At 45.6% G+C, this 142,891-nt stretch overlaps 3 protein-coding genes, 1 long non-coding RNA gene and 1 pseudogene across 6 annotated transcripts; 4 read left to right on the top strand and 1 right to left on the bottom strand.

Moving 5' to 3' along the window:
* The first annotated feature begins 39,404 nt into the window (after positions 1 to 39,404).
* Ifnar2 (interferon alpha and beta receptor subunit 2) lies at positions 39,405 to 73,050 on the top strand. Of its 2 annotated transcripts, XR_007210964.1 has the most exons (10): positions 39,405 to 39,665; positions 45,779 to 45,870; positions 47,273 to 47,314; positions 49,083 to 49,206; positions 52,230 to 52,399; positions 52,904 to 53,061; positions 53,924 to 54,092; positions 57,266 to 57,396; positions 62,700 to 63,831; positions 73,036 to 73,050. XR_007210964.1 is itself a non-coding variant. In XM_048346300.1 (9 exons), the coding sequence occupies exons 2-9, from the start codon at positions 45,816 to 45,818 to the stop codon at positions 63,414 to 63,416; spliced, it is 1,566 nt and encodes a 521-aa protein (XP_048202257.1). In that variant the 5' UTR covers positions 39,405 to 39,665; positions 45,779 to 45,815; the 3' UTR covers positions 63,417 to 63,908. The 2 variants fall into 2 exon arrangements, 1 of the variants encoding a protein (XP_048202257.1); XM_048346300.1 differs by lacking the exon at positions 73,036 to 73,050 and having other exon boundaries at positions 62,700 to 63,908.
* Positions 65,523 to 88,371, top strand: Il10rb (interleukin 10 receptor subunit beta). Of its 2 annotated transcripts, none has more exons than XM_048346301.1 (7): positions 65,523 to 65,661; positions 67,280 to 67,403; positions 72,593 to 72,750; positions 75,219 to 75,385; positions 80,604 to 80,748; positions 83,344 to 83,498; positions 87,654 to 88,371. In XM_048346301.1, the coding sequence occupies exons 1-7, from the start codon at positions 65,601 to 65,603 to the stop codon at positions 87,918 to 87,920; spliced, it is 1,077 nt and encodes a 358-aa protein (XP_048202258.1). In that variant the 5' UTR covers positions 65,523 to 65,600; the 3' UTR covers positions 87,921 to 88,371. The 2 variants fall into 2 exon arrangements, with proteins under 2 accessions (XP_048202258.1, XP_048202259.1); XM_048346302.1 differs by having other exon boundaries at positions 65,545 to 65,666.
* Positions 88,372 to 96,423: 8,052 nt separating this feature from the next.
* LOC125351181 lies at positions 96,424 to 97,658 on the top strand (annotated as a pseudogene).
* A 7,738-nt stretch (positions 97,659 to 105,396) lies between these two features.
* On the bottom strand, positions 105,397 to 132,804 carry LOC125351501. Its single transcript, XR_007210963.1, has 4 exons — positions 132,737 to 132,804; positions 116,470 to 116,473; positions 108,035 to 108,047; positions 105,397 to 105,409 (listed from the first exon to the last, which is right to left on the bottom strand). It is a non-coding gene; the product is annotated as an uncharacterized LOC125351501 (long non-coding RNA).
* Positions 114,681 to 131,226, top strand: Ifnar1 (interferon alpha and beta receptor subunit 1). The gene is made up of 11 exons (XM_048346299.1): positions 114,681 to 114,787; positions 118,583 to 118,706; positions 120,423 to 120,601; positions 122,097 to 122,254; positions 122,360 to 122,501; positions 123,287 to 123,401; positions 125,221 to 125,420; positions 125,544 to 125,680; positions 127,104 to 127,251; positions 128,995 to 129,140; positions 130,757 to 131,226. The coding sequence occupies exons 1-11, from the start codon at positions 114,733 to 114,735 to the stop codon at positions 130,991 to 130,993; spliced, it is 1,641 nt and encodes a 546-aa protein (XP_048202256.1). The 5' UTR covers positions 114,681 to 114,732; the 3' UTR covers positions 130,994 to 131,226.
* Positions 132,805 to 142,891: the final 10,087 nt, after the last annotated feature.

The following is a 142,891-nucleotide window of genomic DNA, read 5'->3' as shown; positions in this document are numbered from 1 at the left end:
GCTACGGGAGATTATCTAGCTCTAAAAAAGAATGTCATGGTAGATGGTGGGTGTTCCTGCGAGAGGGAGATCACATGGCCAAACCGAAAGCCAGCGATCTGAGCCCCGCCCCTCAGTCCCTTCCCAGGGCACACCTGCTGTGACCTAGAGATCTAGGACCTCCCACTGGGCATACCTCTCACAGGGGCCACACCCCCTCTGCACACTGAGCATCAAGCCTCCAATACCTGAGTCCTGGGGATAAACAACACCCACGCCAGAGCAAGTCTCAGTCCCATTTGGCCTGAGACTAGAGAGAGCCATGGAAGGGTGCTAGTGTTTGTGCTCCCCAGAACCAGTGACAATAAGGTATGGGGGAGCCCAGCTTCCTTGCTTCTGGGTTGTTCTTCAGTGGTTCTCAGAGTACTCAGGGGATTCAGATTCTTTGTCACCATGGTAACTAGTTTAATAACCCATTTTATAGCTGGCTTTTCTCCATGTCCTATCCTCATTCTCCCATCATCCTAATTCTCTTCCAGATGATTTCCCGGAAATCACCTCTCAAGTAAGCTACTAGATCCAAAGTCTTTGTTACTGAGGAATCCAAATGCAAATGCCAGGATTCTAAAAGTGTGAAGCAATGCTCTAGGCGCCCCGTCTGATGAGTCTCTGAGTTTTGCTTTTCTTCACCATGAAGTGGGTTCCCACAAGACCATCCTGTACCCTTGCCAAAATCTGAGGTGGAACAAGGCACCAGATGGTTTAGAAGACATCAGATGTCTCTGGGAAAGATGGGTTGAACTCCCCGCTGAGCTTGTGCAAGAATGAAGATCTAGGAACCTAAGCTAGTTTTTATTTGAGTCTTAGCCTTCCTCCCCTCAAAAATAATAAAATGAAAAAAGGCAAGAAGAGGGTCTGGGGATATGGCCTAGTGGCAAGAGAGCTTGCTTCGTATACATGAGGCCCTGGGTTCGATTCCCCAGCACCACATATACAGAAAACGGCCAGAAGTGGCGCTGTGGCTCAAGTGGCAGAGTGCTAGCCTTGAGCAAAATGAAGCCAGGGACAGTGCTCAGGCCCTGAGTCCAAGGCCCAGGACTGGCCAAAAAAACAAAAAAAAAAGGCAAGAAGAAAGGAAGGGAAAAAGAGAGACAAGGAGAAAGAAAGGAAGGAAGGATGGAAGGAAGGGAGAAAGAGAGAAAGAATGAGAGGGAGGGAGAGATTTCTCCCTAGGGAAAAAAAAAAAAAGGAAAGGAAGGAAGGAAGAAAGGAGAGAATAATAGAAAACAAAACCTGTACCCATTTTTCCTTTTACAGCTCCACAATCATGGATGTTTCTAGGCATCCCTGAAAGAGATGCACTAGACCTCAGAAAAGACTCCAGAAAAGAAAGGGCAAACTCACATACAGAATTAAAACAGTGAGAGCCTTGGCTTTCCAGTGCTACTAAGTGCTACTACACACATGTAAACATAAAACCGAGCGGTTGCATAAAGGTTGGCAAAATCTCCCCTCCCTTATGAAAGGAGAATCCTTTTTTCCTCCATTTGTGTTATGACACAGAATTAAAGAGAGGACAAAAAGGTTCAATTGGATCAGAAAACAACAATAAGGGAGGAGGGTGTGGTAATCCCTGGTGGGTTTTTGGTTTACCCCATTGTTTCTGAGCTCTGCGGCCCAGCACATACGCTGGGTAACATTATCCAAACACCGTCACATGAATGGACAAAAGGAGAGGAACTTCCCCGCCATATCGGTTCTGTGCCTTCCTTTTCATCTTTCGATCGTTTGCTGCATTATTTTAGGGCTGTGTGAGAATAATAAGGGGGACAGGAGGAAATGCAACGAACCACTTTCAGATGCATGTCCAACCCATGTATTCATTATGCCTTTGCAACAAGGGGCCTGCAAAGTACTGCGCATTGCGCATGCCTCCTACTCACAGTGGCCCCAAGATGGAGGCATAGCTAATGATGAACTGATTTCTTTCAACTGCCCCCCAAACTCCTGCCCCAGTGCAATATATTTGGCTCCTGTGAGTCTCAAATCTTCCTGGCACTTGATGTAGAGTGGAGAAGCCCAAAGGCACCCTGCAAACTCTGCATTTTCGCAAAGTTTTTTCTTGATTCTTATGCCAGACAAGCTTCTGTCCTCTCTAGACTCACAGGATGAAGCTGCACAAAGCCCTCCAGAAGATTTGCAATGGAAATGGCCACTGGTCCTTGGCAGCAGAGCCCAATGCAACATTCACACTGTTGTTACCATGTCTGATTTGGGATTCAAATTCTATCCCAGGCATCAGCCCTTTATTCCATTTCTGCCATTCATTACCTTGCCCACTGGCTGGCCATCTCTCCTGGATTGCTTCTCCTGAGAGCCATACAAGCCTTTCACCCATACATAGCAGGAAGGTGACTGACCAAAGGGATAAGCCACTGTGCAAAAGAGAGCTCCACACACACCACGCCCAAAGTGCCTGCCTTCTGCCCTCCGCTACCTTCTGCTGCTCCGTCGGTCCATCTTTCAGGGCTATGAAACCAAGAGGGTTGTTTCTCTGGTGGCCCCTGTTACCTGTTGACCAGCCTCCCTTCCCCCTTCCCTTAACCACCGGTGCAAATCCTCACTGCTGTCAATGACACATGCTTCCTGGCTCATCTGGGTGGCCCAGGCTCATTAGGAAGGGATTTGGTGCCTGTTAGTTAATTGAGGCCCGTTCCCACCACCTGCCACTCTCGGGTCTCATCTGCACACTAACTGCTCCTAATTGTCATCATACGGCGGACCCCAGCAACAACTTGAGAACAGATCCTGAGCGGGCGTGTGCAGGCTCCGTGATGGTCCCAAGGACCTGGAGCCCACTGGCAATTTCACAGGGAGCCAGGGGTTTGGAGAGAGAAAGCATCTTGTGTCAACATCAGAGTGCGAGTTGGCCCTTTTGTATACGCTCCAGCGTCACCTTATAAATGAATAGGGTGACGCAGAAAAGCCTCATGCGGACCAGGATAAACGCCAAGTAGTTCCAGCACGCCATGTCCAGGCACGATCAGAGCCAGGGCATTGGTTTAACTTCTCCCGCGGGGAGACCAGGAAGGGTTTCAGATGTCAGAGCTCTGCCCTGTGCCCTGTTCGTGGAGAGATGATGGAGAGAAAGGTGCAGAGGATGAGAGAGAAGTAAAAAGAACCAAAGAATGACCCCTGAGAGATGTCATGACTGCATGGGCAGTGAGAAGAAACAGCAAATCCTAGACGCGGGATGTGCACACTATTGTACATATAAGGGGGTAGGAGGAGAAGGAAGATTTGATCACATAAGAAATTACAGGATTTCAGGCCTCAGAAATCACCTCATAAGGGATTTGTCTACATTTTCTAGAAATCAGACTATGGCTAATAGTTTAATGGCAATTGTTTAGTTTTCTTACTTGCTTGCTTTCCTTTCCTTTTCTTTCTTTCTTATGCTGGTCCAGGGTCTGGGTGCTGTCCATGAGCTTTTGTGATCAAGGTCAGTGTTCTACCACTTGAGCCACGGCTCCACTTCTGGCTTTTTGTTGGTTAATTGGAGATAAGAGTCTCACCGACTTTCCTGCCCCCACTGGCTTTGAACCACAATCCTCAGCCTTCTGAGTAGCTAGGATTACAGGCATAAGCCACTGGCACCTGGCTTATTTTTTCCCCGACTATAAACAACCCAGACACAATTTTCTGGCATTCTGAGGCTCTCAGGGTACTTTATCACTAAGGATATTTATTAGATCTCTCCATCCAGAACAGGGAAGTGTGTGTGTGTGTGTGTGTGTGTGTGTGTGTGTGTGTGTACCAGTAGTGGGGATTGAATTCAGGACCTCACACTCTCCTTTGAACTTTTTTTCTTAAAGGCTGATGTTCTACCACTTGAGCCACAGCCCCACTTCCAGCATTTTGCTGGTTAATTGGAAATAAGGGTCTCATGAGCTTTTCTGCCCAGGCTGGCTTTGAATCTTGATCCTCAGCTCTCCATCTCCTACGAGCTAAGATTGCCAGGACTGAGTCACCAGCGCCTAGTGGGAGATTTCTAAGTTATGTCTGACTTAGTCTCTCCCTGCTGAATAAGGGAAGGGAAACAAAATTGGAAAAATCCAGAATGTTCTATATGAAGAAAGGGGAGCGCACAGGAAATAAGAAAGGGAGACGGGCTGGGAATGTGGCTTAGCAGTAGAGTGCTTGCCTAGCATGCATGAAGCACTGGGTGCTTCAATTCCTCAGCACCACGTACACAGAAAAGGCCGAAGGTGATGCTGTGCCTCAAGTGGTAGAGTGCTAGCCCGAGTTCAAGGCCCAGGACTGGAGAAAGAAAGAAAAGAAGAAAGGAAGAAAGAAGGAAGGAGAGGAGAGGAGAGGAGAGGAGAGGAAAGGAGAGGAGAGGAGAGGAGAGGAGAGGAGAGGAAAGGAAAGGAAAGGAAAGGAAAGGAAAGGAAAGGAAAGGAAAGGAAAGGAAAGGAAAGGAAAGGAAAGGAAAGGAAAGGAAAGGGAAAGGGAAAGGGAAAGGGAAAGGGAAAGGGAAAGGAAAGGAAAGGAAGAGAGGCGGCAGCAAGCACTGAACGACTTGGATCACTGGAGACGCAAAGCCTCCTTCGCCAGACATAGGACCTTTCACAAGTCCCTCTGTGCTATGATTTCTCCCATGAGTACAGCAAGCAATTTTATTTACATATTTATTGTCAAAGTGATGTACAGAGGGGTGACAGTTTCATACGTAAGGCAGTGTATACATTTCTTATCCAACTTGTGACCTCCTCCCTCATTCCCCCCCCCCCCAAGCAATTTTAAAGAAATTTGCCACTGCGGGGCACTCGTAACTCATGTGTGTAATCCAAGCTACTCAGGAGACTGAGCTCTGAGGATCTCAGTTCAAAGCCAGTTGGGGTAGTTGCGTCTACGAGGCTCTTATTTCCCACTAACTAGCAAAAAGCCGGAAGTGGAGGTGTGGCTCAAGTGGTTGAGCGCAAACAATGGATAAGGAAGAATGTGAGGCTCTGAGTTCACGCTCCAGTACCAACACACACACACACACACACACACACACACACACACACACTTTGTCACTACTGGTGTTTGATTCTTAAATTTGGGTAAAGAAATCCTTCCACGGCTCACATTCACACAGAGGTATAAAGCAAAGCTTCCTCGGGTATACTTTGCCCAGGCGGCCCCTAGGCCTCCTGGAAGCCTGGTTCTGCCCAGGACCAGGCAAACCCCCAAGTCCCTCTCCTCTGGGCGGCCTGGCTTCCCTTCCCTGCCTGCGTGTCACTCATCGCATTCTCTGCTCCCTCCCGACAGCCTGGGAACCCGAGGGGCCTGGGCTAGGCTGCTTCCACGAGCTGGCAGATTTCAGGAAGGAAAAAAAAAAAAACTGCACGGGAAAGAAAGAATGGCAGTTTGACACTGTACTGTCACCGTGGAAGCGGGCCCCGTGCGTGACCCGGGCTTGGACACGGATGCCTCATGCCCAATCACAGCTGAGACCGCATCTGCCATGGTTCACGGCCGCAGCGCCATGCTGGGGGACCAGATGCCTCTGTTGCTAACTGCGCCCCTCCCGGCCTTCTGCCGGACAGGCAGCCACCAGGCAGAGCCTGGCCGCCCATCACCGCACGTCATCTGTCTCCACAGCCTGCCCTTTCCAGAGCTTCTGCCTGCCACCCCTTCTTGTCCCCACACCCCCCGCCCCAAGTGACCACAAGGGGTATTTCTTAAAGTGTGACCCGAAGGCTCACCGGGAAGACTGTGATGCCTGCCACACACACGCAGGGCAATGCAGTGTGCAAAGACAGGGCCACGAGGCCAGCAGCCCCGCGTTCTCGGTCCCCACAGGCCTCCGGTTTCGAAAAGTCTTCAGGAATACTGACGTGGGAGAACCAAGTTCAGATCCTGGCATCTCCTCTGTCCAGTAAACCCAAGCTATTTTGGTAGAAGTTGGAAGCTGCATGACGCTGGTGACTCAGGCATGTAATCCCCGCTGGTCAGCAGGCTGGGATCTGAGGAAAGTCCATGAGACTCTGAGCTCCGCTGAACCAGCCAAAAGCCTGACGTGGAGGTCGGGCTTGCGTGGGAAAGCACTAGCCTTGAGTGCCAAAGCCCAGGGACAGCACCCAGGCCCTGAATTCAAGCCTTGGGACCAGCGCATCCACAACGTTGGAAGCTAAGAGGGAGAAGGACTCATTCGAAGCTGGCAGCCCCCTAACAGCTTGCCAGTGCCCTTGATGGAGTTTGGTTTTATATGTGAAGTAAAATCGTCCTCTTCTGCACGATGGCACATGCACAGGGATGCCATCTACAGGAGGAGGAGAGTGAGCATGGGAAGGAGAGTGTGGGTGCCCAGAGACAAATTCTGTCCAGAGCACATGGCCAACCAGGTGCCAGTGGCTAGCTCATGCTCTGCCTGGGACCCCGGGCCGCTACCATTCTTGGGTTCCCCAAACGCCACCTATTTGGCCCGAGAGGGAGAGCAGGCGTGTTTTCCCCGAGAAGAGGCCTCGTAATCTCCATGCTTTCTGGATGTGATGGCCATCCTTGCGTGTCTGTGGCTGTCCCTGCTCAGGCTCAGATCCACATCTCGAGTCTGGGGTTCTCCCCCTGGGTTGCCACCAGGGCTTTTCTGGAAATGGCCGAAGGTGACTGCCTCCTGTCCTCGTCCTCTCCCCCAAAGTGCCCTTCCATCACCCCATCACCTTCCTCTCCAACACTGAACTTCAGAGCAAAGCTCTGCCTACGAATCCTATTTACATTATTCCTAGAGAGCATGCTCCAAGACCCTCAGTGGATGCCCAAAACTGTGACTCTTATGGAATCCAATAATGCTATGTGTCTCCTGTACATATATATCTATGATAATGGTTAATTTATAAATTAGGTATAGTAAGAGACAAACAACAACTAATGTTAAAATAGAATGAGAGACGCAGGGGCTCACAGTGGTAACCCTAGCTACTCAAGAGGTTGAGATCTGAAGGTCCTAGTTTAAACCAACCTTCACAGACAAATCTGAGAGGCTACTATCTCCAAGTAAACAGCAAAAAGCCAGCAGGAAAGCTATGGGTCAAAGTGGTAGAGCCCCAGCACTACAAGGACAGCACTTCATCTCTGAGTTCAATCCACGAGACTGGGTACAAAACATACATCCATAGAGACAACAATATAGAAAACTAGGTATGCATTATTTAAAACATAAAAACTGCTTATTAGGGGAGTTTTCTGTTTCATGTTTTCTGACTGTGAGTGATCATGGGTGACAGAAAGATGACAGAGACATAGGGGTAGGAACTGGGTTTTTAGCCACAGCACAGGTTATGCCAGGCTGGCCGGGACTGCTCACAAGCACATCGGGCTACACCTTGCAGTGACACTGGCAAGTGCACCAGGATATCTCTAACCTCCAGAATTTCATTGCAACACCAGGAAGTTTGCTATGATTTCATCAAAATACAGTGTGATACAGGGTCCACCCTGAAAGCAGTCTGGGGAAGCTGCAAAGGAGGTAGGTTGGTTCTGCCTGGTGTAGGGAGGGAGGTTTTCCAGAGCTTGGGACACCTGAGCAGTCTTGAAGGAGTCAAAGAAATAGCAGAGGTGGCTGGGAATATGGCCTAGTGGCAAGAGTGCTTGCCTCCTATACATGAAGCCCTGGGTTCGATTCCCTAGCACCACACATACAGAAAACGGCCATAAGTGGCGCTGTGGCTCAAGTGGCAGAGTGCTAGCCTTGAGCAAAAAAAAAGCCAGGGACAGTGCTCAGGCCCTGAGTCCACGCCCCAGGACTGGCCAAAAAAAAAGAAATAGCAGAGGTGAAGGGATGAAAGGAGACACTCAGAAAGACGAGGAAATTGTCTTTTGTTTCCCCCATCACTGAGCACGCACCACAAGCCCCATGCTGGACCAAGCAATGGAAACTCAAAGAGAATAGGACTCCATCCCTGCCCTCAGAGAATTGTCCAACATATGCAGTGGATGATGGTGTAATGAGATTTTTATTGAGAAATAAGCAGTGGGTGCCTCATAGTGACTTAACAAATGAGGTTTGAAGGCAATGCAATTATAATCTGGTAGTTAGCCTAAATATAAATGTCAAATACATGTTTATACCTTGTCATAGCGACTCTTTCAAGATTCCTGGTGGCCAGCATGCATGCTAGAAACAAACAAACAAAAGGCACCCACAGAAAAGATTCCAGGAGGGCTGGGGATATGGCCTAGTGGCAAGAGTGCCTGCCTCGGATACACGAGGCCCTAGGTTCGATTCCCCAGCACCACATATACAGAAAACGGCCAGAAGCGGCGCTGTGGCTCAAGTGGCAGAGTGCTAGCCTTGAGCGGGAAGAAGCCAGGGACAGTGCTCAGGCCCTGAGTCCAAGGCCCAGGACTGGCCAAAAAAAAAAAAAGAAAAGATTCCAGGAGAATGTTATATTTCTGCTTCCAAGATTCAATATTTATCACGCGTAAAGTAGGTGTGAGGCACTTAGCAAATACTCTGCGTGAATTAAAGGGGCAGATGAGTTCATGGACTTGAGTTTATACAAACTAAGACAATATAGTAAAACAGTGTTATAATAGTGTCGATGATATTGCTTTGTTCCAAACAGAGCCAAGTTATTAAGTTAAAAAAGAAACTCATCACAAGTATTTTTAATCCCTAAGTCATTATTCAGACTGAAAAAATATTTCAGAAGCTCCAGCATTTTTCCTGAGCAATGCACACAGTGGTTACCTAGGAGATAGGCCAGCCTGGACCAGTGGCCAAACCCTTATTCTTCCAAGCAAGACAAAAACCAAGAAATAGCTCCTTAACTAGGAACTATTAAACTACAACTTAAAACTGACCCATGGCTCAAGCCTATAATTTTAGCTACTCAGGAGGCTGAGATCTAAGGATTGTGGTTCAAAGCCATCCCAGAAAGAAAAGTTAGTAAGATTCTTATCTTCAATTAGCCACCAGAAAACAAGCCAGAAGTAGAGCTGTGACTGAAGTGGTAGAGCACCAGCCTTGAGCAAAAAACCTAAAGGACAGTGCCAAGGCCTTGAGTTCAAGCCCCACTACTGGCACAAAAAAACCCTGAAATAATAGCAAGGGCAAAATAATTTATATTATGTAGGAAACAATAAAAAAAGGAAGGTGAGGGCTGGGGATATGGTCTAGTGGCAAGAGTGCCTGCCTCGGATACACGAGGCCCTAGGTTTGATTCCCCAGCACCACATATACAGAAAACCGCCAGAAGCGGTGCTGTGGCTCAAGCGGCAGAGTGCTAGCCTTGAGCGAGAAGAAGCCAGGGACAGTGCTCAGGCCCTGAGTCCAAGGCCCAGGACTGGCAAAAAAAAAAAAAAAGGAAGGTGAGAGTTTATTTTGAGTTAATAAAACAGGCTATGATTTGGCACATGTCTAAGGCTCTAAAGATTTTATGTTGTCTGCTAATAATTTATTTAAGAAAGCAGATAGTGGTAATAAGGAGGACCTCTATTACATGAAAAGCTCTGAACGGTATCTTCACCAGACACTACTCCATGCCTGTGCTTGTCAGAGTCTGGAGTAAATGAATGTATGGATGAATGCATGCATGGATGGATGGTGGATTTAATTCTAGCTTCTCTGATCACTACAACATGAAAACAAGCTATCATTCTTGGCACCTAATGTCTGAATAGAAAAGGAGATGGAATAAGTAATGGGTGGCCGGTGCTGGCCAGCACTTGTGGCTTACACCTGTAATCCTAGCTACTCAGGAGGCTGAGATCTGAGGATCAAGGTTCAAAGCCAGCCCAGGTAGAAAAGTCTCCACAAGACTCTTCTCTCCAATTAACTACTCAAAAACCAAAAGTGGAGCTATGGCTCAAGTGGTTGAGTGCTACCTTTGAGCAAAAAGAGCTCAGGGACAGCACCCAGGCCCTTAGTTCAAGCTCCATAACCAAAAACTAAAACTAAAAAAGTAATGAGTGGATAAACTTGAGCTGCTCAATCTAACAATAAGGACTTTATATTACAAAGAAGCCTGTTTTTCTTATTAACATAGTGTAAGAAATGGAAAGAAGCGTTGGAAAGAGAGAAAGAAAAAGAAGGAAGAAGAATTTTATAGAAGATCATATTAACTCCAAGTTCCCACAGAGATTTCTAATGTATTCTCCTGAGAGGTCTTTTGGGGGAATTTAATTTTAACCTAAAATGTTTTTGCAAATTAGTCAACGTATTTTGAACAGATGTCATTCATACAACTTGAAGGAAGACTTTCTTTCGTGATAAGTTGTTTATCCAAAGAATAAAGACAAGGAAAAATATTGACAAAACAGTGGCTTGGAAGGGGGAAAGAAAACCCCTAGAAATGATACCTCATGGGTGAGGCAACCATCCCTCGGGAATCTTATCACCTGCTTTCTGTTTTGGAAGAAGTTTAGCATCTGAATCCCAGATCCCTGCACATGCTTAACACAGAATAAATGCAGGGATACACATGGGCTAATTAATCCCCAGGACAACATGGAGAACGCCTAGAAAGCTCAGGGCCATCACCTGCACAGTAACACAGCCTTATTTTTAAGAATCTTGTTCTTTCCAGACTTCATTGGCTCAGCACATTTCTTCTCTCTCCCTCTCTCCATCCCTCTCTTCTCCCTTCCTCTCTCCCTCCTTCTTTCCTTCCCTATATCCTATATCAAAAACAGAGATGTTAGCCAGATGCCAGTGGCTCACACTTGTAATCCTAGCTACTCAGGAGGCTGAGATCTGAGGATCGAGGTTTGAAGCCAGCCCGGGCAGAAAAGTCTCTGTGAAACTCTTCTTTCCAATTAACCACTCAAAACCTGGATGTGGAGCTGTGGGTCAAAGTGGTGGAGCTCTATCTTTGAGCAAAAGAGCACAGGGACAGAGACCAAGACCTGAGTTCAAGCCCTACCACACACACACACACACACACACACACACACACACACACACACACACACACACAATCAGATATGTTTAACCCCAGTTTTGACAACCACATTCCCCTCATACTGTTCAGCACCACGGACACTTCCCCCTATCTTTTGGATTCTTCTAGAGGCATTCCCCTCTATTATAAATTAGAGCTTTGGTCTGAAGACCACCCCCATCAAGAAAAATACCCCATCTATTATCTCAATGATGACTTTCAAACAAAAAATGTTCATACATATTTAATTTGATGCATATTTAATAGATGACTTATACTGATTCATAGTACATTAATTAATATCTCATTACACAAATGCCTGTTGAAGTGTTTTAATTTGTAGTATAAAAAATAAAATGTAATCCAGGCATTGGTGGAGGAAGAAGGAAGGAAGGAAGGAAGGAAGAAAGGAGGAAGGAAGGAAGGAAGGAAGGAGGGAAGGGAGGAAGGAAGGAAGGAAGGAAGGAAGGAAGAAAGGAAAGGAGGGAGGGAGAGAGGGAGGGAGGGAGGGAAGGCAGGTAAGCCGGTCGGTACAGGTATACAGGGCCTCCAGCAGTCACAGTCTACAGACACACATTACTATACAGATGATGAGTGCGATTGTAGACAAAGACGTGCCCAGGACCCATGGATCAGCAAGTGTTTACTCTTCACTACTTCCTCTTCTAAGTTTTGCTCAAATATTAGAATATCAGCACTCTGCTTAAAATTTTTCCATGTCTTTCCTCAGAAGGATTCTCCTGTGGATAAATCTTTTCATCCACAGGCTTTGAAAGAACATCTCTCTGGGGATTTGTTACAATGAACAGCTCACAAGAACTGTATTTCCTTTTCATATCCACCCTATGGAGTTGTCCTTCCTGCACTGCTCCATTGTCCTAACAACCACTGTATAATGGACGTGATGGTATTCCTGTTTCCAAAGCAAAGGAAACAAAGACAAAATGAGGAAGTGTCCAGCCATTGGCACAGAGTTAATAAATGGTAAAATAGGGATTTCTACCTATTTTATCTGACTCGCAAATTGCTTCCACTTTCTCACTACTTCCCAAAAGCTGTTACACGCATCAGTGCCTTAAAGGATCAGCTATGTTTGAGAAAGGAAAAGAATTGTTTTTCTAGTGTCTGCTGTTGATACCCTTTTAATTTTTATTAATTTTATTAGTTTTTCTTTTTTGGTGCTAATCCTGGCACTTTTGTACTCAAGATGAGTGCTCTACCACTGGAGCCACAGTTTCACTTCTAGCTTTTTGCTGGGTAATTGGAAAGAAGAGTCTCATAGACTTTCCTACCCAGACTGGCTTTGAACCACAATTCTGGGGTCTCAACTTCCTGAGCACCTAGGATTACACCAGCACCCAGCTTCATAAAATATTTTAAAAAGTGAATGTAGTGAACATTGCCTAAATAGAAACTTACAGACACCCAACTTATATACATATTTATTTTCCAGTCCTCTAGAAATGGGGGGGGGGCAATTTCATCAAACAAATAATCAACAAACAAGAATGGCAATCCTATAATAATTTGAATCATTGTTCCAATGGAAACAGAATTGGCTTTCATCATTCACCCAAATATGGCAAACCTAACCAAATTAAACTTTCGCATTCGAAGTCTTTGGTGACAGTTTTCTCTCTGATTTTTGTGCCTTTGAATGACGTCGCTAGTCTAATGTTGCCTGTAACGCAGCCAGGTCTTAGGAGAGTCATGCTGCTCAAGCCATTGATCCACAAAAATAGTAAATGAGAAACGACCAAGAGCCACCAATTCCGCTGCCAGGGATGCTGTCGTGGCCTTGGTAGAATCCACCTTAGCCTTCACTCACCGGTTCCTCTGATGGCCTCAGTATGCTTCGAGTCCTGAAGCAGTTGCCTTACTGCTTCAAATGCCCTCGTGTGAAAAGTGCTCTTACAACTTTGGAACTGATCTAAAATAGTTTCCTCAAATTCACAATATGAGCCAAGCACTGATAGCTCATGCCTGTAATCCTAGCTACATGGGAGGCTGAGATTTGAGGATCAAGGTTCAAAGCCAGCCCTAGCAGGAAAGTCTGTGAAACTCTTACCTCCAATAAACCACCAAAAAAGCTGGAGGTTAGCCAGGCACTGGTGGCTCATGCCTGTAATTCTAGCCACTCAGGAGGCTGAGATCTGAGGATCCCAGTTCAAAGCTAGCCTTGGCAGACAAATCTGAGAGACTGTTATCTCCAAGTAAACAGCAAAAGGCTAGAAGTAGAGCTGTGGCTCAAGTGGTAGAACACCAAACTTGATGGGAAAAATCCAAGTGAGAGTGTGAGGTCCTACGTTCAAGTTCCAATACTGGCAAGCACACACACGTGCACATACACACACACACAAATGTAAGAAGCATGAATTTTAATGTGGCTGACCCAATAGTAGCAGGCCAGTCTTAAGAACAGAGCATCACCAGCTGATCAGTAGCATCTTAGGGTTGGACTGAGTGGAGTGACTGTTCAGGAAGAGGAACAAGTTGATAATGACCTCATGTTTAGAAACATTGAGAGGCAAATCTCAAGATGTTTGGAGACTTCAGAAATAGGTGTCATTTTGGAAGCACATAGACCCCTCTGGTCCTTGGGGGTTGGGACATCTAACACCAACCATGAGAGGTTGAACAATGATTGAGAAGATATGTTCCCCTAAGTAGATTAATTGCAATAGCTGGAAAAGTAGGGTCTTGTTGTGGTTTGTCCTCTCCAAAACTCACCCTGAGGCTTAACTCCGCAGTGCCGAGGGGTGGGGCCAGGTTGGAGGAATTTGGGTCATGCAAGTGAACCACTGAATGGGTTGATGACTTTCACAGCAGAAATCATCTTGTGTGTCCCCTTTCCACACATTGGCTTGTCCATCCGTTCTCCACCCTGCTGGAGCAACATGAAGCCCTTCAGCAGATATGGCCATTTGATCTTGAATTTCCCAGCCTTCCCACACAGTCAGCTCACCCGCACCTCTTTTCTTTTTAAATTACCCAGTCTCAGATGTTTGGCTACCACCACAGAAAACAGATTTGCATTTTCCTTTTCCCCCTCATCTATTTCTATTTATTTACTCTGAATGACCAGACTCAAAGAATAGCATAAAATACTCGCAAGCAATCACAACAATCCGTGTAAGCACTCCCTTCCATGAGCCCAGGACTGAAACCAGACTCCGTTCCCATCATCCCTTGCAGCAGACAGGACATATTTGTAGTCCCTCCTGCTCATGCAGACAGAACTGCAAGGAACTGCTGTGAATTTTACAGAAGTCATTGCTCTGTGACAAAGTTCACGGCTCCCGGCGCCACCTGCCTCTAAATCCCACCAGAAGCCATCATTCCTGATTACAGCAAATACTGTCAATTGGGCCGTGGCCCAGGCCACTCCAGTCCCCTCCGAAGACATTGCCAAAACAGCTCACTGATGGGGTCACGTTAGGTCACAGTATCCACGGGTAGACAAAATGTAGTAAAAAATTTTATGGGCCACTTGAGACCTATTGGATCAGCAAGAAACTAGCACTGTCCAAAGAGCACAGTTGGATCCAAGTCCTTTCAGCAACTCCTTAGCATATGGAAACTTCCCCAAGACTTCCCAGGCCAACTCTGCGGCCTGGGCCCCACCCCCGCCATTCTTCCATAGCACAGCCCAGCTCTTTCAGCTCAGAGCCTGGGGTGAACAAAGGAAATTTCAGAGTGGGTCTCTTCCTTTGTTAGAACCCCAAAGAGCCCTTCCAGGAAAAGAAGGTGAGGTTGAGGGTGGGCGGTGCCCTTTCCAGAACCATTATCTGGACCAAATCCTTGTCTGCTTCTATCACATGTGAGTTAACCTTGGGGAATAATACATATGTGTGTATACATATACATATACATATACATATACATATACATATACATATACATATACATATACATATACATATACATATACACAGTGAGGTGCTGGTGGCTCACCCCTGTAATCCTAGCAACTCAGGTGGCCGAGATCTGAGGATCATAGTTCAAAGCCAGCCTGGTCAGGAAAGTCCATGAAACTCTTATCTCCAATTAACCACCAGAAATCTGGAAGTAGAGCTGTGACCCAAGTGGAAGAGCAGTAGCCTTAAATGAAAAAGCCAAAGGACAGAGCCCAGGCCATGAGTCCAAGCCCAGGACTGTCATACACACACACACACACACACACACACACACACACACACACACACACACACTGTGAAGGGCCCTTGACACTCTGCGAGGAGATTTCAGACTCGTCGTGTTGGTACTAGGGAGCCTTTGAGGATTTCTGAGCAAGGGAGCAAAAAGCCCTTGGTTTTGGATGACCTTTGGGAAGGAGTCACCAGCACTCAGATACCGTGAAAGGGCCCCAAGAACTGATCAGCTTCCCCATTCCTATGATTCCCTGGTGAAGGCCATGGTGTGGAAAGCAAACATGATTAGTGCTATTTAGTCCCAGTTCTGTCATGTGCTAGACCTTGGCTCTCTTGTCCTGAACCTCAGTTTCCTCATCAATAAAATGGGGAGAAGTATAAGCAAGCAAGCAGTTTTATTTAATTTTATTTTTTCCCAGTACTGGGGCTTGAACTCAAAGTCTGGTTACTGTCCAGTAGCTTTTTCTCTCAAGGATAGTTCTCTACCACTTGAGCCATACCTCCACTTCCAGCTTTTTGGTGGTTAATTGAAGATAAGAGTCTGAAGGACTTTCCTGCCCAATTTGGCTTTGAACCAGGGTCCTCAGATCTATCTCAGCATGAGTCACTGGTGCTCAGCTACAAGCATTTTTAAATGATCTGAAAGAAAGCACTCTTTATGAGAAACAGCTATTGGCTTAGGTCTCAAAAAATATATGTATTTTTAGAGGAGACACTTCCTTAGTTTCTAAAGGAATGACTTCAACCCTTTGAGATTTGTCCAAAGGAATAGGGCTTTTCCATCAGTAGAACTTCTTGTTTTTAAAATGTTTTGATTTAGGATATAGCATATGCTGTAAATATATGTATCCTAAATCAAACTATCTTATATGATTACATAAAACAAATATATATTATATAGGTGAGTATATATATAATTACTCACCTATAATTCTTATAATATATAAATATATGAGTATACTTACATATATTTAAATACATGTAACATAAATATATATACTTATAATACATACAATTTTCAACAATGGCTGTCAGAAAGTCTCCCATCCCACATAATCTTCTATAAGGAGACTTAGATACATTTCCATTAAGAAAAGTGTTACCACCCAGTGAGCCAGTGGCTCACACCTGTAATTCTAGAAACTCATGAGGTTGAGATCTGAGGGAGGCCAGCCTGGGCAGGGAAGTCTGAGACTCTTATCTCCAATTAACCAACAAAAGTGTAACTCATGTGCGAGAGCATAAGGCTTGAGCAGAAAAGCCAAACAAGAGCATAAGGCCATGAATTCAAGACCCAGAAAAAAAGGAAAGAATGAAAGGAAAGGAAGGGGGGGTGGGAGGTATCTATATAGCCATGCCCCTTGGAACTAGACAGGCTCATTAACTTACTTGTCACCAACAGTGTGTGACGAAAGTGATGACAAGGCTGAGTTATAAAAAGTCCTGTAGCTTCCATTCTGACCCTGGCACATTTATGCCCAGCCCTGAGCCACCAGGTCCTGAAACAGCCACTAGGAAGCCATCTTGTGAGGAAGCCCTAACAGTCCTGTCACTGGGAAAGAGTTTAGACAGGGAAGATGTCCCAATGACAGAATGAGGGGAAAACTTTAGCTTGGTTTTGCAACTCTTTATGCAACTCACAGCTTCTTTAAACCTACAGAAGAAAGCCTTTTGAAGGTTTGCGTTTTATAAAGGAAACTCAAGAGGTAGAAACTTATCTAGCAAAGCAGAACAAAGTCAGGAGATATAGAAAAGGAAAGAGAAATTCCACTGACATGCAGGAGGTAAGAGAGAATAGACTCAAAATGGCTGTTTCTCCTCCCAGAAATATTCATACTCTCGGAGTAAGCTTGGGGAGTCTGGCTCAAATTCTTCCTAGCTAAGTAGTCACACATTCTGGTAACTTCAAATACTGTAAGTTCCTGTGTCGTTATTACCAACCAAACACGGAGACCATGGATTTAGGGTAGGTTCACATTTACCCCAAACTTAGAGATGATGGACTTAGGATGGATTTATTCTACTCAAACATGGAGACCAGGGCATAATATTCAGGGGCATTCTTTTCTGGCCCAAGAATTATCTTCTATGCTCAGACCAAATGACTCCACTAAGGAGACTGCAGTTCTTTTAGCATCTACAGGGAGAAGGTGATGAGGGCAATGGAAGGGATGTCCCCATCTACAGTCACTTGCTGCTCCATGATTTGCAGCTTCCACTCCTGATTTTGCTTCAGCTCCCCTCTTCTGTTCCTCAGGATCAGGATATGGTGCACCCCACTGTCAACCTCGCCTAGCATGGAGGCCTCCCCTTCTGGTCACATGACTTCTCAACTATCAGCCACTGAGTGCCATCTTCCCAACCCTAACCTGCACCCCAAAGCTTAAAACCATGGACCTCAAGCCCCAGAGTCTTTAAGTCATCTCCTTAACACCACCCCAGTGCTGACCCCACAGGCTTAGGGACCCCAAAGGTCTGACTGCAGGTAGAGAAATTGATCAGAAGAAGATGAAGAGGCGAAGTGTAATGTACTACTTTTCATGAATGGGGAGTAACAGAAAGAATGAAAGGGGGCTGGGGATCTGGCTCAGCGGAAGAACGCCTGCCTGGCGAGCGCAAGGCCCCGAGTTCAGTCCTCAGCTCTGGGAAGAAAAAAAAAAACAACTATAAAATACCAGAAAGAATGAAAGGACATAATCTGGCAAAAGGAAGTCTGGGAGGTTCCTTGGGCTTGGGGTGGGTCCCATCCATCAGACCCACCCATTATCTGAAGATTAATAATCACTAGACTGACCTAACCCTGTATATTCACCTAGCTCTTAAATATCAAAGCTACTGATAAGAACTGCCATCTTAAGCTGGGCCCTGGTGGCGCACACCTGTAATCCTAGCTACTCAGGACAAATGAGATCTGAGGTTTGAGGTTCAAAGCCAACCCGGGAAAGAAAGTCCATGAGACTCTTCTTTCCAATTAACCATCAGAAAGCCAGAAGTGGTGCTGTGTCTCAAGGGGGTAGAATGCTAGCTTTGACCCAAGAGTGCAGGCCCCTGTGACCGACCAAAAAATAATAATAACTGCCATTTTGAGTCTGATTTCCACTTTCTGCATAAGGAGCAGGAAATGTTTCTCTCTTTTCTAGGTCTTTATTCTTTTATCCCTGTTATGCTAAAATAAATGATTGATAAAATACAGTAATATAATGTGTATTATATCATAGGGTGAGGGGTTTGGTGGTGGTGATAAAAAGTGTCATGTCCAGCCCCAGTGCTACATGTTGGTGACATTACATCATTCACTCTTCACAGCAGCCTTGGAAAGTAGGTGCTATTAGTCCCACTTTACAGATGAAGAAACTGAGGCTTAGAACTCCAGGCCTAGGCACTATCCCTAATCTTTTTTTGATCAAGGTTAACACTTTATCACTTGAGCCACACCTCTACTTCCTGCTTTTTTTTTTTTTTGGAGGGAGGGGGAATGGTGTTTAATTGGAGATCATCGACTTTCCTGCCCAGGCTGGCTTTGAACCACAATCCTCAGATCTCAGTATCTTGGGTAGCCAGGATTACAGGCATGAGCCACCAGGGCCCAACTGAGGCTTAGAAACGTGAAGTTGACAATGATCCAGCCTTTTATGGCATTGTTTTGCTCTACACTTGCTGGCCAGGCAGCTGAAGGCTAACTTTCCTGGCACTTCATGTTTCTGGCGAGATGAGCTGCCCTTGAGTTCGTTGTGTGTGTGCACGCAGGCAGGAGCTGTGTGCTGTGCAGTTGCCACTGTCCTGTTTCTGTAGACTTGCGTCCTATCCTGCCTCTGCTGCTGCATGTGGGGGTAAAACCAATATGTGCTTAGATCCATTGGGGATGTCTTATCTCCCAGTGTCAGCAACGGGCTTACCCTGTGATTCCTTTGGCACTAACTGACCTGAGTCTCTGTCACCTCAGAACCAGGAGAACTTGAAATTAGATGTCAACGTTTTGAAACTGGATTTTTAGCCCCAGGCCCAAAGTCCAGGAGCCTAAAGCTAGGTTCAGCCGCTCAGCCCCATATACCAAATAAACAGACCTGGTGAAGAGCAGAGAAAGGAGATTTATTTACACGGCAGCCATGGGAAGACAACACTTCAGGACATCTTCAGCCATCTTGAAGGGTCCAGACATTGGCTGCAGATTACCGATTAAAGATTAGAAGACATTGCCTGTGGGCAGGTCAGTTTGCCTTCCACACAAGATGATTAGCTGAATCCTTTTCTTTAGCCAACAGGTGATTGCAAAGGAATTGCAGCTGAGATCAAAGGGCATGGATGCAAAGTTGAGGGACTTTGAGTTCATTCACAGAACCCAGTACAAACATCCTTTAAATTGCCTCTGACATTTTTCACAGCACTAAGTTGCCTCCGCGAAGCTTTATGTGACAGGTGCATTTGGGATTTTTCAGGGTTTCTCCATTGGACGCTGGCCCCTCTAATCCAGCCTCAGGAGTCAGGCCGGGCCCAGCTACCCCGCACCTTCCTGGCTTTTGCTTTCTGTCTCTGAACACATTCCACATACAATTCGGTGCCTCATAAAAGCTTTGTGCTGCTGCTAGGGCGATGATCACAACTGAGAACAATTGCATGCAGTTATGCAGAGGGGATATTAAGCTACATGTCAAAAATCTCCAGGCTGAACATTTTTACAGACTTATTTTCTCCCCATGGCAAGTTGTAAAAACTCCTCCCTAGAGGTAGCTCATCTCTCTTATCCCTACCGGGGTATATTTATAGCCGGGATCACTAAGCATAGGAAGAGCTTTTGGTAGCATGTACCAACACACCCAGAAAGCGTGGTGAGATGCGGGTTGCATCTGATTCTCAGAGTGACTCATCAGGTATCCGTCAGATTGCAGGTGTAAAGGCTCTTGTGACACCCTATTTGCCCATTTGCCTCCCCTTGACGCAGAGCTGGTCTTGAGTTGTGTCTACGCCATTTGAATGCATTAGAAGCAACCACTGCCACTTCCCGACCTAGACTTAAAATGTCCTGCGTATCTGGGCATGGGGGGCTCAGGCCTGTAATCCTAGCTACTCGGGAGGCTGAGATCTAAAGGTCTAGTTTCCAAGCCAACTCGGGTAGGGAAGTGTGTGAGACGCTGACATCCAATGAACTATCAAAGGTGCCAGAAGTAGAGCCGTAGCTCAAGTGATAGAGCACCAGCCTTAAGCAAAAAAGCTAAGGGATAGTACCCAAGTCCTGAGTTCAAGTGGCAGTACTGGCATGCACACATGCACGTGGGCACACACGCGCGCACACACACACACACATACTTTTTAAAAAGTTGTTCTACTGATATGCTGTCAGCTAGGAGAGGCCATTCAGGAAGAGGGCTGGGAGGACACAGGGCGCCCCCCTCCCCGACATTTCAGCCTCCGCTGAGTCCTCAGCCCAACACCACCTGTGTGATTTCCTCTGCCATCACTTGGGAGCTGAATGACCTTGCTGAAGCTGGCCACCCCCCCTGGACCACAGAACCCAGAGTGCATTGCTGCTATCCTAAGCCACTCTACCTGAAGGTGGCAAGGGACGCCGAAATATACAACACAATTGTCCCGTTGGCGGCCCCCGGAAGCAGATAGAAGCCCCCACAGGACGTGAGGATCAGTTCCTTCCCAATGCATCCAGCCCCAGGCCCATCCATCTTGGAGCAGAATGTGGCAAAGAAGGGACCTTCCTGCAGGCCCCGTGCTCATCGCCTGTGCGTGGCTTAGGATGGCAGGACGCCATTACACTGTGTCACATCAACACTCAAGGACTCATTTCCACCACCCACTGGAAATGACTGAGTTGGGGGTCTCCGGTGGGTCACACAGCAGGACCACCCCGCCGCTGGTCCTCACCCCGTCAACGCTTGAACTGCAGGCTTGAATTTTCCATATAATGATTTCACGTATAGCTTTGTTCTTCTGCAAACAATGTAGACATCTATACAAATGAGCATCGGGGCACCAGGCCCTCCCCCTCCTCCACACAGTTCCCAGCATGCAACACTCGTGGATGCTATACAGCTACTGAGCAGAGGCTGGAGGACCCTGGAGAGGTGGCCTGGCTCACAGCCCCGCCCTTGTTTCTCAGGAGACTTTGTTGTCCTTCCTGGGTTTTCTTTCCCAAATAAAACCTGTTGGTGGGCTGGGAATGTGGCTCAGTGGTAGAGTGCTTGCCTAGCATGCATGCAGCCCTGGGTTCGATTCCTCAGTACCACATAAATAGAAAAGGCCAGCAGTGGTGCTGTGGCTCAAGTGGTAGAGTGCTAGCCTTGAGCAAAAAGCTCAGAAACAGTGCCCAGGCCCTGAGTTCAAGCCCCTGGACCAGCTAAATAAATAAATAAGTCTGTTGGTCAGTTGATGTTCACCTTTCTGTTCTTTTCCCTTTCTTATGCCTACAACCGAACAGATTCATCTACAGCTGCCTCTCAAACCTAAAACGGCAGTCATGTTTACCAGCTGCTTCCTTTCCAGGCTAAAGCAATGCCAGTGTGCCAGGCACAGCTAAACCAGAAAGCAGTGAGGAGGGGAGAAGGAACCTTTCCCATGGATCCACAACCAGCAGTGAAAGTTTAAATAATTACCTGCGAACAACCGTGGATGTGTCTTTCATCTAATTAGGTAATCTGCCCAGGTGTTGAACACCAAGGCCTCTATGCTTTAATTGGAAAAAGTAAAGGACAGAAACTAATTAGCAGCCTTAATCCAAACCAGAAATCTAATGCTATTAACCACAAGGCACAACCCTGAGCAGGAACTATTTTCAGAGTAGAGGAGGACAGGAAGGATACAACTGTATTTTTGAGCATTAGAAGAACTGACTTGCAACCACTAATTCCAGGTGACTTTCATCTCCTCTCACAAAGAAACAGAATTGTAACTTTAAGACAATGCAGAATTGTAAGTAAACAATTGCTGCATCCATGCAAGTTTAGCCAGAAATAATTAAAAATCATCCTAAACACAGTAAGCTCCTCTCTCTCTCTCTCTCTCTCTCTCTCTCTTAGTTCACTCCAGTTTCCTTTCAAAATCAGGAAAAAACAAATTCCACAACAAAAATCCCTAATTCCAAAGTGGTTAATAAATGATGGGTTAATAAAGCTAATAGGCTATTTACATAATGGGCATTTTCTATGGGAATGGTGGGCTCTTTTCCAGAATATTCCACTTCTTGTAGCATTTAATTAAGAGAACTAGTGGCTTTGAAAACACTGGTGGAAATGGAGATATGGCTCTAATAGTAGGGCACCTGAATAGCCAAGTGCAAAGTTGTGAGTCTGAAACAGAAGAGGAAGGAGAAAGGAAGAGGAAGGGGAGGGCTGGGAATATGGCCTAGTGGTAAAGTACTTGCCTCATATATATGAAGCCCTGGGTTTGATTCCTCAGCATCACACATAGAAAAAAAAGCTGGAAGTGGTGCTGTGGCTCAAGAGGTAGAGTGCTAGCCTTGGGCAAAAAGAAGCCAGGGACAGTGCTCAGGCCCTGAGTCCAAGCCCCAGGACTGGCAACAAAAACAAAACAAACAAGAGGAAGGGGAAAGGAAGAGGAAGGGGAAAGGAAGAGGAAGGGGAAAGAAAGAGGAAGGGGAAGAAGAAGAGGAAGTGGTGGAAGATGAGAAAGTGGTGGAAGAGGAGGAGAAAGGGGGAAGAAGAAGAGGAGAAACTGGAGGAGGAGGGGAGGGAGGAGGGGAGGAGAGAGAGGAAGGAGGAGGAGCACAGTAGAAACAGAACACTGGTTTTGACATAAAATGCCATTCGAATGATTTTAGATTCATAGCACTCTGACATTTTATTTTTGTTTGTTTGGTTTTTGTTTTTTTTGGCCAGTCCTAGGCCTTGGACTCAGGGCCTGAGCACTGTCCCTGGCTTCTTTTTGCTCAAGGCTAGCACTCTGCCACTTGAGCCATAGCACCACTTCTGGCCGTTTTCCATATATGTGGTGCTGGGGAATTGAACCCAGGGCTTCATGTATACGAGGCAGGCTCTCTTGCCACTAGGCCATATTCCCAGCCCTGCACTCTGACATTTTAAGTGATTAAGTCAATAAGAGGGAAATTGGGCAAAAAAAAAAAAATTTCCAATTTAGGATGAGGCTGAAGACGAAAGCAGCTCCAAATGGAGGGTTTGGAAACGGAAGTACATCTCCATCACCTTTTGGTATTACTTGGCAGGTTCCTGACCCTTCTCTCCCTGGATGGCTTGGGGTTTGTTAGTGTTGCTAACCAAATTCCTCAAGGTTACGCCAATTAACTGAACCTGGGCCCCACTGGGCAAAGGAATCTGAGCTGTCATTTTTGAGAGCTAATTCTCTTCTGACTTTTGTTTGTTTGTTGCCCGTCCTGGGGCTTGAACTCAGGACCTCATGCGATCACTTAGCGTTTTTCACTCATGACTGGTGCTCTACCACTTGAGCCATGCTCCCACTTCCAGTTTTTTGTTGGTTAATTGGGAAATCAAAGTTTTATGGACTTTCCTGTTCAGGATGGCCTCCAACTTCAACCCTCAGGTCTCAGCCTCCTGGGTTGCTAGGATTTTAGGCGTGAGACACTAGCATCTCACTTCTCTTCCGAGTTTCTATTCCTCGTGCTCCACTTCCATTAGCTCTCAATCCCTAACCTTCCACCCTCCACCAAAGTCACCAAAAATAAATACAAATTTACTAGATACGGTGTGGAAAATGACGTCTATAACTGTGGGTAGGGATCGGGGAAAGCAAAGGAAAGGATGACATTGTCCATCAATTGCCTGGCTTATGAAATAGTAACCTCGTACACCACCTTCATAATAACAATAAAAAGTTAAAAGCCGGCCACTAGTGGCACACTATGGAATCCTACGCTAAAGGAGGCTGAGATCTGAGGTCACAGTTTAAAACCAGCACAGGCAGAAGGCTTTAAGACACTTTTTGTCCAATGAACCACCAAAAAGCCAGAAGTGAAGGCATGGCTCAAGTGGTAAAGTAGCCTTGAGCAGAAAAGCAAAGGGGCCAGACCCTGAGTTCAAGCCCTCATATTAGCAACACAGAGAGAGAGAGAGAGAGAGAGAGAGAGAGAGAGAGAGAGAGAGAGAGAGAGAGAGAGAGCTAACTTTTCAAAAAATGAAATCCAGTGAGAGGCATAAATCAGTAACGTGCAGATTTTACAGAATCTCAGAAACATTTCAAACTGGGTTAAAAGAAAAGCTTTCACTGCCTCGTCCTCTTGAATGGAAAGGGCCTCTGCCTCGTGAAAAACTAGCTGTGTTCTCAGCCCTGGCCCTGGAGAGCCTGTGGCTTAGATACCGCGGCAGTAAATAGAATCTGTGTCCACAAGCTGCTTTGGGAAATGCTGCTGATTTGTTTATTTTATTTTATTTTCTTCCTACTGTCTTTGTTTGACATGCCAGAATTTTTTTTTTTCCCTAGCTAGCCATCCAACATTGATCCCATTGAAGGGTTAAAATAATAGGGTCATTATTGGGTTATTCCCCAGGAACGGGCCAAAAGAGACCCAGCAGACTCTGCTGCATCTGTTAAGGACCTACTGGGGGCCCCTGGAGGGTTTTCTTATTTCTATATCACCATCTCCCACCTTGATTCAAAGACAACAACACTCCCCTCCCCCCCCATTCCATTTGGACTATATACTAAGAATAATTGCCACCAATATTGATTGGCCTTCAGGGACTTGGCTGAATTTAAAAATTACAGACTAGAAACTCCCAGCTGGGGTAGCATCGCCAAGATTGCAGCTTATTTGTGACATGTTCCTATGTTTAAACTTCGCTGTGAAAACTGTGAAATTAATATCCCCGTGTTGGGGACAATATGGTGGTGTCCACACCCTCTAGAAGGCACAGCTATTTTGGGGATGTATTGTTTACACCACCAACTCACGTCTCCACCTCAGGGCCTGAAAGTTTATATATGGGGGATGGGAGATTGTGCAAATGTGTGAGTTTGTTGGGGTTTTGTTCATTGGGTAATTGTTGCTGTGTTGTTGTTGTTTTCACCCAGTTTGGCTGAATATTTGGCTTGTGATGATTTTTACTTTAGCAGGCTCTTCAGAGTATGAATTTTTTTTTCTTTTTCTTTTCAGTTGTGTGCTCTGTATCTACCTCATCTTACACAAAGGTAGTGTGAAGGTAAATATTTCCTGACAAATGTGTTTATCTGCTAAAAATATCAGAAAGGGCTATGAGCTAATTTAAGTGTGAAAGTTCAAACATGTTGAGGATGGAAATTTCAGGTGGTTGTTTTTCGTTTTCAAATAAATATCAGCTTATTTATTGTTCTTAAGTCATGCTGAAATGTGCTTTGAAAACTTACACAAACAAAATATATCTGATTCTCTCACAAAGTTAGGGGAATCATGGGCGGTTAGTGTGATAGAATTAAAATGCATAGCCGAAAAAAAATTTAAAAAGCCATAGCCCGTGGCTCCTGCCTGTAATCCTCGCTACTCAGGAAGTTGAGATCTGAGGCTGGAGGTTCACAGTCAGTCTAGGAAGGAAAATTAACCACCAAAAATCCAGAAGTGAGATTGTGGCTGAAGTGGTAGAACACCAGCCTTGAGCAAAACAAAGCTAAGCTCCAGGGTTTTACTTTGTTTTTGTTTTTAAAAAGGGGGGGGGGTAGCGGGGCTGGGGATATGGCCTAGTGGCGAGAGAGCTTGCCTCGTATACATGAGGCCCTGGGTTCAATTCCCCAGCACCACATATACAGAAAACGGCCAGAAGTGGCGCTGTGGCTCAAGTGGCAGAGTGCTAGCCTTGAGCAAAAAGGAAGCCAGGGACAGTGCTCAGGCCCTGAGTCCAAGGCCCAGGACTGGCCAAAAAAAAAAAAAAAAGGGGGGGGGGGTAGGGGGGCCGAGGGGGGAACTGGACAGGGGGAGATAGAGGAGGAGTGAGTGAGGAGGTAACAAGTTGGATAAGAAATGTACTTGCCTCACATATGAAAATGTAACCCCTCTGTACTTCACTTTGACAATAGAGAAGAGAGGAAAAAAAAAAAAAAAAAGCTAAGGGACAGCTCCCAATCTCTGAGTTCAAACCCCAGTCCTGGGTGCACACGTGAGCATGTACATGTAACAGCAGCTCTTTGTTTTCTGTGGTATTGTCAGGATCCTTGCAAAAAATCTTATTTTCTTTCCTCTCCATTCCTATTTTCTCCCTTCTTTCCCGCTGATAAATTAAATGGGGTTTTAAAAGAACCCGGAAAATGTCATTTTATGACAAGGACATACAGAAAAAGGAGAGGAGAGATGAGCCAAAAATTCACAGAGATTGTGTGTGTATAAATTTAAATATGTATAAAATATATTATATATTTTATATAATATATAAATATAATATAAATATATTATATAAATATATTATATATTTTATATAATATATAAATATAATATAAATATATTATATAAATATATTATATATTAAATATATAAATTTAAATATACATATTTAAAACACAACTACTAAACATATGTGACATGTCTTAGTCCTCATATACGAATCTTAAATAGTGAAAAAACTATGTGGGCAAAAATTTAATAGTATCACCAAGTTTTATCCTCAGATTTTACAATTACAAAAATTTGCTATGGGTTTTTTGAGCATTTTACATTATTATTATTATTATTATTATTATTATTATTGTTATCTGAGTCTTTAACACAGGGCAGCCATTTTCCAAGTGCAAACCCAAACTAATCAGTATGAAACCTACAGAATGTGATAAACATGAAACCTACAGAATGTGATAAACAAAAGTGCAATGAACATTCACGTGTGCATTTGCATAAAGTACAACACAGTTTGTCACCCCAAATCCTGAAAATCATTTTTAAATTTGCAATCCAGTCAAATGTGCTTCGACCTGACTAGAAAAGCAGTCTACCACATCTTCCCTATGCTTCTGACTTCTGAGCCACAAGTTAATTTAAGTGGCAACTTAATATATTTTACAATAGGCCTCCCTAGTTACTGAAAATTGGGCAGTAGAAGCAGAGTGTCACTAATTGTTGAAGGGATATCTTAGAATTAATGTATTTAAAATAGTTTTGGCTCAAAACTTAAGGTATAGAAGCATCTTGGTCAGAGTTAATAACAATGTATCCTAGCACAGCCGTGCCTCACACCTGTAATCCCAGCTACTCAGAAGACTGAGATCTGAGGATCATGGTTCGAAGCCATCTGGGCAGACAAATACGGTTCTAATCTCCAATTGACCAGCAAAAACCCGGATGTGGAGCTGTGGTTCAAGTGGCAGAACACTCAAGGACTTGAATTTTAAAAAAGTTAAATGATAGTCCAAGGCCCTGGGTTCAAGCTCCAGTACCAACACACACACACACACACACACACACACACACACACACACACACACACAGACACAGAGAGAGAGAGAGAGAGAGAGAAGGAACATTCTTACTTTCCCAAGCATTCACTACTTCCCCCAAATAAGTGAAATATGCCCTTTAAAAAAAAACTTCAGTGGTGGAGATGTGAATCAAGTGGTAGAATACCAGTTGAGCAGAATAAACTAAGTGAGAGCTTGAGGTCCCGAGTTCAAGCACAGGTACTGGCACACAACCGATCACTAAATAAGAGCAGATGCGCCTAAAAGATTGCATTTCCGTCCATGGCTGTGGGCTGTATTTGCACTCTTCCCAGCCTGGCTTTATAGGAGAGTGGAAAGTGAATTATACCATAAATCACAGATATACATATACATACACACCTTATATACATATGAGTGTGTGTGTGTGTGTGTTACCTATAATAAAGCCAAAACGGCTGCACTCTGGCTTGAGATTGGACACAATAGGTATGTGAAATTCAGTCATTGATTTGTTTGTTGGTTTTTTTAACTGCTTTTTTTTGGTCTTTTTGGTACTGAGGATTGAACCCAGGATGTTACACTTGTGAGGCAAGCACGGAGCCAATATCCCAGCCCAAATTCAGTCATCTAATTCCCTTCTGAAGATGTCACCAGTTTGGCTAGCCAGTGGTTCTTTCTGTGATCTTCTAGGCACCATTCATGTCTAAAGAAGTTTTCAGGAAGCTGTGATCTGGGAGGCCTGTGAATCCATGGTGAGCAATAGGTCAGTACGTTGCCTTTTGTTTTGTTCTTTCAACTTCTGGCCGCTGATCCCTTTGCGGGGGAATTGACTCAGATGGCCTGGCGAGTTCCCTCCACCTGCCATTGCTTTCTAAGGTTTCACACACACTTTGAAAGTCAGCTCAGCCATCGCCCTTGGCCTTTTTTCCTTGAGAAACACCGCCACCTTGTGGTCATAGCACCCATAACAGCTGTCTGAGGAGGTGTTTCTCCCAGACTGGGAGCATTTGCTCTAATCCCGCCACTTTCCCCAGGTGTCTTTTGGGATATATGACCAAGGTGTGTACATGGAGCCGCGACGCTAAGCTGGTCCAGAGAGGACAGACGTGTGACCTTGCCTTAATTATCCCAGCCGCCAGCTAGCAGAGCTCACCATGGTGCCATTCCTGATGCAACCCAGGACCCAAAGGAAAGGAAGACCCTGGCCTCATCAACACCTACAAAACTCTCTTCAGGCACTGCTACCTGTGCCCATTTCCAGCTGCTGCTGTGTGGCAACGTAGCTATTTGCAGTTGTCACCTGCAAAGACTTTGCTTTTGTTTTCTGAGACAAGCTGGTCTCAAATTCACAATCCTCCTGCCTCAGCCTCACTCAAGAAAATATCAATGTTTTCACTCAAGAAAGATTGACTTTGGCAAGCACTTAATACCAGCAAAGTGCTGTCACTGAATTTCCACTACAGCCCTTCTGAGGCAGAACCAATGTCCCCATTTTTCAGTGCAGGAGAATGGAGACGGAGGAAGAACTCGAGATGGGTGACCTTCGAGCTTCAACAGGAACTCTGGGTTCTCCTTGGCAGGACTCCAACTTCCTCTGTCCTCAGGCCTGTACTGGTGGCTCACACCTGTCATCCAAGCTACTAGGGAGGCTGAGATCTGAGGATGGCAGTTCAAAGGCCCATTCCAGCAGAAATCCAGGAGACCCTGTAGTTAATAACTAAGATTGCATATTGATTTGTTCTCCCTTGGTTTTTTCTTTTGCTCATGTCAGTACTGGAGCTTGAACTCGGGCCTCACACTCTTCTGGCTTTTTCCCTCACAGCAACTCACTGGGCTACTGAAAGCAGAGCAGTATAAAATGCGCTGTTGTAATTTATTACTAAGTACTACTGTTTCTAGGGGATGTGTCCTTTACACATTCAGTAAAGAATATTTTAAACTGTCCCTTTGACAATTCTCTAAATTGCACAGGCCTTCCTGGTCAGGAAAGACATGGACCAGATGCTACCCACAGAAATGGAGCAGATCTAGAAAGATCCTGCTCCCAGTGCATCGAAGGGGAGGCCAGTGGGCAGCTGTTGATCTACCTCAGTTCTGAATGGCTCTCACTGCTGTGACAATGTCTGCTTAGATGGCCCTGACAGAAATATTGGTGTTCCTATTCTTTGTGTCCCCCACACCATGTTAAAAAATACTGGCACGTAAGTAGGAGGTTGTGAAAGACCGTTATATGTGTGTGTGCACAAATATAAATATATATATATATATATACACACACACACACACACATGTGGATTCCACATGCACAAAACAGGAACTAGGCAAGCTGAGTAGTCAGACATGTCTTTGCTGGCAGCTGAGTTCTTCTAGAATAAATCCCAAGGGGGGAGACTAGCCAAGAAGATAAAGTGCCTGGGAACTTTCCGATTAGGGACAGGAGCAGGTAAAGACTCAGCTGGAGCAAGACATCAGTGTGGTGATGTATGCTTCTAATCCCAGTTACTCGGAAGGTGGAAACAGGAGAATCAAAAATCTGGAAATCACAGGCTGGGACTATGGCCTAGTGGCAAGAGTGCTTGACTCCTACACATGAAGTTCTCTGTTCGATTCCCCAGCACCACATATATGGAAAACGGCCAGAAGGGGCGCTGTGGCTCAGGTGGCAGAGTGCTAGCCTTGAGTGGGAAGAAGCCAGGGACAGTGCTCAGGCCCTGAGTCCAAGGCCCAGGACTGGCAAAAAAAATAAATAAATAAATAAATCTGGAAATCAAAAGCAGAAGATCCTATCTAAAAACAAAAAACAAACAAACAAAGAACTCTAGTACTCAAGAGTGTAAGGCCCTGAGTTCAAACCCTAGTTCCACCCAAAACAAAATGTTTTTAAATGAATGGGCCATGTGTAGAAGGAGAAGTTGAAATAGGAGATTTGCGTCCTAAGGCAGGTGCCAGGAAAAACAAACAGACATGGTAGAAAATAAGAAATTTCTCAGTGGGAAGTGTTTTCTTCTCAGAGGAGATTGAGTTGCTGGCGTTGAGCAGCAGCTGAGATGCTTGGAAACAAATGAGCGTTTTTATATCGTAGAAGTGGCAGCGTCCGTTCTGAGGGGACTGTGGAGCTGACGGAAGTCTGAGAAAGAGGAAGAGCAGAGTCATCTGGGTCAGCCACACACCCACCTACCAAGGGTGACCTGGGGCAGAAAAGCAGAACCATCTGGATGGCATAGCACCCTGGACAAGGGAGGAACAGCAAATTCTCACACACAAACACATACTCACACACGCACACACAAGCAAATCTGTATCCCCCAAGGTCCCTGTCACATCCCTACTTGTGTTTTTGAAACAGGGTCTCATGCTTTTGTCTGGGCTGGCCTTGAACTTTGGTCCTCCTGTTTCATCTTCCTGAAAATCTGAGACCATAGATGTGAGCCACCCTGACAGGCTTGCTAAAACCCCCTTGCCCTGGGCATTTATCAGCATGGTGGAGAGCTACTAAAACAACCCTTTTTGAAGAAAAAGATATATAATACAGCATTACAAATATCAGGCTAGGAGATGAGCTTTTTTTTTTTTTTTTTGCCAGTCCTGTGGCTTGGACTCAGGGCCTGAGCACTGTCCCTGGCTTCTTTTTGCTCAAGGCTAGCACTCTACCACTTGAGCCACAGCACCACTTCTGGCCATTTTCTGTATATGTGGTGCTGTAGAATTGAACCCAGGGCTTCATGTATGCAAGGCAAGCACTCTTGCCACTAGGCCATATCCCCAGCCCGGAGATGAGCTTTGCAAAAGGCCAAGACAGCTGCAGTTTGAGCGCCATTAGCCTCAGGGCGAAGCTACTTCTGACTACAATGCCATGTACGTGAGTCACATCTCTCTTCCCATGTACACACCACATTGCACGTACATATACCTAGTGACCAACACCACGTAGGCACACACCATACCACCCACCCACTGCACAAATACATACACATATACTACACAGAGCACATACACATGCACACTAATACCACAGAACCACCACACACCACACGCAAACAACACAGCACCTATATGGGTCACACATGGCTGAAGCAAAAGGACCCTTACATTTACCAACTCCTATGTGTTCTGCTGGGCCAGGCAAGTGATCTGCCATAAGTAGATATACCCAGCCCGATACTTCCACTCTGTGCCAGTCTGTTCCTCGTTCCATTCCATTTCCTATTTCCTTCTTTTTCTTTCTTCTATTTTTTTTAGTGGTATTTTAGACTCACCAAATTGATTTCACAGCCTACTAAGGGATCCTGAGAGAAAGTTTGGAAAACAGAGACCTGGAGGGAGACAAAGGAAACCCACCAGCCACTGGGAAGTGGGTTTTGGTCTCCCAGCTGCCCTTGACCTCTAAGCAGAGTGACTGTGTCGTGCTGGGCCCTTGAACTGAGACGTCTCTCCAGCAGGAGGCCTCCTCTCCTCCGCAGCTACCCTGGCCACAAACAGGAGAAGCAGACAGAGCCTCTGGGCCACACACCCCTCCCCTGGAGGAGCAGCCTTGCTTTGTCCTCAGAAACTGCCAGAATCTTTATTCTTAGTCATCTCTTCATTTCGCAACAGCCTGTGTACTTCCTTGGTCTTTTCTCAGGTCAAATGGCAGCCAGTCATAAAATTCATGCTGTCAACCTTCTGCAGTTTGGGATTCCAAGTTCACAGAAACAACCATTGCTCAAGAGGGAAAAAATAAATTGGACCTGTGCTGACCATGCCCTTTTTTTTTTGTCCTTATCATTATCCCCTCACCAATACAAGGCAACAAGTCTAGCACAGTGTATTCAGTACGGAACGTAATGGAGAGCTAGGTGCGGGCAGCTCACGCCGGTCATCCTAGCTACTCAGGAGGCTGAGATCTAAGGATTGTGGCTCAGGTATGAAAGTCCATGAGACTCCTGTAAGTGATTGTGGTTCAAGTGAGGAGAGTGCTAGCCTTGAACAAAAGAAGCTCAAGGATACTGTCCAGGCCCTGAGTTCAAGCCCTAAGACTGGCAAAAAAAAAAAAAAAAAGTTTTTTTTTCAAGTCTACACAGAAGCCAGGGATTGGTGGTTCATACCTGTAATCCCAGTAACTCAGGAGTCTGAGATCTGAAGGAGCATGGGTAGAAATGTCCACAAGACCCTCACCAAACAACTGGCAAAAAGAAAAGATGGGGACATGGCTTAAATAGTAGAGCACTAGTTATAAGAAAGAAAGCAGAATGAATACATGGGGCACTGAGTTCAAGTTCCTCTACTGTCAAAAGTATAGTATAGTATAGTAAAGAACAGAAGATATATGTAGGTTATATGCAAATAGAATACCATTTCATAGAAGGGACTGGAATACCTATGGACTTGAGGGTTTTTTTGTTGTTTTGTTTTGTTTTTGTTTGTTTGTTTAGGGCCAGTCCTGTGGCTTGAAATCAGGGTCTGGGCACTGTCCCTGAGCTTCTTTTTGCTCAAGGCTAGCACTCTACCACTTGAGCCACAACTTCTTGTATGTGGTGCTGAGGAATCGAACCCAGGGCTGCATGCATGCTAGGCAAGCACTCTACCGCTAAGCCACATTCCCAGCCCTGCCTATCTGGAGAGGTTCTGGAACCAATCTCCCGTGGATGCCAGGAGAGGATAGTAGTGAATCTCAGACAGGATTAAAGAAAAAGCTAAGGCACTGGGGGAGGCTAAGACAGAGTTGAATAGCGCAGAGCCTGTGCCACCTTGTAAAGACAAACTTTGTTTGTGGTAGCTGGGTGTGTAACCAGGCACAAACTTTCCTGCAACTGCCAAGCCAGAAATCACTGAGGGGGGCTGTAATCCAAGGCAGAAGGAGTGGGTCATGTTTGGTGATTCATACAATAAAGTACAGAATAGAGCAACTCAAGAAATTCCCCAATCAAAAATTCAAACAGAATCCAGAGCTCATGGGCCATGGCTGACTGCTTGAGTGGATGAGTCAAGAAATCTGAGTTCAATCATCTCAACGCTTTGTTTCTCTGACTTCCATCCAGTCAGATAATTGCTTTTCCTGTTTCAAACAGGCTGACACTTGCAGTTGTCGGGAACTTCCAGTGACCATGAACTCTACAGGAGAGGCTAGTAGGCTACCCACCCAGGGAAGAGGACAGGACAACAGGAAGTGCAAGGGGGGAGGGGAGAGGAACCATTCCTTTTGGGCTCTGAACCTGAGACTTAATCAAATACTGTTGGCAATAAAGCAGTCCTGAAAACAATCCTTGGCTCTGCCTCGTATTTGGAGAAATCAATGTAATCCCAAGGCCAGGTTCTGGTTTGGGTTCCCCCCCAAAAAAGAGACTTAGCAGGGTTTACCAGCCTTTCTACCTTGCTATTGGCATATGCGTTTCTTTCCACTTTATTGGGGGGGTCTTTGAGAGGTGCTCTACCCATTCCTGCTCCTCCAGAACCTACCAGGACCTAGGATCAAGTCCAGGCACCTTGCTAAGCCATTGCTAGCCTCCTTGTAGCTAGCTACCCTCTCAGGATGCCCCTGAGATGTCTCAAGGAACTTCAGGATCCTCTTAGTCCTTCAGCATGCTATGGAAGGAAAGACTGCCTAGAGTCCTCTCACCGTCAAAGCACTGGTTGAGCCGGTTCTCAGGTAATCTTTAGGGGATGGTCAAGACACCATTGGACTGCTGTCATTCCCTAGGAGGCCGGAAGAGTGAGGTCTTGACACCAACTTTAAACCTGGGAGGAGTGCCAGGCACTGGTGGTTCAAGCCTATAAGCCTAGCTATTCAGGAGATCTGAGAGTCGTGCTTCAAAGCCAGCCTGGGCAGGAAAAATCTGTGAGACTCTTATCTCCAATGAACCACCAAAAAGCCACAAGTGGAGCTGTGGCTCAAGTGGTAGAAAACCAGTCTAGTCTTAAGCAAAAAAGAAAAAAAAAAAAGGTCAGGGACAGTGTCAGGCCCTGACTTCAAGCCCCAGGACAGGCACAGAAGAAAAAAATGTTGTGAAGAATAACAGCAAGAGGAGGGAGAGCTAAAGAAGAGGAGAAATGAATATGGTCCGAGTCATTTATTTGCATGTATGAAACTAGAGCAATGAAATCATTTTAAGAAGGGAGAATGGGGTGGAGGGAAATGATATTCTTCCACATACATTATCTCTGTGTGTTGCCACGAGGCCCCTTCCCCTTTATACAACCAACTTTTAAAAAACAATTCAAAATTTTACAAAAGTAAAAGAGGAAGGAAATGAGTGATTCTGTAAACTGAGTTGGGGCGGGGGGAGGGGGGGGAAGAATCACGTGCAGTAGCTTAGTCCCTAAGTGGAGATTGGAGAAGGAGGAGGCAATGGAGGCAGTTAACGTGTGTGTGTGTGTGTGTGTGTGTGTGTGTCACTGTCCCTGAGCTTCCTTTGCTCACTTTCAGCTTTTTGGGTGCTTAATGGGAGCTAAGTGCCTCACAGACTTTCCTGCCCCCGCTGGCTTTAAACTGACATCCGCAGATCTCCGCCTCCTGTGGCTAGGATTGCGGAAGCCTGAGTCACCAGCATCGGGTGCCTGCCTCTTTTTTATTTTTATTTTCTTCTATCCAGCAAGGCTGGGGGTTCAGCACATCAAAACACGGAGCAGAAAAGTCTCCCAGCTGAGCTGAAGAAGTAACTCCTCCCTGCCCCACTTCCTGTACTTGCCCGGGCTGAGTAGGCCGGGTTTGATATTCACAGCCACAGACTCAGTGGGGGGAGTTCCCCCACCCCTCTTCCTGCTTCTCACATGCCAACCGGAGACTTCATAGCCCATCACGTGAAATGTCAGGTGCAACTTCAGATAGAACCTGCCAAGAAGATTCAAGAACTGAACGTTTGACCTCCACAGTAAACGTGGCCCACATGGTGATTGAGCCAGATTGGGACCAGATCCATTTCTCTTAATTTGGCATTCTTTCCATTGGACCTCTCTTCCCACCCCCCCAACAGTGATGGCATTTTAGGTTGGGGTAAGGGTGTTGGTGAAGAGAAGGATCAAATCCACGTTCGATCTCTCCAGCCCAGGGAAATGCTTCCACTGCATTTCCTTCCTCCAGAAAGTCTTTGACACACAAGCATCTTCCACATCTAGAATGTTCTTTCTCTGTAAGTCTTTTTCATGAACTTTGCCACCTGCATATTCGGCAAATAGCATCACCACACATTTCCTGTAAAAAGCAGAGGCTGCCTCTCAGGTCTCTTATCTTCTTCCTCTAAACACACTCTCTGCCTTCCTTTTCTCAGGTACAAAGAATGCAAACAATCCTCGCTCCTGTGCTGTGGCAGTTCTTCTGTGTACTCCTGACCTTTCTTCGCACCATGGCAATGACTTCACTCTTGCCTTTATCTCATCTCTCTTATCATTTTATTCCTCTCTACAAATTCGTTCCCAATGGACTGTGGACAGCCATGGTAAGCCCCCATCTTATAAAAATCCCCACATGAAAAAAATATAATAATCAGATACCATTGGATGTCTTTTACAGTAGCTAAAATCCAAATCACCAGCCAACACCATCAAATGTTGGCAAGGATGGGGAGCAATAGGAAGTCTGATTCATTACTGGTATCAATCAAAATGATAAGAGTCACTCAGGAGATAGCATGGCAATTTCTTATCAAATGAACTATAGAGCTCAGCGGTAGAGCACCAGCTTAGCAATTATGAAGTCCCGATTTTAAACACAAATACCACTAGAAAATATGATCTTTCAATGAGGGATTTTACCTAAATGAATTGAACACTTATATTCATGCAAAAGCCCACATGTGGACATTGACAGCCTTGATCTTCATCATTATCCAAATTGAGCCATGAAGATTTTCTTCAATAAGTGAATGGTAGGTAAACCAACCTCAGGACAGCTACATAGGAAATACTATTTACCAGCAAAAAAGTATATGTGTGGGGCTGGGAATATGGCCTACTGGCAAGAGTGCTTGCCTCGAATACATGAGGCCCTGGGTTCGATTCCTCAGCACCACATATACAGAAAATGGCCAGAAGTGGCGCTGTGACTCAAGTGGCAGAGTGCTAGCCTTGAGCAAAAAGAAGCCAGGGACAATGCTCAGGCCCTGAGTTCACGGCCCAGGACTGGCCAAAAAAAAAAAAAGTATATGTGTTACCAAGCCATAGGACATGAAGGTACCGCAAATGCACATTACTAAAGGAAAGAAGCCCGTCTGAAAAGGTCACATATTGCGTGACTCCAATGACGTGACATCCTGGAAAAGGCCATGGAGACAGAAAAAAAAAAAAATACATGTCAATCATCTCAGCGTTGGGTAAAGGAGAGAGGAGCGGGCAGAATGCAGAATGTTAGCTCAGCAGAACTTTTCTACCAAATACTACAATTGTGGGAATAAAACATTCCATATTTGGTGAAGCCTACAGAATATACAACTCAAAGTGATTCCTAGTAGAAAGTATGGGCTTTAGTTAATAGGAATGTGTCCATTTGGGTTCCTTGGTAGTAAAACTAACGGTACTGTATTGATGCACACCATGAATGCAGCAATTTCAGTGGAAGCGCTCATGCCAGGCTGTCCCCATGGCTAACCCCTGGCCAACTGTAGGCCCAGGCTAGCCCTTTTTAGGCCTCAATACAGGGACACATCTAATGCCTATGGCATTGTTTGCCATGGAAGGTGCTCCTGAAATATTTATAGAAGAAATCAACACATGGTTGCAAAAAAAAGACAATTTTTTTCACACAAAAAAGTTGAGTACACAGTCCAGAGATTTCCCTCTACACATACATTCTCTCTATCCACATACATTTTCCTTCATTAATACTATTGTATTGTATTACTGCGGTGTGGGCTATTTTGTTATAACTGATGAGCCAACATGGATGTATTATTATGAACTAAAGTGGTATAGTTTATATCAAGATTCACCCCCCCAATATTTTTATTGGTTCTTTTCTTCTTTCCTTCCTTCCTTCCTTCCTTCTTTCCTTCCTTTCTTTCTTTCTTCTTGAACTTTGCATTTATGCATTTGGCTATTTTTGAGGTAGCTTTTCAATTCTTGCCATGCATGTACCTGAACCATGATTTGCCTATTTTGTACTTCCTGTTCTAGCTGGGTGTTCTAATGGGTGAGATGAACTTTTCTGCCTGGGCCTAAAAAAGATGTTAACTTTTCCCTTTGGGGTTGGGGACCATGACTCAAGTGTGAGTTTCTGAGTTCAAATCCTAGTGCCGCTACATTTCCTTTTAGAAGCTCTCATGTTTAAAATGGTGCACACACTTTACTGCGAAACTGCCTCATTCTATTTGGCGAGTTCTCATGACATAAATAATAAGTAAACAAACTAATGGTGGATTCTGCCCTTCCTTGCCACTTGCTTTTGTGAAACACTTGATCAGTGGGATCTAGAGGGAGGACAAGAGGATAAAGAAAAGACCAGCACATGCGATGTGAAACCATAGCTTCTATTATCGTTGACCATCTTGTATCCCCTTCCTGTGGTTGTACCTGCACTATCTCTGTATCTTATCTGAGTACATTGGAAACCGTCTATACTGGTATTAGAACTAGGAAACTGAAAGGGAATACCAAAATTGAGAGACACAACACTACGAAAGCAATACTTGCAAAACAGTTTGGTGTAAATCAACTGAACAACTCATGGGGGGGAGAGGAAAAGAGGGAGGGGGGAATGAGGGAGGAGGTAACAAACAGTACAAGAAATGTATCCAATCCCTAATGTATGAAACTGTAACCTCTCTGCTTGACAATATTTTTTTAATTTAAAAAAATGAAAAAAAAAAAAAAAAGACCAGCAAGCTGGGCACTGGTGGCTCACACCTGTAATCCTGCTCAGGAGGCTGACATCTAAGGATCACAGTTCAAAGCCAACGCTGGCAGGAAAGTACAGGAGACTCTGATCTCCAATTAACCACCAGAAAACTGGAAGTGGCACTGTGGCTCTTAAGTGGTAGAGCACTAGCCTTGAGCCAAAAAGCTCAGGGCCAGCAGCCAGGCTCCACGTTCAAGCCCCTCAACCCACAAAAAAAGAAAAGACCAGCAAAGAAGCAGCAGGATAGGCCATGGCATTTATAATATGTATAAAAGTATGCTTTAGCTGAAACATGGAAAACCTTTAAAAGTCAATGTTAAACACTGGGATTTCTCAGGAGACTGAGATCTGAGGATCACAGTTCAAAGGAAGCCTCCCGCCCAGATAAGAAAGTCTGTGCTGGTATGAGGGACAAGGTAAAAAACAGTACAAGAAATGTATCCAGTGCCTAACTTATGAAACTGTAACCTCTCTGTACATCAGTTTGATAATAAAAATTTGGAAAAAAAAAAGTCTGTGCAACTTTTATCTCCAACACTAACCACCAGAAAGCCAAAGGTAGAGTTGTGACTCAAGTAGTAGAGCTCCAGCCTTGAGCAAAAACAAAAAAGCCAAGGGACAGGACCCAGGCCCTGAGTTCACACTCCAAAACTGGCATTTAAAGAAAGAAAGAAAAAAAAAGAGTGATTAGGAAACCTCAAAGGATATCCATCAAAGAAAGGATAAACACTGGCTCGTTTATAATGGTGTTGTCATTTCCTTATTTTAGTGGAGAATTATAATGAAGAGGTTTATAAAAGTAACAAGTTGGGGAGCCAAAAGAGAATGCATGCATGCTTTCCTTCATCCATCCTATTTTTGAGCATCCCTAAGCATGCTTTGGGAAACAAAAGACACCCCCGCCCCCCCGCCCAAAAAAATAAAAATACCGTGATGCCTTCCTGGGCAGATCTGAAAGGGTGCGTGTGTGCGTGCGCGCGCATGTGTGTGCCCGTGTGCGCGCGCGCGCTCCGGCGAAGGCGCGGGGTCCCTGGAAGGGCCTCGGCCTCCAGGAAGCTCCCAGACCTTCGGCCCCGCCCAGGCCCCGCCCACCAAAGCGCTTCGGGCTCCGCCCCCACCCCGGCCCCGCCCACCCACCGCGCTTCGGGCTCCGCCCCCAGCCCCGGCCCCGCCCACCGCGCTTCGGGCCCCTCGGGGCTTCGTCCGGCCCAGCCAGGTTTTCGTTGCCGATTGGGCGCGGCGGCGGCGGGCTGGCTCGGGCCGGGTCCCCCAGGCTAACGGCGGGCAGCGCCTCCAAGCTCCGGGGCCACCGCCCGCCCGCACAGCCCACTTTCCTCCCCGCGCCGGCCTTCCCCGGCGCCCGCCCGCCTGGGTCCCCGGCCGCGCGGCGCGTGGGGCGGGGCGCATCCCCGGCCTGCAGGTCAGCGGAGGGGTCGCGGAGCGGAGCAGCGGGACCAAAGTGACCAGGTAGGGTGGGGGAGAGGGGGCACGGGGGAGGGGGCACGGGGGAGGGGGCACGGGGAGGGGGCACGGGGGAGGGGGCACGGGGAGGGGCCACGGGGGAAGGGGGCACGGGGAGGGGGCACGGGAAGGGGGCACGGGGAGGGGGCACGGGGAGGGGGGCACGGAGTGGGGACCGGGGAGGAGGGGGCACGGGAGGAGGGGGCACGGAGTGGGGGGCGACCGGGGGAGGGGGACCGGAAGAGGGGGCACTGGGGAGGGGACACGGGGAGGGGACACGGCGAGAACCGCCAGTGCGCGCGCACACACTGGAGCAAAGGCCGCCTCCCCGAGGCCGATTCCCGGAATCCCCTCCGGCTTCTCCACTCCGCCTCCCCGGCTTCCCTCCCAGTTCTGGGGGCTCCGCCAGGCGCGGCCGGACGAGCCGGGAGCGGCGTCCTGGGGACCCCCGGGTGGTCCCCGGGCGCCCCCTGGCCCGGTTCCCCCGGACCCGACCTCCTCCATCTATCGCCGCTGTTGGGGGGGGGTCTCCACACACCGGGGGGGCATTCCTGATGATCCATCTCGGTTTCCCTCTGGAACCGAGGGGTGCAGGTCTCCGGCCTCTGAGACCGGGGTGGGGGGGGGGGGGCTGTTGGTAGCTTCATCTCAGCTCGGTGCAGAGCGTTCCCTTACGTGTTGTTGCGGGTGCAGCTTCCACGTGTTTGATACCCATGTGTGATGTGGAAACTAAGAGCCTGAGAGCTGGGTTCCGGCTGCGGAGGGGTGCGGGCTGGTGCGGGGTCCTCTCCCTGAACCCGGCCTAGCTCTGCTGGCTGGCGCTGTCTTGCCAGTCCATCTGTTCGTTCAGGTTTATCGGGGAGTGGACAGTTAGCAGAGACCACACAAAACATGGCTTTAAAGAAAATAGCTTAAAAAAAAAAAAAACCTTGGGAGTGAGAGCTTTAGAACTGGGTGATAAAGTTTTGATCTTTCTGCTTCTGGAAACAGCCTGAAATTTTAGCTTCTATAGCTCTTTCACACTTTTTCTACTTTAAATAATTAAAAAAAAATAAGAAACAACTTGCATGACTCTGTGTGTGTGTGTGTGTGTGTGTGTGTGTGTGTGTGTGTGTGTGCCGCTTGAGCTAGATCTCCACTTCTAGCTTTTTGGTTAATTGAAGATAGAGTTAATTGAAGTTAATTGAAGATAAAGTCTCAGACTTCTCTGCCCAGGCTGGCCTTGAACCATGATCCTCAGATCTCAGCTTTCTGAGTACATAGGATTATACGTGTGAGACACCAGCACCCAACCCCCCCCATATATATTCAATTTATTTATTTTAGCGGTACTGAGGTTTGAATTTGGGGTCTTGTGTTTGCAAAGCAGTTACTTTACCACTTGAGACATTCCTCTAGTCCTTTATCACGACTGTTCTTAACTGAGTTTTCCTTTAAAGTTTTACTTATTAGCATAGAAAGGAAGAGGTTAGGATTTATGTGAGATTTGGTTCAGGTTATTTGACAAAGAACAACTTGGTGACTTACCTAAAGAAAAATGAAACCAAAAAAAAAAAAAACAAACCTAGAAGCAGCTGAGCGCAAGTGGCTCTTACCTATAATCCATCCTACTCTGGAATTGAGGATTGTGTTTTAAAGCCATCCCTGCGTGAGTCTAATTAACCACTAAAATGCTGGAAGTAGAGCTGTGGCTCAAGTGGTAGAGCACTAGCCTTGAGCAAAAAAGCTCAGGGACAATGCCAAGGTCCTGAGTTCAATCCCCAGGCTTCACACACACACACACACACACACACACACACACACACCCTAGCAATACTAGAAAGACATAGATCACACACACACACACACACACACACACCCCTAGCAATACTAGAAAGACATAGATCACCCAAAAAGTATTGTCTTAAAAGTCAAACTTTTTCTACAGTGATCAGTGATTAAACCCAGGGCCTCTCACTCTACCACTGAGTTACATCCACAGCCCAGAAGTGAAACGTTTAATAAAATGTTTATTCCTCCAGCTGTAGGTACTTTTATTAAAATTATATATTCCAGTGTGGTACAGTGGTATGCTGCTGTAATCTCAGAATTTAGGAGGCTAAAACAGAGATCATGAGTCTGAGGCAAGCTTTGCTAACAAAGCAAGACCCAGTCTCAAAAAAAAAACCCAAAATACAAAATAAACAAAAAATATATATGTACACACATATAGTATATATATACACACACACACACACACACACACACACACACACACACATATGCCATCACTCATCCTTGCCCACACAAAACCAAACTGGGCTCCTTTTTCTGTTACATTTATAAACTTTCAAAACACGAGTCAGTCACATATACAATCCTTTGATTGTCAGTATTTCTATTCTATCAGAAATAGCATCCACATTAAACCAATTGTTGATTGTAAGAAGGACTTAGAATGTATGTAACCAGGTAAGGCAAAAAGCAATCACACTATCATGCCGTTGTGCAAGCCAGGGTTTTGCAAAGTTGATAGATATTGTGGGTTTTGTTTGCCTGGTTTTAATTCTGAGGTTCTTAAAAATACATTTCAAATTCAAGCACCTCTGCACGGCATTCTAGCCAGTGAAAACACTTGACAGTTCTCCCTCGTGACTGTAGGAACACTTGCATCAGTGTCTCAACCTGCTGGGCTGTTCTTCTCTTCTGACACTGGAGCCCTGTGCCCTTTAGTGCCTGCAGCACACAGGACAGAGGGTCAGCTGATTGCCCTCAAATCCCAACAACCCAGAAACCCAAATGGCTGACACCACCTGCCTCTGTGCCATTTACCAAAATCTCCCAGAAAGAAAGCAGAGCCGGTGTTCTGAGGAAGACTGAGCACAACCTTTCTCTGGCCTCATCCCCCATTCCCCCCACCCCCCCCCCTATTCCCTCTCCCCCCATCAACCCTTCAGTAAGATCCTAAGCTTACCTGAGCAAACTGGAATGAGATCACAGTGTCAAAAGAAGACAGGCTTTCACACCACCATAGGAGAAGGGAAGGGAGAAAAGGAAAGAAAAGAAAAGAAAAAAAAAAACCTCCTTGGAAAAAGTGTTCAACTAAATCACATGCTTAGTTACATTACTTACTGGCCAGGTATCCCCAGGAGGCTGAGAGCTGAAGATCGATCACTCATGAGACCCTTACTGCCGATTAACCAGGTGTGGTTCAAGTAGTAGAGTGCTAGTCTGGAGAAAAAGCTAAGAGACAGCTCTCAAGTCTGAGTTCAAGCCCTTGTACCAGCACAGACATATGCACATGCACACACACATATAAGGGAAAAAAAAGGCAAAGGACAGTGAACAGACATTGTCAGACATGAAGAGCACAGGGAAGTACTGAAAAACAGAAACCAGGAAATAGTACATTAAGAGCTAAAGAACTTAAGATTGGGGGAAAAAAAAAAAAGACTTTTGGTCCAGGTGGGCACCAGAGGCTCACACCTGGAATCCTGACTACTCAGGAAACTAAGATCTGAGGGTCATGGTTCAAAGCCAGGGCAAGAAAGTCTGTGAGACTCTTACCTCCAATTAACCACCAGGAAACCCTTAGTGGCTCTGTGGCTCAAAGTGCTAGAGCGCTAACCTTGAACAAAAAGAGCTCAGGGACAGTGCTCAGACTGAGTTCAAGCCATATGATCAACGGTGTGTGTGTGTGTGTGTGTGTGTGTGTGTGTGTGTGTGTGTGCTGGTGAATATTGTATTTAAATGTAAAATGAATGCAAAAATCTATAGAAATTGTGGATGAAATAGGATGTACTTGTTTTAAGTCTATACCAAAAAATAAAAATAAAAACCCATAGCAAAAAATAAGGAAGCACCGGACAATAAATATGCCTTAAAATTAAAAGATAGCCAGATGTTAGTGGCTCATGCTTGTAATCCTAGCTACTCAAGAGACTTAGAACTGAGGTTCGAGGTTCAAAACCAGCCTGGACAGCCAAGTCTGTGAGACTCATCTCTAATTAACCACCCAAAACCTGGAAATAGAGCTGTGGCTCAAGTGACAGCACTGCCCTTGAGCAAAAGAAGCCCAGGGACAGCACCCAGGCCCTGAGTTCAAGCCCAGGAAGGAAGGAAGGAAGAGAGGGAGGGAGGGAGAGGAGGGAGGGAGGGAGGGAGGGAGGGAGGGAGGGAGGGAGGGAGGGAAGGAAGGGAAGGAAAGAAGGAAGGAAGGGAAGGAAGGAAGGAAGGAAGGAAGGAAGGAAGGAAGGAAGGAAGGAAGGAAGGAAGTTCAGGGGACCTTTTGCAGCCTTGCCTTGCACATGTGCAAGCGGCTGACACCCCCTGCCTTCGTGGTAGGCCATCATCAGACTGACTGCATAACATGGGCCCCCGGGGGCAAAGAAAAATGTAGGACCAACTCGTTTTGAAAGTCTCAGAAAGTACTAAAATGAGTCTTTTCTTCCTCAATCGCTGTCTCAGTCTCTCTTTTTCTCAGTCTTATTTTCAAATGTACTATTTAATGCCATTCTAAAAAAAATAAGAATTATTAGCATGAATCTTCTAGCTCTTTGTATTGTGTGCAAAGCTGGATTTGAAAATTAATCTAAGGACTGGAAGGGTGGCTCAAGAAGCAGAGCATTGATTTTGAGTGAAAAAAGCAAAGCAAAAGCACAACATCCTTAGTTCAAGCACCAGGACTGGCATTAAATATATAACTTGGTACATTCAAATATATACATATGGTTTATGTATATTTAATCTCTAATAAGCATAATACACTTATACATGTAATAGTTATGTTATGTATATTATATATATAAAATATAATAGACTATAAATATGTTTTTACTATATTATAGTTGTTTTAAATACATTTATAATGCATAACATATTTAAGTATATATTTACATTTCTATAAATGTATACTTACATTACATCTCTATGTAATGCCAATACAAAAGTACTTATTTTGGATATAGAATTCATGAGTTGCAGTATTAAAAGCACTCAAGCCAGAATCAGGATGGTATAAACCAAGAGATCATAAACAAGGGTAAAGTAAAAGTAAAGACAGCCACCTTCTCACTTTTGGTGCCAAACAGATTCTCAAAATGGGAAAACAGGGTTTGGTTAGAAGCCAGTGAGCGCTTCCCCCTGGCTAAGCAGGAAAAGGAAGAATCTGATATGGCAGGAAGTAGATAAGCCCCAGAACTGGGGGGGAAGTCCAGCCATTGGGATCCGAGACAAAGCAGGTTGCTCGTCGGGTTTTGTAAGTCTGTCAGAATGTGCAGGTAAAGAGGCAAAAGCGGGTCCTTCTCACACCTTTGCAGGTTACTGTTAGATTCCAGAAAATGACTTCTTCCCGAGCACTATGTTACGAGCATGATGTCTGGGTGGCCGCTTGACTCTGTCTGAAAAAATAGTTGGCTTTCTCTTTTGCCAGTAGCCATTTTGATGTTTTTCCGATGAAGGTTAAGAAGAAGTAAGAGTATGGAACTCCCAAAGAGCGTGCTCCTCCGGGCACAAGGACGCAGGGGTGCAGTGAAGATGCCCAGGGCGGGAGCAGGCCTCTGCCCGGTGACTCCCAGCATGCACTCCGTGGCCTGGTGTGTTGTTTTCCCTTCTGGAAATCTGGGCTCTGGGAGGTCAACCTTGCAGTCTCCTCTGCCGAAGACCTCCCATCTGATCCATAACCTAATAGTCTCATCTTACGGGGCTTTAAATCTCTACTCTGGCTCATGCCTGTCATCCCAGCTACTCTGGGCCAGATCTAAGCATCACAACTCAAAGCCAGCCTGGAACAGAAAGTCCCAGAGTCTCTTATCTCCAATTAGCCACCAAAAGTTCAAGCCTCTGGACTGGCACACACACACACACACACACACACACACACACACACACACACAATTTTAATGGAATGACAGCTCCCTGTTCAAAAGTTAAATTTACAGTCTCTCCCTGAGTAGGCAGGAGAAGCTGAAAGAATCATCCAGAGTGAAAAGATGGCCGGAGTAGCTCCTAGGAGGACAGAGAGAGGGCTAGCACCAGGAGTTTGGCTGGTCTCGCGTGATCTTGTCTTGGCCCTCTTTTTTAATTTTACAAATTAATTAGGCACTTTTGAATTTTGACCATCTGATATGGTTTTCTTTCAGATGAAAAAGTAAAGAAAGGACTTCAAGACAAGTGAAGATGCTTTTGAACTACAGGGCCCCAGCCACTGGCTCACTTCTTTGGTGTCTTCTAGGTAAGTGCTCCTTTGTCTCCTACTCTCCGATAGCAAGCTTGCATGGACATCATCAGACGGAGTCCTGTAGTGGAGCAGCAAACTGACTTCCTAACTGCAGGGCCAGATCAGCCCTGCTCCCAGTCAGCTGTTCCTTGAGAAGCTGACTGTTGTTACCTTTAGGAAAACATAGATGTGTAAGAAGGGCATAAGGTGCAATGATAAAGGAGGCATCCTTGGGTATCATTTAGTGATCTTCATTGGGAGCTGGTGTGTCACATTCATAATCCTAGCTAATTAGGAGGCTGAGATCTGAGGATCACACTTTGAAGCCAGGTTAGGCAGAAAAGTCTGTGAGACTTATCTCTAGCTAACCAGCAAAAAGCTAGAAATGGAGCTGTGGCTCAAGGGATTAGGCAGAAAAAGCTAAGGAATAACGCCTAATCCCTAAGTTCAAGCCCCAGTACCAGTGCTTCTACGTGTACACGTGCGTACACGCACGCGTGCACACACAGACACAGAATCAACTCCAGGGAAGAATTTATCACCAGACTCCAATAGCTGGGAAGTGAGCCATCCCTTTAGTTCTTACTCTGTAATTGATGCATTCTACTTACCATCCATCTTTTCTCTCATTCTCCCTTTCTCTCTCTCTCTCTAGTTCTAGTCTTGTTACCTTGTTGATTCTATTTCAGAAGTAATTCTTCTGTCACACAGGGCACCCACACAGGGTGCAATGGTCTGGCTGCATGGGTGGATGAGCTCCGTGGATACCATATACCTAAAAAATTCCACTACTCTAACAGTCATTGTTCTATCCAGGAAACAATCCTCCCACCACCAGTTTCCATCACAAACACACTTTTTCCTCTACTACCCTTACTAAACATCCTTACCTTTAAGATGAATTAATTAGCAATCTTCTTATTCCTATTCTGAGTTTTCCTTTCAAGTAAATAAGTACTTCTCAGACTACCAACCAACCTGGTAGTTAGGGTCACTTATCAATGATCATATTTTGGATCCATTCAAAACACAACTGGTGTTGTAGTACTGGTGGTACCCATGTCAGCTAAGAATCACTTGCTTGAGCATTGTGGTTAGCACAAGACAGTCTCAATCCATTTGTAATTAATACTTGTTTGTAAAAGAATATCAAATTTATTGATATTGGTTTAGGGAGAGTAGAGTTATGGAGGGGATAATTCTTATTGATGAACATTGTATACCTGCATGGATATGTCAGAGTATTCTTTGTACACATAGTTGATGTTAAAAATGACAACTAAGAGAACAGTATTAGAAGAGAAGCATATATAGAAGCATTAAAATAAAGTAAGATAAAAAATAAATTTAAAGTATTAATTGTAAGCTGAGCAGAGAATACAGTATTGCTCCACTAACCTATTTTTCTTCCTCTTAGTGTACATGAGCCTAATGTCTGCTACTTCACATCCTCTCGATGGTAAGAGATGTTCTTTGTTTGAGCAGAATTTTAGAAAGGTCAAAATGTTCGGGTGACCATTCCAACATAAAAAATATGAGAAATTTGATTTCTGATCCCAAACCTGTTGCTTGTTTCATTTGAATCCTTTGTCTATAAAGGATCTAAAATCAGCTAACTCTAGTTTTTATAAGTGCCTTACAAAAGTATTGTAAGAAATGAACACGAGAGATCATTTTAAGACCTCTTAAAGGAATATTCAAACTCTTAATATTCTTACTAATGGAAAAATGAAGCCATCAGTTGGTGGCTCATGCCTGTAATCCTACCTCTTTGGGAGGCTGAAATCTGAGGATCAAAGTTTGAAACCTGCTTGAGCAGGAAAGTCTGTAAGAGTCTTATCTCCACTTAACCCCCCTCAGAGCTGGAAGTGGAACTATGGCTCAAATTGTAGAGTGCTAGCCTTGAACCAAAAAGCCCAGAGGAACAGTGCCCATACACTAAGAACAAACGTGCCCTTTGCATCCAGGGTCCTAAGATGTACGCTGGTGGCTCACACCTGTAATCCTAGCTACTCAGGAGGCTGAGATCTGAGGATTGTGGTGCAAAGCCAGCCTGAACAGAAAAGTCCATGAGATTCTTTTTTTTTTTTTTTTGGCCAGTCCTGGGGCTTGGATTCAGGGCCTGAGCACTGTCCCTGGCTTCTTCCCGCTCAAGGCTAGCACTCTGCCACTTGAGCCACAACACCCCTTCTGGCCGTTTTCTGTATATGTGGTGCTGGGGAATTGAACCCAGGGCCTCATGTATACAAGGCAAGCACTCTTGCCACTAGGCCATATCCCCAGCCCCTCCATGAGATTCTTATTTAAATTAACCAGCAAAAAATCAGAAGTGGAGGTGTGGCTTAATTGATAGAGCGCCAGGTATTTGAGATCAAGCCCATGTACCCACACACCCCCAACACACAATTAATGTTCAGAGACAGGATTTGACTGGTGGAGTCTCATTTGCCACCCACTTCCTAGCACCTAACATTATATAAGTCAACTGAAATTCACATTTGGAAAATGGGACTCCTAGGTACCTTAGTTCAACACTGCTTAGGCTAAATGCCTAGAAAGGGCTAGTCTCTGCACACATTATGCAACCGAGGACTCTAGGGGGAGCTGGGGCAGAGCTGAGAAAATGGAGGGGGCGAGGGGAGACAAGAAGTACACTGCAAGGCCCAGAATGAACTAAATTGTTGACCCAATGAGTTAGAGTGTCAGTAGTTGGGGAAACATTTTATCCATTTGTGTGTGTATGTGCGTGCGTGCACATGCGCTAGGACTAGGCCTTGAACTCAGGACCTCACACTTTCCCTTAGGTTTTTCACACAAGGCTGGCACTCCACCATTTGAGCCACACCTCCACTTTCAGCTTTTGGTGGTTAATTGAAGATAAGCATCTCATGGACTTTCCTGCTCAGGCTGGCTTTGAACCTTTGTCCTTATATCTCAGCCTCCTGAAGAGGTAGGATTCCAGGCATGAGCCACCAGGGGCTCAGATTCTGTTTACAGAGTATGAACTTCCTGTTTCTGACGCTGCCTTCGCCATCAGTAGTTTATGAAGTACATTAGTTCATTTCCCATGTCCTGTAGAATTTCCAATGTTTCTAAGAACCCAGGACTCTCCTCTGGGCTTCTGTGTCCCCACGTCCCAAGGGAAAGATAAAAACAATAGCCCAAATACAGCCCTTTGTCCCAAATAGCAGCCCCATTATGAAAAATGTCTTCCTGTTTCTCTTTAGGTTTTTCAGAGGAATCTTGCACTTTGAAAATGACAGTACAAAACTTTCGGCTCGTTTTATCATGGGAATTAAAAAACGCCTCCATTGTACCAACTCACTATACATTACAATACACAGTCATGAGGTCGGTTGCTATTTCATTTTTCTCTTGTTCATGTATTATCTGCCTGTTATATACTCTTAGTCTCTCTCTCTCTTTTTCTCTCTCTCACACCTGCTCCTTCCTGTCTAGTTTTTATACAAAGGCAAAGCACCTACCGTGTGTGTGTGTGCGTGCACACGCGTGCGTGCATGCACGCACACACATACATGTGCATGTAAAATCTCTAGAGCTGGAGCTTGAACTCAAGGCCAAGCCCTCATGTCTCGCTTAGCCTGTTTTCTTTACTATTATTTTTTTTCTCAAAGCTAAAGGAAAGGTTCTAGGTGGGGAGAGAGCATGCGGAGAGAAGTAGAGGTGATTGAAAGAAAGTTTATTGGGGTACGATCTGGAACACTCCTGGGTGGACCCTCAAGTCGGGATTAGACAGGGCGTGCCTGGGCCTGGCTCAGGCCGGGGCAAAAGGCGGTTCGGTTCAGTCAGTGGTGGTACTTAGCATGAGGCTTGTTCTGCAAGTCTGGGTGGTTCCAGTTGGTCTCCGGCTTGTGCTTCTAGGCTGATGCAAATAGTGTTTCCTGATAGGAAGGTTGTTTATTCCTGGCATCTGTAAGCCCTCCAGTGGCCTGACACTAACACTGTACACTTAAACCACACCCCCAGGTCCAGGTTTGGGCTGGTTAATTTGAGCTAAGACTTTTCTGCTCTGGCTGGCTTCAAACCGCAACCCTTACAACTCAGTCTCCTAAGCAGTTAGGATTTACAGGCCTGAGTCACCAGCGCCCGGCTCCCATCCATACTTACTTCAGTGGAATACCTTAACAATCCAAAGGTGGTTTTTTGGTAAAGCTTGTATTTATAACCCCAGCCTGCCGGGCTCGGGTCGCCTCCCCTGGCACGGGGGTCAGGCTCTACTCTACTCTAATCGCTCCCTTTCTCACCCTCTCCCCTGGTCACCCGACCCGCATGTAAGGCCAGAGTGGAGTGGAGGGCTCAGGAAAGACCTCAGGTGCACGCGGCCGTACGAGATCGCTTATCCTCCCTCCTTACCCTTAAAGGAAGCCAGGCGTACGCGGAGTCTCGGAGACAGCTTCAAGAGCAAATCTGATTTAATAAGGGAGTGGCTAGCAGTTGATATAGTAGGGGGTGACAAGAAAAAGGGTGATGACCAAGAGCTGGCGATAGGCTGGCGAGCTTATCATAAGACCCCCTCATGAGCTAACGTCACCTGGATAGCACCACCCCAGGGGCAAAGCCCATGAGAATGGGGAGCACATGGGCTGGCGAGAAAATTGGGGGGCTGGTCGCAAAGCCAGTTCTTCTGGTTCCAGACCCAGAGAATTGTGGCCTGCTTCCGCATTCCCCCAGGGCTGGGGGAAGGGCGGCATCTCGGGAGCACTCTCCTCTGCCCTTCCCCCTCAAGGCCAAAGCTGAACCCCAACACCAGCCAAATTGCATAGATCAGGATCCCATGAGCAAAATAATTGCTGAGTACCATTTTCCCTACGATTTTTCAAATTCAGCCAAAATGAATGTTTAAAAGTCCTCTGTTTTTCAGAGGCAAAAAGGTCTACTTACCATATTGATGCTTTATGTCACTTTTCTGTTTTATGGATGCAAATGGGACTCCATAAAACTGTCTGGCAATCCTGGGTCCAAAGGCTGGTTAGTCACTCACCAGCTTGACGCGTGTGCCAGAACACAGCCTCTCCAAGTTTGTGCTTCTTGCTTCAGGGTTGCTAGACGGAGTAAGAATGGATGGAGTCTTTTTTTAGCCCTCTTCTTCCCATATCCTATAGTCACTCTCATAAGTCATTCTTTTGACTCAGTGGACCCTGAAAGGTCCTTCTGTTGGTTGCATACGTGCCTGATTTATTTGCCTGACGCAGGAAGGGTCTTCTGTGAGTTTTTCTTCAGCCTCTTTGCATCGGCTCATCACATATTTTATCTACCCACCTTTCTAAAGTTAGTAGATCTAAACTAGCACAGTCCTGACTTAAGACCATGTGGCCCTCAGCCAAAGAGAAAGAAGGGGCCTCCGAGGGGAATGTCCTAGAATGGGAGGGAGATCTGAGGCCTCTTCCCGGGGAAGCCCGCAGTTCATTCTATCCAGCGAATATTTACTGAGCACCTCCTACATCCAGGGGATCCAGCCAGGAAACAAAGTCCCTGCCCTCTGGGAGAAACTATTCTGGAAATGAATGGAGACATCATGAAACAAATGAAGAACAGGGCAGATAGAGGAAAGCACTATACAATATAAAGATGACTAATGTGGGAGAAACAGCATGCAAAAGAGCTCCATTTTAAAATAAGGTGTTTTAGCCTGACACTGGTGGCTCATGCCTGCAATCCTAGCTACTTAAGAGTCAAGATCTGAGGATCACGATTTTGAAGCCTGTCAGGAAAATCCAAGAGACTCTTATCTCTAATGATCCAGTAAAGAACCTGGAAATGCTGAGAGGCAAGCAAAGAGTGGGTTCTTACTGTCAGGACAGTATGAAATAAGGCCAGGAGCAGCAGAAGAAAAATGTGACCAGAAGAACGAACAAGGAGCCAGTTTTCCGTCTTAGCCCAGGTGGGGAAGGAAGTTGGTCTCCTTTTATCCCCTCCTGGGGAACTGAGGACTAGGGAAAGGGTCAGATTATTGTTTCCAGGAATGCCAGGCGCTTCCAGGATGTCTAAAGCTTTCATGTGTGATGGATGATTAGGCCTCTGGGGAGGGAGCAGCCCAGAAGGTCCAGAAGGTCACTAGCTTCTGCTCTTTTTTTTTTTTTAACCATCTGTGGAACTGTGGCTCAAGTGGTAGAGCACCAGCCTTGCATGAGAAAGCTAAGGGACAACGCCAAGGCCCTGCCTGAATTCAAGCCTCATTATTGGCATAGTAAAGATAAGTAAAATAAAATAAGAACAGTGGTTAAAGCAGGGGATGCGGTATGGTGGTATTGGGGCAGCGCCCTAAAGAAAATGAGGTGTGTGAGATACATGCAGATACATGGATCTGCATTCTCTACGTGCTAAAGCTTTCCTTCTTCTGTTGCTCTCCAAAGTAAACCGGAAGACTTGAAGCCCATTGGGAACTGTACAAACATCACGAGCTCATTTTGCGACCTCACAGACGTGTGGGAAGAGATGCACGAGACCTACATCCCCTTGGTGAAGGGGTTCCGCGGGAACGAGACGCTGCTGCGCTGTGTGGGTAGCGTGCTGGCCTCCAACGGTAAGTCAGTGGCCTTCTCAGCCTCGTCAAGGTCATCCTTACTTGGTCTGCCGTGGTGTCTTAGGACAAAGGTAGCTCTCTCCTGCTCGGCCACTTCCTACTTCCGAGGCTCCTTAGTCTGTGGCTCTGAGCCTTCATATCTAAAAAGTGGAAGCAAGCAAGGTGCCGGTGGCTCGTGCCTGTATTCTGAGCTACTTAAGAGGCTGAGATAGGAAGGTTCAAATACAGCCCAAGAAGATTTTTTTTTTTTAAGCCCAGGCAGAAAAGTCCTTGAGAGTCTTATCTCCAATTAACTAGCAAAAGCCGGAAGTGGAGGTATGGCTCAAGTAACAAGAGCACCAGACTTGAGTGAAAAGCTAAGTGAGAGCACAAGGCCCTGAGGTCAAACCCCAGTAATGTCACCAAAATTTTTTTTTAAAAAAAGAAGATTTGGAGGAGACACAGTTGTTAGGTAGACAGTGACCGATACTGAGGGTGACCGATACTGACTTTGTTTCTACACAGTGTCTTTTGAGCCACCGGAGTTTGGCATTGTCGGCTTTACAGACCACATTAACGTGACAGTGACATTTCCACGTGTTGTTCCCAAGATTTTTGGGAAAGATATTTCCTATCACTTGTTGCTCGCCATTGAGGAACACTCTGAGGAGATGGTGAAGATGGTAAGTGGTCTGTGTGCTGGGGTCACTTCCGAGTTGGCAAAGAAATCAATGTGCCGTTGAACAATTCAAACAGAAAATTCTGGACATCAGCAGGGTCTCACTTTAGGAAAGAAGTCTCTTTGGTTCATCCTCTGCAGAAACACATTCCTTGTTTAAATGACTAGGCCCATGCACAAATCAGAGGACCCACCGAAAGACAGGCATGTGTGTGCACAGGGATGGTGGGCAGGTCTCAGTAAGCCAGGACGAGATCTCAGAAAGAATGCTTTCCTGATCCGCATGTGACACACCTCTCCAGACCTCGCACTACAAGAGGAATGGTTCTGCCCTGTCCTAGTTTCCCCGAGGGACCCAAACTGAATGTCAGCACCCTCCAGTGACCCTACTGTGAGACGGACCAGAAAAATTTCATTTGTTGATTCCGTCCTTCAGAGCACTGGAAGGTCCAAAAATAAAGTGTATGCGTGAGGGGGCTCTGCTGAAATGGTACCACTTAGGATAGTCCTATGCCAACTACAAACCCCTTGCAAGAACCAGGCGCTCGTCACGCACATCTGTTGTAATCCCAGCTACTCAAAAGCCTGAGATCTGAGAATCCCAGTTTGAAGCTAGCCTGGGCAGAAAAGTCTACAAATAGGCTCATCTCCAAATAGCCAACAAAAGCTGGAAGCGGAGCTGTGGCTCAAGTGGTAGAGTACCAACCTTGAATGAAAAAGCAAAAGGACAATGCCAAGGTCCTGAAATCAAGCATCAGTACTGGCAACACACACACACACACACACACACACACACACACACACACACACACACAATCTAAATTCTCACCAATGTCTTACTAATTTTTTTTTGCTTCTTTTTGCAGCACAAGCCCCAAATAAATGGAGGCATCAGTGGAAATTTCAGCTATGTCATCGACAATTTAATTCCAAACACAAACTACTGCGTATCTGTTTATTTTGAGCCTAAAGGTCTGGGAAAAGAAATAATATCTCCTTTAAAGTGCACCTTCCTTCAACCTGGCCAGGAATCAGGTAGGGTTTAGTTTCTGAACATTCGTGTGATCCAAAGTCATGCTCTTATTTTGAAGGAAAATCTGTTGGCGGAATCTGAAATTCATGGTAGTATGCGAAAAGTATTTCTTCCAATAAAAATCTTAGCAGGGAGATCTTTCCTGTTGCTCAGTCTCTGTACCAGGTGGTAGACACTGTTTATATCATTCTTCCATTAAGGATGATGCAATAAGTGTCTGAGGCCAGACTCTTTCTAGGAGCAGACGTGCTTTTATTTCAGGGAAATAGAATTAAACTCAGCGCCTTGAGTCTTTGGTTGGCCGTTGTTCATGCCCAGTGCCGGAAGGCTCGGAGATGGAGACTGTACGCTCGGGTGCAATGCAGCCTGGCTCTCGGGACCATGTGAACTGCCATTGTGGACCGTTGCCAGTCACTGATGAAGGCCGGAAGCTCTTCCGTGGCATAGACCCAGGCTGTAAACCATGTGATCCAGAACTTTCATTTCTCTGCAGAAGTGAGCCGCAAGACAGAGAGCTTAGGAGCCTTCCCTGCACATTCTGCTCAGTCTCTCATCTGCAGCTGTTTTACCAAAGGGAAGAAAAAAAAATCAGAGAATATCTTCTTTAAGGAAGCCCTAAATTTCCCAGCCCCAATGGATGCGTCTTTCATATTCTAATTTACCAGAGTAAAATATGGTTGGCTTTACAAGGAAATGACTTTCAGTGATATAATTATTTGTATATTTGCCACCCCCTTCCCAGCACCTCACATTGATTCACCAACACAGAAGCCCCCCAAACCTCCATGTTCCAGCGTTTTATTGAGTTTCATTATGTAGATACGACTGACTGTATCATTGGCCACAGGATTGGACTCAGTTTCCAGCCCCTCCCTGATCCCTGTAAGACAGGGGGTGTGGCTTGAAGGGTGATCCAACCTTCTGAGCACATGGTTAGGTTTTCTGTCCATCAGCTCTCATTTGGGAGCTGTCTAGCCCCGTCCCCAAGAGTCACTTCATTGGCATAAACTCAGATAGGGTCTTGAGTCCATTTCTGCCATTGTAACACAGTACCTGAGACTGGGATACGTTAGGAAGAAGAGAGATTTCGGTCTTCCAGTTCTGAGTGCTGGGTGTCCAACATGGAAGAGCCTTCTTGCTGCATGTGTGGCGGCATGGTGGAGGGTATCCTCTGTCAAGAGGGGGAAACGGTGAGCTGCCTTTACAACAAAGCCACTCCTGATATGTAACCCATAATAGCATGGGTCCATCTATGCGAGCAGAGCCTCTCTGCCCCAAATACCTCTCAGAGAGCTTCGCTCCCATAACGGTCACACTGACAGATTTCAGCATGAGGTCTGTGACATCACCGTTTCTCCCTGACTTCTCTAGCAGAGGGTCGTGCACGGGTATGCCATGAGACCAGTCCATCTTTACTCTGCACACACACATCATGTTGCCTGTGTCCGCCATAGCTCCTCCATCCATTCACCAAGGCAGTTAAAGGGCAGGCATCCCAAGGAACCAAACAGGTTGGGATAGCATCTCACCTCTCGCTGTCCACTTGCTTCCTCATTTACCGTCAACCAATCCAACTCAAGATCCAAACACATGTGGGTGCCGAGAGGTCATGGCAGGACAGCTGACACTGGCCAGGAGTGACTTGGACTATGGCAAGCACTGCAATGGCAGGACATTGACACAGGGAGATTTAGCCCCCAGATCTGGCCAGCTGCCTTCCCCTGGACCACTCCCCAATTCATCGATTGGCTCCTTCAGTAAAGACCTAAGGGCAGCTCCACTGGTTCAATTGGTAAACATTACTTGGGATTCTACAGTGATGAAATTCCATTCTGAAAAACCAGGGGTTTGGTGAATAAGATTTTTGATTGGTTGTTATGTGTGTATACAACATGTGATTTTAAAAATAAACAACAACAAGAAGAAAAAAAAAAGAAATTCCATTCTGGACACTTGAGACAGCAATGAAGAAAACTCACCCTGACATTATGGAGCCTACATTGCAATAAGAGACTAAATAAGATTTTTTTAAAAAAACAACAACAAAAACAAAAATAGAGCCAAGCACTTATGGTTCATGCCACAAAGTACACAAGAGGCTGAAATCTAAGGATCACAGTTCAAAGTCAGCCTGGGCAAGCAAAGTCTGAGAAACTTTGGTCTCTCCGTGGAGCTGTAGTAAATAGCATATCAGCCTTGAGCAATTAAGCTAAGGGACAGTGCCTGAATTCAAGCCCCAGGACTGGCACACACACACACACACACACACACACACACACACACACACACACAAATTAGAAGTGGACTTGCACAACCTACTTTTATTTCTTCTCTTCTTTACGTTTACTGAGGCTTGAATTACAGGATTAACACCAACAAAGATCTTTCTGGAAAGGTAAGAGAGTTTATGTCTTATTATACTATCTCTTCTTAGTCCAGACATACTTGCAGTCAGGAAGTTAACATTTTCCAAAAGGAATTTTGACAGGCAAAGGGGAACTCTTAGAGCCAAATGGGCTCTGCGGAGGCGTGGCTTGCTTTGTGATATGGCCCAATTGATTTTTCCATTCACCACGTGCAGTCACGTACATGGCGGCATTGCAGAGGCGGCTGATGTGACGGAAAAAATGACCTCACTTTATTGAATTTGCCCTAGTAATTAAACAGCCTCAGCGAGTGCCTACTATAGTGTCACCAGAAAACATCAACTGAAAAAAATATTTTTTTACTTTAAAAGTCTAAACATAAAACCAGGCATGGGTGGCTCAGACCTGTAATCCTAGCCTACTCAGGAGGCTGAGTCCAAATTAGCCTGGGCAGAAATGTCTATAAGTCTCTTATCTCCAATTAACCATCAACCATCCAAAAAGCCAAACGTGGAGGTGTGGCTTACCCGGTAGATCACCAGCCTTGAGTAAAAAAACCAAGTGAGAGCATGAGGCTCTGAGATCAAGTCTCAGTGCCAACACACACACACACACACACACACACACACACACACACACACACACACAGCTTACTCTCCATTCTTTGTTATTTCACAATATAATTTTTTAAACTTCCACTTCCTCAGTATCATACCTTCTAAGACTAGAGCAAAGGCACATTGATCTCCATCAATGACCCCTTTATCAGATTTCTTTTGAGATACGATCATTTATCTTTTCTCCAACAGGGCCATCAGAGTCTGCCAAAGTAAGCATACTGATTACCGGGGTCTTGGTAGCAGCGGTCTCTGTGATCACCATCATGATGTTGAAACGAGTTGGTTATATCTGCTTAAAAAATAAACTTCCCAAAGTCTTGGTATGTAGTGTTATTTCTCCTTTTAAATTGTTGTTTATCTTTTACTTTTTAACTTAAGTGTTTTTATTATATACTTGAATGTTTTCACAGAAGAGTCTCATTTTCCAAAACCACCAGTGAGTTTTATCAGTCTGGATAAACAAACTTTGCAATTGTAAGTTGTCTTATGTTGCTAGGTTGTCCATGTATTATAAAATTCCATCGTTATTAATGTCTCAGTATTTGTTTATTAATTAATTAATATTGTTTAACCATTTTCCATCTAGAGAGCATTTAGGATGTTTTTTCTCCTTTTGCTTTCTTCCTTTTATTCTTTGGCCATTATAAATAGTGTAATGAAGTTGTGTGTGTGTGTGTGTGTGTGTGTATCTGTGTCTGTGTGTTGGTAGTGGGACTTGAATTCAAGGCTTCATACTCTGGCTTAGTATCTTTTTCCTCAAAGCCAGCACTCTTACCACTTGAGCCATACCTCCAGTCTTGGCTGGCATTTTTCTGGTTAACTGGAAATACGAATCTCACAGTTTGTTTGCCTTGGTTGCCTTCAAACTGTAATCCTCAGATCCCAGCTTCCTAAGTAGCTTAAATTACAGGCATGAGCCACTGGCACTCAGTTTGCAATGGAAATTTCTATATAGATTTTCTTTTGATTATGGGTTACTTGAATTCACATATGCACCAAGTAAATTTGTCTTATCATATAACATGAGTAATTCATTTATAATGCTGGCAATAGTATATACATTTACTCCAAAGAACCAGTAATATTGATCAGTTGGGCTTTTTTTTTAAAAAAAATTTATTTTTTGCTGGTCCTGGGGCTTGAACTCAGAGCCTGGGCTCAGTTCCTGAACCTCTCTGTGCTCAAGGCTAGCACTCTACTACTTGAGCCACAGTGCCACTTCTGGCTTTTTCTGAGTAGTTTGTCAGAAGAGTCTCACAGACTTTCCTGCCCAGGCTGGTTTCAAACCACAGTCCTCAGATCTCAGCCTCCTGAGTTGCTCGAATTACAGGTGTGAGCCACTGGTGCCCGGCTGATCGGTTGATTTTTTTTAAAACTTTTGTTCAGTGTCAAATAGTGCTCTCATTTGTGTTATTTTTGTCTTAGTCTCGGGATTTCAATGTAACAAGTCATTTTCTTCCTCATTTCTGTTTGGATCTTTACCAGAGCCTTTGCATTGATCTGACATCTTTCTAAAACCTTCCATCTTTTTACTGACCTGTACTCACCCATCATTGCTCACTTGCCCTCTCTCATTGCTTTCTTTTTATATTACTTTGGCAGTATTTCCTACAGAAATTTTTTTATTAATTAAATTCTGTTGACAAGGTGTTGTGCAAAAGGGGTACAGTTACATAATAGGGCAGTGAGTACATTTCTTGTGATATCTTACACCTTCGTTTTTCTTTCCCTTCCCTAGATCAGGTAGGCATATATACAATACCCAGTGTACCAAAATCATATACAGTAGCCACGTGGCGTACGCCAAAGGAAACTCACCTAGAACTTTAACTATAACGTCAACGATAGGGTTTGCTTATCCTTGTCTCATATGATCATATATACATAGCTGTTGAGCTGTTGTGATCCACTGAGAGGTCTATTTTAGACCTTTTTATGTTTAGTAGTTGTTTGGTTTTAGATACATAATGTAAGGTCGCTGACCCAAACCTGTGGAAAGACCATTTGACAAGAAGTTTTTTGTTTCGCAGACCTGGTCTCTACTGCCCCCCCCCCAACAGTCATATATCAAGGAGACCATGCCCCTTTGTTCTCTGTGTTCTAGGCTTGTCTTCCTACAGAAATATTTTTTAGTGTTTGAACTCATCCACCATCTAATAGTTCGACAGCCATATAATTACATCTCCTTCACAATTGGTGAAATTACACTCATTTTATCATCTTGCATCTAGTATTTGTCCACTAAAAATTATTGCTGTACATTGAAATAAAAACCCTAGGAATAGAAAAATAGGACACTCTAGGTCAGAGTGTTTTTGTATGCACATGTTTAATCAAGAATAAATGTTCAGGGGCTGGGGATATGGCCTAGTGGCAAGAGTGCTTGCCTTGTATACATGAGGCCCTGGGTTCGATTCCCCAGCACCACATATATAGAAAACGGCCAGAAGTGGCGCTGTGGCTCAAGTGGCAGAGTGCTAGCCTTGAGCAAAAAGAAGCCAGGGACAGTGCTCAGACCCTGAGTTCAAGGCCCAGGACTGGCAAAAAAAAAAAAAAAAAGAATAAATGTTCAATTTTTTTTTGTATGTGCCAGTTTAGGATTTGAACTCAGGACCTAAGCACTGTCCCTTAGCTTTTATGCTCAAGGATAGTGCTCTACCACTTGAGCCACAGATCTACTTCTGCCTTTTTATGGTAGTTAATTGTAGATAAGAGTCTCATGGACTTTCCTGCCCAGGCTGGCTTTGAACCATGATCCTCAGATCTCAGCCTCTTGAGTAGCTAGGACTGTAGGCATGAACCACCAGCGCGCATGGCTGATCTTTTCCTTTTATAACAAATATTTTGAGTATCTACTATATATAGCATGTTCCAGATGTTTGGGATACAGAAATGAACAGAACAAATAAAACTGACCTTGTGGCACTGAAAGTTTGAGGAATGGGGTAGGGATAACAATAATCAATAGACTGGATGATAAAATTATCAAAGTAAAACATTCCCCTGAGTCTAGAGGTAACTTATCAGGTTAGCATAGTAATTTCATACAAAACTACATGTGTTCACTTTAAAAATAAATATAAAGCATATTTTAAGGAATAAAGTAAGTTGAGTACTGGTGGCTCACACCTGTAATCCTAGCTACTCAGGACGCTGAGATCTGAGGGTCACAATTTGAAGCCAGCCCAGTCAAGAAAATCTGTGAGACTGTTATCTCAACTCACCTTCAGGAAACCAGAACTAGCACCATAGCTCAAAGTGGTAGAGTGCTAGCTTGAAAAAAAGGCCAGAGACTGGGTTCAGTTCCCCAAGCACCACATATACAGAAAACGGCCAGAGTGGTGCTGTGGCTCAAGTGGCAGAGTGCTAGCCTTGAGCAAAAGAAGTTTAGGGACAGTGTTCAGGCCCTGAGTTCAAGCCCCAGGACTGGCAAAAAAAAAAAAAAAAAGGTCAGAGACAATGCCCCAGCTCTGAGTTCAAGCCCCAGGACTGACAAGAATAAAAATGAAAAGGAAGTACACAAATCGCAGATGCGAAGCTTGGTGAAATTTCACAAACTGGACATGCCCGTGAAACTCACGTCCAGATCAGAAGAGAACATAGCCAGTTCCTCCAGAATTCTCTGCTAAGGATTAGACATGAATCCTTTGCAAGCATAACATCTCTCCCCATTGGTTAATTTTCCTAGTTTGGAATTTTAAGTAGAATGCCTTTACAATAATTTTTTAAAACTTCAACTGCAGTAGTAACAAGAAACATTTAATGAATAAATCAAGCAGATGATGAACATGACCATTGTGGAGAAAATTATCCATCTTATTGAAAAACATTAACACTACAGTGAGTGTTACTTATCAGTAGGAAAAGGATGGACAGGTTGATAAAGTTTATCTACATTAAGGAAATGATGTTGAATCCCTACTTCACACCACACACAGTGCCAGTGCCAGTTAAATATAAGACTATAATGGGAAAGGCAAAGCTGTTAAGGTCTTAAGGGGCAGTATCTATAGCTCCTGACATGTTCACTTGCTGGTATTTGACTCCATAATGGTCATTCAGCAGAACCTATACTTCAAATTCTAAATTACCAGAGAGAGTCAACACTTTGTTATGATACAGGCTGATGAGATTGCCCAACTGTGGGATAATGTAAGTGGTATGGGCCTCTTAAAGCTTGGGCAAGGCTAAGCTATTGATCAGTAGTTTAGATATATTAGGCGTGTTTTCAAATTACAATGTGTTCGCCTTACTATATGTTTATTGGGTCACAATTCCATCATGAGTCGAAGAGCATCTGTATAGGAGATTTTATATGACTTTGAGGCAATGTGGCTTTTTGTGTTGATAAAAAAGTCTGTGGTTTTAGACACAAGGCAACATACATAAAAGAATAAAAGGATACGTTTTCTTATGCTGAAATTCAGCATTCTTCATCAAAAAAGATATCATAGAGTAAAATGATAACCCATGGTTTAGGGAAAGTATGTGTACAAAAATAATTGATAAGCCGGATGCCAGTAGGGCCCATCTGTAATTCTAGTTACTCAGAGGCTGCTACCAGAGGACCATGATTTGAAGCTAGCCTATGCAGAAAAGTCCATGAGATTCCATTTCCAAAACAACTAGAAAAAGGAGGGCTAGAGGGGTGGCTCAAGTGGTAGAAAGATAGCTGAGCAAACAAGCTAAGCAAATGAGAGACCCTGAATCCAAACTCCAATGCTGTGGAAAATAAAATCTTTTCTTATGTAGACTTTTGATTTTGAAGTTTTAGCAACAATTTATTTTTAATATAACAGGGTTTAAGTGGGAGAAATAGAAAAGGAAAGACACTTCCTGCTTCTTAAGCCAGAAAAGGCTGTTAAATGTTGTTTTCATCCATAGCTTTCCAAGCTGGAGGAATGTACAAAGTCTTATGAGTCCAGGGATTTTTTTTTTTTCGGTCCTGGAGCTTGGACTCAGGGCCTGAGCACTGTCCCTGAGCTCTCCTGCTCAAGGCTAGCACTCTGCCACTTGAGCCACAGCACCACATCTCGTTTCTCCCTGGTTAATTGGAGAAAAGAAGAACTTTCTTGCCCGAGCTGGTTTCCAACCGCGATCCTCAGATTTCAGCCTCCCGAGTAGCTAGAATTACAAACATGAGCCACCAGCGCTCAGCTGGAGTAAGAATTTTTAATACTGTAACCTATTTTGTCCCAAGGCTGGGATGGATACCGGTAAATCTTTGAGTGTGGGAGGCATTTGTTTCTTGGTTTACTCCTGGTGTTTATAACCAAGTCCTGGGTTATCTTACCTAGGGCCGTTGTCATTACCCTCCAGGGCAATAGCAAACCTTAAGAACTCAGCCATTTCCAGATAGATTGCCCCCTCTCCCCCCACATTTCCCACACGTTTGGTAGCATGTAATCCTAGCTACTCAGAAGGCTAGAGAGTCACAGTTCAAAGCCAGCCCAGGCAGGAAAATCTATGAGACTCTTATCTCCAACAAACCAGCAAAAAACTGGAAGTGGACCTATGGTTCCAGTGATAGAGCTTCGAGAACCTGACCAAAACAAACAAACAAGAACAAAAAGCCATAGCAAACCTAAGTGATAGAGTTTTTTTCTCTGTTTCTCTCTCTCAGAATTTCCATCACTTTTTTGCCCTGGTATTCTCTGAACTGCCACCATTGGAAGCAGTGGATACAGTGGAGGTCATCTCCATCCACAGAAAGAAGAAGGTGTGGGATTATAATTACGATGAGGACAGTGACAGCGACACTGAAGTGGCTCCGAAGGCAAATGCGGTTGGCTATACCACACATGGACTCACAGGCCTCCTTCGGAACCTGGCCCCAGCCTCCCCCACCCCTTCCCAGGAGTCCCAGCTCCAAGACCCGGATGCTGAAGAATCTGATGAGGCTGAAGAGGAGGCAGCTGAGGCTAGAGCTGAGCCCGACCCCCCCACAATGCCAGAACCCCAACCTTGGCAGCCAGGAGACTCAAGTGAGCCCTATGAGAGGAGAGAGAGTCTGCTCCAGGACCCCTTTCTTGAGGATAGTAGCAGCTCCCCTGGGGGGTCTGGAGACAGAATCATCTTCAATGTGGATTTGAACTCTGTATTCTTGAGAGTCGTCAACAAAGATGCAGATGAAGCCAGTCTGGCGTCGTCTCTGTCAGAAGAGATGGTGGACCTAGAAGAGGAAGCTGATGGAGGACAGTCCAGTGTGCTGGGAGCCAGTGGGGAAAGGACGCAGCCCGCTCACCCCAGCCCCACTTCCCAGTGCCCGCGGACAGAAGATGCTCTGTCAGAGCAAAGTGACACGGACTCAGACATCCAGGATGGCTACATAATGAGGTGACTCTCAGAGCAGCTCCCAGATATAAACTGAGAGCAACCTCTGGGGTATTCATGCCTGCACCGTGTTTACCTGGGTGTGCCAGTGTCTGCAAGGGAAGGAAGCAGCAACTGCAGAACCCACCCTGGTCTTGCAGGCAACCTCATCTGTGCGACCTCCGTTATTTATAGCCATCATTGTACTGTTCAGAGTGATGTTTACAAGTTCAGAGAGGTGTGCTCCGGGCGGACCATGCTCTGCCATGTTTGCCCTAACACATTTCACTTTGCATGCATCCATATCGTGTTCCCCAAAGGACCAGGTCCACTGTGGTTTTCAGGAGGTGGTAGGGGCCCCCTGGACTCTATGATATTTCTGGGGAGATAATTCAATTGGGACAAGTGCCCCTGGCTCACAACAGTAATCCCAGGAAACCAAAGTCTGAGGACCACGATTCAAACTAGCCCCTCTGTGAGGCTCTTATCTCCAGTTAACCACTAAAAAGATGGGAGTGGGAGCTTTGGCTCGAGTGGTAGAGTATTGACTTTGAGCTTAAAAGCTAAGGGATAGTGCTGAGGCTCTGAGTTTAAGCCCTAGTACTGGCACACAAAAAAAAGAATTAAAAATATAAAGTCCCCTGGCTGGGAATATGGCCTAGTGGCAAGAGCGCTTGCCTCATATGCATGAAGCCCTGGGTTCGATTCCCCAGCACCACATATATAAAAAATGGCCAGAAGTGGTGCTGTGGCTCAAGTGGCAGAGTGCTAGCCTTGAGCAAAAAGAAGCCAGGGACAGTGCTCAGGCCCTGAGTCCAAGGCCAGGACTGGCAAAAAAAAATCAAAAATATAAAGTCCCATAACATCAGAGTAGATGAAAGGTGCAATGTTCCCTCCTCGCCACGCTCATCCCCAAAACTAGCTTTCTGAGATTCATCGAAGAAGGGGAAAAACAAAACTTACATAGGGCCCCCTAGTTCAAGGATAAAATAGATTACTTGTATAATTGCTCCACGACAAATGGAGACAGGAGAGCACTGAGTGGTTGTTGATACCTGTAATAGCTACTGAAAGAGGGTGCAAGGAAGGCAGGAGGATCACGAGTTTGATGGTAACAGGTAACACAAAGCAAAAGCAGAAGAGGCTGGGTGCTGTTTCAGTGATAAAGCCCCTGCTTAACATACTCAAGACCCAGGGTTCAATCCCATTAAAAAAAAAAAAAAAGGTATAAGGAAGAAAGCCACAGTAAAGAGACTTGGACACACAGTCAAAACCTACCTGGAACAATTAGCAGGACCATCTTTCGAGAGCTCTGTAACTGCACGTATTCAATCCTAATCTTTTTTATTTTTTTTTAAAAAAACTTTTTTTAAGGTTTTTGTATGATGTCGGAGTTTGGGCAAAGATAATACATGAGTAGTTTTATACAAACGCGTGTGGTCTTCGCAGTGATCGTGCGGCATGTTTGCAATCCATTTTCCATCCCAGCATCACCCCAGCTCCCTTCTCAGTCTTCAGTGGTCCCTGGTCTGCGGTGTGGGCACTCCCCACCCCACCCCGGGGGACATCCCCTCCCCCGTATCTTCACATGGGAGTGTTCTAGAACAGCCATCACAGGAGCCCAGAACATTTCCCAACCTGCCAGCCTGCCCTCGGTTTTCCAACCTTACCACCACGCCGCCACGTTTACCAAGAGGACATGAAAGCGGTCCCTGGTAATCTTGTGGAAGAACATGGGGTGGGGGGAAACTCAACAGTTACTGAGAAATAAACGGCCCAGCTTTTGTGTGATTCTCCCTGGGAAGGCCAGCGAAGACCCCTGTGGAGCTAAGGCAGAGCTCTGTAGCTCAGCTCTCTGGGGACAGGATAATGCAGGTTAACGCTCTCCTTCCGTGGGGGGAATCACTGGATGGTTCACAGAAAGATGGACATCACCCCCAACCCACTCCAGCCTCCAGATTCGGCTCCGGCAGGCAGGCAGGCTTTGGCGCGGTGCTGCTTTCTGGGGGCTCAGCGCTCGCTCTGCAGGCCCAGCCTCGGATCCAGGCCACTGGGGGCCGGACGCGCCTGGGGGCGTGGCCTCGGCGGGGGCGGGGCCTCGTCGGGGCGGGGCCAGTGACCACGCCCCCGGAGCTCCCGGAAGCCGCGCGGCCGGGACTCCCGCCGCCCCTCGCGGCTCCCTCCCGAGCCCCTCGCGGGCCCCCGCGCGACCATGGCGCGGGGCCTGGCGGGGATCCTGGCGTGCTGGCTGGGCAGCGGCCTGCTGGTGTCAGGTGAGGTGTGCGGGGCGGGAGCTGGGCGGTGGCGTGGACTCGATCCCTCTTCCCCCCCCACCACCCCTCACCACCACCATCCCCGGCCGAGAGGGCGGTGACCCCCGAGGCTCGCGCCACCTGCGGGGTCGCCCCGAAAGGGAGCGTGTGGCTCTTCAGCCCGGCCGGGGTGGGTCGCCCTGCCGCCCTCCGATCCGCGGTGGGGCGGCACCCCAGCCCGCAGGCGGGAACCGCTGAAGTCCCCACCTGTCCGGGTTCCAGGTTCCAACTTCATTTTCCTCGAAGGCCCCGAAACATCCCACGGGGGCTGTGTCAGACCCTCCTGCAGCCCGCCCTCCGGATGTGGAGGAGATTTCCCCCCCCACACACACACACCCCACGTCCTCCCCCAGCCACCGCGCCCCGCCCTCCGCCCGCCCCACCCATCGCCCCTTCCCCACACCTGAACTCTCAATTCTGCCCCTCCTCTGCGCCCCAACTCGATAGCTTCTAATGGACCCAGGACCAGGGTAACCAACTCGGCCCTTGGAGGCCTGCCGGGGCCCAGATTCAGTCTGGGGGAGGGGGTGTGGCATCTTTACTGGGGTGATGCGCCCTGCACTTAACCCTTTCCTACCCCTCAGGCTGCTTGTACCTGCGATCCTTCTCTACCCCACCTCTTTCTCATCCCGCCAGCTTTCCTTCCCCACTGAGACTCTCAGCAGAAGCCTTCAGCATTCAGCAAAGGCCAGCTGGGTGGTTGACTGTGAGTTTCTCTTATGCTTTAGTGTTTATTGTTTAAAATCTTAGAGATAAGCCAGGGGCTCACACCTGTGATCCTAGCTGGGGGGAGGGGGCGGAGAGGGGGGCTGAGAACTGAGTGTTGCTGTTCAAAGCCAGTCCAGTCCCCAAAGTCTGTGAGACTCCTTAATAGAACACCAGCTTTGAGTGAAAAAGACTAAGGAATAGCTCCCCTCCCAGGCCCTGATTTCAAACTTCAATACCAGCACCAAAAAAAGGGAGGGAGGGAGGGAAGGAGGGAGGGAGGGAGGGAGGGAGGAAGGAAGGAAGGAAGGAAGGAAGGAAGGAAGGAAGGAAGGAAGGAAGGAAGGAAGGAAGGAAGGAAGGAAGGAAGATGGGAGGGAGGGGAGGAGAGAAAAGAGATGGAGACAGAAAGAACATCTGCCTTAGCTTAAGTCTTCCCTGTGTGACCTCCAGACTCATTTATTCAGTTGTTTTCCTCACTTCCTACTTGAGTATGCCTTCAGTGTAAGGCAGCTGAGACGCATGGATTCATTGCTCCAATCAGGGCATCAGGTGCTTGAGCCAAAAAGAATGTTAAACTTTGATCAGAAATCTAGAGCTGTATACCTCTGAAGTCCTCTTGCCCTGCCATAACCCATCCTTCCTTTCTAGGCTATCTCAAACCAGATCACCATGGTCTTCCCTCACCTCTCACCCAGAAGTTTCTTCTCCTGGTGCTTGAAATGAAATCCAGCCTTCCTGATACATTAATATCCCTCTCCCTTCCCCCGCAGACCACAGAGCTGTCATGGAATCCTAAGTGTGGGGGTGTGGGGATTTTCTTGGGCCACCTTTTTGAGGGAAAGAGTTGACATTTTTCCCTTCCTTTCTACAGCATTAGTGATGGTGCCCCCTCCTGAAAATGTCAGAATGAATTCTGTTAATTTCAAGAACATTCTACAGTGGGAGTCACCTGCCTTTGACAAAGGGAATCTGACTTTCACAGCTCAGCAGAAAAGGTAGGCTCAGGGGTTCTTAGCAGATGGGTGCTAAAATATGCCGACCCTAGGGTGGGTCACCTTAGTGACCATGGCAGTCTAGAAGGACCACCCTGCTGACCTTTTCTTTCTGTGCAGGAAATTCTTGAGATGGGCTTTTCCTTTGTATGGTTTCTTGTGTTGGTTTATGATTTTACCTCGGGTATATGTGTGTGTGTGTGTGTGTGTGTGTGTGTCTGTCTGTCTGTCTGTCTTAGGCTTGAATTCAGGGCTTCATACTTTTAGCATATTTACTCAAGGCCAGCTCTCTTCTACCTGAACCATGCTCAGTTCCAGCTTTGGGCTAGTTAATTAGAATTCAGAGTCTCAGTCACAGACTTTTCTGCCTGTACTGGCTTTAAACCAAGAACCTCCGATCGCAGACTCCTGAGTAGCTAAGATGAGAGGTGTGAGCCGCCAGCCTACCATTGATGTGTTCTAAGAGGAAAAATGCTCCTGCTGTCACCATGTTATTAGACTAGGTTTGCTAAAAGTCCACAGTGTACCAGTGGCAGCTGTTTAAGAAACCAAGAGATCAAGAAGACCCTTGCTGTACCGCTATCCTGCCACCATGGAGTCTGGCACCAACCACAAGGCCCAGGGACTCAGGTAATGCACAGAGCCATGCTAAGTCACCCTGCAGATGGAAGACATCTTCAGGAGGAAGACAGCTCCTGGCTGATCAAAGCTCTCTTGTTTCACAGTCCAGACTTGAAAGGGAGGGTGGCCATTTTTCATGCCAGATAATTACCTGGGCAGTGAGTGGTGTGGACACTGTCTCCTTGTCCTGCTTACCTGTGTGTGTTTGCCAGCATACCTTCACACATACCAGGTTGCCAATGTCAGCAGGAGGCCCAAGGGCAGTACTAAACAATCCTGCTTTCCCTGTGACTCAGGTTAGGAAGGCAGCCCAAACCCTGGGGGAAGGCTGGGAAGTTCCCTTTCTTACCCCACTAACCCCACCCTCATTCCCATCCAGCAGTCATTTGTACAAACATACTCGAGGACTGCCAAGTCCAGGGAAAAGGAGGGGAAAAAAAGAATAAGATAGTCAAACTAGATGTTGTTGAAGTATGTTGTTTTATTTGCCACATTTTCTTTTCTCCCTCCTCTTTTCTTCCATAAACATGCCCTTTACCTCTTAGAGGATCTTTAAGAACAAGGGTAATATTTCATCACACAACATAGTTAGCAAGCTCAGGAACTTCAACATTGATGTAACAAGTTCATCCAATCTTGAGAAGGGTTATTCTACAACTTATTTCCTGAGGTGCACTTCTAGTTCTGATTGGTCTTATCATTTTGGCCTATGCTCTCTCCACTCAATCTATAAAGCTAGCAATTCCACTGTGGGACATTAACTTCTCTTATATCAGTGTTTTGTTACTGGAAAGAAAATACTTGAGGCTAGGCACTTTGTAAAAGGAAGAGGTGTAATTTGGCTCACAGTTGTTGATCTCCTTAGCTGACAAGGCTATTTCTGTAGGTGGCTTTTGCTGGCAGCCTGGGTGACTGATGGGAAACACGGGTGTGTACATTAATTAGCCACCCTCCTTACCAAACCACTAGTTATTCAGTCCTGGGAACTTCATCCTATTCTAATCCTCAACACCACCTGGAAGGCCCTTCTCCAAATACCTCTACATTTCTACCTTTTTTTTCTTTTTTTGGCACCACTGGGGTTTGAACTGAGGATGGTGGGCTGTGTATTTGCTAGGAGGTGTTTGCTAGGAGGTGTTTTTACCACTGAGCCAGGGCTCCAGCCTCTAATTTCTATCCTTTGTTTTTCTTGATGAAAGAGAGAGAAAGGAGATGTATTCCATGGCAGTCAGGGGACGGCACTTGAGTACATCTTCAGTTGTTTCCAGGGGTGCAGACATTGGCTTAAACAGGGAGAACTGGGAGTAGGAAGTGAGAAAGGTATGCAGAGTTGAACCAGTACAAGGCTCAGGGATGGCCTGCTTGGCAGAACGATGCGGTCTGACTCCAGAGGCCTGACAGGTGGTCTGTAGCTTTAGGTCGTTTTCTTGTCTGAGGGGCAGTTTGCCTTACGTCACAGGATGCTTGTCTATGAATCCTCTCTTTCCTGGAGCCCAAGGTGATGTAATTATAGCAGAGAATGGGTTAGGTCAAACAGTACAGGTCCAAAGTAGAGGGGCTGAGTATCCCCGCTTTTAATTAATTCTAGGCCTAGAAAAATCAGTTTAAATTGCCTCTGATAGTCGGGTTCTGGTGGCTCATGACTTCAGTCCTAACTACTCAGGAAGCTAAGACCTGAGGATCATAGTTCAAAGCCAGCCCAGCCAGGAAAGTCCATAAGATTCTCATCCCTAGTCAGCAAAAAGCCAGAATTGGAAGTATAGCTCAAAGTGGCTCAAGTGTCAGCCTTAAGGCAAAAAAAAAAAAGGGGGGGAGGGGGACAGTGCCAAGGCCTTGAGTTCAAGCCCCAGTGGCAGCACTAAATAAATAAATAAACAAGTTGCCTCTTACAAAGACACACATGCTTTGAACTATCTAAAACATAATAAAAATTTTCACTAGGTGTTTAGTTTAAAAAATTTTATCATTCAGGGAAAAAAAAATCTCACTAGAATAAAGCCATATTCAAAGTGGGGAAAAAAACAGGAACACAAGGAATTATTAGAGAGCATTACTTTGAAAAAATTATTAATTTGAAATATCATGAAAATTGCCTTTTGGCTCATTTATTTTCTTTTATGTTAGTGGTTCATTAATTGTGTGTGTGTGTGTGTGTGTGTGTGTGTGTGTGTGTGTGTGTGTGTGCTAGCTTTGCACCTCAGTCCTCAGATTTCAGCCTCCTAAAAAGCTAGGATTGTTATAGAGGTGACACCCTCCGCCCCCCCAGTGCCCAGCTGATTATATCTATTTTTTATTGACTTGTATTAGGTTCAGGGGAGGGGAATTGATCACATCTTAATACACAAGACTACAAAACCCGTAACTACCAGGAATGTCATTCACCTCTACCCGCCTACCACCTCTCCGTGGGGATTAGATTTCAACCTGAGTTTTGGAGGGGCCCAGTGCCCCTCTCCCTTCTTCTAGACATGATCTTTTGCTCCATTCCTTGCTTGCTGCCAAGCCTTTGTAACAGCGGCGCGTGGTCGGAGGGCACATCCTCTAGCGGAGTGGTCTCAGTGTCTCCATGAAGGTAGGATAGGAAGTGATTAGCTGAGTCGGTGCTGGGATCTGGGTCTGGTCTGCATGGAAGAACAGACAGAACATGGAACACACGGAAGAAAACCAGCCCCCAGCTGGGCACTTCTTGAGGAAGAGAATGATCCTGAAAGGTCTGATGAACTCTTCCATGGTTCTCCATGAAAGGATTGCTTTGAATTCAGCCTCAGTGGATCATAGCATGAGTAATTTTGTGATTGTAATATGGAAATATCCAAAATTGGATATAATAGAGGAAATGGTCATAGTGCCTATTAAATGGGAAGAAAAAAACAAAACAGTAAATGAAAAAGAGAAGTCATTCATTGCAAAAGAACTTTGGTAATACCATGTTTCAGCCAGCTGATGCATTCCCTGAAATACAGGGAGTGACTAAATGTGATGCTGAAAAACAGGAAGTGATCACATTTGAGGAATGAGCCTTGGATCTTCCATGCAGTGGGGTGTAAGGCAGCCATGAAGAGTTGATGGGTACCAGAAGGCTCGTGGTATCCTAAGTAGAAAAGGCAGGCTATAAAATTCTTTGATCTCAATGATCCCTTAGCAATTTTTTGCAACACTGTGGACATGACTAAGAATGCAATGAGTTGTGATGTAGTCCTTAAGATTCTGAAGTCATAGAAACTGAGTGTAAGTGGGCAGATCCCTAGCTCTCCACGCCCGACCCTCTTGGCTCCATTAATGTTGCTTTTTTCCTTAATCACCACTGCCACCATCACTGCTTCTGAGGGCAGCCAAATTTGCCTTGGCATCTGGACAGATGCGTGGGAAACCAGTCAGACAGCCTTCTCACTTACAGGAAGGCAGCCTGCACCTTTCAGATTGTTGTGATTGTATTTCCCAGAATAATTTTAGTGCGAGTCATTTTTAGGGCACTATTTGCAGTCTTCTTCTAGTTCATCAGTGGATAGCACGCTCCCAGATCGTGCCATGTACTGCTCTGAGAGGGGGGTGACTTCGAGTCAAAGTAGTTTACACACACATATGGAAATATTCCCGTGAAACCCCTTTGTACTATTAACATAGGCTAATAAAGAAAAAGAAGTCAGGGGCTGAGACTTTGGCTTAGTGGTAGAGTTCTTGCCTTGCATGCATGAAACCCTGGGTTCGATTCCTCAGCACCACATAAACAGAAAAAGCCAGAAGTGGTGCTGTGGTTCAAGAGGTAGAGTGCTAGCCTTGAGCAAAAACAAGCCAGGGACAGTGCTCAGGCCCTGAGTTCAAGCCCCAGACTGGCAAAAAAAAAAAAAAATTAAATTTAAAAAGAAAAAGAAGTCAATGATGGAGGAAGCTTTCTTGGTCAGGTGTACGGAATACTTAGCCCATTTGGGGAGATATAGGTGCGTATTAGACTCTTGAACACTAAGAAGTTATATTGTGAAAACACCTATTTTTGTGATTAATTCCTTTTTCCCCTAAATTATTTAGCCATGGGATAGACTGGTTTTGAAATGCCTTATGGCATGCCCAGGATCGGTAAGACCTCAGAAAATCTGGAAGATGTTCATACAAATTGTGCATACTACTCATCAGTGTTTAATAATTTCTTTTAATTTTAAGAATTTGCCGGGCAGTGTAGCATATACCTAGAATCCCAGCAATAGCGAGGATGAGGAGGAAGATTACAAATTTGAGGCCAGCCTGGATTATAGGCTTTCTTTTTCTTTCATTATTAGTTTTTGGTAGCAGAGGGAATAAAGCTCAAAGACAGAAGTTAGAACCCATTTTGCATATGTGTGTGCCGGCCGGGACTGGGGCTTGAACTCAGGGCCTCTTTTGTTCAAGGTTAGCATTCTACCCTTTGGGCCATACCTCCACTTCCAGCTTTTTGGTAATTAATTAGAAATGAGAGCCTTATGGACCTTTTCTGCCTAAGATCTTCAGATCTCAGCCTCCTGAGCAGCTGGGATTAGGGGTGTGAGCTACCAGCACCCAGCTCGCACACTTACGGTTTTGTCTTTCTGATTGTGTAGTTACCAGGGATTCCAGAATGCATGCCAGAGTACTGTGTCAACACAATGTGATTTCCCCAGCCTTTCCAAGTATGGCAACTACACCTTGAGAGTCAGGGCCGAATTCGCAGATGAACATTCGCAGTGGGTGGACATCCCCTTCTCTCCTGTGGATGACAGTAAGCCATTTTGTTTTCCATTTTGTTGTATGTCGTCATCTTACCTTTCTTATTTTCACACTGGTTGATCCATCAACAAGAGTCTTTTGAGTACCCACAGTGGACGGCCTTGTTCAGGGAGCTAGGGAAGTATAGCAAAGAGTCTAGAGCTAGACAAATCCTCACCAACAAGGGTGGGAGACATGGCTCAGGTGTTAGAGTGCCTGCCTATAGCAATCGTAAGGCCCTGAGTTCAAATTCCCAGCACCACATTTAAAAGTGCTCATGCCTGGCTACTCAGCTGAGATCTAAGGATCATAGTTCAAAGCCAGCTTGGGCAGAAAAGTCCTACAGAATAAAAATGCTAACTGGAGGGGTTGGGAATATGGCCTAGTGGCAAGAGTGCTTGCCTCGTATACATGAAGCCCTAGGTTCGATTCCTCAGCACCACATATATAGAAAATGGCCAGAAGTGGCGCTGTGGCTCAAGTTGGCAGAGTGCTAGCCTTGAGCAAAAAGAAGCCAGGGACAGTGCTCAGGCCCTGAGTTCAAGCCCCAGGACTGGCAAAAAAAAAAATGTTAACTGGAGGCATGACTCAAGTGATAGAGTACCAGCTATGAGAAAAAATGCCACGCAAGAGTGCAGGGCCGGGGGCTGGGGATATGGCCTAGTGGCAAGAGTGCCTGCCTCATATACATGAGGCCCTGGGTTTGATTCCCCAGCACCACATATACAGAAAATGGCCAGAAGTGGCGCTGTGGCTCAAGTGGCAGAGTGCTAGCCTTGAGCAAAAAGAAGCCAGGGACAGTGCTCAGGCCCTGAGTCCAAGCCCCAGGACTGGCCAAAAAAAAAAAAAAAAAGAGTGCAGGGCCCAGGACTTAATCCTAATATTTATATTTACACACACACACACACACGAAATTCATTGGTGAGACAGAAAAGGATACATACATCATCAATAAAATAAGTCAATAAAAATTTGCTAATTTTGGATGTGCTGTGATCATGTGAATGAGTTGGGGTCAGGGCTGTTTCTGAGAAGAATGGGATAGCTTCAGGTGACAGTTTTCTGGAAGGAGGTCCATTTGGAAGTTCAGCAAACAAATGTGACCCCAAAAGATGAAAGAATAAGTGAAATTGTGAAGACACACGGAAGGCCAAACTGATGTAGGCAGGCAGTTAGCCCAGAGGAAAGACAGGGGGAAGATCAGCTCATGGCAGGTATGTAAAGTCAGGCTGGTTGGTTGATAAGCTGGAAGAAGGCTTCCAGGTCAGGTCTAATCTAACCTGATTGAACCTCCACCTAGTAACAGATGGGCAATTGGGGGTTATGAGGACCTAGGACCTCAGTAATAAAACTCATCTCTAGCCCTCCAAAGAGTATTCACGGAATAACCTACAAAAAAATGTCTTAAGCTGAGCTCCCGTGACTCATGCCTGTAAGCCTAGCTACTCAGGAGACAGAGACCTGAGGATCACGATTCGAAGACTGCTCAGGCAAGAAGGTCTGTGAGACTCTCATCTCCAATTAACCAGCAAAAAGCAGGAAGTGGAGGTGTGGCTCAAGTGGCAGGGTACCAGTGTTGAATAGAAAATCCAAGCAAAAGCTCAAGATCCTGAATTCAAGTTCCAATACTAGCACACACACAAAAAATCCTTCTAAGTTCCACCTAGCACAGTTCCCTTAGAAACAAATTAAGCAACCTATTAGAAAGTCAAACAATGGCTGAGCAAAGATTCAAACCCAGAAATCTGAGTCTGTATCCATGTTCTTAGTAACCTCTATCTTCCATTGGATACTGGCCTCATAATGTGTATTTATCTTAGTGAAAGGAAAGTGCTTTGTGATAGCATGAGGAATCTCTTTGTGCTTGCTTTGGGAAGCAAGTTTTCTTGGTCTGATTTCAGACAAACAGCTTAGAATGATAGAAGTGGATCCATTTGCAGACCGTCAAAAAGTAACCGTAGTCAGAGAAGAATACAAATAGACATTTATTGTTCCTTCTCATAACTGAGCACCTATGTCCTAGGCACATTCGTGGGTGTGTGTGTGTGTGTGTGTGTGTGTGTGTGTGTGTGTGTCAGTACTAGGGCTTGAACTCAGTGCCTCACGCTGTTCCTTAGCTCTACCACTTGAGCCACACCTCTTCTTCTGGCTCTTTGCTAATTAGAGAGAAGAGTCCTATAGCTGGATCTGCCTGGGCTACCTTTGAACTGTGCTCCTCAGTTCACAGCCTCCTGCGTATTTAGGATTTACAGGCATGAGCCACCAGCCACCTGGCTACTATACAAATAATGATCATCAGATTTTATGTTTTTTTTTTAAAGAATCAAACTCCGCCTTCTCCTTGGCCACATCAGTCAGTGTCATGGCCATGGGTGTCTAAGAGCAGTGCCGTTCAGAACACTTCTTGTCTGGTACAAATATGAAAAGTTCGGGTTCTGAAAATGTGACTTTTGATTCTCATTTTGCTCTCTTCTTATTTAGCCCTCCTTGGACCTCCTGGAATACATATAGAAGCCATTGCTGATTCTTTACACATGCATTTCTCAGCCCCGCAAGTGGATAATGAACCCGGACCATGGACCATGAAGGACTTTTATCCCTCATTGGCTTACAGGGTGCAGTACTGGAGAAATGGAAGCGAGGAGAAGGTGAGCTTGGGTGACCACAGGCATTTCAGATGTAGGCACCTCGTGCCTCACAAGCTTAGCTTCTCACTGGCTAAGTAGAGATGAAAGTCTCACTGATCTTTTCTGCCCAGGCTGACTTTGAGCCCTCATTCTTAGATCTCAGCCTCCTGAGTGAGCAGCTAGGATGACGGCGTGAACCACCTTGCTCTCTTTTGCTCAGTTCTTTTTTTTTTGTTTTACTTTGTTTTGTTTTGTTTTTGCCAGTCCTGGGCCTTGAACTCAGGGCCTGAGCACTGTCCCTGGCTTCTTTTTGCTCAAGGCTGGCACTCTACCGCTTGAGCCACAGCGCCACTTCCGGCTTTTTCTGTATATGTGGCGCTGAAGAATCGAACCCAGGGCTTCATGTATACAAGGCGAGCACTCTTGCCACTAGGCCATATTCCCAGCCCCTCTTTTGCTCAGTTCTGATAGCTAGGATGAGCGAGAAGTCGGGAGTCCATACAGGCAGAGGATTCGTCAGTGCCAGCCCCTGTGGTCCAGAGGGGCCGCGAACCTGGTGCTGTCAAAGCCAGAACCCTCCCAGAAGGCTGACTGGTATCTTGGGCCCAAGCTTTTCAGCCCCCCGTGGCAAATGCAGGGAGCAGACACGGAGGGTGAAGGGTGTGCCTTGAGAACTGCCCTTCCTCCCCGAAGAGAAGCTGCAGGCCAGCGGGGCTGAGTCAGCAGCGGGCCAGAGGAAGTCACAGTCAGCTGCATCAGGTGACCTGAACGACTTCTGTTTTGTGGCCTCAAACCCCATAAACCGGGCAGATGAGCCAAACCCATGGGGGCCCCTCCCCACCCCCCACCCGTCACAAATGTCGCCTGTCACCCCACTTCTCCCTGCTGCTCTCTTCTAAAGGGATCAATTCCTTTTTAAAAGATTGGCTTGGAACCTAAAGACCTAGTTGTAGCGTTGTTCCTGACACCGCCTGGCTCTTGTCACATTTTATTACTATTATGTAGTCACTGATGTATTCATTTGGGGAGTGGTCCCTTACTGGGGCTTGAGCTTGGCAAGACTGAGCCACACCTCCACTAATAGCTCTTGGCTGGTTATTTGGAGATAAGCGTCTCACAGACTTTCCTACCCAGGCTGGCTTTGAACTGCCATCCTTAGATCTCAGCCTCCTGAGTTAGCTGGGATTACAAGGGTGAGCCCCCAGCACCCAGCTTCTCTCTGCTTCTAACATGAGAGCATACTGCTGCATCCTTAGACTAAGATGGGGGGGCTCCCTCACACCTCCTCGTTTTTGTATTTTTTTTTAATATAATTGTACTGTTAGTAAGGTGTGTGACAGAGGGATTACCATTTCATAAGTCAGGTAATGAGTACATTTCTTTTTTGGACAATGTCACCCCATTCTTCGCTTTCCCCATTTCCGCATTTCCCCCTCCTGTCCCTGCCCACAAGTTGCGTACTTCTTTCTCTACACATAGTGTCTGCTGAATACCATGGCTGCAATTCTTCACCCTCCCTCCCTCCCTTCTGGCACCCTCTCTTGCCCCTTCTCCCCTCCCCACCCCACCCCCTGCAAGAAGACAAAAAAGTAAGGAAGCAGAACAAACAGCAACACCTCCCTCACACCTCTTACAGAAGGTTGCTAGTCTAGTTCTTCAGGGTTCTGGGTCATGGCCTCAATACTATTGCCTGGGTGGTACAATTTCAATGAAGGAATTTAGAAGACACACACCTTCAAACCGTAGCATACAGGAAATCTTCACACAAAAGACAATTTTGCTTGTAGCCAAGGCCCCAGGAAAGGTGTACCTGAAAAGCAATCCAGAATATCTAGTTTCATAACTACACACCAGGTATCCAGGTGTCTTGGCTAAGCCCCTGGACCTAGAGAGAAAACCCAGGTACCTCCTCCCAGAGAGGAACAGACAGCACCCTCTAATTAAAGACCCAGTGCCATAACCACCGAGGCTGAGTGCCTTCTGCACCGAGCATGAAAGGCAAGCCCTGTTTTATATTTAGCTTCTTATCGAGAACACGCCCACAGCACGGGCATGGTCGGGTGCCTTTGTTTCTCTCGCTTTGGGTGGAGGCCTCTGAGTTCCTGAAAAGACCACCTGCTCTCTGGCTCCTCCCTCATCTGTTCCAAAGTTTATATAGTCCCTGAACCAGAATGGAAATCTCTGTGCCTCTGCAAGACTAGGTCCTTAAACAATCACATGAAGAACCTTTAGGATTTCTTGCATTCCTTGTGTTTTGTTTCCCTTCCTTCCTTCCTTTTTGGGCCAATACTGGAACTTCAACTCAAGGCCTCTATGCTCTCTTTTGGTTTTTGGGCTCAAGGCTGAAGCTCTACCACTTGGGCCACACCTCCGCTTATAGCTTTTTACATCTTAACTGAAGATAAGTCTCACAAACATTTCTGACCAATCTGGTTTTAAACAACGGAGAGTCTCAGATTTCATCTTCCTGAGGTTGCAGGTCCCCAACACCTTGCTGAGATTAACTTCTCCTCATAGTGAAGAAACACTAGCAAGCCGTCCACATCCTCAACTTCAAAGATAAGCAACTAATTATGAAAGGGGTTTTTTGTTTTTTTAAAGCCTGCATGCACTTTGTAAGCTCTTTCACTTCCCTGTTTTACCAGGATCTGCTTCCGTTTCTCAAATTTAGAACTATACCACTAATTATATTATCTTCAGCTCAGATTCAACTGAGATGACTTGGCAACTCTAGCCATCAGATCAGAGGTGGATTGGGCTGGGAATGTGGCTTAGTGGTAGAGTGCTTGCCTTGCATGGATGAAGCCCTGGGTTCAATTCCTCAGCACCACATATATAGAAAAAGCCAGAAATGGCGCTGTGGCTCAAGTGGTAGAGTACTAGCCTTGAGCAAAAAGAAGCCAAGGACAGTGCTCAGGCCCTGAGTTCAAGCCTCAGGACTGGCAAAAAAAAAAAAATCAAACAGATCAGAGGTGGACCCCAAGAGCAGGACCCTAGAGGTTGGGGAACAACCTAATACACAAAAGAAGAACCCCAAACCACCAGGATCCTAAATATATGCTTCATAGAGAAAACAAAATCACAGTGTTTTATTGTGGTACAAGGCCACTGTTGGTTGGGTAAGACTGCTAGAACAAAGTCACAATTGGGCAAACAACAGAAATGTACTGTCTAACATTTCCTGGAGGCTGATAATCCAAGATGAAGATGTCAGGAGGGCTGTGCTCCATCAGTATTCCCTGCCTTTCCTCCGGGGCTGGCTGATTAAAACCTTGGCCTTTGGATTATAAAAGCATTGCCCAACTCTCTGCCTTTGTCTTGCCAAGGTATCCTCCCTGGTGCCTGAGTCAAAACTTCTCTGTAAGCACACCATCATGCTTGCTGGATTAGAGACTCTTCCTTACCTCTAAAGATCCTATCTCCAGGGCTAGGCGGGGGTTGCTCCTGCCTGTAATCCTACTCAGGAGGCTGAACCATGGTTGGAAGCCAGCCTAGGTAGCAAAGTCTGTGAGACTCTTATCTCCAACTAATCAGCCAAAACCAGAGTGGAGCTGTGGCTCAAGTGGCAGAGGTCCAGCCTTGAGTGGTAAGGGACAGCAAGTATCCAGGCCCTGAGTTCAAGCCCCAGGACCCACACCAAAATAAAAAATAAAAGACTAGGGGACCAGGAGTTTGGCCTAGTGGTAGTTTGCTTGCCTAGCATGCATGAAGCCTTAGAATCTATTCCTTGGTACCACATACACAGAAAAAGCCAAAAGTGGCACTGTGGCTCAAGTGGTAAAGTTCTAGCCTTGAACAAAAGAGCTTAGGGACAGTGCCCAAGCCCTGAGTTCAAGCCCCAGGCGTGGCAAAAAAAAAAAAAAAGACTACCTCCATACAAGGTCATGTTTTACAGGCACCTGGTGTTTGGACTTCAGTGTACAATTTTTGTATGTGTGTTTCATTTCTGGGACTTGAACTCAGGGTCTGAATGCTGTCCTTAAGCTTTTGTGTTCAAGGCTAGCACTCCATTACTTGAACCAGAGCTTTACTATGGCTTTTTAGTGATTAATTGGAGATCCCAGTTTTTTGGACTATCTTGCCTGGACTGGTTTCTAACTGTGATCCTCAGATCTCAGCTTCCTGAGTAGCTAGGATTATAGGCGTGAGGTAGCTCCGCATTTGAATTTTTATGAGACACAGTGCGGCATATTGAAACTGGCTTATCTTTTTATTGGTGGTATTACAAGTTGAACTCTGGGACTTGTACTTTCTAGGTATGCTTTCTACCTCTTGAACTATGCATGCCCTCAACCCTTTCTGCCTACTTTTTTATGTTTGTTCGTTTTAAATACAGTCTCACATATATGCCGGATCTGGCCTAGGTAGCAATCTGCCTATCTAAGCTTTCCGCATAACTAGCATGATAGATGCAAGGCACCACATCCTACAATTGGGGGGGAGGGCTGAGATGTCTCACGTTTATGCCCAGGCTAGCCTGGGACCTCAATCCTCCCTATCTCCACCTCCAAAGTAGCTTGGATTACAGTTGTGAAGCCACTGGTGCCTGGGTTAAAACTTGTCTTTTCTCTTTGTTTTAATGGCAAGTATGATGTATATGTCAGTAAAGCTTCAGAATTCAGGCACTGATTGTCAGTGTGGCCGTCAGTGTTTCTGTACCCCCGCAGTGCTGTCAGGATCTGAAATGAGCAGGGAGAGCAGCCGTTCTTTCCCATTCAGAGTCTGAAGCAGAAATGTTACCTGGAAATTATGAGAAAAAGTAAAAGAAAAGCCAGGAGCCAGTGATTCGTACCTGCAGCCAAGTCAGTTGGGAGTCTGGGAATGGGAAGATCTTGATTTGAGGCCAGCCTGGGCAGAAAAGTTCCCAAAACACTTTCTAAGCTGGTAGCAAGATACAGTGATGCACATTCGTCTACGCAAGCTGCATAGGGGGGCCAGCTCAAGCAAAATGAAAAATAAAATCTGCTAGGTTCCTCCTGCACAGAGGGACACGACGGCGTGGGGTGTACCTAGGATCCTAGCAAGCATGGGAAGCGTAAACTAAGTGTGTCATGCCTCCTATCCTATCCTATCCTATCCTATCCTAAAAAATAACCAGGAAAAACAGGGCTAAACCCACAGGGTAGGGCCAGCCTTGCCAGCACAAGGTCCTGAGTTCAAACCCCGAGTACCAAACATGGGGGGGGGGGCAGAATGAGAATTCTTAGCATGTTATTGTGTTCTCTCCACATTCAACCAGGTTCAAGTTACTCTTAACCATGACTTCAAGGTCATCACTAACCTAGAGCCCTGGACAACTTACTGCGTTCAAGTTCAAGGATTTGTTCCTGTTAGAAACAAAACTGGGCAGTGGAGTAAGCCTGTCTGTGAGCAAACACAAGACGGTAGGTGAAGATTCCAGCTTGCAATTCTGCCTGCTCTGAGCCCCGCAGATGGCTGTGTAGATCCCACTGATGAGGCCTAGACATGGCAGCCCCGCCCCCAAATGGTCTCCAGCCCTGATTGGTCAGCTTCGTGTGTGTGTGTGTGTGTGTGTGTGTGTGTGTGTGTGTGTGTGTGTGTGTGTGTGTGTCAATACTGGGGCTTGAACTCAGGGCCTGGGTGCTGTCCTTTGCCTTTTATACTTCTAGCTGAGCCACACCTCCCCTGGTTGGTGGTGGTGGTGGTGGTTGTTACTTGGAGAAAGGAGTCTCACAGACTTTCCTGCCCCTGCTGGCTTCAAACCAGTGTCCTCCAGATCTCAGCCTCCTGAGTAGCTAGGATTAAAGGTGTGAACCACGAGTGCCCAGAGTGCTCTCTTAAGAGTCCCTAGGGACTCTGACTCATTACACACCTACTAAGACATTAATAGAAGGATGGGTGAGTAAGAGTCTGGAACTTTCTCAACAGCTGGAATGTCAGCAGCCTAGGGGCTGCTCCGTCCGGCAAGCTTACAGCAGGATTCCGCATTCACCAACACACAAAATGTCCGAGTCCTGTGTGCAGGGTGCCCTGTAGAGGGGAGCAGCCCCAGCGTCTCCCACTGACGTGAGTTCCTGGGGAGCTGGGATAGATCCCTAACCTGGCAGGACCCAGGCTTGCACATCAGAAGAAACGACAGCATTAAATGCAACACGCAGCGGAAGGAGGGAGGGTGGGGGGCAGGCAGAGCGGGCGGCAGGTCCCTTCCACCTCCCCCATACTGACATGCCTGCCGGTCACCAGCCAGCCCCAGCCGGGCCTCTCTCTGGTGTCTCAGGAGGATCCTGGTGAGCCGCACACGGACAAAGTGGCTGCTCCGTGGGCTTCCAGGCGGGGCTCAGCACCCCGTTCCGGTGTTGCTTCTTCAGTCTGCTGCATCGAAGGGACAGTTGCCACCCGCCCCGCACATAGTCCCCTTCAGATGAGCTGCAGGCCTTGTGCTCTTGCCCCCCAGCTGGCACCACCTCCGTGGGCTTCGCTCCTGAGGGTGCTGGGCATTGGCCTCAGGGAGGACAAGTGGCCGGGACTGCTGGAGGAGGAGCCTGGTGCTGAGAAAGGAGCTGAGACCACGCGTGGCCGCAGTCAGCTCTGTGGTGGGGTTAGTTAAAGCAAGGAAAATGACTTCACTCAAGCCAGTCCCCCGTGGCAGAGTGCCAGCGCTGGGTGGAGTAAGGGAAGGGAGAGTGCCTGGCGCTGTGTTCAGGTCCCAGTACCGGCACACACTCTCTCACACGCACACACGCACACACACACACACACATGTCAGGAATAACTGCATTAGAAGCCGCTGTGTTCCATTTATGTGCAGGAAGAGACCAATCTTTTTTTTTTTTTCTTTTTGGACAGTGCTGGAGTTTTGAACTCAGGGCCTCGCATTTGCTGGGCAGATACTCTCCCACTTGATCCACGTGCCTCCCCCTCCCCCCCTTATTTTCTTGCTCTTTTGAATAAGGTCTTGCATCGATGCCCAGGTCGTCCTGCACTGTGATCCTCCCATTTATACCTCCCATTGAAGCCGGGATGAGGAGACTCCCTACTGTGTCCCACTTTCTATTGGTTACGATGGGCTTCTTAAGAACATCTTGCCCGGGCTAGCCTCTCACCTCAGCCCTTCTGATCCCTGCCTCCACCAGCACGTGACTGGGTATCTTAAAGAAGACTGCGAGGAAGTCAGGATGGGGAGCGAGCTGAGTCAGGGATTCCAGGCGTGATTCACTGGCACCCAGCTTCGCTGTACTTCTTGGCCTTTTCAAGTCCTGAGGAAGACACCCCTGGCTTGCAGGAGACATGGCAGGCATCAGAGACAGGGAGGACCCACCCTAGCTCTTGGAAGGAGAACTTGCGGCACTTGGCACTGAGATTTGTTTGGGATCATTAGTCATGGGTTCTGTGTGACTTCTTTCACTTCTTATTACTGAACTCTAATGTCTACAGTTCCCTTGGGCTGTTTACCACATCAGTGCAAAAGTTCACTCAGAGCAGGCTGGCACCGTGTTACGCTGAAAGTGGGCGACATGCACCAGGATTGTGTGGGTGTGTAAGAGAGAGCATGTAGGGTTTGAACAGAGGGCCTAGGTGCTGTCTCTTAGCTTTTTTACTCAAGGCTAGCACTCTACCACTTGAGCCACAGCTTCACTTCTAGCTTCTTGGTGGTTCGTGGTTAATGTGTCACAGAGGAAAGAAAGGCCATGCTCCTCAGATCTCAGCCTCCTGAGCAGCTAGAATTACAGGCATGAAGCACGGGTGGCCAGCTCAGAATTCTCATTCTCCGTTAATTCATCGTGCAACAGCCGTGGTGTCAGAGGACAGACCCTGAGGAAGATAAGAAAGGAATGAACCTCACAGAGAAGCCCCGTGTCCTCCAGGCAGCCCCTGTATTCATGGAGCACTGTTTAGGATGAGCTGTTTAGGGGGGTCTGGTTTCCAGAGATTGCCACCGGATTGTGATGTTTACAACGGCCGTGAGACCTCTGTGACCCAAGCTGTAGAGAATCTCACCCAGTCCAATCTCTCCACAGAAACTTCGCCCTGGGTAGTGGCCGTCGTTCTCATGGTGTCTGTCTTCGCGGGCTTCCTGGTGCTTGTCGGCTGCTTTGCCTTGATCTGGTGCATTTACAAGAAGACCAAGTACACCTTCTCCCCCGGAAATGCTCTCCCCCAGCACCTGAAAGAGGTAGGGGGGATGGGATCAGATGTGGATTCCAAAACTACTGCAGTTCTCTTGTAAACTCAAGACTGCCCAGTGGTAGACAGTAGGTTTTCCAGGAAAATGACTCACATCTCACATTCTGGTCCATTCCCAGGTGTGTATTTTATTAGAGGCTGGAGTCAGCCCTAAAGAAAGGAGGCAGAGGTTTGCTCCCAAAGCCTTTCCTCAGGGCTGGGAATATGGCCTAGTGGCAAGAGTGCTTGCCTCGTATACCTGAGGCCCTGGGTTCGATTCCTCAGCACCACATATACGGAAAATGGCCAGAAGTGGCGCTGTGGCTCAAGTGGCAGAGTGCTAGCCTTGAGCAAAAAAAAGAAGGCAGGGACAGTGCTCAGGCCCTGAGTTCACGGCCTAGGACTGGCCAAAAAAAAAAAAAGAAAATACAAGTCCAAAGCCTTTCCTCAGCCTGCACAGCCCAGAAGGCGTCTCTGGCCTTCTCTGCCCAAAGCCTTAGAGGGACCGAAATTATCTTAGTTTAAGGGAGGCTGTTTCCCAAGATTTAGAAAGAACTGCCAGGCACTGGTGGCTCACACCTGTATTCCTAGCTACTCAGGAGGCTGACATCTGAGGACAGAGATTTTCATCTCCAGTTAACCACCAGAAAACTGGAAGTAGCACTGTGGCTCACAATGGTAGAGCAATAGACTTGAGTGAAAGAGCTTAGGGACAACACCTAGGACCCAGGCCCTGAGTTCAAGTCCCACAACCAACAACAACAAAAAAGGAAGAAAGAACAAAGAATACAGCTAGTGAAAGATCAGGACTGAAGAGGCCCTATGAAATTCTAGATATAAAGTGGTCCCCAGTATCTGTGGGTTCTGCTCCTGTACATTCAAATTAATGCAGGTGCAATATATTTAAATTTTTTTCATCTGTGTTAAACTCGGAAACTTTTTTCACTATTCCCTACTCAATATAGTCTAAGAACTATTTATATAGAATTGATACTGGATTGAATGCTGTAGGTCATCTAGATGATTTTAAATACGCAGCTGGAGGCACATTGGTTGTATGCAGTTTTTTCTTTGGCAGTATTAGGGATTGAACTCAGGGCCTCAGGCTTGCAAGGCAGTTATTCTATCACTTGAGCCACAACCTAGCTCTTTTTCTTTTTTTGGGGGGGGTGGGATGGGGTGAGGTGGGGAGTGCTGTACTGAGGTTTACACTCAGGGCCTGCCCGCTACCCCTTAGCTTTTTCTGCTCAAGGGTAACACTCTGCAACTTGAGCCACAGCTCCACTTCCAGCTTTCTAGTACTTAATTGGAGATGAGAGTCTCAGGGACCTTCCTGACTAGGCTGGCTTTGAACCACAGTACTTAGCTCTCAGCCTCCTGAATAGCTGGCATATAGTCCTGAGCCACTGGCACCCAGCTGGCATCTTACTTTCTGAGGAGCTGGGGGTTAGAAATAAACAGGTGAATCGTGTCGCCGCCCCATCCAAGCTACAGTTGTTGCCAGCGGAGTCTCTCTAAGGCCTCAGCATGCTGGCTGAAGCCCTGCTGAACTCCAGTAACAAGTGATTCCTGAAGTCAGTGTCCAGAGTGCAAGGGTTCCATGTCATCATGTCCCAGGTGGCCATTTGGTCTCCCCTAGAATTGCCATCGTATGGGGGTGGGTAGAAAGAGGCTCAGCAGTGATCTGTGTCACAGGCAGCCTGGACAGTGAGCAGGGGCTAGAGTGTATCTATCTGCCTAAGGGAATGGAAGCTCCTACCTACTCTTAGGCCAAAGCAGAGCCCGTTCCTGATCCTACTGGCTACTTATAGAAGCTAGTGGCTGTCCATTGCTGTGGCCTCCCATCTGCTTGGTTCTGTCCTTCCTGTGCCGCACATTGTTAGTTGGATGTAATATGCATTCCGGAAATCTACATACTTCAGGCGGGCACCCTCCCCTCTACATGCCATCCATGGGCCTCTTTTTTTTTTTTTTTTTTTTTTTGGCCAGTCCTGGGCCTTGGACTCAGGGCCTGAGCACTGTCCCTGGCTTCTTCCCGCTCAAGGCTAGCACTCTGCCACTTGAGCCACAGCGCCGCTTCTGGCCGTTTTCTGTATATGTGGTGCTGGGGAATCGAACCTAGGGCCTCGTGTATCCGAGGCAGGCACTCTTGCCACTAGGCCATATCCCCAGCCCATCCATGGGCCTCTTGTTCCTCACCTTCCAAGGCTCTCCTTCTACTACACCCCAGCCACCTGCTCGGCCGTTGAGCTCTGCCTGTGTTTGCAGAGCTGTGAATGCACGTGACGGATGTGAGCTGCCCTGGAAAGAGCACAAGGTCTTATCCTGCTATGTGAGGCATTTCCTGGAAAAGAGTCCCAGCTGTGAGCTATAACATCTGTTGTTCTAGAAGGCATCTGGGTAGCCCAGGACAGCACCAACTACAGAAAAAAAGCAATATTTGGGACCCTAGGCAAGTATTTTAGGGCAGCTGGAAATTGCTAAGAGCCCCAGGGAGCCCTGAAGCCTCAGAGTTGCGCATCCGCTAGAGATGTACTTGTGCATCTGCAAAGCCACGGCCGGAGGAGGAACAAAGGGAGGCCCTTGGCTATGGGTGGTGTTCTGTTAACTGAGAACCTAGAGGAAACTAAGTTATTCACCTGCTATTTTTGGCTGCTTGGCTTCACCATCAAAGAAACTAGCAGACAGGAAAGAATACATGGCAAGTCAAAGCCAGAACAAGTTTAGTGAAGGGGCCAGTTGGACTGAGTTCTTTCCTTCAACACTAGCAGGCTTTCTCTCTCTCTCTCTCTCTATATATATACACTTTTTTAATTTTTTTAGTGTGGGGAGGCAGTACTGGGATTGAATTGAGAGTTCTGCATGTGGTAGGACAATGTTCTGCCACTTGAGCCACACACTTATTTATTTATTCATATTTTTTAGGAAAACAGCAAAAAATGCTTTATTAGCACAGCGTAGTTACACTGCAAAGTGTGAGGTGGGCCATTCAGTGAAAGACCAATTGCATCAAGCTGTCCGAGTTTGGGGCTTTATTATCCAAATGGGTGAAGTTACTAGGGAGTACAAAATTGAGGCCCTCCCTTTGTGGTTCTCCCAAAAATGGTCCAGTGACCTTGGAATGGCTGCCCAAGTAAGGGAAGCCAGACACCTGCTCTTTTTGAGAGGATGAAGGTAGGTGCCTGTGCTTTTGATCCTCTACCACACCCAGTGGAAGTTCCAGGGCATCATTGTGCTCCCTGAGGGGTACCCAGTGTTGACATAGGGAGCGGACTCCACCAGGATGGAGGGAGACCATTATCATTTGTGTGTGTGTGTACGCGCGCACACACGTGTACATACATGCACACCATTAGTTACTGTGCTATATTAAAAGGATGGTCAATCTGTCTAACTCATATTATGGGTCTGTCAATTTTGATGTACTCTGAAGCTTTGTTGCTAAGCATATTTATTTGTTTGTGTGCTGGCACTGGGCTTGAACTCAGAGCCTCATGTTTTTGCTTGCCTTTCTGTTCAGGGCTGATGTTCTACCACTTGAGCCACAGCCCTACTCCAATGTTTATTTCTTTGTTCCAGTCCTTGGGCTTGAACGCAGGACCTGGGCACTGTCCCAGAACTTTTTGCTGAAGACTAACACTCTACCACTTGAGCTACAGCTTCACTTCTAGCTTTCCTGCCTGACCTGGTTTCAAACCCAGATTCTCAGATCTCAGCCTCCTGAGTGGCTAAGATTATAGGCATGAGCCACTAGCGCCCAGCTTATTTACAAGAATTTCATACAGAACCTCAAAAGAATTTAAATTCCTGAACTTGTGAGAGGGAAATGTTAATGTAGGCGGGTAGGGTAGACACGAGCAGAGTTGGAAGAAATGCTCTGGCTACAAGATTCTAGTCTAAAATCCCTGATTACCCAAATGGCGGACCAATGATTAAGATCATGGCCCTAGCTGGGTGTTGGTGGCTCATACCTATAACGCTAGCTACTAAGGAGGTAGAATTCTAGCTACTCACTGTGATAGAGCGCTAACCTCAGAGACAGTGCTCAAGCCCTGAGTTCAAGCCCTACTACTGACAAAAATAAATAAAAATAAAATAATACTTGTAAGACCCAGAAAAAGAAATGGAACCATTGGATAATTAACTGTCCTTTTTCCTGCCGTAGTTTTTGGGCCACCCTCATCACAGCACGCGCCTGTTTTTCTCCTTTCCATTCTCTGATGAGGATGAAGTTCTTGACAAACTGAGTATCATTACAGAAGACTCCGAAAGCAGCAAGCAGAATCCCAGCCATGGTGACAACCTGGGAACCCCATCTGGGCCGGGACCTCCAGAGACAGTTTCCAAGGAAGAAACACTCTCAGCTGGACTGGAGGACCCCACGAACCTCATATCAGTCCCAGAGCTGCCATCAGAGCAAGCCACTCCCTGAGAGACCTCCCTACCCACACATCTCCGACTCCGGATTTGTTCACACAACCCAACAGCTAATTTTAAAGGCTCAGACGGCAGAAACACTCCATTTTGAAGACTCATTGCTTTATATAAAGACTTTGATTTTTTTTTAAGCCACTGAACATCGGTCTCATACTCATTAAAGTACGAATTATAGCTTAACTGTGAGGAATATTTTAAATGAGAACTAAGTGGGGCGCTAATTGACAGACCTGAAAAACAACCTCACCTTAAAAGTGGCCATCACCACACTGGACGGACACAGCCGTGTGGGATTCCCAGGGAGGCTTGGGAAGGACTTCTTTTTCTACCTGTGTGTATTTTATGTAGTGCCGGTGCTGTCTGAAATCTTTCATCTCTATCTAATGTGTTTGTGTTTGTCAGCTTTCTGTGGTTACAAGATACCTGATATAAACAACTTCACAGGAGGAAAGCTTTGTTTGGGCTCATGATTTCAGAGGTTTCAATCCGTGGTCCCTTGGATTTGAGCCTATGGCAGCACACTATATCATGGCGGGAGTGAGTGCTAGACACTGCTCTCTTCCTGGTGTCCAGAAGAAAGGGGCAGGAGGTGGGTGCTTGAAACCCAATCTCCACTTCAATGTCATCCCCAACCATCTGACTTCCTCCAAGGAAGCTCCACTTCTTAATGGTTCTACCACCTCCCCATAGCACCATGCGCTGCCCACAAAGTCCTTGAGCATGTGGGCATTTGGAAGACATTCAAGATCCACGCTGTGTCTATTAATGGCAGGACAGTTGTGTAGCTATTGGACAGTGAAGGAGGCTTCAGTGTGAGTTTTTTATTTTTCTTAGAATTCTGGGGTTTTAAAACAGGGCCTTGAGTTTGCTACGTTGGCATTGTACCACTGAAGCCACCCCTCACCCCATTTTTTAATTATTTTTCAAGTAGGGGCTCAAATTTCTGCCTAGTTCAACCTCAGACTATGCCCTTTCAACCCACTCTATTGCTACACCATGCCTCCAGCCCTTTTTCATGGCGGTCATTTCTGAGATAAGGTCTTACTTTCTGTCCAGGTCAGTGCTTAGACTGAGATCTGCTTCCCATCACCGCTAGGATGACAGACATGGGCCCCCATGCTGCTTCTCCCATTGAGATGGAGTCTCATTAACTTTTCTGCCCAGGCTGGCCTTGTTCTGTGATCCTCCCAATCTGAGCCTCCTACACAGGATGATAGGCATGTGCCACCGTGCCAGCTATGGGTTGAAAAGGACTGGTGTAAGTTTTTTGCCCATACTGGCCTCAAACTGTGATCCTCCCATTTTCAGCCTCCCAAGTTTCTAGGATTATAGGTGTAAGCCACCAACAGCTGGCTGGAACTACCCCATTCTTAACCACATTTCTGCAGGGGGGCACTCGTATCCCTTCACCCGAATCCTTTCTTTACAAGCGTGAGCTCTTGAGTGGCTCACTATGCCACCTGCTCATGCTGCCAGTCCTGCTTGCTATCAGGCTTTAGGCACAAGTCCTAGACCCTGTCCTGGCTTTGAAAAAGAAGAGGCAGAGGGGCTGAGAGAAGTGTCCAGTGGCTGGGACTAAGCAGCTCAACTGTAGTAAGGATCTCCCTACTAGACTGGGTCTGATTTGGGGTCCCCCAAGGCTGCTTCTCCAAAGCTTCCAGAAGTTCCAGGCTTGAACTCTGGGCCTCATGCTCTCATTCAGCTATGTTGCTCACAGCTGTTGCCATACCACTTGAGCCGCACTCCCCTTCCTGTCTTTTGCTGGTTAATTGTAGATAAGTCTCAGGTGTGTTTTGCTTGGGCTGACTTTGAACCATGAACCTCACCTCTTAGCCTCCTGAGTCGCTAGGTTTACAGGTACAAGCCACAGGGCCCAGCTTTGAACCCCATCTGAAACATTTCCCCCACTGCAAGGTCACCCTACCGGAGACCAAGCTTCTGTCATACAAACCTCGGAGGGACAAACTACATCCACACTGGAGCCCATCCTCCAAGACCCTGTGATGATGACTCAAATGTTGGGTGGGATGTTTTAAAAGCAACTTTTCCGCCGGGCTCCGGTGGCTCATACTCCGGCAGTTGAGATCTGAGAGGGCAGGAAAGTCCATGAGACTGGTCTCCAATGAACTACCTGAACACCGGAAGTGGCACTGTGGCTCAAAGTGCTAGAGCACTAGCTTTGAGCAAAAAAAGCTCAGGGACAGCGCCCAGGCCCCAAGTTCAAGCTCCATGGCGGACCAAAACATCAACAACAACAAAAATGTAACTCTTCCAATGTCTCCTCCCATGAAGGAAAGAGCATTCAGAAGCCCAACGAGAAAAGAAAAAGAAAATAAAACCTAGAGAAATTGTTGAAAGCCATCTTTTACCTCAAAGATATTCAACGAACCCTGTGAGATAGCCCCTCACAGGACACAGCAGACAGAAGACAAACCCAAGGGTCACTCAGAGGCTTCAAGGAGACCCCAAAAAGCTATTTCTCGGCATCCTGTGGACTTGGAGTGGATGAAGCTTTTCCCACCCCTCATCTAGTTGCCAAGGCTGCTGTGACAAATGACCCACACTTTGGGGGATTTAAAGCACTGGAATTCATCCTCCTTAGCCTGAGACTCCAGAAGTCAAACCTTAGCATCACCAGGCTGAAAACAAGACACTAAAGGTGCCTGAGGGTTCTGAGGAGAATCCATTCCTTGCTGTTGTGAACTGTCAGTATTCTTTGCATTGTCCTACCTCTGTCTCTTATGATCACGTCCATTTGTCTTGTCTCTCTACTATTCCCTGTTGCATTCAAAGTTCCCTGGGATCAGCCAGGAAATCTCTTCCTCTCAAGACTCTCAGTCACAGTTGCAAAGATCCCTTTTCCAAATAAAAAAAGACCCATTCACAGGAGACAGGTCCAAGAACCTGGCTGTCTTTGGGGTCATCGCTCTGGCCACTCTCCACACCCATGAGACTACTGGGAAAGCATTTGGGATTTGATTGTTTTGGCTTCCAAGTGAAGTAACATGTCTAAGAGATCAAACAAACATTCAGGGTTAACAACTAGAAATCACAAAGTCCGGAAAGAATGCACCTTGGGCAAGAGCCAGTAGGAACCACAGGCAGCTGCTAAGCCAGAGCCACAAAGACACCAGACACCAATATAAATTCTCAGACAAAGCACAGTGCGTGGAACCAAGACCAAGCGTACTGAAGTGCAAGAAGGCACTGAGTGTGAGGAGAGGGAGGGAATCAATCATTCAGCTCTGCCAGGCTGACAAGTCTCCATGGCTTTTGACAACCCAGCCTTGTTTCTCATTCATGTCACATGTGCCCAGAGAACAAACTGGATCTGTTCTCATCTGACTTCTTCATTCTAGAATCTAGGCTAAAGGACACACGGAAAGGAAAATGCCCCTATAGTTGGTTTGGGTTTTTTTTTTTCCTTTTGTTTTTGGCTCTTCCACTGTGGGGCATGCCACCTCTGTCCAAAGTCTTCTGGTCAGAGACAGTGCCCAATTCAATGTAAATAGAATGAGGATGTTTACTTCCTCTCCAGGGACAAGCAGCAAATCAGATCACAACCAGCAGAGATGAATCATTTCCTTATAGATAATAGGACCAAGAATTATAATCTACTACAGACTAACAAATGGCTGAACAAATTGGTGAGGGATAGGGGTAGGACTATAGGTAGAAATGAAATGAAGATGATGGTAAGTAAGTATGATGACTTAAGGTTTAAAAAGCCTTAATGACAGATTAGATATAGCTAAAGAGAGAATACGTCAGTTGAGCAGAAAGAGAAGGATGTTAGGTTCTCTGTGCATACAGAGATTTCTTTTAAGGGACTGGTTCATGTCCTTGTGGAGCTGATCACGCAGAATCTGCAGCAGACTAACAGACTGCAGAGCAGGAAGAATTATGTTTCAGCCTGAGCCCAAAGACAATCTGCAGGCAGAATTAATCTTTCTTCAAAGGGCCTCATCTTTTTTTTCTCTTAGGGTCTCCTATTGATTAGATGAGTCCAACCCACATTATGAAGGACCATCTACTATGTTCATAGTCTCCAGAATTAAATATTAGTCTCATCACCTTCAGAGCAATACCAAGACTAGTATTTGTCCGAATATTAGTATCCTCGACAACATAAAATCAACTCACACATAAAATCAATGACCGCTGGAGGAGCAGATGTATAACTGCTTTTTATAATTGTTTTTCAATGCTGTATACAAAAATGATTGTTGTTTGAAATTGTATCCAAAGACCTTATTAAAATTAATAACTTTGTGGTAGAATCTGTGCAATTTTCTGTATATATTGTCTGAATAAAGACCACTTTACTTTCCCAAAAAGTGATTTTTTCCAGTACGGAGAAACACACTTTAAAAAAACCTGGTAGCTCACACCTGTAATCCTAGCTACTCAGGTTGAGATCTGAGGATTGTGGTTCAAAGTTTGCCTAGGCAGGAAAGTCCTTGGCACTCTTACCTCCAATTAAGCACCCCCCTCAAAAAAAAGGCCAGAAGTGGAGCTGTGACTCAAATGGTAGAACGCTAGCCTTGAGCAAAAAAACCAGCTCAGGGACAGCATCCAAGTGCTGGGTTCAAGCCCCAGGACTGGCAAAAAAAAAAAAAAAAGTTATTTTTTTTTTAAATATTAGAATCCAAAAAAGTATCGACTTAAAATTGTATAGACTACAAAAATATTTTCCAGGAAGAGTTATTGCAAAAAAAAACCAAAACATAGTTTTCAGGAAAAGAGATAAAACAAACTCAAACACAACAGAGTTTCATATCAAAAGACTATTATTAAAGATCTAAAGAATTATTCCAGACAGAAGGAAACTGATCCCGGAGGGGATGGTGCTATGAATAAATACAGGGAAAAACTGTCACGCGTGCTGGTTACCCTAAACAAATATTGATTACATAAAAATATAATTTAAATAAGAGACCTACCATGTAACATGGTCATTATAGCTAGTCATGTATTTGTTGTATTTTTGCAAATCACAAAGGAAGTAGATTTTTGTTTTCCACCTAAAAATAATGTACTCCAGGAGGTGGTGTGTGTTAATTTAGCCATTCCACAGTGTATCCATGTTTCAAGGCAGCATGCTGTCATGCAATAAACAAATGCAAATTTTTCATATATTTTTGCAGTCTAAGATGTCAATAATGAAGAAGGCCAGGAATCCTATACTAGAGGAAAAAGTGGAGTGAGGAAAACTACTCAGTCAAGACACTACTCCAGAGATAGGGTGGAGCACTTGTTTTACACAGTTAGGGTCCTGAGTTCAATCCCTAGTACAAAGGAGGAGGAAGAGGAAGGGGAGGGGGAGGGGGAAAGGGAGGGGGGAGGAGGAGGAGGAGAAGGAGGAGGAGGAGGAGGAGGAGGAGGAGGAGGAGGAGGAGGAGGAGGAGGAGGAGGAGGAGGAGGAGGAGGAGGAGGAGGAGGAGGAGGAGGAGGAGGAGGAGGAGGAGGAGGAGGAGGAGGAGGAGGAGGAGGAGGAGGAGGAGGAGGAGGAGGAGGAGGAGGAGGAGGAGCATAAAGCAGAAAATGAAGGAAACATAAAGTGATAGAACTAAATCATAAAAAAAGACCCACAGAAAACACAATGATACAGAAAAAATGCAAGTAAAAGATACACCAGGAAAGTTCCTAGAAATCTTGCTATATTAATATAAAATAGACTATCTAATCATGATTCAGTTCATCAGAAAAATGAAACAGTTCTAAACATAAATGTGCCAATGTGCTGGTGGTTTATACCTGTAGTCCTAGGAAATTGGAGAGTTTTTTTCTCCAATTAACAAGCAAAAAAGGCAAAGTTGGAGGTGTGGCTCAAGTGGTAGAACACTAGCTTTGAGTGGAAAAAGCCAAACCAAAGTACATGGCCCTGAATTCAAGTCCCACCAGTGCGCGCACACACACACACACAAATGTGATTAGCAACATAGCTTCAGAGTCCATTGAAACAGATAAATCCATCAGAAGAGCTAGACAATCTCCTTTCACATCCCAGAACTCTCTGAAGAGGTAAAACTAACAATCATTGTCTTTGTAGATATATTTGAATCTTCAACTCACTATGTGGTCTTGAACTCACCCTCTTCCTGCCTCAGCTTCCTAAGAGCTGAGCTCACCAACTGCAACTCTTCAATGGGCAACAGCAGAGGGTCTGAAAAAAAGGTCTCAAACTGCTTTGGGTCGGAGGCAATAGCCAAAACCAAGCAGATTGCTTGTAAATCTACAGGTGAGAACCACCTCTATCTTCATCACTGTGAAGGAATGTAGGCTTTTTCAAGGGTGAAGATACAAGTCTTAACCAAAGTATAACTTAGTTTCCTTAAGTAAAAAGGAAAGAAAGCCTGGCAGCTATCGAATATATTATGTGCATTTATGATAGCTATTTTATGTATTGTAATGTCATTTTTTTTTTGGTCTGGCATGGGGCTTGAACTCAGGGCTTGGGTACTGTCCCTGAGCTTTTGGCTCCACTTTGAGCCACAGGACCACTTCCAGTTTGGGAGTGATTAACTGGAGATGAGAGTCTCACAGACTTTTCTGCCTGGTGGCTGGTTTCAAACCATGATCCTTGGATCTCAACCACCTGAGTAGTTAGGATTACAGGCAAGAAGCACCTGGAGCCCAGTTTGTCAATAACTATGAATTAAATGTTTTACATCCACAGTGAAAAAAAAATCAAAAAAAATATTGACAAAGGTATCAGGTATTACATGCTTGCCAGGTTTGGAGATAAATACATTCCCCCCTATTATCTCATTTATTCTACATCGTTGAACCTTCGAGAGGAACGGATGCCACCACGACAGCTGGAGGCAGGCCTGTGAACCACAGTAAGCGCTCACCCCGGATGTGTGGAAAGACCCCGGGGCTGCCGAGGATGTGGGCAACTATGTATGAAGGCTGTAAACTGTGCAGGCCAGAAGTAAAGGAGGGAAACATTCCACCTGTGACAAAATACCCGGGTATTCTGAGACCAGAAAGGTCTTTGACACCTCATCTTGCCGACCATCGCTAAGGTCTTCTATTAGAAAAATAGCAATTGTGTTGCCTTGAAAAGTCCCTCTTTCCTCCTTCTTCCTCCTCTACTGACCGTTTTCTGGCAGCCTAGGTGGTTCTCATTAGATGCCTAAACAGCCCCTCCCAGCTGCAAGATTATATCAGTCTAAAAAAAGAAAAAACAAAACCCCGTTCCTCCACCTGCCAACAGCAGGTCTCAAGCACCGCTGCACTTAGCAGCCGCCTGGGAAGCTTTTAGCAACGCCACTCTCTGGGCCTCGGGGTCACCAGGATTCCAGCTGGCTCAGGTGGAATTCTACCACTCATGCGACGCCGCCAGCCCTGGTTTTGTGTTGGTCATTTTGGAGGAAGAGTGTCTTCCAGTTTTCTGCCTAGGCTGGCTTTGAACTGAAATCCTCTAGATCTCAGCCTCCTGAGAAGCGACAGCTATAGATGGGTGAGCCACCAGGGCCTGACTTGCCCTGAGTTTTGAAAGCCCTTCCAATGGTTCCAGGATTCAGCCAAGGTGCAAAGCTGCTGTTGTGGCTGCAAGATGTGTTATATCATCAAGAGCTGTTTACCTGCACCTTTTTTTTTTTTTTTTTTTTGGCTTTCAAACAACTCTGTGGGGATACAGCTTACCTGACCACAGACATCTTGAGTTATAACTGTCAAGATTGCCTTTCAGTAGCCCAAGTCACTTTCCTGTGCCTCGTTTCCTGTTATGCTAAAAACAAGCTGGGAGAGGGGGAGGCTTCATGAGAAAAACCTGCTATATGCTGATTTGCATGAAGTCAGATTTGACCACTTCCAAAGTCCTATTCTTCCGATCCAAAGTTCTCTGACACTGGGCCACAGGGTTCTAGAATGGGACATTCTTGCTCTGTGTGTGTGTGTGTGTGTGTGTGTGTGTGTGAGAGAGAGAGAGAGAGAGAGAGAGAGAGAGAGAGAGAGAGAGAGAGAGAGAGTGTCATGGGGCTTGAACTCACAGCCTGGGTGCTGTCCCTGAGCTCTTCAGCCTCAAGGCTAGCTAGTGCTCTACGACTTTGAGCCACAGTGCCACTTCTGGAACATTCTTGCTTTTAATGCCCAATGAATCGGGTCCATACACTACCTTGTACTTCCACAGAAAAGCCAGGCATTAGCTCAGTTTCCCAAAGGGGGCAGGAGCAACCAGGAACCAGTGTTTCCCAGCCCCACCAATTCCTCCTGGCCCGGCCGCTCCGCTGCAGGTCCCTGGCCCTCTGGGAAGCAGTTCACGCTGCTACCCTGCTCTCTGTGCCAGCCCCTAACATGGTGCCAAGTAGGTAGTGCTTAGTATTAAGGGATGGCTGGTAAGTTAAAAGATGATTACGATCTATTAAACTGGGCACGCTGAGAAGGAGCGGCTTGTTGGTCTGTGTGGCTCCGGGTTCTGCTTCGGCCCACCAAGCCACAGCCTGGTGGAGAGGAACCGTGCCACTCTGGATCACCAGGAACACGAAAATTAAGGTAAAGATCACCATGGCATGCACAACACGTGTGCCTGTGCCTGCTACAGCAGCTTCGAAACCCGGGCTGAGACCCAGAACTGCGCTTGGAGATACAGGGAACAGCTCCAGGCCACAGAGCCTCTGGAAAAGGAAGTAAAAGCTGCAGGCACTGGAAAAGTCGTGAGAAAAGCTGCCAAAAAGGGCCCCCAAGTGTGTGCCAGAGATAGAGCAGAGATAGAGGAGAGCAGGAGCCTGAGCCAGAGCCTGATGCTGAACCTGAACCTGAACCTGAGCCAGAACCTGTTTTGGTCATTACCCCATCTCCAAGCCCAGTGGAAACATCTGGATGTTCCCTTGCAGAAGCACAGTTGTGCCAGGCTTTCTCGGGTGTGATTCTTGGAGTGAGGGGTGTGGGTGTGGAAGATGGAGCTGATCCAAATCCTTGTGGTGAATATGTGAAAGATACTTATGCTTATCTGAGACAACTTGAGGAAGCGCAGTCCGTCAGACCAAAATGCCTGTTGGGTCGGGACATCACTGGGAACATGAGAGCCATGCTTACTGATTGGCTAGGGCAGGTTCACATGAAATCCCGGGGGCTGCAAGAGGCCACGTACATGACTGTGTCTGTTATTGAGAGGCTCATGCAGCATAACTGTGTGCCCAAGAAAATGCTGCAGGTGGTTGGTGTCACTGCCATGTTTACTGCAAGCAAAGATGAAGAAATGTGTCCTCCGGAAACTGGTGACTTTGCTTTTGTGACTAACAATACTTACAGTAAGCACCAAATCAGACAGATGGAAATGAGGATTCTAAGAGCTTTGAACTTTTTGGTCTGAGACGCCCTCTACCCCAGCATTTCCTTCGTAGAGCATTGAAAATTGGAGAGGTTGATGTTGAGCAGCATACACTGGCCAAATACCTGATGGAACTGCCTGTTGGACTATGAAATAAGTGTGTTTTCCTCCTTCTCAAATTCTAGCAGGAGCTTTTTGCTTACCACTGAAAATTCCTGATAATGGTGAGTGGATACTAAGTCTACTGCATGATCTGTCTTACACTGAGAAATCAACCTCTTCTTCCTGTTATGCAGCACCTGGCTAAGTATATAGTCATGGTGAATCAGAGGCTTACAAAGCACATGACTGTCAAGAACAAGAACGCTACCTGTAGGCATGCTAATATCAGCATTCTACCACAGCTGAATTCTGCACTAGCTCAAGACAGCCAAGGCTGTGACAAAGGTGTAGCTTGTAAACTTGAGTTGGAATACTGTAATAATACTGTAAGAATAGCTGCATTCCCCCTATGCTGCTTGTACATACTAAAAAAAAGATCTAGCAAACTGACACCTTTGATACAATGATTGCACATGCTGATTAATCAGAGTGCTGTAAGTCTACAAAACAGCATACATAAAGCCTGTGCAAGAAATAAGCCAAAACTAGTAATATATCTGTACATATATATATATATATCCTACATCAAAGAAAAAGTCATATTCCTTAAAGTAATCTTGGTGCTATAATATGAATGTTTCTGTGGCTCCAAAATTTATATGCTAGGCTCTAATCCCTAATGCAGGTAGGCAAATTAGGCTATGATCAATATGAGGATGAGGCCTCCTGAATGGAGCTAAGTTACCGTAGAAAAGAGGTAAAACCAGTGGGCTGGAGATATGGCCTAGTGGCAAGAGTGCTTGCCTCCTATACATGAAGCCCTGGGTTCGATTCCCAAGCACCACATATATACAAAATGGCCAGAAGTGGCTCTGTGGCTCAAGTGGCAGAGTGCTTAGCCTTGAGCAAAAAGAAGCCAGGGACAGTGCTCAGGCCCTGAGTCCAAACCCCAGGACTGCCAAAAAAAAAAAAAAAAAAAAGGTAAAACCAGGTGTGGTGGCTCATGTCTATAAGGGTAGCTACTTAGAAACTAAGATCTCTAGAGGATTACGGCACTGGAACCAACCAACCAAGATTCTACTTTTAAAAAATAATGAAGCAAACGGGGCTGGAGGTGGGGCTCCAGTGGTAGAGCAGCTACCTAGCAAGCACAGAGTTCAAACCCCAGTAACCCCTCTCTCCCCATCTCCCCCCCAAAATTTTTTAATCAGAAAATTAAAGGAAGGGTAATGAGATTTTTTTAAAGATTAAAAGTTAAGGATTTGGGGCTGGGGATGTGGCTTAGTGGTAGAGTGCTTGACTAGCACGCATGAAGCCCTGGGTTCAATTCCTCAGCAGCACATATACAGAAAAAGCCGGAACTGGTGCTGTGAGTCAGAGATAGAGTGCTAGCCTTGAGGGAAAAAAAAGAAGTTAAGGACAGTGCTCAGGCCCTGAGTCCAAGCAAAAAAAGAAGAAAGAAAGAAAGAAAGAAAGAAAGAAAGAAAGAAAGAAAGAAAGAAAGAAAGAAAGAAAGAAAGAAAGAAAGAAAGAAAGACTTTGAAATGTTGGGCTAAAAAGATACCAGCTTAGCAGCCGACTCATGAAATTTACAGAGCTCAGTTGCTGGGATAAACTCTAGATTGAATGGCTAAAGAGAGCACTGGCAAACTGGAAGCTCATTATGGAGGAATTTACCCAGAAGACACCAGAGTGGAAAGTTACCCAAAGAGCCAATACAAGAAGGTATTTGACATCATGAGCGTCAGACTGCAGAGACTAGAGATGGGGAGCGGTAGAAGGTGCCATGAACACAGAATGGTCCTCACTAACCACTTAATCTGCCTATGCCTTGATCTTCGCCTCCTCAGCCTCCAGAGTTATGAGCAATAAATTCCTATTATTTCTAAATTACAACCAAGATTTGTTAAAAATGGCTTAAGTAGACTGGCACCGAACTCCTTGAAAATTAAGTTGAATTTTTTTTATTTCAACCAAAAACAATAAGATATAAGAATTCAAATATAAGAACTCAAAAAACAGAAGAATTTTTATTCTCCATTCTTAGTATTTGATATTGCTAAGTAAAACCCTATTCTTTTATTAACACTATATTTGTATCATTTCTATGTAACTATACAAAGGAGTTATAGTCAACAAATTCATTTATGAATACAATGTATCTTGATGGATGTCACCCCATTCATCATAAAACCCTATTCTCTAGTTAGCCAAGAATAGGTTAAAGATGATACCTTCCATGGCAAATAGTATTTTACAGAGTCATCTCTGAGCACAGGGACTGATGGTGGAATATTTTGGGGGTTGGGTTTGTTTTTTGCCAGTCCTGGGGCTTGAACTCAGGGCCCGAGCACTGTCCCTGTCCTTTTGCTCAAGGCTAGCACTCTACCACTTGAGCCACAGCACCATTTCTAGCTTTTTCTATATATGGGGTGCTAAGGAATCAAACCCAGGGATTCATGTATACGAGGCAAGCACTCTACCACTAGGCCATATTCCCAGCCCAAATGATGGTGGAATATTTTCCTGATGCCAAGGCCATCGCTAGGAGTTAGCCTGCTGCTCTTAGTTATCAGAATGTACCATTCATGACCACACCTCGGTCTCCCCAAAGGCTAAGGAAGATAACGTGGTAAGGAAGCTGTTGTAAGGGCACATAACTAATGCAGAAAGAAAGTTGTTGTTTTTTAAAGATCCATATGGGAATTCCCTGTAGAATTCTTGGCTAGAAAGTGCAACTACCAAATGATGATGAATCACAATGTCAAATAAAAGGAGGTGACGTTCGGATTCAGGTTATCCCTGTTTTAAACCAGAGAAAGATTTTGAGGGCGCTCACAATGCTGGAGGTCTGCGCCCTCCTATACACCGCAGACAGCATAGCTCTCAGGAAGCCAATCAAAAGAAGTGAAGCAAGGTTGCAGCAGTAGCTTGAACACAGGAAGCTCTGTGTGAACCCTTGAGTCACATTAATTGTCCCCGTGGGGTCAGCACTGACATCCTACGCCGAATGCAATTGAAACCACAGGAAAAATAACAGCTTTAACTGAAAGACAATTCAAAGGCCAAACAATTCGCTCATCCGAAGTGCTCACCCCCAAAATGCTTAGCATATTTTTTGATTGGTGTAGCCATCACCATGATCTCCTGGCAGAAGGGCCTTTACTCCCAGAAGTAACCACTCCCTTCCACCCCTCCAAGGCTCCCCGGTCACCAAGCTGCTCTGTATGCAATGGATTTGCCCCTGGTACAGTTGTTGAGGGTTGTTTTTTGAGGATGCTAGGACTAGGGCTTGAACTCAGAGCCACATACCCTCATTTGGCTTTTTTGCGCAAGGCTATTGTTCTACCACTTGAGCCGTACCTCCCATCTGGCTTTTTGCTAGTTAATTGAAGAGAAGACTCTCTGATTTGTCTACCTGGTCTAGCTTTAAGCTTGGATCCTCAGATTTTAGCCCTCTGGGTAGATAGGATTGCAGGTGTGAGCCCTTGGCACCAAGCTACAGTTTGCTTAAGATGAATAAGTGAGCCAAGCAGGCTTTTGATGTGCTTTGTGTTATGCCATGTTTCAATGCCTCATTTTTTTTATTTGCCACATAACATTCTAGTTAATGGATAAACTACATTTTGTTTACCCACTCATCAGTTGGTAGGAACGTGGGATGTCTCCACTTTCTGATAATGTGTGCAATGAGTAATGCTGCAGTCCCTTGAATACCCTTAACACGGTCAGAAAACTGAGCAATGGGAGGAGGAGAGGAAAGAAAGAGCAGAAAAACAACACCAACAAACCAGATCAACTCCAATGGAGTGCTGAAGTGGGATGCCATGGTGACTGGAGGAGAGACAGGAGACGGGATATGCCAGAACAGGATAATGGCACCTGAGTTGGTCTGGGCCTAAATAGTGTCAGGCAGGGGCAGGGGCACAGGAAACTCAAGAGTGTCTCAAGTTCAAGGCACAGGAATGACAGGTCCAGTAACCTATCGTCCAAGCTCCTACCCCTGCCACAAGGAATCCAGGCATGTCCATCACCTGAGAGGTAGGACTTCACCTTCCTCCACCGTGAAGACAAGATGGCACCATTTAAACCCAATTCCCTATCTACCACGTGGCCAAGATGGCCCTGGCTAGACCCATCCTCCCATTTCATTTCCCGGCCCAAGTGGCTCACATCTGTTAACATGGTTACTCAAAAGGAGGATCACAGTTCAAAGCCAGACGGGGCACAAAAAAACAACTCAGTCTCTAATTTCTAATTAACCAACAAAAGGTCAGGCTGGAAGTATAGCTCAAGAGGTAGGGCAACAGCTGTGAGCAAGAATGCCAACAGCTGGAGACTCTGAAACAAATACAATCAATCAATCACAGATTGCCTCCCTGTAGCTTTTATTTCCCCCTCCTGGCCTGTCTGCTGAGTCCCTATGGCTTTTTTTTTAACTCAAGGTCTCTTTCCTCCATAAATCCCTCTGAGTTAAAAATTATTCCCTGGGTCACGATGAACATATTATGTACACTGAGTTGGTGATGAGGAAATCTGGTCTCCTCTGTGGTATTTTAGAACTTCCTTCGCTCTCCCAGGTCTGGCTTTTCTCCAGCACCCATGGCCCAGATGGCTCCACTATCACAAGACTGTTTTAGCCTGGGAAGAGAGAACACATCCCAATAGTCACCTCCATGGAGCTCAACTCAGCTTTTACTGGCAGTCAGCATGAGGGTTCCATTGTCCTCTCCCAATGGTTAGTTTCTTTGCTGGGAAGCCAGAGGCAAAAATAATAAGATAATGGTTTCCTCTTGGTACTCAATTCACAAAACACCTTCTACCCAAAGCAAAAGGGCTTGTCTTTTCTTTTTCCTGCTCTAATTGTATAAAACGTCACCAGTGCTTGCTATAGGCAGTATGTATCGAAAAACCACACTGAATTCTGCTAATATGTATAAATAAAACATGTTAGCTTAAAATAAATTCTCAAAATAAATTGTCTATAGGCTTAGTGACAATATTTAGGTTCTAGCCACTCTGAAACAGTTGTCTTTTGCTGTATGCTCACCTTCTACCTTCACAATGAGACCTTTTTGAGTACTGTTGACAAATGCTGTTTAAACTAATGCTGTTTTGAGAAATGTTTACACATCACATTCCCAGATTATGATTTAAATTCTTCTTTTATCCTCTTGGTAGGCACCCCTTATTGGACAAGCTAACAAGATCTCAGTAGACATTCCTCTTTGAATTGAACTTTCTCATACATGAGTGCCAGGAAGGAAAGGCCAATGAGCAAAACATGTTACACGCATAGTGAACCTGTGCTGACAATATGTGACAATTCTGGTAAGCCTTGGTAACCTGCCTTTTCAGGGGCTCCATGTGCAGGCTGCAAGGACTCTCGGCCTCCTCAAAGGCTCATTTTCTAAGGAGCACCAAGTGCCTGACTGGACATTATGGTTCACACTTGTAATTCCAGCCACTTGGGAAGCAGAGATAGGAGGATCATGGTTCAAGTCCAGCCTGGACAAAAAGAAGCTAACAGGACTCTACCTCAAAACCAAACCAAAAGAGAAAAATTAAGTGACAAGTTGCCAAAAGCCATAATTCCGTGTCTATGTGGACCAACAGAAGGGAAAATCAGCTTAGGTGAGGACACCATGCAGACTAGAAGCAGAGTCAAGTAGAAAAAAAAAAATTTAAGTATTGAATCTGAAACCTATAAAGGGGAAGGAAGACAAACCTCAGCACTACCCAAACAAACCCCAGATGCAAGGGAGATCAAAGAGCCAGGTTCTTTGCAGGGTTTGTTGTTGTTGTACTATTTTTTATTTTCAATCTCCTTGGTGGAACAGTTCAGCTATACAGAGAACTGCAAGTCCCGCTTAGAGAAAAGACAGGCTCAGAGCAACACACTACGTCAGCCATTCCCTGAGGGTACCAAGAAGTTGGCACACACGTCCAACTGTGGCTACCGGGGAAGAAGCCGGTTGAGAGGCCAGCACTGACTTCTGTGTCAGGTAGGTGAGTGACTCATTCCTCAGCCCCGTGACATCAAGGAACATTCCTATAACACATCCCTCACCCAGGACAGCAGTCACGCTGTCCAAGTGGGTGCAAACGGTGAGATCAGAAGGGAACCCATGCGTATTCCTGAGAGGTGTCACTAACTGGGTGGACTTGGACTTCTCACAGGCTGGGACCGACTGGAAACAAAATGGCAGGGGCAGTTTCTCCCCACCTCAAACAGTAGCATTAAGGACTTTCTGTGCTTCCCTTTGTCCTGGGACACAGGCAGGACAGCCTGAGGAGGGCACCCAGAGGCCCTAAGAGTTCTCCTCCTCCTAGAGCGTTCACACCCACTCAGACCAGATGCCACAGCGGGGGATATGAAGCTGAAAATGGGCATCATTCTGAAGACATCGCCTAACGAGCAACAAACTAACCTCAAGGATGGAAAGCACATTGGCTTTTTTGTTTGGTTTTTATTCCTTTTGCTGGTTTTTTTGTTTGTTTGTTTTGGTGGTTTCTTTTATTTTTTCCCATTTCCTGGCATTATTTTTTTCCAGCTGCTTCCACTAGTTAATTAACCCACCTCGCCTTTTCCTTATCCTAAAACTTACCTTTTCTACACATATCCAACTCCCAGCATCACACCCCTAAACAGCGACACTTAGCATTTGAAGTACTTGCATTCATCACATCACACTCCCCATCTTCTTTACTCCATGTCGCTTTCCCACCTTCCCTACTCTTTTTTTTTTTTTTTTTTTTTTTTTTGGCCAGTCCTGGGCCTTGGACTCAGGGCCTGAGCACTGTCCCTGGCTTCTTCTTGCTCAAGGCTAGCACTCTGCCACTTGAGCCACAGCGCCCCTTCTGGCCATTTTCTATATATGTGGTGCTGGGGAATTGAACCCAGGGCCTCATGCATAGGAGGCAAGCTCTCTCACCACTAGGCCATATCCCCAGCCCCCACCTTCCCTACTCTTAATGCTTAGTTCTAAGCCCGGTGATGCTATAGGAAAACCCACTCCCAGGACCGCATTATTGGATGTGTAAATAAAGAAAAACTAATATCAGTATTCCTCAGACTTTTCCATTAGACAGAAAAGAAAGGATCACTACCTAATTTATCTATGAAGCTAATGTTTCACTCATCCTAAAACCAGACAGGGAAATAATAAAGAAAGAGTGAGAGTAAGAGCTATAGATCAATCTTTTTGATGAACACAGACACAAAATTCACCTATAAAATATTTTACAATCGAGTTAAACAAGTAATAAAAAAAAAAACCAACAACAACAGTATACCATGATCAAGTGGGTTTTTTCATCCCAGGTAAGCAAAGCTTACATACATACATAGAATAATTCAACATACATAGAATAATAAACATAATATAGCACATAAACAGAACGAAGGCCAAGAATCACATAATCATCTCAACAGATGCAAAACAAATGAGACAATCCAATCTTCTTTTATGATAAAAAGCTCTGGAGAAGGTGGGAATGCACCTTAGATATGACAGACCCACAGCCAACATCATACTAGAAGTGAAAAACTGAAAGCATTGCCTCTAAAGTCAGGAACAAGGTAAGTTTTCACTCTCTTCACTCTTATTTGATATAGTCCTGGAACTCCTAGCTGGAGAAATAAGGCAAGAAAAAGATACAAAATGGGATCCAAACAACAAAGGAAGATATCAAGCTATCCCTATTTGCAGAGGAGATGACCCAGTACCTTCAGGACCCTAAACACTCTACCCTAAAAGTTCTGGAGCTGATAAAACACTTTCAGCAAGGTAGAAGGCTGTAAAAGTCAACACACAAAAACCAGTAGCTTTTCTGTATACCAATGAGCAGATGGAAAGGGAAGAATTCTGTTCACCGTAACCCCCCAAAATACCTAGGAATAAACCTAACCTAGGGGCTGGGAATGTGGCTTAATGGTAGAGTGCTTGCCTTACATGCATGAAGCCCTGGGTTCAATTCCTCAGTACTACATACAAGAAAAAGCCAGAAATGGTGCTGTGGCTAGAGTGGCAGCCTTGAGCAAAAGAAGTTCATGGACAGTGCCCAGGCCCTGAATTCAAACCCCAGGACTGGCCAAAAAACTCCTATCATGAAAAATAAGTAAATAAATCTCTGAAGAAACTACAAAGGACAGGGACTGGGAATATGGCCTAGTGGCAAGAGTGCTTGCCTCATATACATGAAGCCCTGGGTTTGATTCCCCAGCACCACATATATAGAAAACAGCCAAAAGTGGCACTGTGGCTCAAGTGGCAGAATGCTAGCCTTCAGCAAAAAAAAGCCAGGGACAGTGCTCAGGCCCTGAGTCCAAGGCCCAGGACTGGCAAACAAACAAACAAACAAACTATAAAGGACATTAAGAGGTAGAAAGACATCCTATGTTCATGGTTTGGCAGATTTAGTATGGTGACAATGACCACACTGCTAAAGGCAATACCCATCAAAACCCCAATGTTGTTCTTCTTAGACAGAGGTAATAGAAATTAATAAAATAAAAAAATTCATACAGAAGTACAAATAGCCAAAGCAATCCTAAGCAACAAAAGCAATGCTGGATGCCAGGTGCTGTCATGCCTGTAATCTGTAATCCTAGCTACTCAGGAGGCTGAGATCTGAGGATTCTGATTAGAAGCTGGCCTGGGCTGGAAATTCCATGGAGACTATTGCCTTCAATTAATCACTAGAAGTGGAGCTGTACAAAAAAGCTCAGGGACAGCACCCATGCTCTGCGTTTAAATCCTATGACAAAAAAAAAAAAAGGTAATGCTATAAGTACCACAATTCCAGTTTTCAATCTTTACCACAGAGCCATAGTAACAAAAACAGTTTGGTACATACAAAAAGATCAATGGAGCCGAAGGAAGGGAGGGAGGAAGGAAAGAAGGGGGGAGAAAGGAAAGGAGGAAGAAAGGAAGGAACAGGCAGGAAGGAAGGGAGGAAGGAAGGGAGGGAGGGAGGGAGGGAGGGAGGGAGGGAGGGAGGGAGGGAGGGAGGGAGGGAAGGAGGAAGGAAGGAAGGAAGGAAGGAAGGAAGGAAGGAAGGAAGGAAGGAAGGAAGGAAGGAAGGAAGGAAGGAAGGAAGGAAGGGCTTTAGAATAGGATCTTAAATTTTAGGGGGGGCAAATATAATTAGTTTAAGGTGAAATCACACTGAATTAGAGTAGACCTAGTCCAGTGACCAGGATACTTACTTATTTAAGACAAGGTCTCAAACATGTATGCATTATCATACCCATCTGACTTGTGTTACTGTAAGGAAACACAAACACAAACAAAAATATGGGGAAGTCATGTGAAGGCGCAAATAGATATTGGAGTGATTCTTCTTCAAGCCAAGGAACTCAAAAGATGGTTATCCAGCCTCAGAAACCAGGAATAGGGAAGGAAAAATCCCACCGCCATCCCCCCAAAACCTTTGGCGGAATGGGGATCTTGCCAACATCTTGATTTTGGACCTCTGGCCTCTGTCACTGGTTTAAAACCACTTCCTTCAGGGAAACTTGTTTTGGCAGTGCCAGGAAAAATATATCGCTAAACGGCTGCATTGTTTTAACACAGTTAGTTAAAATATCTCTGAGGACCTAAAATAGGAAGGAGAAAGAGGCGGAGATTGCTTTAATTTGAACCCTCCTGTCCTCGGCAAGGGACTTACCTGCGGGGTTCCTAGGTTCTGATTCACCATCTCATTTCCTCAATTCTAGTTCAGAAAATGTCCCAGCCTATCCAATTCCCGTCAAAAGAACCGAGGAAGAAGCTCTCTGCTAGGAAACGAGAGTTCACGTCACTTTCTTACCCCATCAAGTCTGTGCTTTCTTGTGGCTGCCTCACCTTTGGCAGGACCAAGCAAACACTACATAAGAACCCCCTGAACCTGACTTACTTCACTTAATGTATATATTTTTCCAAGTCCATCCATTCCCATCCAAATGATACAATACTATTCTTCCTGATGGATAAAATTTCCGTGGTGTGTGTGTTGGTGTGTACTCGTTTTCTTGGTCTAGTCATGGGTTGAAGAGTAGCTGGCTGTTTCTAAAAGTTGGCTATCATGAATAGTTCTATTGTTGTTTTCAACTCAGGCAGAAAAGTTCACTAGACTCCATCTCTAAAACAACCAGCAAAAAAAAAAAAGAAGAGCTAGCAGTATGGCTCAAGTGATAAGAGCTTTAATCTAGCAAACATGAGGCCCAGAGTTCAAATTCTAGTACAACCACCACCACCATAAAAAAAAAAAATACTTGACACAAATGGAATCTTTTCCCAGGCAGTTTCGATTCGCAGTTGGCCAGATTCATACAGGTGGAGTCAGTGGATGTGGTGGACAGGCTGAATATCCATTCTACATTTCATTTATCCATTCATTCACTGACGGGACACTTGGGTTGCTGCCGTGGGTAAAGTATCACAAGTGTGTTCCATTACAATACATCAAATAAATTTATTTCCAAGAACAAACTTATCTCACGAGTTTTTCTCACTAGATAAATGGCAGGCAAGCTCATTTACTTTCTTAACTGTTAGTAGGTAAACCTAAAAGAGGGATTCCAGTGAGGGCAACACGGCAGTGGCATTATGGTGAACGAAGGGACTGTAGGTTGTTCCATCTGGCCCACAAGGTTTCAGGTAAAATGGCCTCCAGCTTATTCTTCAGCACACCAACCAGTGAACAGAGTTTCTCGCTATATAACACTGAAGCATGTTTCTGACTAAAGGCTTTCTGCTTTATCCCAAGCACATGCTCAGGACACAGAGCCTGTCCTCTGAAGGGTTTTCTGGTATTGTTAATCCCTAGCCCTAGTCCCTTTTCCCTGCAGCATCCACTCCCCAAGCTGATTGGCTGCTTCTGCTCCTTTCCTCCCATTCGCTGCTCCTCTGTTCCTCCCCTGTGTGGTTAGGCTTCGCTGGTAGGTCCTCTGGGTCATCTACATCTGCTATGCCCCCAGTTGAGGTTTTCCCTTCCCCCTCCACAGTGTTCTGGCAACATCTTCTTTCTGCTTCCCAGAAACACTTGAGCTCATGGATTCCTCTAGGGACCTTGTTTTTATTCGGAGAAACCTGATGACAGTGTATTAGAATAGAGCAGAGATAGGAGATTTTGCTTTGAAGCGAATCACTTTGTGTGTATCAGTCTGTGTTTTATTATTATAACAAAATACCCAAAGTAAGGGACTTTATAAAGAAAAGAGATTAGGGGAAACACTAGAACTCATCGGCAGAAACTTGTTGCAGAGTCCCAGAGGCCCAGCACATAGGAGAGAGACTTGACAAATGGGATTATATCAAAATAAAAGGTTCCAGCATAGCAAAGAACAGAGTTACCAGAACATTATTACTACAAGTTACTAAAAAGACAGTCAACACACTGGGAGATCTTACAAGAAAAAAAAAAGAGAGAAAAACAGAAAGGAGGTTTATTTAGTTCACGCTTTGGGAGGTTAAAAAGCAAGAGATAAGATGACCACTAGGAGACCAGAGAACCACTCAGGGCCAAGGTCAGGCTTTAATAACAACTCTTACTGGAAATCACTTAATCTCTCTGAGGGCAGAACCTTTAGTGACCTAATGACATCACCAGGCACCTCCTCTTAAAGGCCTCACTACCACATTGATTACAAAGCCTCAGTGCAGGGATGTGTGAGGGACAAACCACATCCAAACTGCAATGGGATATAAAAAGTGCCCTGAAAGAGTCTACACTTCATGGAGATGCACTATATTTGTAATATACATTTGGGTATGTTGTGTGATATCTGAAAAGAAGGTGATTTGCTGCTTGTGCTTAAGATTAGGTAAAGTTAATCTTCTATAAAACTAAGTGAGGGAACAGCTAACTAACATCCATCATGAATAAGAAACTTGGAGGGGCTGGGAATGTGGCTTAGCAGTAAAGTGCTTGCCTAGCATGCATGAAGCCCTGGGTTTGATTCCTCGGCACCACACAAACAGGAAAAAAAAAGCTGGAAGTGGTGCTGTGGCTCAAGAGGCAGAGTGCTAGCCTTGAGCAAAAAGAAGCCAGGGACGGTGCTCAGGCCCTGAGTCCCAAGCCCCAGGACTGGCCAAAAAAAAAAAAAAAAAAGAACCTTTGACAAACTATAAGAAACAATACAAATATATGTATAAAATATGTAAGTATAATATAAATCTACATAAATACCAGTATACAACTGTAAGCAACCATATATATTGCAGAAGATTGCATACAAGACACAGAAAGTGTAAAACATAAACTGTCTAAGCTAGTGGTAACAAGAATGGCAAATTCTGTAAGTTACTGATTCTTTCAGCCAACTTAATATTATTAGGAACATAAACTCTTCAGTCCTATCCCAGAAACTGGGAGTCTTTATTTTAGTCTGTGTTATAACTGGAATAAATGTTTCAATGCACATTGAAGTTGTCCTAAAGCTACGAAAGTCATTAAGTACAAAAACATCAATCCTATTTCTCAATTCTATTTTGACTGTTTTTACAGAAGTGGAAAGTACCCTGGTGTGGTGGTGATAAACAGATATGAAACCCCAGTATCAGCAGAAGCAGATTTTAAGACAGCTGGGACATGGATTCCAACTGTTGTTTACAGGTTTTTGTGGTTCAACAGTCTTAGACACAAGTCTGACATATTCTAGGTGTCTACGTTCTATCAGACTCTGCGCTAGAATAAAAAAAAAAAAGTGGAAATCTGCTCTTCCTCACCAGATTCGTGTGCTGACCTTTCAAGAGGGGGTTTGGCGTGGGGAGGGAGATAGTTGAGTCCTATGAGGTACCTAGTACCATCTATCTTAATTTGATTCCACTCAGAAGCACATCCCGGAATGAAGAATGAGAGCTTGCAGCTTTCCTCAGAGAGCAAGTTGCTGAGCAGAGGGGAAATGAGACGAAGAAGGAAAGCCCTCCAGGGAAGCCAGCCCTCCCAATGTGTGATTAAATCATGATCGCTGCAAGTTCAAAGCCCTGTACTATTAGATAAATAAGAATGTGCCATTAAAAAAAAATCATCATTCTATGAAAAAGCTCAAGAGTATATGCGTGGAGTATATGCCTCATAACAAGTTGGAACAGTGCTGTTTCTACTCCTACAGTCAGTGCTTACAAGTGTTGTTAGAAAAATGGAGAATGGAAAAGGAATAGGCCGGATGGTCAACAGACAAGGACTGTTTCTTGAGTAACAGGGAGGGGCACAGACCATGGGATTGGAGGTTGTGAGAGGGGGTGAATTTGGAACCAGGCTTATATGGGGTCTGAGCAAGGAGGTAGAGGTTACTGAAAGCACCACTAGGACTAGCAAGGTGGGGCTTTTCCCTTTGGCCCACAAAGGGTTGTTTACAGCTGGGTCTAGGTGCATATCAAAGCAGGTTCCCACATGTTGGGGCTTTTCCTTTAGCCAACTAGGGGTTGTTTAGAGAAGGGCCTAGGTGAAATGTCCGGGTTCTGCCTGGTGTCCTCATGGGCCTGAGACAATAGGGTGGAGGTCAATCCTTCCTATTCCATCTTTGGATACATAGAAAGAATGGGTCTAGAAGGGAGAGGCAAGCCTTGCTTCCAGGAAGTCTATGTTCTCAAGAACTTCTGGCCTTCCTTCAACAAACGTACAGGTGCTCATTGTCAGAGGCTGTGGAGGACATATATAAATATGTTAAAGAAAAGCCAAAAGGTCATAGACGATTTCTGGTAGGGTTGGTGGATGCAAGGCCAGATGACAGTGTTTATTATTATCTTTAAGTAGTTGTTCAAAGGGGTTTCAACTCAGTGATGGGCCTTGTTTAGAATGATGTTTTATTTTGGTTTATTCCTGAAGCAGCAAAACTTTGCAAATAATCAAAATGGGATTCAAAAACAAACAGGTGAGTCAAAAGGGCCTGCACTTCTTTGTATGACGTGTGCTCTCGATTCCATGATACACTAAGAAATCATAGCTTCCAGAAACAACTTGTTGGCTGGGAATGTGGCTTAGTGGTAGAGTGCTTGCACGAAGCCCTGGGTTCGATTCCTCAGCACCACATGCACAGAAAAAGCCAGAAGTGGTGCTGTGGCTCAAGTGGTAGAGTGCTAGCCTTGAGCAAAAAGAAGCCAGGGACAGTGCTCAGGTCCTGAGTTCAAGGCCCAAGACTGGCAAAAAAAAAAAGAAGTTATCAGTTCTGATATTACTCAAGATTCATGTTAAATGCCTTTGGATATTAATAAGGAGGAGCCAAAGAGAAGTGAAGAGCTGGGAAAGGGAAGAAATAACCAATAGGAAGTCCCCCCAAGGTGTCTTCCCACTAGGAGATAGAAAAAAAATGGATGCATGCATGTGAGCTCTGGGTCTTGGTGGTCAGGATTTGAAAGCCAATCTGTTGATTGCTTGTATTTTTTTTTTTAAAGAAAGTAGAAGTTTGTAAGAGACCATCTGTTAAAAATGAGAAGTGGTAGGACAGAGGTTTGAAATTTCAGCCCAGCTGAGGTTGTAGACTGGGGATGGTATAATTCTTCATTTTTTTCCTCTAATAGAACTAGATCTCCCCCCTGAGCCCTTCTGGAGCAGAGAAACGATAACACCACAGTGAGGGCGAAATAAGCTCTTTTCACAAATTAATTAGCCCTCCTCAAACCACTATACTCCCTAGAAAGAAAAGATTAAATTGTCCAAGTCCTAGGATGGACAGCACAGGGATACCAATCCAAATCTAGTCAACTTTAGAACTCCATTCGCTTAACTAGCAGCCAGAGTCTATTTCAGAGATACATGGCTCCCCAAATCTAAAGTACGTGATGTCACTTGAAAACAACTTTAGCACGCAGTGAATGCACAGCCAGCCTCGATTCAACCTCTCAAGATACACTGCACCTAGCCCTTCAAATACAGTGGTGAGTAGCTTCCCTCTTCTTTTCTTGTCAGTCCTAGGGGCTTGAACTCAGGCCCTGGGCACTGTCCCTGAGCTTTTTGCTCAAGGCCAGCACCCTACCACTTGAACCACAGCGCCACTTGTGGCTTTTTCTGTTTATGTGGTACTGAGGAATCGAACCCAGGACTTCATGCACACTAGGCAGGTCTACGTCTAAGCCACATTCCCAGCGCTCCTGTCACATTTTTATACTGTCTCTCCATAATCACTTCTTAATCCAGGTCTCCTGCCATAGTCCAACATCCTGCTGCCACCCAACTAGCTGAGTATTTCTACTTTTCACTTCATTGTTATTTTTTTTAACCCAATTGCCTGCTAGCTGTGATGAGGAATTGATCAAGATGATAAAGCATCCAGGGAAAAAGCAATTCTGGAAATTCCACAGTAGAGCAGCTCAAAATCCTGAGTAGCCTACAGATAGGTTTGAACCTCTGGAAATGATCTAACACTGAGCTGTGGCTCAGCCAAGGATTCTGCACCTTAACAATCTAACAATCTTTCTGCCCCCAAAGAAGTGAACTCATTCTTCTAAAAGATCCTAAAGTAGGTTTCTAAACTGGAGTACATCCATACTGGGGTTTGTGTTGAAATAAAGGATTCCCGGGAGTACAGTACAAATTGCATCGCCAAATGGAAAGATCTGAGATTTACTAGTATTTGACATATGGTCTAGCATTTAGCACCAGATGACATTTCATCAAGATCATATGTCACAGGTAGTGATATGTGGCACACAGGGAACAAGGGAAGTCCTCTAGGTAGAAATGTGTGTAATACTTTCTGCTTATTCTCCTTTAGAGATTGTTGCAATGTCTACCTATTTATTTGGCCTGATTAAGCATTGTTTGTAGATTATATTAGCTATTTTGAACTAATAGAATGCTTTCAAAATGAATTTCTGAGTTGGCAGTTAAAAATTGTGAATGCATCAATGAGTAACAGTAGTGAACCATTTTAGTCTAAAAATGACAATCTGAGCATACCATTCAAGAAGTCAGTAAAAAAAAAAACAAACAAACATGGCCACAAAGACTGAAATGTAATTATACTTGTCATTTAATCTTCCTACTATATTACAGCAACTCTTGGTATGTCATGCTAAGAAGTCATTACACTAGGATGATATCTCTCAATAAAGGAAATCTCTACAGTTTTTTCTTTCTTTTGTCAGTCCTGGAGCCTGAGCACTGTCCCTGGCTTCTTTTTGCTCAAGGCTAGCACTCTACCTCTTGAGCCATAGCACCACTTCCGGCTTTTTCTGTTTATGTGATGCTGAGGAATTGAACCTAGGGCTTCATGCATACAAGGTGAGTACTCTACCACTAGATCACATTCCCAGCCCCACTGCAGTTCTATTTGTGTGTGTGTACAGAGATTTAAACTCAAGATCTGGGTGCTGTCTCTTAGCTTTTTCACTCAAGGCTGGTGCTCTACCGCTTGAACCAAAACTTCTGGCTTTTTACTGGTTAACTGTAGACAGGACTGTTGTGGGCTTTCTTGCCCGGACTGGCTTCAAACTATGATCCTGAAATCTCAGCCTCTTGAGTAGCTAGGTTTACAGGAATGAGCCACCCGCACCCAGCATTTAAGTCATGTAATACTCATTCACTTGATTCTTCACAAAATTTCCTAACACTGGGCTATTTAAAAGGAACTTTTGCAATTTTGTCTTGCTAATTCTAAGACAAAGAGCCACACATCTGTCCTTCTTGCTACCATATGATGATAAAATATAATTCTTCAGCTAGTAACACTAGACGATGATATATTAGGAAAGAAATATGGCTGAAGATTTGGATCACTAAGATTCAAAAATTTGCAGTAATGTAGTCCATAACTACAAGCCTTAAAGTACAGATGTTTCTAACATGCCCTAAAATTTTTAAAAGGGTAGGGTTTTGGTTTTGATTTTCATCAACCACCAATGTTTCAGACTCGGTAACTCATTTCTTTAAAAAAAAAAAAAGGGGGGGGAGGAGGGAGGAGGAAGAGGGAGGAGGAGAGGGGAGGAGGGAGGGATGAGAAGGGGGGAGGAGGAGGAATGGGGGGAGGAGGGGGGGTTGGCTCAGCGGCCTAGCCGGAGGCGAGCCTGCACCAGCAGCACCCAGGCCCCAAGCCCGACCACACCTGCCGTTGGGCGGAGCGCGAACCCCGCAGCAGCACACGCGAAGGAGGAGGACGCGGCGGCGTGCGCGTGGGCGGCGCAGCGCGCTAGCAGGAGGGACGGGCGCGTTCTCGGCGCAGGGGCGTGGTGGCGGCGGCAGTGCGCGCTCCCGGGAGACGTGCGCGCTCGCGGCAGAGGTAGGGAGGGGGGGGCGTTCGTAGGGAGGGCGTGGCTTCGGGGAAGGGGCGGTGCGATCGCGGCGGGCGGGGGCGGGGCATTCGCGGTGGGGGGCGTGGCGTCTGAGGGAAGGGCGGCGCGCTCACGGGATCCCCGCGGAGGTTTTCCGTCTGCCCTCAGCCGCTGGGAAGCCCGGAGATGTGAGTGGTCCGTGCGGCCGCGACGCGCTCGCTCTCCCGGGCATGGCGACCCTGGTGCTGGTGGCCGCGGCGCTGTGGATGCTTCCGGCAGCCGCAGGTGAGAGACGCGAGTTCCGACGGCGGCGGGAGGCGGAGGGGAGCGGGCCGACTTCTCTCAGGGAGGCCCTGCGGTCGTGTGTCCCCGGGGCGGCAACCGGTGCAGCCCGGGCCCCGCCGCGCCGCGCCGCTGGCAGGGAGCCGCGTTCCCACCCCCGGGTTCCGGCGTCATCGGGCGGGGAGGGGGGGACCCCCCCACGCTGGAGGCCGGCGGGGTCAGGGCCGAGGGCCCAGTGTGCGTAGGATGTGGAGATTCACCCTACAGTCGATGCAGGGGCCGGGGTACCCCGCGCCAGGCCCCCAGCCCCGTGCCACACAGTCGCGGGGGGGGGGGGGAATCGCGGGGGGCAGGGGGGCGGGGGATGGATAGCCAAGTGCATTCAACAGTACTTGTAGCCTTAGGAAATGATACACGTGTGGTAAGTGGAATTCTAGTCCTCACACTCTCCGCAAGTATTGCATAGTTGTTGTTGTTCTTTGTGTGTGTGTGTGTGTGTGCAAGTGTTGGCATTCTAGTAGGATCCGCGGTCATTTCTTTTGTTAAGTGGAAATTCTGCATTCGATTTCAGACGTGTTTCAATTGCTCAGTTTACATTCCGGGAGGAGGTGCATGCATGAAGTAAGGGAATTTATTTATTTTTTATTTTTATTTATGTATGTATGTATGTATGTATGTATGTATGTATGTATTGCCAGTCCTGGGGGCTTGGGACCCAGGGCCTGAGCACTGTCCCTGAGCTTCTGTTTTGCTCCTAAGGCTAGCACTCTACCACTTGAGCCACAGCGCCCCTTCTGGCTTTTTCTGCTTATGTGGTACTGAGGAATCGAACTCAGGGCTTCATGCATGCTAGGCAAACACTGTACTGCTAAACCACATTCCCAGCCAAGTAAGGGAATCTTTTTTTATTTTTATTTTTATTTTATTTGGTTGGTCGCAGGGCATGAACTCTGGGTCTTGGGCACTGTCCCTGAGCAATTCAGCTCCAGGCTAGCTCACTCCCACTTGAGCCACAGTGCCACTTCTGGTTTTCTGAGTGGCTCATTGAAGGGTCTCAGGGACTTTTCTGCCCAGCCTGGTTTTGCAATCCTCAGATCTTTGTCTCCTAAGTAGCTAGGATTACAGGCATGAAGCACCGGTACCTGGCTAAGTAAGGGAATTTTTAACTACATTAGTTGCTAAAATTAATTTATAGACATTAAATATAATTTATAGGCATTTATTGTGCTCCTGACAACGTATATGACAGTCACTGTTTTTTGTTTGATTTGGGTTTTGTTTTATGGCAGTACTGGGGTTCAAACTCAGGGCCTTTCACTTGCTAGACCATCCATCTATCCATAGATCCCCTTACTGTAGGGTCTCTTTCCTCTAGCGAATTCCAGAGGATAACTCTGGCTGTACCTATCCTGTCTTGGTCCCAGAATTAATTGAATTAGGATATTCTGATGGGTAGACTGAATACCACATAACTACCACTATAAATAGCCTTGTGGACCTAATTGCTGCCTTTTGACTGTGTGGAATCTGTTTCAAGTTTAGATAAGGGATAAAGAGCTGTATTCTGTTCAGGGATGAAGTGTCTTATGGGGTATTGGAGGTATTGCTCAGTGTCTTCCACTTCTGCAAGACCCTGAGTTCAATTCACAGCAGAGTAAGAGAGAAAACTGGGAGTTGATGGGTACATCCCTATATTTGGCAGGCAAGCACGTGAACAATGTGCACAACATCAGTAATCATTGGAGAAATACAAATTGGAACTATAGGAGCATGGCTACTACTGTGGTGTGACCTGGGGAAGTTGGAGCCCTTGTGTGTTAGTGGTGGGAATAAATGTTGAATAGATGTTGTACAAAATAGTATGATGGTTCCTCAGAACAACATAGAATTCTCATATGAGCCAACAGTTTCACTTCTGGGTAACTGGAAACAATCCTCATAAAGAAAGTTCTTTAAGGATTTCTGGGGTAGAATAATTCTGTAAGGACATAACATGACTGTCCTGAAGCAGAAGTAAAAGCCACAAGTACTACGGACCAGAAGTAAATTTAAAAGCTGATCGGTAAGCAGTGGTGGCTCACGTGTGTAATGCTAGCTATTCAAGAAGGCTGAGATCTGAAGATCAAGACTTTAAGCCAGGGGCTGGGGATATGGCCTAGTGGCAAGAGTGCTTTCCCTGTATTCATGAAGCCCTGGGTTCAATTCCCCAGCACCACATATACAGAAAACGGCCAGAAGTGGCCCTGTGGCTTGAGTAGCAGAGTGCTAGCCTTGAGCAAAAAGAAGCCAGGAACAGTGCTCATGCCCTGAATCCAAACCCCAGGACTGGCAAAAAAAAAAAAAAAAAGACTTTAAGCCTGCCTGGGCAGAGAAATCTTTGTAACTCCATCTCCAACTAATCAGTGAAAATGCCAGAATGGAGGTGTGGCTCAAGTTGTAGAGTTCCTGCCATGAGAGAAAAAAGCTGAGTTAGAGCCAAAAGCTCTGAATTCCCAAGTCCTGGTACCAGTGTGCAAGCACACACTCATGTGCACACACACACACACACACCTAGTCTGTAAACATTCAGTAAATGCATTGATGGGGGCATTGTATCAGCAGAGGGTGGAAAGGACGGAATCAGTATTCTGTCATTCTCATTGGATTGAGTTGGCATTCTTAGGAAAAGTTTGGTTAAGTCAGGGGTCTGCTCTTTCACCTTACTGTCTCGAGAATATTTGATTGGGTACAAAGGAAAGGAGAAGGTATCTTTTCTCGTGGACCCTGAGCAGGCTTGATCTCCAGCCTCTTAAGCCTTCAGCTCCAGAGGAAGCCTGAGCTTTGTGGAGGAAGCAGTTGCCTGGGTCTGGTACTTGCTTGGAGAGTTGTATTGTAATGTCACACCATAAAGGATAGAAGAGACAAAGACACTCTGAATTAATAAAAAGGTTTCATACAGCAATCTAGGGAATATGGTTGTCCTTCTAACCTAGAGCCAAGGTCACTAACTTCCCATTGCGTGGAGGCCCTTGCAGTTTCCACCACAGCACAGTCAGACCTGGGAGCCTGGCTTTCTAGCTAAACTGATAAACTGAGGAAAGAGTAACTCCGAAGAGAACAGGTCAGGGAGAGACAAAATGGAGTTGAATCAAAGGCTGGGTTCTCCTTTGACATCAGTCACTAGGTCTGTTTAGCTTTCGTGAACCTAGCAGGCCCACCATACCCACTGTTTTTCTCTCTAGCCTTTCAGCTACCCACGGTCAACTGTGGCCTGGAAATATTGGTTGGAAGATTCTAGAAATAAGCAACTCATAAGGTTCAAATTGTGCATCATTTAGAGTGTCATAATTGTGTACGTATGTTGTGTATATAGCTATTCATGCCTGCATACCTAGGGAAAAACAGGGTCCCCTTCTGTCTGTAGTTTCAGTTATCCATGTAGCAGAGCCTTGGAATGTGATACAAAGAGGGTATATCTCAGTACACTTGGCTATATTTGAATGCATTCACTCAAATAATTGATGTGAGGGTTTTTTTTTGGGTGCTAGTACCAGGACTTGAACTCAGGGTTTTACACTCTTGTGGTTTCCTGATGCATCTGACGCTTTACCACTTGAGCCATGTCTCTAGCCCTGCATTTTGCAGACTAAGTGAAGATAGAGTCTTGAAGACTTTTCTGCCCCGACTGGCTTTCAACTGGGATTCCCAGCTCTCAGCCAGCTAAGTAGCTAGGATTACAGGCACGCACCACCAGTGCATGGCTAAAGAATAACGGTACAGCATCTATAAAGTCTTTTTGTTTCTTGTTGCCCCTTGTAGATGGGACCAATCTGGACCCTCCTGAGAATGTGGAGGTCTACATCATAGATGATGACTTTACCCTGAAATGGAACAGCAGCCATGAGCCTGTTGAGAATGTGACATTTTCAGCAGATTATCAAACGTAAGTGACTCTACTTACTGATTTGCAGAATGCTATGGGTATGCTTTTATAATTTCATCATCATAATTTCAGATCTGGGAAACATTTCTTTTCCCATTTACTGGAAATTGTATGTCTACATAGTACTTGTAACTTCATATCTTGAAATACTTAGTAGGTTTATCAATTGATAGAGATTTCTTTTTTTTTCTTTTTGTTTCTTTTTTGTGCTAATCCTGGGGCTTGGACTCAGTGTCTGGGCACTGTCCCTGAGCTTCTTTTGCTCAAGGCTAGCTCTCTACCACTTGAGCCATAGTGCCACTTCTGGCTTTTTTCTCTTTATGTAGTACTGAGGAATCAAACCCAGGGCTTCATGTATCCTAGGCAAGCACCTCTACTGCTAAGCCACAGCCCCATCTGATAGAGAAATGGAGATGAGACTGACTCACTCACAGTCCTTCCCATCCCTTCCCAGAGCTGAATGCCTTGTGCTTGTATGAAAATAGAACAGTGAACACTGTTGAAATTGGGTTGTATTGTTATGTTTGTGTTGGTCCTAGAGCTTGAAATCAGAGCCTGGGCATTGTCTTTTTGCTCAAGACTAACACTATCATTTTAGCCACAGCTCTACTTCTACCTTTTTGATGGTTAAATCTAGGTAAGAATTTCTGGGACATACCTGTGCAGGCTGGTTTGAACCACAATCTTCAGATCTCTGGTCTCCAGAATAGTTAGCATTATAGGCTTCCCCCCCCCCCCCACACACCCCACACCCCTATTTTTTGTTTTTGTTTTTGTTTTGCCGGTCCTGGGGCTTGAACTCTATGCCTGGGCACTGTCCCTGAGCTCCTTTTGTTCAAGGCTAGCACTCTACCACTTGAGCCACAGTGCCACTTCCAGCTTTTTCTGTGCTCAATTGGAGGTAAGAGTCTCACAAACTGGTTTCGAACCTCAGTCCTCAGATCTCAGCCTCCTGAGTAGCTAAGATTACAGGGGTGAGCCACCAGCACCCAGCAAGATGGTCTGGAACTCATGATCCTCCTGCCTCATCTTCCTCATTGATTACTGGTATGCACTATTGCAGCCAGCCTGGCTCCCTTTTTAGAAAGAGGAATCTACTCTTGGTCACCGGAGCCTCTTTCTCCCATTTCAGTACTGGGGATTGAACACAGGTAGGTCCTGAGTTTAGGCAAGTGCTCTACCAACCTGAAGTTATTTTGTTTAGCCAGTTCACTGGAGTAATTGGTTCATTTATGTTAACAACTAAACATTATTGTTTCCCGTGGTGCAATAGACAGAATTAAGGAGCTGGGGTATTGGAGAGTGCTTTGGTTTGGGACATGGCAGAAGGCATGGAGAGGTCTGCCCTGGGATAGGTCATCTGTTCAGAGGAGCAGGCCAGAAGGGACACAATTCCAGTTCATTTTCAGTAAGGAAAATAAGATCCAGAAACACTCAAGTCCTGCCAAACAGTCACACAACTCCATTAGCAAAGCCAGCGCAGAAATGACTTTTGCTCAATAGATCATTTGTCTGCTTCCTTGAAATAGTAAATGAGAGAGAACTATATGAAGACTAAGTATGTCTGAAATAGCATTTTACTCGGTGGGTGTATATGGAAGACTGTACACTGAAATGTTAATGGGACATTTGCTGTAGTAGAGGAAATTAATGGACTTGGACACTTCTGTGTTGTTGACATATTTGCTCACCCCTTTGCTCTTGACATCCTTAAAGACCCGAGATGAATAACTGGATGAAATTGCCTGGCTGTCAGCACATCGTGGGTACCGAATGTGACTTTTCTGCACTCCAGGTTAATGTTTATGAAGACTTAAAACTACGTATACGAGCAGAAAAAGGAAACAGTACTTCATCGTGGCATGAGGTTGACCCATTTGTACCATTTATAAAAGGTAAGAAAGCATAGGTAGCTGAATCACTTCATATTTATTGGTGAATATTGCAGAACAGCCTTCTTAGCCCGTTCATTTGCGAGATGTACAGCTCTTCTGTTTTGGCTCCAGTAGTGGTTTTCAAAGTGTGGTCCCTTCCCAGGGCTCCATAAAGACACAGATGTTTCTGTAACAAATTCTGAGGCTGAATTGCCTTGTTCAATATCAGTGTCTCTTGTACATGTGGACTTTTCCAAAGGAGGCTGTTACTTGTCATGTGACAGTCGAGTGATCACACTTGTGAGAAGAAGCCATAAGCCAGATATTTCAAAATGTAAAACAGCCAGGTGTCAGTGGCTCATACCTGTACTCAGAAGGCTGACTTCTAAGAATCATGGTTCAAAGCCAGCCCAGGAAGAAAAGTCCAAGATATTCTTATCTCCAATTAACCAGCAAAAGGCCAGAATTGGAGGTGTGGTTCAATTAGTAGAGCACCAGCCTTGAATGACAAAGCTAAGGGAAAGCATCTAGGCTGTGAGCTTTGAGTTTAAGCTGCTTTATTAGCACAAGTTCACCACCACCAACAACAACAACAACAAAACAATATAAAGGGATTCTGAGATGAAAAAGTGAGAAAACAGCTCTGTGCCCAAACTCAAAGAAGAATGTACTTCTGTTTTCCCATATCCTCCTGAGCCCCCTCTACTCATTCTGTCCTCTTCACTAACACCACCCATTCAGCACTGCAAGGGAACGGATGGATGGCAGTCCCTTTCTGGAAGCTACCCTTTACCTGCCATCACTGTCTCACTAACGGTCAGCTAAAGCTCTCCATTCTTTCTCCTCAAGCCTGCTCTCCCTGTAGTCTCCCTCTCAAGTGAAGACCTTAGCTGCTCAGCCCAAGAGCCTGCGGTCATCTTTCCTATCTCCTCTGATGCGTCGTCAGATTCACATCCAGGGCTTCTCACTGTTTCCCTTTCACCCACTATCCTGGTCTTCTTGATTTCTCATCCTCAGTCAGGGGAGTCTTTCTAAAACCCAATTGGATCCTGACCCTCCAGTCTCAGCCTCTGATTGCCTTCACAGACTGCCGAGACTACCAAGTCCTTTTACCAGCTGGCCTCTAGCCACCTCTTATTGCCAGCCACTCTCATTGCCCCCTAAGTGTTTTCAAACGTTGTTCCCACCTTTAGGACCCTGTATCTGACTTCCCCTGGGCCTGGGCTCCTTTTTCCCCTGGGTGTTTCCATGCATCAGATTCAGGCTTCAGCCCCATAGCCTCTCTCAGAAAAGCCTTCCTCAGCTTCCATTCTGCATCATTTTGTATCACCTACTTTCCTTCACGGCCTCCCTGGCAGTCTGTGTGCTTATTTGAGGTGTGTGGTGTATAGATCCATGGAGTGGAAGGCTCACAAGAGACTGCCTCATTTCTTTTGCACAGCTCTGGTCATGTATTGAGTGCCTATTTTGGGCAGGTGTTAGTGAACTTACATGGTCATTCCCTTGTTGTCCACAGCTCACATTGGTGCTCCAGGAGTTCGTGTCGAAGCTGAAGATAAAGCAATCATCATAGAGATCTCTCGTCCCGGAAGAAAAGACAGCAGCATGTGGAATCAGGAAGTGTTTGGCTTCCAGTACTACATAGTTCTGTGGGAAACGTCCTCAGGGGAGGAGGTCAGTTTCCTTTTGACTCGCCTTCCATAGGAAAGAAACATGAGATACCATCTTTCTCAAATCGGATTTTGTGCCTACTTGGACTTCTTTTCTTTTCTATTCCAGAAACAAACTGAAACTTTTGATCACAGATACAAATTTTTTCATCTTTCACCGGAGACTTCCTATTGTTTAAGAGTTACAGCGAAATTATTTGCACGAGCCAAACTTGGTAACCCCAGTCCGGAGTATTGCATAAACACCACAGGTAGGAGGATAGCCGGCAGCCATTTACTAACTGTAGATTGCCAGCATACTGATGGTGAAAGATACATGATAGTGAAAGAGATAGTAAATAGACAGATACAGTAGAGCTGGACACCAATGACTCATGCCTGTAGTCCTAGATACTCATGAGACTGAGCGCTGAGGATCATGGTTTGAAGCCAGCCTCAGCAGAAAAGTCTGTGAAGCCTTTTTGTCCGTAATTACACACACACACACACACACACACACACACACACACACACACACACAGAAGTGGTGCTATGTCTCAAGTGGTAGAATACCAACCTTGAGCTAAAAAAGCTAAAGGTCATGCCTGGGCCCTGAGTTCAAGCCCCAGTACCAGTAAAAAAAAAAAAAAAAGTAATACATCTTCACATTTAGTCATTAATATCTTACCAATAATTAAAATCAAGAGTAGGAACTATGATTTGCTTATTATTTTAATTATAAATTTACTGTACTTTAGTTCTTAAAAGCAAACAATAGAGAAAGTTTTTTTCTTACTCGTTTAAAAATGCACACATGTGGGGCTGGGAATATGGCCTAGTGGTAGAGTGCTCGTCTCGTATACATGAAGCCCTGGGTTCAATTCCTTAGCACCACATAAACAGAAAAGGCCGGAAGTGGCGCTGTGGCTCAAGTGGCAGAGTGCTAGCCTTGAGCAAAAAGAAGTCAGGGACAGTGCTCAGGCCCTGAGTTCAAGCCCCAGGACTGGCAAAAAAAAAAAAAAAAATGCACACATGTAATGTTTTCTTTGGCTTCTAGTGGAAAATAAGCTTCCTCCACCAGAAAATATAAATATTGATGGTAAAAATGAGGACTGTGTTGTGACGTGGGATTACCCATATGCTGACATCACCTTCCAAGTTCAGTGGACCTTGTAAGTTCTTTTCCCCTACATTTTCTAAGTTTTCCCAGTTCATTTTAATTGGACTTCATGATTGCTACACCTGCTTGCCACTCCGGGCACTCAGGTGGGACACCCTAGAAAGTAGGGAAACCTGGTTCAATCCCCAGCTATGCCGGTGACTTCCGGGACTGCATGGAGCTCATGACCGAACGAACCTCTGTGGGCCTCGGTTCCTTCATTTGTTAGATATGCGATGTGTTCTAGTCTGTAGGGTTCTTTTTATTTTTGCAGTACTGAATGTCAATTCAGGGTCTCAAGCTGGGTGGGCAAGCACTCTTATCACATCAGCCACACCTCCAAGCCCTGTGTTCGGTAACTCTACAAGTTTCCAATGATTAAAAATATTAAGAACTTGGATTCAGGCACTGACGGCTCATGCCCGTAATCCTAGCTACTCAGGAGGCTGCGATCTGAGGATTGAGGTTGGATCAAAGCCTGCCTGGCAGAAAAGTCTGTGAGACTCTTATCTCAAACTAACCAGCAAAAACCAGAAGTTTGAAGTGTTGCTCATCCTTGAGCAAAAAAAAGCCAAGTGAGAGACCGGCCTTGCTTTCTAGCCCTGGTACAGGCACGTGTACATGAGTGCACACATGTCCATACACACCTACCACACACAGATTACTAATAGTAATGTTAATTTTAGGGGGGCAGTGGAGAGATGGCTAAGGAAGAGTAGCATAGACTGGACAAACTTGGCCAAAGTATCTTATGCATGAGCGTAGCTATCACAACAAAACCCCTGTGTACAATTAGTATATGCAAATGAAAATTTTAAATAAAGACGTAGCTGCCTCTGCCCTCTCAGAAGACATACCAAGTTTCCACAAAATTTCCTTCTTAACTGTATCACACTTCATCCCTAAGAAACCTGTGGCTAGAGCTAGTCCTAAAAAGCAGATCTTTTGAGATAAATTCCTTAGCTTTCAACAGTTTGCTCTAAAATACTTAGTCCTTTAAGGCTACCTTTTTTTTTTAGCCACCCCATTTGAGAGAGAACATGCAGGTCTTTCTCTCTGAGTCTCGCTGATTTCATGCAACATGAATTTCCATTTCCACCCGTTACCTGTAAATGTCACTCTTACTGGCTGAGTGGTGTTCCCAAGGCTAGCTAGCACTCTGCCACTGAACCACACATCTACTAGCAGCATTTTGGTGACTACTAGGAGATGAGTCTCAAATTTGTCTGCCCAGACTAACTTCAAACTGTGATCCTCAAATCTCAGCCTCCTAAATAGCTAGGATTACAGGTGTGATCATGTGCTTGAGTTCACTTTTTTTTTTTTTTTTTGCCAGTCCTGGGCCTTGGACTCAGGGCCTGAGCACTGTCCCTGGCTTCTTTTTGCTCAAAGCTAGCACTCTGCCACTTGAGCCACAGCGCCACTTCTGGCCATTTTCTATATGTGTGGTGCTGGGGAATCGGACCCAGGGCTTCATGTATGTGAGGCAAGCACTCTTGCCACTAGGCCATATTCCCAGCCCTTGAGTTCACTTTTTAATAATGACTGTGTTACAAACAAATCACCACAGTCCTGAAAGGTCACAGCTGCCCTGAGCACCGCGGGGAGCCACTTGTGACCTGCCACCGCTGGTCTGGCTCTGGAGTACCCTTTGTTTCCCTTTAGTGTGGGACATGCGTGTTTTTCTCCCCTGTGTCTGCAGTGTCCTAAGGATTAGGAACTGCTCCTTCGTCTCAGCTCCGGTGGTGGCATGTCCTAAGTGCTGAGTATGTGTTTACTGAGTTCGTGTGTTTAAATTTAAAAACACTTCTTTTTTTCTTCTGTCTTAAAAGTGCTTTTTCAAAATGGTTTCCTGGGAACTACGCGGATGACTGGACCCCCATATCTGGCTGTGAAAACACTCAACTCACGCGCTGTGTCTTTTCTAAAAGTAACTTCTCCAGAGGTGATTTCTTCCTCCGGATCCGAGCCACTGATGGAAATAACACGTCTTTTTGGTCTGAAGAGAAGAAATTTGATTTTAAGACACACAGTAAGTCAAGTTTTCATTTGAGATCTCACTCTCCAACTGGGTGCAAGTTCTCTAAATTGTTTGAGGACATCTAATGGAGCAGTCTGTCTAATTGTCTATTTCGTCTTCACTGTTTCTTTCCAGTCCACCTCTCTCCTCCCAACATTACTGTGAAATCCAACAGGGACGCGCTTGTTCTCTCTATCAGTGTTCCAGAAGATGTGGATGTCTTATCAAATAAGTATGAAGTTAGTTTTTGGGAAAATACTTCAAATACTGAGGTAAAAGCACTACATAGTCTAGTTCTGCTGTTTGGGAGTTCTACAGACAGTTGAACAATTCAGTGAAAATTTCCAGCAAATACTTGTGATGGTGTATTCGTCCCCAACGAGCCTTGCTGGATATGTTGTGAGCACAGGCATTCATTATTCGTGGCTTAGCCTGGCTCTTGTGTATCTCCTGTTTGTCAGGATGAAAGCATTTCTCACAGGGTCTCTGGTTTAAGGAGGATGGTGGAGCAGGCCTCAGTGGGAGTGTCTCCAGCCAATCTAAACAATTGTTTGAATTGTTGAATGTTGAATTATTGAATGTTGAGGTGGTTTTGTTACCCAGCATTATTGTGGCCATAGCTGACAAATACACAGAGGAATAGCAATTGTTCTCATTTGAAAGATTTGGAAATAAGGCACCAGGAAATTAAAAAAATTCATAGAGGCTGTGCAACTGTAAGACTTTAAATTTTTTTTGTTATTATATGAGACAAGCACTCTTGCCACTAGGCCATATTCCCAGCCCCTTTTTTTGGTATTATAAAGATGATATACAAGCTGGTCATCAGTGGCTCACACCTGTATTCCTAGCTTACTCAGGAAACTGGGCAGGAAAGTCCATGAGACTCTTATGTACAATTAACCACCAGAAAACCGGAAGTGGTTCTGTGGTTTAAAGTGGTAGAGGAATAGATTTGGGCTCAAGGACAGCCCCCAGGCCCTAAGTTCAAGCCCCAAGGCTGCCAAAAAAAAAAGGGGGGGTGATATACAGAGGAGTTACATACATTTCTTTTTGAACAATGTCACCCCTTCTCTTGTAACTATAATACTTTCCACAAAGGCATTGTGAAGCTAAAACCAGCTTGCGGTTAATCAGAAGTAGCATAACAATTAAATCAACAGAATGTTCTTATAAACTTTGTTGTCTTAGGGATATATCATGTGGGGGGTTTTTTGTGTTGTTTTTTTTTTTTAGCTTTCTGATTAGGCTATAAAGAGTTACTCAGACTTGATTTATATTTCTTTTTTTTTAGGGGGCGGGGCAGTCTTGGGCCTTAAACTCAGGGCCTGAGCACTGCCCCTGGCTTCTTTTTTTTTTTTTTTTTGGCCAGTCCTGGGCCTTGGACTCAGGGCCTGAGCACTGTCCCTGGCTTCCTTTTTGCTCAAGGCTAGCACTCTGCCACTTGAGTCACAGCGCCACTTCTGGCCGTTTTCTGTATATGTGGTGCTGGGGAATCGAACCCAGGGCCTCATGTATACAAGGCAAGCTCTCTTGCCACTAGGCCATATCCCCAGCCCCCCCAGACTTGATTTATATTTCCTGGACACATACCCACTAATGTTTGACAGAGGCCAAACTTATATTGAACATAAAAAAATTCAGGAAATAGAGTTCATGAGTGACTAAATTGTCAATGACCTGATTATTTTGTAGAAAAAGATTGTGCAAGAAAGTCGTGAGGTTACCATTCCCCACCTGAAACCACTGACCGTGTACTGCGTCAGAGCCCGAGTGCACCTGGGCCCTCTGTGGCAGGAAAAGAGTGCCTTCAGCAACGTAGTGTGTAAAGCAACCGAGGCAGGTAAGGTCTCTTAGTGTGCTTTGGAAAGTGTAACTAAACCTGATATAAACCGTGTATCGAACTTACCCTATTTCCTCTTCACTTCAATAGGTATCATGTTTTCTTCGTGAACTACATGAATCAAAAGCCCTTCAGTTTTACCTATTTATTTTCTTCTTGTGCCGGTCCTAGGGCTTGAACTCAGGACCTTTAGCTGTCCCTTTGCTTTTTTGCTCAAGTTTAGTGTTCTACCACTTGAGCCACAGTTCTACTTCCAGCTTTTTGGTAGTTAATTGGAGATAAGAGTTGCACAGACTTAGGGCTGGGAATATGGCCTATTGGCAACAGTGCTTGCCTGGTATACATGAAGCCCTGGGTTCGATTCCCCAGCACCACATATAGAGAAAACGGCCAGAAGTGGCGCTGTGGCTCAAGTAGCAGAGTGCTAGCCTTGAGCAAGAAGAAGCCAGGGACAATGCTCAGGCCCTGAGTCCAAGGCCCAGGACTAGCAAAAAAAAAAAGAGTTGCACAGACTTTCCTATCCAGGCTGTCTTCAAGCCATGACTTTCAGATCTCAGCCTCCTGAGTAGCTAGGATTATAGGTATGGGTCATCAGCAACTAGCAAGTTTTATAAAGTATTTTTGATGCTCACTTCAGTGTTTTTTTAGTGGGACTTGAACCTGGGCACTGTCCCTGAGCTCTTCAGCTCAAGGCTAGCGCTCTACCACTTGAGCCACAGTGCCACTTCCAGTATTCTGATGGTTAATTGGAGATCAGAGTCTCACAGACTTTCCTGCCCTGGCTGGCTTTGAACTGCAGTCATCAGATCTCAGCCGCCTGAGTAGCTAGGATTACAGGCATGACCCACCAGTGCCCAGCTAGTTTTTTTTGCAGTGGGAATTGAACTCTGTGCATGCCAGACAAGCACTCTGCCTTTGAGCCATATGCTCAGTGTTCCATTCTCTATATATCCATATATATCCATATATATTTCATTGGGTAGTTACATGATGGATTTCTTTTTTTTTTTTTTTTTTTTTTTTTTTGCCAGTCCTGGGCCTTGGACTCAGCGCCTGAGCACTGTCCCTGGCTTCTTTTTGCTCAAGGCTGGCACTCTGCCACTTGAGTCACAGCGCCACTTCTGGCCATTTTCTGTATATGTGGGTGCTGGGGAATCGAACCCAGGGCTTCATGTATACGAGGCAAGCGCTCTTGCCACTAGGCTATATCCCCAGCCCATGATTGATTTCTTTTAACTGTTGCTCTTTGGCACCTGATAGGACTATTAGGGTATTTTAAAATTATTTTTATATTTTTATAGTACTCAGTAGTTATGTCTAATCAAGTAATTCAATTGTGAACTTTTATACACAAGTGGTCTCCAGTCTTTCTGGATGATCTAGCTTTTTTTTTTGCCAGGCCTGGGGCTTGAACTCAGGGACTGGGCACTATTCTCGAGTTAATGCTCTATCAAAGCTAATGCTCTACCACTTTGAGTCACAACTCGACTTCTGGCTTTTTGGTGGTTAATTGGAGATAAGCGTCTCATGGGGACTTTCCTGCCCAGGCTGGCTTCAAACTATGATCCTCAGATCTCAGCCTCCTGCATAGGTAGATTATAGGACAGTACCCAGTTTAGCAGAAATATTTTTAAGCAGATTATTCACTAGAGTTGGTGCATACATTATTATGGCGAGTTTTCTATTGCTGCATTTGTGTGTCAATCCGTGAATTGAGGCTTAACATCATTTGCTGTTTTTTAGGAAATTTTTCCATAATGGGGATTATAAGTGGAATTATCATCGCAGCCGTTTCTGTCTCGATTGTCTTTTATGCGGTGAAAAGCCTCTGGAGATGTTTCGGTTACATATTCTTTCCTTCATCTAAACCTCCTTCCAGTATTGATGAGGTGCGTTCCCTTCATTGTGGGTAGCTGGGAAATGAGCAGCAAATAGGCGGGTTACATGACTTCCTGATACCCAGAAAATACTACCACTTGACAGACTGCAGGGGTATTTTCTAGATTAACTTTAGAAGCAGTCATTTAATCTAATGATAGTGCAGAATGGTAAGGCGTCCCCCCCCCCCCCCCCCCGTTTCCTATTTTTCTGGCAGTTTGGCTATTGTGGCATGTACTTTACTTTTCTTTCTTTTTTGGTCGGTCGTGGGACTTGAGTTCAGGGCATGGGTGCTGTCTCTGAGCTCTATTGCTCAAGGCTAATTTTCTACCACTTGGAGCCACGCTGCCACTTCTCATTTTCTACTTGTTAGTTGGAGGTAAGAGTCAAGAAGCCTGGCACTCTTTAGAACACTCAGTCAGCATTAGCCATTTGTTCTGATAAATGTTACATGTCCCAGCTGGATAAAGCACACCACAGATGTCCAGGAGGGGAGAAAAGTTTAATGCCGAAGAGACTGGCAAGGCTGTCTCCAGGATCAAGAGCAGCAGCTGCCTCTAAGTTAGGGAGGGGTATTCATAAGGAGGGAGCCTGCAGGAAGATGGGGGACTGCATTGTGAGCAGGTGGCCAGGCTGGGCCAGGGCAGCCTGGAGGCAGACAGCCAGGCAGAACCTTGGCCACTGGGATGTCGGCCCTCACAGAATGACTTCATCCCAGCCAACAACAAATACCATTCCTATGTACTCTTAATATCCCCAGCGGTTAATTTAAATACACACAGCCAGTTGCAACATAGACCAGAGAAATACTGATTTCTCACTGGGGCTTCTGGGTGTCTGTGGATCAGATGCAACTGACTGTATTATTTGCAGATCAGATGTCCATGATCCCACCCAACACGCCCCCCCTTGCAGCCTCTCCCAAGTTGTTGTGTCCCTACCTGGCATCAGTGTTCCTCCTTTAGGCTCTTCAAGATTCACCAGAAAGGCTTAAACGTATATGAACTTACTGAGGACTTCATGCTGTTCCTCTGCCAGGAATTGGAGCTTGAATCCAGGGCCTGGGTGCTGTCCCTTAGATTCCTCACTCGAGGCTGGCACTCTGTCACTTGAATCACAGCTTTTTGATGGCTAACCAGAAATAAGAGTCTCAGGGGGCTGGGAATATGGCCTAGTGGCAAGCGTGCTTGCCTCTTACACATGAAGCTCTCGATTCCCCAGCACCACATATACAGAAAACGGCCAGAAGGGGCGCTGTGGCTCAGGTGGCAGAGTGCTAGCCTTGAGCGGGAAGAAGCCAGGGACAGTGCTCGGGCCCTGCCCAGGACTGGCCAAAAAAAAAAAAAAAGAGTCTCAGGGACTTTCCTGCCCTAGATGGCTTTAAACCTTGATCCTCAGATCTTAGCCTCCTGAGTAGCTAGGATTACAGATGTGAGCCACTGGCACCCACCTTAGGACTTTATTCTGAACCTTACAATGCAATGGGCATGTTCTTAGCTGAGTTGTTTGGGTTTTTTTTAATATACATAGATAGGTTCTCTAAATGATGCAAAAATAAACTATGAGAACTAGATGACTAATTGTCTGTATTTTTAAGTAATCTGTCCCTTTCCTTTTCAAAAATTAGTATCTCTGTGAAACACCATCAAGGAATCTTCTACTTTCCACATCAGAGGAACAAATTGAAAGATGCTTCGTTATTGAAGATGCAGGAGCAATTGTAATAGAAAAAACAGTGAATGAACCTGATGATCACAAAACGTACAATTCCCAAACTAGTGAAGATTCAGGAAATTACTCTAATGAGGATGAAAATTTGGAGAGCAGAACAAGTGCAGAATTTCCTGAGAGGGAAGCCTTGTAACCCGGAGCCACCTGTGAACAATGCTAGCTGCTCAGGGGCCATGCTGGAATGTAGTCCCCGTATCTCTCAGAGACCAGAAGAGGATGGCTGCCTCCTGCAGAAGAAGACACATCTTCACATATCAGGGCCTGAAATACAAGCAAGTCGGCCTGGGAATATAGCCTAGTGGGTAGAGTGCTTGCCTTGCATACATGAAGCCCTGGGTTCGGATTCTTCAGCACCACATAACCAGGAAAAAAAAAAAAAGCTGGAAGTGGCGCTGTGGCTCAAGAGGTAGAGTGCTAGCCTTGAGCAAAAAGAAGCCAGGGACAGTGCTCAGGCCCCAAGTCCAAGCGCCAGGACTGGCAAAAACTACAGGCAAGCCCTAAACTATTGAAGATGAAACACAGGAGTTTGGAGTGGAGAGAGTATTCTGCCCTCTTCCCACCTTGCCTATCTTGTATGAAGCAAGTTTACTGAAGAAGGTGGCCCTTGGCTTTCCGTGGAAGCCTGCCTACAAGGGCTAGTTGTGCTTCATGGACTAACAAGAGTATCTTTGCACTGATCCAATGCTGCTGTGTCCACACCTGTCTTCTGTGGATTCCCAGATGTAGAGCTCACAGATACTTTACACACTTGGGCTTGTAACACTGATGTAAGGCCCTTAGGAAATATCTTTAGGAAGGTCTGAATACAGTTATGACCTGATTATATGTAAAGTAGCTTGCTTCTAGACGATAGAAAAATAGGCTGTAGAATATCCTTTGATTTGGGCTCAGAATGCAATGGCTGCAGTCATTAGCAATCATTTTCAAAGGGCTACAGCTAGTATTCCTTTTTTCTCTTTCAATTTTCTTTGGAAAAGTAGGAAAGAGAACCATTTATCTGCGGTCTACTCAGTAGCCTGATTTCCTCCAAGTTGTTAAGCTCTTAAGGAAAGGTCAAACAGGCAACGTCTGTGGTCTCTCCATTAAAATAACTTGTCAGAGTGTTAGACCTGAAGTCTGAAGGGCAGAGAGCCACTACTGTCAATAAGAATATTCAGATACATACTTTATACTATGATTTTATAATATGATTGTTGTTTAGAAGAGCCATTAAGCTAGCTAACTCAATTACAAATAAGTGGAAGGGGGGAGCATTTTAAAAAAAGATAGAAAAATAAGCCTTAAAAAATGCTCAGGGGGGCTGGGAATATGGCCTAGTGGCAAGAGTGCTTGCCTCCTACACCTGAAGCTCTTGGTTCAAGTCCCCAGCACCACATATATGGAAAGCGGCCAGAAGGGGCGCTGTGGCTCAGGTGGCAGAGTGCTAGCCTTGAGCAAAAAGAAGCCAGGGACAGTGCTCAGGCCCTGAGTCCAAGGCCCAGGACTGGCCAAAAAAAATGCTCAGGGAAATGGTAGCCATTTAGGAAATGGTAGCCATTTATCCTGAAAACATTGGCTTTCTGCAGCATAGCCCCTAACCCTTTGCAGGGCTCAGGATTCACACTAGGCAATCTTTTTCTATGCATTGCTGCCTTGTGCCAGTGGCTCAGCCCTGTAATCCTAGCTACTCAGGAGACTGAGATCTCAGGATCACAGTTCGAAGCCAGCCAGGGCAGCAAGGTCCATGAGACTCTGATCTTCAATTAGCTACCAGAAAACTGGAAGTGGTGCTTTGGTTCAAAATGGTAGAGTGCTAGCCTTGAGTAAGCAAAAAAGCTCAGAGATAGTGCTCAGGCCCTAAGTTCAAGCCCCACAACTGACCAAAAAAAAAGAAGACTTTCTGATCCCACGCTAATTACAACAATAGTTTCCACTACTTCAGATTTGGAATCACCCAAGCTATAGAAAAGCCAGTAACTAGTTGTGGAAGCCATTGTTACATTGTAATGAAGACTGTGTCCTTATTGGTTACACACAATATACACAGGGACCAAAAATGCCCGTTGACAGAGGAGACAGAGCCAGTAGAATTGCTCTATAGGAAAGAAGCAAGGAAATTTCCTGAAAGATAAGAATAATGCATATAGTCAGTTTTTAATAACTGACTCTGTGTGCATTTTATTCTGTGGCTTCTGTGCCACGTTTATACTAGGCCAACTTCTCTCCCTTGTCGGGCTGCATTCGGGGACTACGCCACTCGGCCGCCTATTCATGGGGAGGTAAGAGGAAAACACAGCGAGAAAGAAAACCCTAGTTCTTTCTTCAAATGAATGCTTTCCAGAGGTAGCCAGGGCTTCGTTTCCACTTAGATTCCACTTGAGGTTCTCCATGAATCCTGGAATGCTGGCAACCTCTAGAGGGGCGAAGCTCTCCAGTTACTAAGCAACAGGGCCAGAGGGAGCATGACGTCACAGGGGCTGTGCGGTGGGGAGCCGGCCTCCCTAAGCTAGTCAGCGACTTGGGAGGCCAGTGCACTGGAGAGGTCAGGGATGGCTGGAGCTGAGCACATGCACAACTCCACACACACACACAGACGTGAGATGGGGGCCTTGTTCCTTTAGCGGGGCCCTGTGCACAGCATTCAATATGGATTCTAGAATTAGAACTGCTTTTCAACACTCTGAAGTTGGGGAGTCTAACCAGAAATGTGTGACCTACCTTTTTTTTTTTTTTCAAGAAATAGTTTACAGTATTACTTAGAAGCTAGGCACCAGCCAGTCACACCTGTCATCCTAGCTAATTAGGCTGAGATCTGAGGCTCAAGGTTCAAAGCCAGCCTAGGCAGGTAAAGTCCATGAGACTCTATCTCCAATTAAGTTACAAAAAGCAGAAGTGGAGCTGTGGCCCAAGTCAAGGGCATTCTCTCTGAGTACAAAAACTCAGGAAGCACCCAGTTCCCCAACTCAAACCCCAGTACTGGTACAAAAGAGAGAGAGAGAAAAAGGAACAAAACAGCAATGGGGGTCTCTGACCGTGTTTGTATGATTTACTGGGGGTATTAAAAAAAACATGTTTCAGTGTTCGTATGCAACAAATTTATATGTTGTTTTATTTGTATTTTTGTCTTGTACCTGTTGTAAATAAACAATTTATATAGTAAACCAAAGAGCCAACGTGGTTTTTACCATCTTAAAGATGATCTACAGAGGCGACGTACTGTTACATAAGTCAGGTCATGAGTCCATTTGGTTTTCTTGGACATTGGCCTCGGGCATTGCGCCTTCGTGTTCCTCCCCTGGGGGACAGGTGTCTTTCCATGCGGGCAGCACCTTGTTTGCTATTTGCAGTTCCTGGGTGTTCATGCGCAGACGGCATTGAAGCCCGGGGCCTGGGATGGGGGCTCCGAGGCCCAGTGCAGAAGGCGGGGAAGGAACCCCGGGGCTCCCGCACCACTCTTCGGCTTTTCCTTTCGTAGACCTCCGTTGGCCATGGTTCCCCTGCTCCCTGCTTTTCCTGGGCTGGTATTTCTCCTGTCGCTCGTTCCCAGGCGGCCCTCGGCTCCGCCTCACACGTAGGCGATCCCACCTCTAGACGGACACATTGGACGCCAGACCTGAACACAGTTTGCACTCACGCCAGTAACTTACACCTGTTCAAATGCTCTTTTGCAGCAAGTAGAAGGGGGAATACGTTCATCTCGGATGCCCAAGAAAGGTCCCCTTACTGAACAGCAGTGGGGCCCAGCTCACTGCTCTCCCCCGACCCTCTTCTTCCTCATCCCTCCTGCCTCCCCCCCCCCACCAGTCGATTTTGTGTGTTGATTTTTAGAAGGCATCACTATCCTCAAATCATCCATCCTCCTGCCTCCCATATTTGGGGATCATGGGATTATAGGCATGAGCCACCATGCCCAACTACATTTCCGCTTTTCCCTGACCCTCCTTGCTTGTATCTTCACCCTTCACACACCCACGTGTGTCACGTGATCACAGGTTTTGAGAGCAACAAATAGATGTGGGCATTTGTTTGTTTGTTTGTTTTGGCCAGTCCTGGGCCTTGGACTCAGGGCCTGAGCACTGTCCCTGGCTTCTTTTTGCTCAAGGCTAGCACTCTGCCACTTGAGCCACAGCGCCACTTCTGGCCATTTTCTATACATGTGGTGCTGAGGAATCGAACCCAGGGCTTCATATATACGAGGCAAGCACTCTTGCCACTAGGCCATATCCCCAGCCAGATGTGGGTATTTGTAGAGGGATGTTTCTATTGCGGAGAAAGTAGGAATTTTTTCCTTTCCCTGATGGGAACAAAGGCAATAACTGACACTGCTGTCTTCCACACCCGGGAGATTGGCAGTTCTCCCTTCTGTGCTCAACAGGACACACCGTGGATGCAGAAGGAGTGTAAACGTGAAGAGAGGGAGGTGGCAAATATCATGGCTTAGAGGAAACAATAGTCTTGGAAAAAAGAAGGAAACTGGAAAGCTCACCCCACCATCGCTGGTTAGAACTGAGCAGTACTTCCTGCAGTGGCTACCCGGCACCCCACTTTCCCAGAGCTAGTCCTGAGATGTATAAGAAAGAGCCTGCTGTCTTCTTATGTACTTTTTATTTTGTCTTCCTAAACTTAACGATTCTTTGGATACTCTGGATTGTTTTCTTTCTTTTCTTCATAGACTACTAGGGTTTGACTTGAGGAGGCTTGCTCACACCTGATGTTTTACGACTTGAACCACACCTCCAGCTCAGCTTTTGGCTAGTTAACTGGAGACAGAGTCAACTAGGTTTATCTGCCCCACCTGTGTGTGTGTGTTTGCACGCGCACGCACACGCGCATGCGCACGCACACCAGAATTGGTGCTTGAATTCTGGGCCTGGATGTTTTTCCTTAGCCTTTTTGCCTGCGGCTGGTGTCATACTGCTTGCGTCACTGCTTTACGTCTGGCCTTTTGCTGGTTAATTGGAGATACGAGAGCCTCCTAGACTTTTCTGACTGGGCTGGCTTTGAACTATGATCCTCAGATCTCAGCCTCCGAGTAGCTAGGATTAGAGGTGTGAGCCACCGGCATCTGGATGGCATTTTTCTTATAGAAACAGAAGATAGTGAATTTTACAGTACATCATCCATGCTGAAAGCTTCCTAAGAAACCTCCACTGCATGTGCTGTAGATTTGTGTCCGCCTGGACCTGCTCGCGCCATAGAGGGGGTCCTAGCACTACACGCCAGCCCATGGAAACCAGGGCTACTTCTTGCAGCTGAGACCCACACATCGCACCTACATATGTTCTCTTGATTGACCACTAGAGGACAAGTGACTGATTGGTCTCCCAACCAGGTGTTTAAGAACTAGATTCTTCATGGCTAAGGAGGCAGGGATGGGCAGTGTGTATCATTTAAAGTTACAAGATGCAGCAAATGGGAGCTAGGAATATGGCCTAATGGCAAGAGTGCTTGCCCGTATACATGAAGCCCTAGGTTCGAGTCCTCAGCACCACATACATAGAAAACAGCCAGAAGTGGTGCTGTGGTTCAAGTGGCAGAGTGCTAGCCTTGAGCAAAAAGAAGCCAGGGACAGTGCTCAGGCCAGAGCTCAAGGCCCAGGACTGGCAGAAAAAAAAAGATGTAGCAAATAATAACGCAGAACACCCAGTGAAGCTTGCATTACATTTGAATTTCAGGTAAATTATGCTTTCCTATCCCAAGTACTGCACAAGATACAGTAAAAAATTTTGTTTATAATACTTTGAACATACTAGCATTCATTTTACTTTTAGGAAGAAAGTGATTATGAATTTTGAGTATGAAAGTATATCATTATCTCCTTGAGATTTTCTCAGTTACTTCTGCACGTAAACATAGATGTCATGTCTGTGCTGCACCAACAATTCCAGGTAACAAGGTTTCATGGAAGCCTGTCCCAGGTATATTTGGGATAGACTAACATGAAAATAGTATTCATTTGTTCATTCGAAGGTCACATTAACTAGATATCCTTTTTTTATATCTGGAACCACTGTGAACTTATCCTTAACTTCTTGTTTATTTTCGCTTCTTTCCACATTTTTCCTCATTTTATTATCATGTGTGATTTGTACAAAGGGTTTCTTTGTGATTATTCCATACATGCCTACTTTTTTTTTTTTTTTTTTTTTGCCAGTTCTGGGCCTTGAACTTCAGGGCCTGAGCACTGTCCCTGATTTCTTTTTGCTCAAGGCTAGCACTCTGCCACTTGAGCCACAGCCCCACTTCCGGCTTTTTCTATGTATATGGTGCTGAGGAATTGAACCCAGGGCATCATGTATTCAAGGCAAGCACTCTACCACTAGGTCATATTCCCTGCCCCATGTGTACTTTCTTTGATCATATTCAACCCTTAGACCATGCTTTTGTATCTGCCCTCCTACCCCTTTTAAAAGACTTACTAGGCTTCACTGATTTACTTTCCTGTATGTGTATGAAGTACTTTGGTCATTTTCACCCCCTCCTCTTTTAAGCATTTTAATCATTTTCATACATGCACTGACATACACGATCGTATTCATCCCCATTACCTTCTCTTGTTCCCTTTCCCCCCTCACTGGCTCCCTTCTTCTCCCCAAATAGTCTCCCTCTACTTAAATGTTTTATTTTCTAAGAACTTGATTCTGCATAGGAGAGGAAACTTGTGCTATTTGTCTTCCTGAGTCTGGCTCAACACTTCACTGAACATGATGATCTCCAATTCCATCCATTCCCTGTAGATTATAAAATTTCATTCTCCTTCATGCCTAATAAAACTGTATTGTGTATATTTACCGCATTCTTTTTATTTGTTCATAGGTTGATAGGTGCTCAGGCTGATTCTATACTTAGCTCTTGTAAAGACTGCCACAGTAAACATGGGTGTGTAGGTATGTCTGATAGCTGCTGACTATAATAGAATCACAGAATCGTAGAACCAAGGAGTGCGCTAGCTGAAACTTGTGCTAGGACTCTTCTTTTTAGTTTTTTGAGGAACCTCCATAGTAGCTGGAGTAATTTCCACTATCATCAGCAGTGTATGTTTCCTTTCTCCCCCTGAATCCTCTCCAGTTTTTGTTTTCCTGATCATGGCCATTCTTACTGGGATGAGACAAATTTGATTTGTATTTCCCTGATGGCGGATGTTGTAGGCTTGCTTTCATGTATGTGTTTGCCTTTTGAGAGCTGTCTGTTTGAGTTTCTTTTTTTTTTCTGTTTGAGTTTCTAACTGGAATATCCATTGCTTTCCCTAGATTGGAGAACTATCATAATTTTGTCAACTACACTGAATGTAATAATTTCTCAACTTTGTTTAGATCCCTGGTGGTCATTCTTACACTTTAGTCTATTGGTGATGCTTTCCATTGGGATTTCTCATTTGATTTCTTGAGCTTCTAATTTTCAAGAAATCATTCTAGTTTGTTTGGCTTCTTTTTTTTCCAGAGTCTCTATCTCTGCTGAATTTCTCATTCCAGTCATTGAATTTCTTGTCCAAGTTGTTCACTTTCATGTCCAGACTTTAAAATTGACTTCTGTACTTCATTCTGTTTGTTTTCAGGTGTGTGTGTGTGTGTGTGTGTGTGTGTGTGTGTGTGTGTGTGTGTGGCTTCACCTCAGAACCTTGCACTTGTGCTCAGCTTTTCTTACAGCTGGCATTCTACCACTGGAGCTGTGTCTCCAGTTCAGCATTTTGCTGCTGACTTGGAAAGAATCTCACAGGCTTTTTTTCCCCCTCCCTAGGATTATGAATGTGAAACTCTGGTGCCCACCTGCCTTTCATTTTGTATCCAAGTTGCAAGTTGTGCCTCTGTTTGAATAAGATCACTGCCCTGATTTTACGTAGGGGTCTTCTCTGTGGTCAGCCCACTCCTCAAATACCACTCACCAGGGAGAAAGCGGTCTGCTGTAGCAGTAATCACCCTGCCCAAGCTAGTGCAACTTCAGCACTGAACTCACTTCAGAGACTTCCCTTGTTGGTGGACCCCCGGGGGGCTGTAGGCTACAGTGAGTCTTGCAGTCTGCGGGAACCAGGTGGATTCCTAGTCAATTCCCAATCCCTCTCCCCTCTTAGTACCTGTAGGGCAGCAAGCAGCCAGTCCCAAGGCTGTGCCCGGAGGGTGGGCGTCCAAGAGGAGGAGAAGCCAACGGAGCAATGAGATGGACACCCGAGAGGGAGAACCAGGAGAACCCAGCACTCTGCCTGCTGGGCCCAGCACTTTCACATCCTTCCCCGAAGATAGAGGAAATGGAGCCACCCTGCCGCTGTGGTCTTAGAGCTCACAGTGCCCCTCCTAGCTCCCCCTTGGGAGAAAACCGGAAGTGGAGCTGTGGCTCCAAGTGGTAGAGCACTAGCCCTGAACAAAAGGAGCTCAAGGAACAGTGCCCAAGGCCCTGAGTTCAAGCTCCAGGACCCACAAGACAACAACAGCAGCAACGAAAAACCCTCCAGAACAAACCCTTAAGTTAGGAGAAAAAGAAGAACCATCTTCTGTCATATGTATCCATTTAATAGAATGTTGTTTCAAACTTGAGATATGTTGGAGCCCCTTTAAGGAAAAAAAAATTCCTCATCCTCTCCTACTGTTGAAATTATTTTTATTATAATTTTGTAATTTGGGCATGTAAAACTAAATACGATCCTCCATCTGTAGCTCTTATATAACTACAGAACTAGGCCTATTTATAAATTAATTATAACCAAACTGAGAAAGAACAGATGAAACAAATGCATTTCATAGTCCGAGTAATGTTGGAATTAAGTTGCCACTGGCAGGGTGAATCTTGGTCAGAGGGAAAATTCTTCTGTATTTGGCATGGTGTGTCTACTAGATGTCCTGCAAGGAGCCAATTTACTCATTTCTTTTTGATTATCAAAATATAATGAGTCTCTGCTTGTACAGTACATAGCTAACATAATTTTGCTGCATATGACTGGAGAAAATAATATTAAGCCAGTCTCTGTTTATGTCCTGTTACCTGGCAATAATCGAATGACTTAAATCATTTCTAAGATATTCATCAAAGTAAAAACAAAATCATAATTTTTTTCTCTTCTTTCTTGTCAAAGTGATGTACAGAGGGGTTATAGTTTCATATGTAAGTCAAGTACATTACTTATCCAACTTGTTACCTCCTCCCTCATTTTCCCCCCATCTCCCCCCTCCCCAGTTCCCTCCACCCCCATGGGTTGTACAGTTGGTTTACATCATATAGTTTTGTAAGTATTGCTATATTGCAATGGTTTGTCATTTTATCCTTTGTCTCTCGATTTTGGTAGTCCCTTTCCCTTCCCTAGTTCCAATACATGTCTATACATTATCTGGGGTACTAAGATCCATTACAGTGATAGCAGGAGTAAAACCACAGGAAGGGAATGTGAGAGGAAAAAAAAGGTACAGTTTCACATGGAAATTAATTCCAAAACAAAATCCTAATTTTTAAAAAGATATCTAGCATACTCTCAAAATAAATTTCTGCTTCCAAGCACTAGCTTGAACCTGCCATTCCAAGGTGGGTCTTGATCCTTCTGCAAGGACAGGTATGGAATGGAAAACAGACCACTGTAGGCTAGGATGAGGGGGATGGAAACAGGATGGATTCTGGGTACAAAGGTTCAGTTATGGAGCAGGAACAACGTTTTGTGTGTATGTGCCAGTCCTGGGGCTTGAACTCAGAGCCTGGGCAATGTCGTTTAGCTTTTTCACTCAAGGCTGGAGCTCTACCATTTTGAGCCACAGCTCCACTTCTGACTTTTTCGTTGGTTAATTGAAGATGAGAGTCTTGTGGACTTTCCTGCCTTGGCTGGCTTCAAACCATGATCCTTAGATTTCAGCCTCCTGAGTAGCTAGGATTACAGGCATGAGCCACTGGGGCCTGTCTCAGTATAACGTCTTCCATTCTATAGCTCAGTCGTTTGGTAACAGTTAATTATGCATTTCAAAATAGTTCTGTAGGATTTTGAATGTCTTCCCCACAAATGATAGTCGTTTGAGGTTACGGATATGTGAGGTTGTAGATATTATGAATCGGCACATCTTACACAGCTGGGTTTTGTGTGTGTGTGTGTGTGATTTATTGTTGTTGTTTGTGTTTGTCGGTCGTGGGGCTTGAACGCAGGGCCTGGGTGTGGTCCTGGAGCTCTTTCACTCAAGGCTTGCACTCTACCACTTTAAGCCACTGCTCCACTTCTGGTTTAGGAGTGGTTAATTAGCGATAAGAGTCTCATGGGGACTTTTCTGCCCGGGCTGGTGACAAACAGAGCTCCTCAGATCTCAGCCTCCTGAGCAGCAAGGGCCATGGGCATGAGCCACCGGCTCACGCACCTGTTTTACTCCATAACTATATTCCACTGGTTAGGTCTCTGTTTGTTTGGGAGTTTTTAAAATATACTCAAGGAGTTGTTTAAGATTTGGTTTGTAATGATCTCACAATGAGCAATAAATAAGGACATAAAATTTAATAAAAGCCAAAAAGGAATCTTGACCTCATCTGACCCAGGAATCACTTGGTGGTTGAGGTTACCAAGCAAGATAAAAGGGACAAGCAAATACTTCCGCACAAATAACTTCCTTGCCTCCTCCTCTGCAGACACACCCTGGCCTGCAAGGAGGGGCTGCAGGGTAAAGGAAGCTCCGTGTCCTAGGACACAGCCTGGAAGAGTGTGGGAAGCTAGAAGGCAGACGGGCAAGAAACGCTTGGTGGCTGGGATGACTCGCAGCTGAAGATGGGCACTGGTCAGAGTCCTGGCCCATAGCTATGACTCTTAATTATACTTATCTATGTGCTGCCGGCCCAGTATAGCTGGGAGGCACTGCCGCACAGCGTCCTCTCTCCACGTAGTACCGTGTGAGGTATTTAGTTCCACTAACACATGTGGGAAGCTCTTGCAAGGACTGGAATCCACTTCCTTCCTCTGCATTCCATTAGTTAATTTGAGGATGTTCTAAAACAATGGAAAAGGAGAGAGAGAGAGGGAGGGGGCCACTCCACACAAAACAATAACGTTGTTAGGGACACACTAACACCCTCTTTTTACTTTCTCTTTTTCTCTTTTTATTTTGCCAGTCCTGGGGCTTGAACTCAGGGCCTGAGCACTGTCCCTGGCTTCTTTTTGCTCAAGGCTAGCACGCTACCACTTGAGCCACAGTGCCACTTCTGGCTCTTTCTATATATGTGGTGCTGAGGAATCGAACCCAGGGCTTACCCATACACGAGGCAAGCACTCTACCATTAGGCCATATTCCCAGCTTCCTAAGAAATCCTGGAAAGAAGAATGTCCATACTTGGAAGGTTTATCTCAGATTGAATTGTGTGTGTGTGTGTGTGTGTGTGTTCTGGTACTGGCACTTGAACTCAGGACCTGGGTGCTATTGCTTAGCTTTTCCTCTCAAGACTATCACTGTACCACTTGATCCTCCACTGCTGGCTTTTTGATAGTTAATTGAAGGTAAGCGTCTCTTAGACTTCTGCCCAGGCTGGCTTTGAACTGTGATCCTGGGATCTCAACCTCATGAGTAGGCAGAATTACAGGTGTGAGCCCTGGGCACCTGGCAACCTTGGTATCATGCCCTATAATGTCCCTCTGCCAAACTCAGGGTCATTCCTTAGACTGGTCAAAGGCCAGGACCTGACCTCCTCCCACGAGCCCCTCCCACTTGCTCCCTGACCTTCTTCACTCCTTATCCACCCCACCCGGAAGCCATATTGCCTTCCTCTTACTGTTTTCTTCCTTCTCTTCCTCATTTCTCCTCCTACTTTTTCTTCTTCCTCCTCCTCCTCCTCCTCTATCTTTATGGATTAAACTCAGGGCTGCTAGCTTGCTAAATACTTGCTCTATTGCTCTATGCCCAGCCTCTCCTTCTGGGTTTTCACGGGCAGTGACCGATTTCCTGGGTGGTGGCCAAACTCTCCCTCGCAGACGCCCTCATCTGGCCGTCTCTCATCTTGGCCTTCATGTCATCTTGGGTGTAGTCCTGGTTCCTGGATCCATGCCACCACTCTAGAGAGAGGAGATAAAAACTCCGATCCGAACAACCAGCTTTCTGCCAGGGGAAAT

This window comes from Perognathus longimembris, chromosome 5 (assembly GCF_023159225.1).
Source record: "Perognathus longimembris pacificus isolate PPM17 chromosome 5, ASM2315922v1, whole genome shotgun sequence".
NCBI lineage: Eukaryota > Metazoa > Chordata > Mammalia > Rodentia > Heteromyidae > Perognathus > Perognathus longimembris.
Note: the sequence above shows the minus strand (reverse complement) of the source record. Positions and strands in the feature narration are given on the sequence as shown.

Excerpts from the sequence above, each read along its gene's own strand:
- Ifnar2 (XM_048346300.1), top strand. The coding sequence starts at position 45,816 with ATGCTTTTGAACTACAGGGCCCCAGCCACTGGCTCACTTCTTTGGTGT. Across the intron at positions 47,315-49,082 it reads TACTTCACATCCTCTCGATG|GTTTTTCAGAGGAATCTTGC; the intron begins GTAAGAGATGTT and ends GTTTCTCTTTAG. Across the intron at positions 52,400-52,903 it reads TAGCGTGCTGGCCTCCAACG|TGTCTTTTGAGCCACCGGAG; the intron begins GTAAGTCAGTGG and ends GTTTCTACACAG.
- Il10rb (XM_048346301.1), top strand. The coding sequence starts at position 65,601 with ATGGCGCGGGGCCTGGCGGGGATCCTGGCGTGCTGGCTGGGCAGCGGC. Across the intron at positions 67,404-72,592 it reads TTCACAGCTCAGCAGAAAAG|TTACCAGGGATTCCAGAATG; the intron begins GTAGGCTCAGGG and ends CTGATTGTGTAG. Across the intron at positions 83,499-87,653 it reads TCCCCCAGCACCTGAAAGAG|TTTTTGGGCCACCCTCATCA; the intron begins GTAGGGGGGATG and ends TTCCTGCCGTAG.
- Ifnar1 (XM_048346299.1), top strand. The coding sequence starts at position 114,733 with ATGGCGACCCTGGTGCTGGTGGCCGCGGCGCTGTGGATGCTTCCGGCA. Across the intron at positions 122,255-122,359 it reads AAACGTCCTCAGGGGAGGAG|AAACAAACTGAAACTTTTGA; the intron begins GTCAGTTTCCTT and ends TTTCTATTCCAG. Across the intron at positions 127,252-128,994 it reads GTGTAAAGCAACCGAGGCAG|GAAATTTTTCCATAATGGGG; the intron begins GTAAGGTCTCTT and ends GCTGTTTTTTAG.